We start from the raw sequence: 144,179 nt of genomic DNA on the forward strand, positions 1-144,179 counted from the left end.
TGAATTGCAGCAGATAGCTGCGAACTTTAAAATTTCTGTGGATAAATATATGTGCTAAGTATCACCTCCTATCTTTAATTATGGTAATATTGAGTATTCTCACTTTGCAAACTACAAATGTGGAATTATTAGTGAAAAGATTCATTACGCTAAGTCTACAGTTGCTCAGTTTTGGATGCGATCAAATATAATGCCTGCTAACATCCATGGGAACATACAGAATTTCTGAATACAATGTTCGCTATGTAATTTCAATTTAACATCATGACTTTTACCAACTTTTCTCTATAATACTATAGATTTGGATTATTGAAATACAGCAAAAATCTGCGAATTCTAAAATTGATATACTGTGTCACGCATTTTACTTTTTAAAACTAACTGTAACATATATATGAAGTAAACACTTATCACAGAAGTCTTCAGTTGCTCATTTATGGATAGATTTTAAATTGCTGTCTTCAAAATTTATTGCGCAGATACATTGAATCGCAGCAGATACCTGCGAACTCTGAAATTTCTGTGCATAAATATGTGTGTTAAGTATCACCCCCTATCTTTGATTATGAGAATGAGTAATAGAACTTGGTTTAGTAAGTTTTAAAGTGTTTCTTTTTAAATACTATTGAAGTTTGTATTACTGCGGTATGAAGCGAATACCTCCAAACTTTCATATTTTTGTGTCGCAGCATGTATGCCAATCATTTAAATTCTTTACTCCAACCGTAACATGTAATCTCAAAAATTCATCACAAACGTCTTCAGCTTCTCTATATTCCTAAATTTTCCGTTTTCTATTTTATTCTGAGTTTTTAAACTTTTAAATTCATTACTGAATTCTCCTGAAATTGTTTTTCGCCAAAACCAATGCAGATACTTTAAACGTCTTTGAATTCGGTTGCTCTGTTGAATTAAGTACGCTCAGTTTTTTTTGCTTCTTTGAGTTCTGACATAATAAATGTTTCCGGGTGCCTTTTATCAGCAACTATCAAACTGGATAATTGGATCTCAGCGGCCACTTGCAAACTTTGGAAATATATTTCATCGGGGACACGTTTTGAATGACACGAAAATGTCTAGATTCAGAATGCAAAAGCAACATTTAAAAAGGGCCAATTCTGTTGGATTTGTTGTGTCTTGAATTTGATCTATCTTTCCTCTTTTCCTTTCTTTTTCCTAACGTTATCAGCCGAAAATCATATCTCGGCCCGGAACACGCATTGCTCCATGCTCTTGAGTTCCCAATGGACGAAACATATTAGAAGACAAGGAGAAAAATCACAAAAGTCCAAGACTGAACCTCTATCGAAATATTTTCAGTACAATTTCGACGAAAAATAGGTCTTTTTTCGTGATAACCAACGTTATACGCCGACAATTATAAACAATTCATAGAAATTTAAACTAAAATCTTACAGTCATCTGAACATAAATAAGGATCTTTTGAGAAAAAAGACGTGATATCAAACCATAAATTTCCCCTAGGGAAAAAAAAGGTTAGGACAAGTACATTGATGGTCCCTCGTTTGCTGATAATTCCACCCATAAAAAAAACTTTAAAAAAAATTTTTTTTTAATTGTAAAAAAAATTATTTCATCAAAAAAATACAGAACAATTCGAAAAAAATTTTACAAATCTTGAAAAAACGTTATATTAAAAAAAAAACTAATCTGTATCTATTTTTTAAAGTGTCAAAAGAATCAAATAACAAGTAAAAAATAATAAACCGAAAAATCGCCCTTGAAATCATTTTGGAAACCGATGCCTCATTCTTCTTATTTGATTCGAACAGCTAAATCAACTGAAAAAAACTCCATCTAATTTATGTGCGGCATTAAAATTTATTATATTAATTCGAGGCCAAGTATTTTCTAATGAATTGAAAAAAGTTACCATTTGAATTACGTGCAGCATTAAAATTTATGATATCAATCGGTGGACAAGTATTTTATTAGTAACTCCAAATTTTGACATTATTAAATTCTTCTAAGAAGCTTTTAAATCCAAAAAAATCACATGAAAGCTAGTCATTTCTTACTCTATGGTGGCAGAGACTTATAAAAAAATCGACTCTTCTCAGACTTTCAGGATCCTCTGGTATTATTCACAAAATTCGACGTCGATTGGATCGATACAAATTATGTTTAAATATGTGTTAAAAGTACTTGTCCGGCCCATCACTATTAATTCAATAAAGAATCAATCATAAAAAAACGAAATGGCACGGCAGAATCTCGTTAAAAGTTTGTTGAAATGCGATTCATTATTAATTTAATGTTCTTAATAATATTATAGGTTAGTTCTTATTCCGAATGGAACTCGTTCGCTGGAAGAATAAGTGGGAAGTAAAAATTGCCGTCATCGAATGTAAACTGCAGAGTTATTTTGGAAGTTTGAACATATACATTATGTACAATTTTTTTCATTTATCGATGCACAATAATATCCCTTCTATATTGCGGAATAATTTGTTTCCGTTTTTTATTAAATTAGTGCAATTAAGTAAAAATTACTTGAAGATAATTCTCTCAATTCCCTCTGCATGAGTACTTGTGATCCATCAGTTCTAGACAAGCCCTGACTTTTATTTGGATAAACAATTTAAACGGAAAGTGATGGGCCGGACAAGTACTTTTAACACATATTTAAACATAATTTGTATCGATCCAATCGACGTCGAATTTTGTGAATAATACCAGAGGATCCTGAAAGTCTGAGAAGAGTCGATTTTTTTATAAGTCTCTGCCACCATAGAGTAAGAAATGACTAGCTTTCATGTGATTTTTTTGGATTTAAAAGCTTCTTAGAAGAATTTAATAATGTCAAAATTTGGAGTTACTAATAAAATACTTGTCCACCGATTGATATCATAAATTTTAATGCTGCACGTAATTCAAATGGTAACTTTTTTCAATTCATTAGAAAATACTTGGCCTCGAATTAATATAATAAATTTTAATGCCGCACATAAATTAGATGGAGTTTTTTTCAGTTGATTTAGCTGTTCGAATCAAATAAGAAGAATGAGGCATCGGTTTCCAAAATGATTTCAAGGGCGATTTTTCGGTTTATTATTTTTTACTTGTTATTTGATTCTTTTGACACTTTAAAAAATAGATACAGATTAGTTTTTTTTTTAATATAACGTTTTTTCAAGATTTGTAAAATTTTTTTCGAATTGTTCTGTATTTTTTTGATGAAATAATTTTTTTTACAATTAAAAAAAAAATTTTTTTAAAGTTTTTTTTATGGGTGGAATTATCAGCAAACGAGGGACCATGAATGTACTTGTCCTAACCTTTTTTTTCCCTAGGGGAAGTTTATGGTTTCTATACTTTCTCTGAATAAAACGATTCGCGGTGGTGGGGGTAAAATTGGCATGTGATTTTATTGAATTACGAAGCTCAGGAGCCATTTAGCAACTTGAAAATTGAAGTTTAAGCCAATTGAGTAATTCTCTTTCGATTCCGCCCTAAATCAGCATGATCGGTGTTGTAATTGCTGAGAAAAAACTTTGCACGGGCTCAAGATTATGCAAAAGTTACCAACACATTCAAGAATTTATGCGTCTGTATTTATAAACACCATCAAAGGCACTTTGATGCTCTCGAGTTTCTGATTCGTTGGATCTGACGACATCCATTTTTAGACGTTGTGATTGGTTGTTGAAATTAGTTGTTGATGATTGGAAGTCTGACGTCAACTTCAGAACGTAGCACACGGCGCAGCACAGCTGGTAACAGCAGTCATTAATTCGACCGATATACATGTATATATGTACAAACCATGTGTCAGTTTTTGATCGTATGAACAGAGTTTCGACATTACGAAGTGCGTGCGAGATCAGTAAAAAAATAATTTTCATCATCTAAAGAAGTGCAGATTACTATTTATTTTGTTATTTGTGATATATTAAACCGGTATCAAAGCGGCCGCGTAAATGTAGTCTGTGATGTGTGTGTGAAAAAGAATATAAAAAATGCGCGATGCACGTATGTCATCGAAACTTTTCAAGATTTCATTATTTCGTTCGATTGGAAATAAGTGTTAACTGAAATAATCTTTCAATTAAACCAGAGTACGAGAAATATTGTCCAGTGCGAATATATTGTCAGTGGCGTGGTTATATATCATGTGTACATAGGTTATATATACGAATAAATAGAACAAAAATACACGCAACTGTTAGAATGATATTAGAAACTTTAATTGAATAAATGTTTTCTAATTTATTTCTTGTGTCGTCATTATTTTTAATCATCCCTATATTTTGCTTGATATTCAGTTTGGCTCTGCCCTCTCCGATCCTTGTTTTCACCCGCTCAGTTTGCAGCGGATCGATTCTTATTATTAATTCGTTCCCTAATATGTGTTCTATGATTTTCTACTCCTTCATGATGATTGTGGTAACATGATTCGAGAGGTTTCTAACCATGATCTTGAATTGCACATTTTGTAAATCAGATTTTAAAAAAAAAATCTGGTCTTGGTATAGTGTGTAGTTATTCTTTTCCCATTAGGTCTGTCGAGTGATAAATTTGGAAACTTTTCCAGAAAGCCTTTGGTTACTTTTTTTGCTAATGATATGAAAAGTCGTATCTTAGGAATGCGGTATCCAAACACAAATTTTGATAACAAAACTTATAGAATGACATGTATGTTGAGTATTTCCACTTTGCAAACTACAAATATGGAATTGTTATAAAAAAAATTCATTCCGATAAGTCTACTGTTGCTCAGTTTTGGATGCGATCAAATATGATGCCTACCAACATCCCCAGAAACTTACAGAATTGCTGAATGCAATGTGCGCTATGTCATTTTAATGTAACATCATGACTTTTGATAACTTTTCATTATAATGCTGTAGATTCGGATCATTAAAATACTGCAAAAATCTGTAAACTATACAATTTAAATACTGTGCCATTGATTTTACATTTTGACTCTAACTGTAACATCTATATGAAGTAAAAAATTGATTATAAAAGTCTTCAGTTGCTCATTTATGGATAGATTTGAAATTGCTGTCTTCGAAGCTCATTGCGCAGATACATTGAACCGCAGCAGATACCTGCGAACTCTCAAATTTCTGTGGATAAATATATAAGTAACGGATCACCCCTTATCTTTGACTATGGTAATATGTAATGAAACTTGGTTCGGCAAGTTTTTAAGTGTTCCTTTTCAAATAGTATTGAAGTTTGTATGACTGATATACAGCGAATACTTCCAAACTTTGATATTTCTGTGTTGCAGCGTGTGTGCCAATCATTCAAATCATTTACTCCAACCGTATCATGTAATCTAGAAAATTCATCACAAAAGTCTTCCGCTTTTCTAGATACTTCAATTTTCCTTTTTCTACTCCATTGTGAGTTTTCGAATTTCTAAATTAATTTCTGAATTGTCCTGAATAGGTTTTCCTCCAAAACCAATGCAGGTACCTTAAACGTCTTTGAATTCTGTTGCTTTGTTGAATTAAGTTCGCTTAGTTTTTTTTGCTGCTTTGAGTTCTGGCATAATAAATGTTAGAAGTTTTCGGGTACTTTTTTTCAGCAACTATCAAACTGTGGATAATTGGACCTCAGCGGCCACTTGCAAACTTTGGAAATATATTTCATTGAGGGCACGTTTTGGATGAAATGAAATCTCTAGATTCAGAATGCAAAAGCGACATTTAAAGTGGGCAAATCTGTTGGATTTTTCGTGTCTTGAATTTGATCTATTTTTTATTTGAATTTTGAAGAAAAGGGATAAATAAAATCTGTTCTATTGAGGAAATCTTTACATCAGTTCTTTCTTGGTATGAAGACTTGGAAAAAATCGCCAAAGGCCAAGGACAGACAGGTGACAAAATATTTTCAGTACAATTTTGACGAAAAATAGATCTTTTGTCGCGGAAACCAACGTTATAAGCCGAAAATCATATTACAGCCCACGAGACGCATTTCTTCACTCTCTTGGGTTCCTTTTACACAAAACATATTAGAAGATAAGGGGGAAATCACCAACGTGGAAGAACAAACCAATGCCGAAATATTTCCAGTACAATGTTGACGAGAAATTTGTTGTTTTTCGTGGAAACCAACGTTATAAGCCGAAAATCATATCTCGGCCCCCAACCCGCTTTCTACCATTCTCTTGGGTTCCCAATAAGCATAGCAAATTAGAGTAGAAAAAAAAAAATAGCCCAACTCCATGGACAGACCTGTGACGGAATATTTTCTGTACAATGTTGACGAGAAATTTGTTGTTATTCGTGGAAACCAACGTTATAGGCCGAAAATCATATCTCGGCCCGCAACACACTTTTCTCCATGCTCTTGGGTTCTTAATAGATGAAACATATTAGACTACAAGGAAAAAAATCGCCAAAGTCTAAAGACAGACCTGTGACGAAATATTTCCAGTACAATTTTAACGAAAAATAGATCTTATTTCGTGGAAACCAACATTATAAGCCGAAAATCATATTATGGCCCACAACACGCATTTCTTCATGCTCTTGGATTCCCAATAGACAAAACATATTAGAAGACAAGGAGAAGAATCACCAAAGTCCAAGACCAAACCAGTGCCGAAATATTTTCAGTACAATTTTGAAGACAAATTGGTCGTGGAAACCAACATTATAAACCGAAATTCATTTCACGGGCCTCATCCCGGATTCCTTCATGCTGTTGACTTCCTAATAGGCATAACATATTAGAGTATAAGGAAAAAAATCGCTAAAGTTCAAGGGCAGACTTGTGACGAAATATTTTCACTACAATGTTTACGAAAAATTGGTCTTTTATGGTGGAAACCAACTTTATAAGCCGAACATCATACCTAGGGAAAATAAGATTGGGAAAAGTACATTGATGGTCCCTTATTTGCTGATAATTTCATGAAAAAGATTATCCCATAAAAAATGTTCGTATGAGAATGGAATCTATAAAAATGTACTAAGCAAATAATTCATAGAAATTTATACTAAAATCCTATAACCGTCATAACATAAATGAGGAACTTTTGAGAAAAAGGCAAGATATCAAACCATAAACTTCCCCTAGGGGAAAAAAGGTTGGGACAAGTACATTGATGGTCTCTTGTTTCTGGATGACATAGAAAAAAGATTTAGAACCAGGAAAAAAATTCTATAAAAATAATAATCGAAAAATTGAAAAGTTCAAAAAAATTCATAAATATTGAAGACATTGAAAAACGTACTATCCAAGTTACATGTAGTATAAAAATGTATGATATCACTTGGAGGCCACGTTTTTATTGATAATTTGGAATATTTATCGAACAAATTGGAAACTTTAATGAAATTCATGATAATTATTTTCAAGAAAAAAGTTAATGAAACAAAAGTCATAACGGAAGTTACGTGCAGTACTAAAATGTATTATATAAATTCGAGGTCAAGTATTTATCAGTTATTCGAAATATAATCTCCGGCGACAAATGAGCCTTGAGAATCCGTGTCGGGCTCACAACGTTTCATCAAAATTACTAAAAAATTAATGGAAATAAAATCATTAAAAATTCACATGAAAGTCATTCGTTACTTCAACAAGGTGCACACTTTAAAGAATCGATTCCCCTCCGACTTTCAGGATCCCCTGGTATTATTCACAACATTCAACTTCGATTGGATCGGTACAAATTTTGTTCAAATACGTCTTAAACGTACTTGTCCGGCCCATCACTTTTTATTCAAATTGCTCATTCGAAAACAATTCAGGGCTGCTCTATAATGACAAATATAATAAAATGGATAGAAATAAAAATAAGATCTCCAATTAATTTGAACTTGATTGTTCGCAAGTTCGTATAGCAATATCCACTTATTCTCATTTTCTTCAGTGAACCAATGAAAATGAGAAATAATCAGGCGCATTACTAGAAATTTTTGAACCTACTCAGCCATGCAATGTTTTTTGTCTATAGTCACGTACACATTTTGATAAATATCACTAGTCGAGTACGACACGTGGATTCCTGGAATTTGAAGAAAAATGATTTTGTTGTGAATTATGACTCCATATAATATAAATAGATTAATCAACTTCATCTTTCATTTTCGTTTCATTTTGACAAGAGCGATTCGAAGCAAAATTATTTTCTCCGGAATTACCATTCCTTAATATTAACACATGCATTAACTTCGTTTTTGATTTGTTTTCGAATGAGCAATTTGAATAAAAAGTGATGGGCCGGACAAGTACGTTTAAGACGTATTTGAACATAATTTGTACCGATCCAATCGAAGTTGAATGTTGTGAATAATACCAGGGGATCCTGAAAGTCGGAGGGGAATCGATTCTTTAAAGTGTGCACCTTGTTGAAGTAACGAATGACTTTCATGTGAATTTTTAATGATTTTATTTCCATTAATTTTTTAGTAATTTTGATGAAATGTTGTGAGCGCGACACGGATTCTCAAGGCTCATTTGTCGCCGGAGATTATATTTCGAATAACTGATAAATACTTGACCTCGAATTTATATAATACATTTTAGTACTGCACGTAACTTCCGTTATGACTTTTGTTTCATTAACTTTTTTCTTGAAAATAATTATCATGAATTTCATTAAAGTTTCCAATTTGTTCGATAAATATTCCAAATTATCAATAAAAACTTGGCCTCCAATTGATATCATACATTTTTATACTACATGAAACTTGGATAGTACGTTTTTCAATGTCTTCAATATTTATGAATTTTTTTGAACTTTTCAATTTTTCGATTATTATTTTTATAGAATTTTTTTCCTGGTTCTAAATCTTTTTTCTATGTCATCCAGAAACAAGAGACCATCAATGTACTTGTCCCACCCTTTTTTCCCCTAGGGGAAGTTTATGGTTTTGTATCGATTCACACAAAAGTGTATCGGTGATCATCAATTTTCACGTTTATGAACGTTCGGAAATGACATCACTCGATTGTAAGGCATGATCTCGATTCGCACATCGGAAAGCGATTCAGAACGAAATGTCAGTGAATCTTCTTAATTTCTATCGAATCATACAAAAGAGTATCGGTGATCACCAATTTTCACGTTTATGATGGTTGGAAACAACATCACTCGATTGTAAGATGTGATCTCGATTCGCACATCGGCAAGCGATTCAGAACGAAATGTCAGTGAATCTTGTTAGTTTGTGTCGATTCACACAAAAGTGTATCGGTGATCACCAATCTTCATGTTTATTAACGTTCGGAAACGTTTTCATCGCTCGATTGTCAGTTCAGATCTCAAATGGCCCTTCGGATTGCGATACTAAATGTCTGTAAAATTGTTGATATGTGACGTTTATCGGTGAACGTTTCCAATCTTTCATAAACATGAAAATAGGTAATCAGCGATAATCTTTTGTGTTAATCGTTACAAATCAACAATTTTTTCCGACATTTCTATCAGAATCGCAATCCGAAATGCGATTCGAGACCGGAACTGACAATCGAACGATGTCGTTTCTGAACGTTCACAAATATGAAAATTGGTGATCACAAATAAACTTTTGTGAGAATCGTTACAAATTATCAAGATTCACTTACAATTCGAACAGAATCGGTTTCCGACGTGCGATTCGAGATCATAACTTACAATCGAGTTATGTCGTTTCCGAACGTGCATAAACATGAAAATTGGTGATCACAGATTCACTTTTGTGTGAATTGATAGAAATTAACAAGATTCACTGACATTTCGTTCTGAATCGCTTTCTGATGTGCGAATGGAGATCATAACTTACAATCGAGTGATGTAGTTTCCGAACCATCATAAACGTGCAAATTGGAGATCACCGATACACTTTTGTGTGAATCGATACAATTTAACAATATTCACTGACATTTCGAAAAGAGCAGCTTTCCGACGTGCGATTCGAGATCATAACTTACAATCGAGTTATGTCGTATCCGAACGTGCATAAACATGAAAATTGGTGATCACCGATACACTTTTGTATGAATCGATAGAAATTAACAAGATTCACTGACATTTTGTTCTGAATCGCTTTCCAATGTGCGAATCGAGATCATACATTACAATCGAGTGATGTCGTTTCCGAAAGTTCGTATGCATGAAAAAGGGTGATCACGATAATCTTTTTGTTCAAGTCATCACAAATTAACAAGATTCTATGACATTTCGAACAGAATCGCTTTCTGACGTGCGATTCGAGATCATAACTTACAATCGAGTTATGTCGTTTCCGAACGTGCATAAACATGAAAATTGGTGATCACCGATTCACTTTTGTGTGAATCGATAGAATATAACAAGATTCACTGACATTTCGTTCTGAATCGCTTTCCGATGTGCGAATCGGGATCATAACTCTTACAATCGAGTGATGTCGTTTCCGAACGTTCACAAACGTGAAAATTGGTGATCACCGATACACTTTTGTGTAAATCGATAAAAATTAACAAGATTCACTGACCTTTCGAACTGAACAGCTTTCCGACGTGCGATTCGAGATCATACCTTAAAATCGAGTGATGTCGTTTCCGAACGTTCATAAACATGAAAATTGGTGATCACCGATACACTTTTGTATGAATCGATAGAAATTAACAAGATTCACTGACATTTCGTTCTGAATCGCTTTCCGATGTGCGAATCGAGATCATACATTACAATCCAGTGATGTCGTTTCCGATCGTTCATAAACGTCAAAATAGGACATCACCGATACACTTTTGTGTGAATCGACACAAATTAACCAGATTCACTGACATTTCGTTCTGAATCGCTTTCCGATGTGCGAATCGCGATCACACCTTACAATCGAGTGATGTCGTTTCCGAACGTTCATAAACGTGAAAATTGGTGATCACCGATACACTTTTGTGTAAATCAATAAAAATTAACAAGATTCACTGACATTTCGAACTGAACAGCTTTCCGACGTGCGATTCGAGATCATACCTTAAAATCGAGTGATGTCGTTTCCGAACGTTCATACACATGAAAATTGGTGTTCACCGATACACTTTTGTGTGAATCGATACAATTTAACAACATTCACTGACATTTCGAAAAGAGCATTTCGAAAAGAGAACGAAATGTCAGTGAATCTTGTTAATTTCTATCGATTCATACAAAAGTGTATCGGTGAACACCAATTTTCATGTATATGAACGTTCGGAAACGACATCACTCGATTTTAAGGTATGATCTCGAATCGGACGTCGGAAAGCTGTTCAGTTCGAAATGTCAGTGAATCTTGTTAATTTTTATCGATTTACACAAAAGTCAATCGGTGATCACCAATTTTCACGTTTATGATGGTTCGGAAACGACATCACTCGATTGTAAGGTGTGATCGCGATTCGCACATCGGAATGCGATTCAGAACGAAATGTCAGTGAATCTGGTTAATTTGTGTCGATTCACACAAAAGTGTATCGGTGATCTTCAATTTTCACGTTTATGAAAGTTCGGAAACTACATCACTCGATTGTAAGTTATGATCTCGAATCGCACGTCGGAATCTGATTTTGTTCGAAATGTCAGTGAATCTTCTTGATTTGTTGCGATTCTCTCAAAAATTTATCGGTGATCACCGTTCTTCATGTTTATGAACGTTCGGAAGCGACATCACTCGATTGTAAGTTATGATCTCGGATCGCACGTCGGAAAGCTGTTCTGTTCGAAATGTCTGTTAATCTTCTTGATTTGTTGCGATTCTCACAAAAGTGTATCGGTGATCACCAAGTTTCACGTTTATGAACGTTCGGAAATGACATCACTCGATTGTAAAGTATGATCTCGATTCGCACATCGGAAAGCGATTCAGAACGAAATGTCAGTGAATCTTGTTAATTTCTATCGATTCATACAAAAGTGTATCGGTGAACACCAATTTTCATGTATATGAACGTTCGGAAACGACATCACTCGATTTTAAGGTATGATCTCGAATCGGACGTCGGAAAGCTGTTCAGTTCGAAATGTCAGTGAATCTTGTTAATTTTTATCGATTTACACAAAAGTCAATCGGTGATCACCAATTTTCACGTTTATGATGGTTCGGAAACGACATCACTCGATTGTAAGGTGTGATCGCGATTCGCACATCGGAAAGCGATTCAGAACGAAATGTCAGTGAATCTGGTTAATTTGTGTCGATTCACACAAAAGTATATTGGTGATCTCCAATTTTCACGTTTATGAACGTTCGGAAACGACATCACTCGATTGTAAGTTACGATCTCGGATCGCACGTCGGAAAGCTGTTCTTTTCGAAATGTCAGTGAATGTTGTTAAATTGTATCGATTCACACAAAAGTGTATCGGTGATCTCCAATTTTCACGTTTATGATGGTTCGGAAACGACATCACTCGATTATAGTGTATCGTCTCGATTCGCATATCGGAAAGCGATTCAGAACGAAATGTCAGTAAATCTTGTTAATTTTTATCGATTTACACAAAAGTGTATTGGTGATCACCAATTTTCACGTTTATGAACGCTCGGAAACGACATCACTCGATTGTAAGGTGTGATCGCGATTCGCACATCGGAAAGCGATTCAGAACGAAATGCCAGTGAATCTGGTTAATTTGTGTCGATTTACACAAAAGTGTATCGGTGATCTCCAGTTTTCACGTTTATGAACGTTCGGAAACGACATCACTCGATTGTAAGTTACGATCTCGGATCGCACGTCGGAAAGCTGTTCTGTTCGAAATGACAGTGAATGTTGTTAAATTGTATCGATTCACACAAAAGTGTATCGGTGATCATCAACTTTCACGTTTATGAACGTTCGGAAATGACATCACTCGATTGTAAGGCATGATCTCGATTCGCACATCGGAAAGCGATTCAGAACGAAATGTCAGTGAATCTTGTTAATTTCTATCGAATCATACAAAAGAGTATCGGTGATCACCAATTTTCACGTTTATGATGGTTGGAAACAACATCACTCGATTGTAAGGTGTGATCTCGATTCGCACATCGGAAAGCGATTCAGAACGAAATGTCAGTGAATCTTGTTAATTTGTGTCGATTCACACAAAAGTGTATGGGTGATCACCAATCTTCATGTTTATGAACGTTCGGAAACGTTTTCATCGCTCGATTGTCAGTTCAGATCTCAAATGGCCCTTCGGATTGCGATACTAAATGTCTGTAAAATTGTTGATATGTGACGTTTATCGGTGAACGTTTCCAATCTTTCATAAACATGAAAATAGGTAATCAGCGATAATCTTTTGTGTTAATCGTTACAAATCAACAATTTTTTCCGACATTTCTATCAGAATCGCAATCCGGAATGCGATTCGAGACCGGAACTGACAATCGAACGATGTCGTTTGTGAACGTTCAAAAATACGAAAATTGGTGATCACAAATAAACTTTTGTGAGAATCGTTACAAATTATCAAGATTCACTGACAATTCGAACAGAATCGGTTTCCGACGTGCGATTCGAGATCATAACTTACAATCGAGTGATGTCGTTTCCGAAAGTTCGTATACATGAAAATTGGTGATCACCGATTCACTTTTGTGTGAATCGATAGAAATTAACCAGATTCACTGACATTTCGCTCTGAATCGCTTTCCGATGTGCGAATCGAGATCATAACTTACAATCGAGTGATGTCGTTTCCGAACCATCATATACGTGAAAATTGGAGATCACAGATACACTTTTGTGTGAATCGATACAATTTAATAATATTCACTGACATTTCGAAAAGAGCAGCTTTCCGACGTGCGATTCGAGATCATAACTTACAATCGAGTTATGTCGTATCCGAACGTGCATAAACATGAAAATTGGTGATCACCGATACACTTTTGTATGAATCGATAGAAATTAACAAGATTCACTGAAATTTTGTTCTGAATCGCTTTCCAATGTGCGAATCGAGATCATACATTACAATCGAGTGATGTCGTTTCCGAAAGTTCGTATGCATGAAAAAGGGTGATCACGATAATCTTTTTGTTCAAGTCATCACAAATTAACAAGATTCTATGACATTTCGAACAGAATCGCTTTCTGACGTGCGATTCGAGATCATAACTTACAATCGAGTTATGTCGTTTCCGAACGTGCATAAACATGAAAATTGGTGATCACCGATTCACTTTTGTGTGAATCGATAGAATATAACAAGATTCACTGACATTTCGTTCTGAATCGCTTTCCGATGTGCGAATCGGGATCATAACTCTTACAATCGAGTGATGTCGTTTCCGAACGTTCATAAACATGAAAATTGGCCATCACCGATACACTTTTGTGTGAGTCGATAGAATTTAACAACATTCACTGACATTTCGAACAGAACAGCTTTCCGACGCGTGCGATCCGAGATCATAACTTACAATCGAGTGATGTCGTTTCCGAACGTTCATAAACGTGAAAATAGGACATCACCGATACACTTTTGTGTGAATCGACACAAATTAACCAGTTTCACTGACATTTCGTTCTGAATCGCTTTCCGATGTGCGAATCGCGATCACACCTTACAATCGAGTGATGTCGTTTCCGAACGTTCATAAACGTGAAAATTGGTGATCACCGATACACTTTTGTGTAAATCGATAAAAATTAACAAGATTCACTGACCTTTCGAACTGAACAGCTTTCCGACGTGCGATTCGAGATCATGCCTTAAAATCGAGTGATGTCGTTTCCGAACGTTCATAAACATGAAAATTGGTGATCACCGATACACTTTTGTATGAATCGATAGAAATTAACAAGATTCACTGACATTTCGTTCTGAATCGCTTTCCGATGTGCAAATCGAGATCATACATTACAATCCAGTGATGTCGTTTCCGAACGTTCATAAACGTCAAAATAGGACATCACCGATACACTTTTGTGTGAATCGACACAAATTAACCAGATTCACTGACATTTCGTTCTGAATCGCTTTCCGATGTGCGAATCGCGATCACACCTTACAATCGAGTGATGTCGTTTCCGAACGTTCATAAACGTGAAAATTGGTGATCACCGATACACTTTTGTGTAAATCGATAAAAATTAACAAGATTCACTGACATTTCGAACTGAACAGCTTTCCGACGTGCGATTCGAGATCATATCTTAAAATCGAGTGATGTCGTTTCCGAACGTTCATACACATGAAAATTGGTGTTCACCGATACACTTTTGTGTGAATCGATACAATTTAACAACATTCACTGACATTTCGTTCTGAATCGCTTTCCGATGTGCGAATCGAGATCATAAATTACAATCGAGTTATGGCGTTTCCGAACGTGCATAAACATGAAAATTGGTGATCACCGATTCACTTTTGTGTGAATCGATAGAAATTAACAAGATTCACTGACATTTCGTTCTGAATCGCTTTCCAATGTGCGAATCGAGACCATAACTTACAATCGAGTGATGTCGTTTCCGAACCATCATAAACGTGAAAATTGGAGATCACCGATACACTTTTGTGTGAATCGATACAATTTAACAACATTCACTGACATTTCGAAAAGAGCAGCTTTCCGACGTGCGATTCGAGATCATAACTTACAATCGAGTTATGTCGTATCCGAACGTGCATAAACATGAAAATTGGTGATCACCGATTCACTTTTGTGTGAATCGATAGAATTTAACAAGATTGACTGACATTTCGTTCTGAATCGCTTTCCGATGTGCGAATCGAGATCATAAATTACAATCGAGTTATGGCGTTTCCGAACGTGCATAAACATGAAAATTGGTGATCACCGATTCACTTTTGTGTGAATCGATAGAAATTAACAAGATTCACTGACATTTCGTTCTGAATCGCTTTCCAATGTGCGAATCGAGACCATAACTTACAATCGAGTGATGTCGTTTCCGAACCATCATAAACGTGAAAATTGGAGATCACCGATACACTTTTTTGTGAATCGATACAATTTAACAACATTCACTGACATTTCGAAAAGAGCAGCTTTCCGACGTGCGATTCGAGATCATAACTTACAATCGACTGATGTCGTTTCCGAACGTGCATAAACATGAAAATTGGTGATCACCGATTCACTTTTGTGTGAATTGATAGAAATTAACAAGATTCACTGACATTTCGTTCTGAATCGCTTTCCGATGTGCGAATCGAGATCATAACTTACAATCGAGTGATGTAGTTTCCGAACCATCATAAACGTGAAAATTGGAGATCACCGATACACTTTTGTGTGAATCGATACAATTTAACAACATTCACTGACATTTCGAAAAGAGCAGCTTTCCGACGTGCGATTCGAGATCATAACTTACAATCGACTGATGTCGTTTCCGAACGTGCATAAACATGAAAATTGGTGATCACCGATTCACTTTTGTGTGAATTGATAGAAATTAACAAGATTCACTGACATTTCGTTCTGAATCGCTTTCCGATGTGCGATTCGAGATCATAAATTACAATCGAGTTATGGCGTTTCCGAACGTGCATAAACATGAAAATTGGTGATCACCGATTCACTTTTGTGTGAATCGATAGAAATTAACAAGATTCACTGACATTTCGTTCTGAATCGCTTTCCAATGTGCGAATCGAGACCATAACTTACAATCGAGTGATGTCGTTTCCGAACCATCATAAACGTGAAAATTGGAGATCACCGATACACTTTTTTGTGAATCGATACAATTTAACAACATTCACTGACATTTCGAAAAGAGCAGCTTTCCGACGTGCGATTCGAGATCATAACTTACAATCGACTGATGTCGTTTCCGAACGTGCATAAACATGAAAATTGGTGATCACCGATTCACTTTTGTGTGAATTGATAGAAATTAACAAGATTCACTGACATTTCGTTCTGAATCGCTTTCCGATGTGCGAATCGAGATCATAACTTACAATCGAGTGATGTAGTTTCCGAACCATCATAAACGTGAAAATTGGAGATCACCGATACACTTTTGTGTGAATCGATACAATTTAACAACATTCACTGACATTTCGAAAAGAGCAGCTTTCCGACGTGCGATTCGAGATCATAACTTACAATCGACTGATGTCGTTTCCGAACGTGCATAAACATGAAAATTGGTGATCACCGATTCACTTTTGTGTGAATTGATAGAAATTAACAAGATTCACTGACATTTCGTTCTGAATCGCTTTCCGATGTGCGATTCGAGATCATAACTTACAATCGAGTTATGGCGTTTCCGAACGTGCATAAACATGAAAATTGGTGATCACCGATTCACTTTTGTGTGAATCGATAGAAATTAACAAGATTCACTGACATTTCGTTCTGAATCGCTTTCCAATGTGCGAATCGAGACCATAACTTACAATCGAGTGATGTCGTTTCCGAACCATCATAAACGTGAAAATTGGAGATCACCGATACACTTTTGTGTGAATCGATACAATTTAACAACATTCACTGACATTTCGAAAAGAGCAGCTTTCCGACGTGCGATTCGAGATCATAACTTACAATCGAGTTATGGCGTTTCCGAACGTGCATAAACATGAAAATTGGTGATCACCGATTCACTTTTGTGTGAATCGATAGAAATTAACAAGATTCACTGACATTTCGTTCTGAATCGCTTTCCAATGTGCGAATCGAGATCATAAATTACAATCGACTGATGTCGTTTCCGAACGTGCATAAACATGAAATTTTGTAATCACCGATACACTTTTGTGCGAATCGATACAAATTAACAAGGTTCACTGACATTTCGTTCTGAATCGCTTTCCGACGTGTAATGATCTCGAATCGCTCGTCGGAAATCGATGCTGGTCGAAATGTCAGTGCATGTTGTTAAATTGTATCGATTCACACAAAAGTGTATCGGTGATCTCCAATTATCACGTTTATGAACGTTCGGAAACTACATCACTCGATTGTAAGTTATGATCTCGCATCGCACGTCGGAATCTGATTTTGTTCGAAATGTCAGTGAATCTTCTTGATTTGTTGCGATTCTCACAAAAATCTATCGGTGATCACCGTTCTTCATGTTTATGAACGTTCGGAAACGACATCACTCGATTGTAAGTTATGATCTCGGATCGCATATCGGAAAGCTGTTCAGTTCGAAATGTCAGTGAATCTTGTTAATTTTTATCGATTTACACAAAAGTTTAACGGTGATCACCAATTTTCACGTTTATGATGGTTCGGAAACGACATCACTCGATTGTAAGGTATGATCTCGATTCGCACATCGGAAAGCGATTCAGAACGAAATGTCAGTGAATCTTGTTAATTTGTGTCGATTCACACAAAAGTGTATCGGTGATCACCAATTTTCATGTTCATGAACGTTCGGAAACGACATCATTCGATTGTAAGGTATGATCTCGAATAGCACGTCGGAATCTGATTTTGTTCGAAATGTCAGTGAATCTTCTTGATTTGTTGCGATTCTCACAAAAATCTATCGGTGATCACCGTTCTTCATGTATATGAACGTTCGGAAACGACATCACTCGATTGTAAGTTATGATCTCGGATCGCATATCGGAAAGCTGTTCAGTTCGAAATGTCAGTGAATCTTGTTAATTTTTATCGATTTACACAAAAGTTTAACGGTGATCACCAATTTTCACGTTTCTGATGGTTCGTAAACGACATCTCTCGATTGTAAGGTATGATCTCGATTCGCACATCGGAAAGCGATTCAGAACGAAATGTCAGTGAATCTTGTTAATTTGTGTCGATTCACACAAAAGTGTATCGGTGATCACGAATTTTCATGTTTATGAACGTTCGGAAACGACATCACTCGATTGTAATTTATGATCTCGATTCGCACATCGGAAAGCGATTCAGAACGAAATGTCAGTGAATCTTGTTAATTTCTATCGATTCACACAAAAGTGAATCGGTGATCACCAATTTTCATGTTTATGCACGTTCGGATACGACATAACTCGATTGTAAGTTATGATCTCGAATCGCACGTCGGAAAGCTGCTCTTTTCGAAATGTCAGTGAATGTTGTTAATTTTTATCGATTTACACAAAAGTTTATCGGTGATCACCAATTTTCACGTTTATGATGGTTCGGAAACGACATCACTCGATTGTAAGGTATGATCTCGATTCGCACATCGGAAAGCGATTCAGAACGAAATGTCAGTGAATCTTGTTAATTTGTGTCGATTCACACAAAAGTTTATCGGTGATCACCAATTTTCATGTTTATGAACGTTCGGAAACGACATCACTCGATTGTAAGGTATGATCTCGAATCGCACGTCGGAATCTGATTTTGTTCTAAATGTCAGTGAATCTTCTTGATTTGTTGCGATTCTCACAAAAATCTATCGGTGATCACCGTTCTTCATGTTTACGAACGTTCGGAAACGACATCACTCGATTGTAAGTTATGATCTCGGATCGCATGTCGGAAAGCTGTTCAGTTCGAAATGTCAGTGAATCTTGTTAATTTTTATCGATTTACACAAAAGTTTAACGGTGATCACCAATTTTCACGTCTATGATGGTTCGGAAACGACATCACTCGATTGTAAGTATGATCTCGATTCGCACATCGGAAAGCGATTCAGAACGAAATGTCAGTGAATCTTGTTAATTTCCATCGATTCATACAAAAGTGTATCGGTGAACACCAATTTTCATGTATATGAACGTTCGGAAACGACATCACTCGATTGTAAGGTATGATCTCGATTCGCACATCGGAAAGCGATTCAGAACGAAATGTCAGTGAATCTTGTTAATTTATGTCGATTCACACAAAAGTGTATCGGTGATCACCAATTTTCATGTTCATGAACGTTCGGAAACGACATCATACGATTGTAAGGTATGATCTCGATTCGCACATCGGAAAGCGATTCAGAACGAAATGTCAGTGAATCTTGTTAATTTCCATCGATTCATACAAAAGTGTATCGGTGAACACCAATTTTCATGTATATGAACGTTCGGAAACGACATCACTCGATTGTAAGGTATGATCTCGAATCGCACGTCGGAAAGCTGTTCAGTTCGAAATGTCAGTGAATCTTGTTCATTTTTATCGATTTACACAAAAGTTTATCGGTGATCACCAATTTTCACGTTTATGATGGTTCGTAAACGACATCACTCGATTGTAAGGTATGATCTCGATTCGCACATCGGAAAGCGATTCAGAACGAAATGTCAGTGAATCTTGTTAATTTGTGTCGATTCACACAAAAGTTTATCGGTGATCACCAATTTTCATGTTTATGAACGTTCGGAAACGACATCACTCGATTGTAAGGTATGATCTCGAATCGCACGTCGGAAAGCTGTTCAGTTCGAAATGTCAGTGAATCTTGTTAATTTTTATCGATTCACACCAAAGTGTATCGGTGATCACCAATGTTCATGTTTATGAACGTTCGGAAATGACATCACTCGATTGTAATTTATGATCTCGAATCGAAATGTCATTGAATATTGTTAATTTGTCATGAATTGAACAAAAATTTTATTGGTGATCACCAATCTTCATGTTTATGAACGTTCGGAAACGTTTTCATCGCTCGATTGTCAGTTCAGATCTCAAATGGCCCTTCGGATTGCGATACTAAATGTCTGTAAAATTGTTGATATGTGACGTTTATCGGTGAACGTTTCCAATCTTTCATAAACATGAAAATAGGTAATCAGCGATAATCTTTTGTGTTAATCGTTACAAATCAACAATTTTTTCCGACATTTCTATCAGAATCGCAATCCGAAATGCGATTCGAGACCGGAACTGACAATCGAACGATGTCGTTTCTGAACGTTCACAAATATGAAAATTGGTGATCACAAATAAACTTTTGTGAGAATCGTTACAAATTATCAAGATTCACTTACAATTCGAACAGAATCGGTTTCCGACGTGCGAATCGAGATCATAAATTACAATCGAGTTATGGCGTTTCCGAACGTGCATAAACATGAAAATTGGTGATCACCGATTCACTTTTGTGTGAATCGATAGAAATTAACAAGATTCACTGACATTTCGTTCTGAATCGCTTTCCAATGTGCGAATCGAGACCATAACTTACAATCGAGTGATGTCGTTTCCGAACCATCATAAACGTGAAAATTGGAGATCACCGATACACTTTTTTGTGAATCGATACAATTTAACAACATTCACTGACATTTCGAAAAGAGCAGCTTTCCGACGTGCGATTCGAGATCATAACTTACAATCGACTGATGTCGTTTCCGAACGTGCATAAACATGAAAATTGGTGATCACCGATTCACTTTTGTGTGAATTGATAGAAATTAACAAGATTCACTGACATTTCGTTCTGAATCGCTTTCCGATGTGCGAATCGAGATCATAACTTACAATCGAGTGATGTAGTTTCCGAACCATCATAAACGTGAAAATTGGAGATCACCGATACACTTTTGTGTGAATCGATACAATTTAACAACATTCACTGACATTTCGAAAAGAGCAGCTTTCCGACGTGCGATTCGAGATCATAACTTACAATCGAGTTATGGCGTTTCCGAACGTGCATAAACATGAAAATTGGTGATCACCGATTCACTTTTGTGTGAATCGATAGAAATTAACAAGATTCACTGACATTTCGTTCTGAATCGCTTTCCAATGTGCGAATCGAGATCATAAATTACAATCGACTGATGTCGTTTCCGAACGTGCATAAACATGAAATTTTGTGATCACCGATACACTTTTGTGCGAATCGATACAAATTAACAAGGTTCACTGACATTTCGTTCTGAATCGCTTTCCGACGTGTAATGATCTCGAATCGCTCGTCGGAAATCGATGCTGGTCGAAATGTCAGTGCATGTTGTTAAATTGTATCGATTCACACAAAAGTGTATCGGTGATCTCCAATTATCACGTTTATGAACGTTCGGAAACTACATCACTCGATTGTAAGTTATGATCTCGCATCGCACGTCGGAATCTGATTTTGTTCGAAATGTCAGTGAATCTTCTTGATTTGTTGCGATTCTCACAAAAATCTATCGGTGATCACCGTTCTTCATGTTTATGAACGTTCGGAAACGACATCACTCGATTGTAAGTTATGATCTCGGATCGCATATCGGAAAGCTGTTCAGTTCGAAATGTCAGTGAATCTTGTTAATTTTTATCGATTTACACAAAAGTTTAACGGTGATCACCAATTTTCACGTTTATGATGGTTCGGAAACGACATCACTCGATTGTAAGGTATGATCTCGATTCGCACATCGGAAAGCGATTCAGAACGAAATGTCAGTGAATCTTGTTAATTTGTGTCGATTCACACAAAAGTGTATCGGTGATCACCAATTTTCATGTTCATGAACGTTCGGAAACGACATCATTCGATTGTAAGGTATGATCTCGAATAGCACGTCGGAATCTGATTTTGTTCGAAATGTCAGTGAATCTTCTTGATTTGTTGCGATTCTCACAAAAATCTATCGGTGATCACCGTTCTTCATGTATATGAACGTTCGGAAACGACATCACTCGATTGTAAGTTATGATCTCGGATCGCATATCGGAAAGCTGTTCAGTTCGAAATGTCAGTGAATCTTGTTAATTTTTATCGATTTACACAAAAGTTTAACGGTGATCACCAATTTTCACGTTTCTGATGGTTCGTAAACGACATCTCTCGATTGTAAGGTATGATCTCGATTCGCACATCGGAAAGCGATTCAGAACGAAATGTCAGTGAATCTTGTTAATTTGTGTCGATTCACACAAAAGTGTATCGGTGATCACCAATTTTCATGTTCATGAACGTTCGGAAACGACATCATTCGATTGTAAGGTATGATCTCGATTCGCACATCGGAAAGCGATTCAGAACGAAATGTCAGTGAATCTTGTTAATTTCCATCGATTCATACAAAAGTGTATCGGTGATCACGAATTTTCATGTTTATGAACGTTCGGAAACGACATCACTCGATTGTAATTTATGATCTCGATTCGCACATCGGAAAGCGATTCAGAACGAAATGTCAGTGAATCTTGTTAATTTGTGTCGATTCACACAAAAGTTTATCGGTGATCACCAATTTTCATGTTTATGAACGTTCGGAAACGACATCACTCGATTGTACGGTATGATCTCGATTCGCACGTCGGAATCTGATTTTGTTCTAAATGTCAGTGAATCTTCTTGATTTGTTGCGATTCTCACAAAAATCTATCGGTGATCACCGTTCTTCATGTTTATGAACGTTCGGAAACGACATCACTCGATTGTAAGTTATGATCTCGGATCGCATGTCGGAAAGCTGTTCAGTTCGAAATGTCAGTGAATCTTGTTAATTTTTATCGATTTACACAAAAGTTTATCGGTGATCACCAATTTTCACGTTTATGATGGTTCGTAAACGACATCACTCGATTGTAAGGTATGATCTCGATTCGCACATCGGAAAGCGATTCAGAACGAAATGTCAGTGAATCTTGTTAATTTGTGTCGATTCACACAAAAGTGTATCGGTGATCACGAATTTTCATGTTTATGAACGTTCGGAAACGACATCACTCGATTGTAATTTATGATCTCGATTCGCACATCGGAAAGCGATTCAGACCGAAATGTCAGTGAATCTTGTTAATTTCTATCGATTCACACAAAAGTGAATCGGTGATCACCAATTTTCATGTTTATGCACGTTCGGATACGACATAACTCGATTGTAAGTTATGATCTCGAATCGCACGTCGGAAAGCTGCTCTTTTCGAAATGTCAGTGAATGTTGTTAATTTTTATCGATTTACACAAAAGTTTATCGGTGATCACCAATTTTCACGTTTATGATGGTTCGGAAACGACATCACTCGATTGTAAGGTATGATCTCGATTCGCACATCGGAAAGCGATTCAGAACGAAATGTCAGTGAATCTTGTTAATTTGTGTCGATTCACACAAAAGTTTATCGGTGATCACCAATTTTCATGTTTATGAACGTTCGGAAACGACATCACTCGATTGTAAGGTATGATCTCGAATCGCACGTCGGAATCTGATTTTGTTCTAAATGTCAGTGAATCTTCTTGATTTGTTGCGATTCTCACAAAAATCTATCGGTGATCACCGTTCTTCATGTTTACGAACGTTCGGAAACGACATCACTCGATTGTAAGTTATGATCTCGGATCGCATGTCGGAAAGCTGTTCAGTTCGAAATGTCAGTGAATCTTGTTAATTTTTATCGATTTACACAAAAGTTTAACGGTGATCACCAATTTTCACGTCTATGATGGTTCGGAAACGACATCACTCGATTGTAAGTATGATCTCGATTCGCACATCGGAAAGCGATTCAGAACGAAATGTCAGTGAATCTTGTTAATTTCCATCGATTCATACAAAAGTGTATCGGTGAACACCAATTTTCATGTATATGAACGTTCGGAAACGACATCACTCGATTGTAAGGTATGATCTCGATTCGCACATCGGAAAGCGATTCAGAACGAAATGTCAGTGAATCTTGTTAATTTATGTCGATTCACACAAAAGTGTATCGGTGATCACCAATTTTCATGTTCATGAACGTTCGGAAACGACATCATACGATTGTAAGGTATGATCTCGATTCGCACATCGGAAAGCGATTCAGAACGAAATGTCAGTGAATCTTGTTAATTTCCATCGATTCATACAAAAGTGTATCGGTGAACACCAATTTTCATGTATATGAACGTTCGGAAACGACATCACTCGATTGTAAGGTATGATCTCGAATCGCACGTCGGAAAGCTGTTCAGTTCGAAATGTCAGTGAATCTTGTTCATTTTTATCGATTTACACAAAAGTTTATCGGTGATCACCAATTTTCACGTTTATGATGGTTCGTAAACGACATCACTCGATTGTAAGGTATGATCTCGATTCGCACATCGGAAAGCGATTCAGAACGAAATGTCAGTGAATCTTGTTAATTTGTGTCGATTCACACAAAAGTTTATCGGTGATCACCAATTTTCATGTTTATGAACGTTCGGAAACGACATCACTCGATTGTAAGGTATGATCTCGAATCGCACGTCGGAAAGCTGTTCAGTTCGAAATGTCAGTGAATCTTGTTAATTTTTATCGATTCACACCAAAGTGTATCGGTGATCACCAATGTTCATGTTTATGAACGTTCGGAAATGACATCACTCGATTGTAATTTATGATCTCGAATCGAAATGTCATTGAATATTGTTAATTTGTCATGAATTGAACAAAAATTTTATTGGTGATCACCAATCTTCATGTTTATGAACGTTCGGAAACGTTTTCATCGCTCGATTGTCAGTTCAGATCTCAAATGGCCCTTCGGATTGCGATACTAAATGTCTGTAAAATTGTTGATATGTGACGTTTATCGGTGAACGTTTCCAATCTTTCATAAACATGAAAATAGGTAATCAGCGATAATCTTTTGTGTTAATCGTTACAAATCAACAATTTTTTCCGACATTTCTATCAGAATCGCAATCCGAAATGCGATTCGAGACCGGAACTGACAATCGAACGATGTCGTTTCTGAACGTTCACAAATATGAAAATTGGTGATCACAAATAAACTTTTGTGAGAATCGTTACAAATTATCAAGATTCACTTACAATTCGAACAGAATCGGTTTCCGACGTGCGAATCGAGATCATAAATTACAATCGAGTTATGGCGTTTCCGAACGTGCATAAACATGAAAATTGGTGATCACCGATTCACTTTTGTGTGAATCGATAGAAATTAACAAGATTCACTGACATTTCGTTCTGAATCGCTTTCCAATGTGCGAATCGAGACCATAACTTACAATCGAGTGATGTCGTTTCCGAACCATCATAAACGTGAAAATTGGAGATCACCGATACACTTTTGTGTGAATCGATACAATTTAACAACATTCACTGACATTTCGAAAAGAGCAGCTTTCCGACGTGCGATTCGAGATCATAACTTACAATCGAGTTATGGCGTTTCCGAACGTGCATAAACATGAAAATTGGTGATCACCGATTCACTTTTGTGTGAATCGATAGAAATTAACAAGATTCACTGACATTTCGTTCTGAATCGCTTTCCAATGTGCGAATCGAGATCATAAATTACAATCGACTGATGTCGTTTCCGAACGTGCATAAACATGAAATTTTGTGATCACCGATACACTTTTGTGCGAATCGATACAAATTAACAAGGTTCACTGACATTTCGTTCTGAATCGCTTTCCGACGTGTAATGATCTCGAATCGCTCGTCGGAAATCGATGCTGGTCGAAATGTCAGTGCATGTTGTTAAATTGTATCGATTCACACAAAAGTGTATCGGTGATCTCCAATTATCACGTTTATGAACGTTCGGAAACTACATCACTCGATTGTAAGTTATGATCTCGCATCGCACGTCGGAATCTGATTTTGTTCGAAATGTCAGTGAATCTTCTTGATTTGTTGCGATTCTCACAAAAATCTATCGGTGATCACCGTTCTTCATGTTTATGAACGTTCGGAAACGACATCACTCGATTGTAAGTTATGATCTCGGATCGCATATCGGAAAGCTGTTCAGTTCGAAATGTCAGTGAATCTTGTTAATTTTTATCGATTTACACAAAAGTTTAACGGTGATCACCAATTTTCACGTTTATGATGGTTCGGAAACGACATCACTCGATTGTAAGGTATGATCTCGATTCGCACATCGGAAAGCGATTCAGAACGAAATGTCAGTGAATCTTGTTAATTTGTGTCGATTCACACAAAAGTGTATCGGTGATCACCAATTTTCATGTTCATGAACGTTCGGAAACGACATCATTCGATTGTAAGGTATGATCTCGAATAGCACGTCGGAATCTGATTTTGTTCGAAATGTCAGTGAATCTTCTTGATTTGTTGCGATTCTCACAAAAATCTATCGGTGATCACCGTTCTTCATGTATATGAACGTTCGGAAACGACATCACTCGATTGTAAGTTATGATCTCGGATCGCATATCGGAAAGCTGTTCAGTTCGAAATGTCAGTGAATCTTGTTAATTTTTATCGATTTACACAAAAGTTTAACGGTGATCACCAATTTTCACGTTTCTGATGGTTCGTAAACGACATCTCTCGATTGTAAGGTATGATCTCGATTCGCACATCGGAAAGCGATTCAGAACGAAATGTCAGTGAATCTTGTTAATTTGTGTCGATTCACACAAAAGTGTATCGGTGATCACGAATTTTCATGTTTATGAACGTTCGGAAACGACATCATTCGATTGTAAGGTATGATCTCGATTCGCACATCGGAAAGCGATTCAGAACGAAATGTCAGTGAATCTTGTTAATTTCCATCGATTCATACAAAAGTGTATCGGTGATCACGAATTTTCATGTTTATGAACGTTCGGAAACGACATCACTCGATTGTAATTTATGATCTCGATTCGCACATCGGAAAGCGATTCAGAACGAAATGTCAGTGAATCTTGTTAATTTGTGTCGATTCACACAAAAGTTTATCGGTGATCACCAATTTTCATGTTTATGAACGTTCGGAAACGACATCACTCGATTGTACGGTATGATCTCGATTCGCACGTCGGAATCTGATTTTGTTCTAAATGTCAGTGAATCTTCTTGATTTGTTGCGATTCTCACAAAAATCTATCGGTGATCACCGTTCTTCATGTTTATGAACGTTCGGAAACGACATCACTCGATTGTAAGTTATGATCTCGGATCGCATGTCGGAAAGCTGTTCAGTTCGAAATGTCAGTGAATCTTGTTAATTTTTATCGATTTACACAAAAGTTTATCGGTGATCACCAATTTTCACGTTTATGATGGTTCGTAAACGACATCACTCGATTGTAAGGTATGATCTCGATTCGCACATCGGAAAGCGATTCAGAACGAAATGTCAGTGAATCTTGTTAATTTGTGTCGATTCACACAAAAGTGTATCGGTGATCACGAATTTTCATGTTTATGAACGTTCGGAAACGACATCACTCGATTGTAATTTATGATCTCGATTCGCACATCGGAAAGCGATTCAGACCGAAATGTCAGTGAATCTTGTTAATTTCTATCGATTCACACAAAAGTGAATCGGTGATCACCAATTTTCATGTTTATGCACGTTCGGATACGACATAACTCGATTGTAAGTTATGATCTCGAATCGCACGTCGGAAAGCTGCTCTTTTCGAAATGTCAGTGAATGTTGTTAATTTTTATCGATTTACACAAAAGTTTATCGGTGATCACCAATTTTCACGTTTATGATGGTTCGGAAACGACATCACTCGATTGTAAGGTATGATCTCGATTCGCACATCGGAAAGCGATTCAGAACGAAATGTCAGTGAATCTTGTTAATTTGTGTCGATTCACACAAAAGTTTATCGGTGATCACCAATTTTCATGTTTATGAACGTTCGGAAACGACATCACTCGATTGTAAGGTATGATCTCGAATCGCACGTCGGAATCTGATTTTGTTCTAAATGTCAGTGAATCTTCTTGATTTGTTGCGATTCTCACAAAAATCTATCGGTGATCACCGTTCTTCATGTTTACGAACGTTCGGAAACGACATCACTCGATTGTAAGTTATGATCTCGGATCGCATGTCGGAAAGCTGTTCAGTTCGAAATGTCAGTGAATCTTGTTAATTTTTATCGATTTACACAAAAGTTTAACGGTGATCACCAATTTTCACGTCTATGATGGTTCGGAAACGACATCACTCGATTGTAAGTATGATCTCGATTCGCACATCGGAAAGCGATTCAGAACGAAATGTCAGTGAATCTTGTTAATTTCCATCGATTCATACAAAAGTGTATCGGTGAACACCAATTTTCATGTATATGAACGTTCGGAAACGACATCACTCGATTGTAAGGTATGATCTCGATTCGCACATCGGAAAGCGATTCAGAACGAAATGTCAGTGAATCTTGTTAATTTATGTCGATTCACACAAAAGTGTATCGGTGATCACCAATTTTCATGTTCATGAACGTTCGGAAACGACATCATACGATTGTAAGGTATGATCTCGATTCGCACATCGGAAAGCGATTCAGAACGAAATGTCAGTGAATCTTGTTAATTTCCATCGATTCATACAAAAGTGTATCGGTGAACACCAATTTTCATGTATATGAACGTTCGGAAACGACATCACTCGATTGTAAGGTATGATCTCGAATCGCACGTCGGAAAGCTGTTCAGTTCGAAATGTCAGTGAATCTTGTTCATTTTTATCGATTTACACAAAAGTTTATCGGTGATCACCAATTTTCACGTTTATGATGGTTCGTAAACGACATCACTCGATTGTAAGGTATGATCTCGATTCGCACATCGGAAAGCGATTCAGAACGAAATGTCAGTGAATCTTGTTAATTTGTGTCGATTCACACAAAAGTTTATCGGTGATCACCAATTTTCATGTTTATGAACGTTCGGAAACGACATCACTCGATTGTAAGGTATGATCTCGAATCGCACGTCGGAAAGCTGTTCAGTTCGAAATGTCAGTGAATCTTGTTAATTTTTATCGATTCACACCAAAGTGTATCGGTGATCACCAATGTTCATGTTTATGAACGTTCGGAAATGACATCACTCGATTGTAATTTATGATCTCGAATCGAAATGTCATTGAATATTGTTAATTTGTCATGAATTGAACAAAAATTTTATTGGTGATCACCAATCTTCATGTTTATGAACGTTCGGAAACGTTTTCATCGCTCGATTGTCAGTTCAGATCTCAAATGGCCCTTCGGATTGCGATACTAAATGTCTGTAAAATTGTTGATATGTGACGTTTATCGGTGAACGTTTCCAATCTTTCATAAACATGAAAATAGGTAATCAGCGATAATCTTTTGTGTTAATCGTTACAAATCAACAATTTTTTCCGACATTTCTATCAGAATCGCAATCCGAAATGCGATTCGAGACCGGAACTGACAATCGAACGATGTCGTTTCTGAACGTTCACAAATATGAAAATTGGTGATCACAAATAAACTTTTGTGAGAATCGTTACAAATTATCAAGATTCACTTACAATTCGAACAGAATCGGTTTCCGACGTGCGATTCGAGATCATAACTTACAATCGAGTTATGTCGTTTCCGAACGTGCATAAACATGAAAATTGGTGATCACAGATTCACTTTTGTGTGAATTGATAGAAATTAACAAGATTCACTGACATTTCGTTCTGAATCGCTTTCTGATGTGCGAATCGAGATCATAACTTACAATCGAGTGATGTAGTTTCCGAACCATCATAAACGTGCAAATTGGAGATCACCGATACACTTTTGTGTGAATCGATACAATTTAACAACATTCACTGACATTTCGAAAAGAGCAGCTTTCCGACGTGCGATTCGAGATCATAACTTACAATCGAGTTATGGCGTTTCCGAACGTGCATAAACATGAAAATTGGTGATCACCGATTCACTTTTGTGTGAATCGATAGAAATTAACAAGATTCACTGACATTTCGAACAGAACCGCTTTCCCTCGTGCGATTCGAGATCATAACTTACAATCGAGTGATGTCGTTTCCGAACCATCATAAACGTGAAAATTGGAGATCACCGATACACTTTTGTGTGAATCGATACAATTTAACAACATTCACTGACATTTCGAAAAGAGCAGCTTTCGGACGTGCGATTCGAGATCATAACTTAGAATCGACTGATGTCGTTTCCGAACGTGCATAAACATGAAAATTGGTGATCACCGATTCACTTTTGTGTGAATTGATAGAAATTAACAAGATTCACTGACATTTCGTTCTGAATCGCTTTCCGATGTGCGAATCGAGATCATAACTTACAATCGAGTGATGTAGTTTCCGAACCATCATAAACGTGAAAATTGTAGATCACCGATACACTTTTGTGTGAATCGATACAATTTAACAACATTCACTGACATTTCGAAAAGAGCAGCTTTCCGACGTGCGATTCGAGATCATAACTTACAATCGACTGATGTCGTTTCCGAACGTGCATAAACATGAAAATTGGTGATCACCGATTCACTTTTGTGTGAATTGATAGAAATTAACAAGATTCACTGACATTTCGTTCTGAATCGCTTTCCGATGTGCGATTCGAGATCATAACTTACAAACGAGTTATGGCGTTTCCGAACGTGCATAAACATGAAAATTGGTGATCACCGATTCACTTTTGTGTGAATCGATAGAAATTAACAAGATTCACTGACATTTCGTTCTGAATCGCTTTCCAATGTGCGAATCGAGACCATAACTTACAATCGAGTGATGTCGTTTCCGAACCATCATAAACGTGAAAATTGGAGATCACCGATACACTTTTGTGTGAATCGATACAATTTAACAACATTCACTGACATTTCGAAAAGAGCAGCTTTCCGACGTGCGATTCGAGATCATAACTTACAATCGAGTTATGGCGTTTCCGAACGTGCATAAACATGAAAATTGGTGATCACCGATTCACTTTTGTGTGAATCGATAGAAATTAACAAGATTCACTGACATTTCGAACAGAACCGCTTTCCCTCGTGCGATTCGAGATCATAACTTACAATCGAGTGATGTCGTTTCCGAACCATCATAAACGTGAAAATTGGAGATCACCGATACACTTTTTTGTGAATCGATACAATTTAACAACATTCACTGACATTTCGAAAAGAGCAGCTTTCCGACGTGCGATTCGAGATCATAACTTACAATCGACTGATGTCGTTTCCGAACGTGCATAAACATGAAAATTGGTGATCACCGATTCACTTTTGTGTGAATTGATAGAAATTAACAAGATTCACTGACATTTCGTTCTGAATCGCTTTCCGATGTGCGAATCGAGATCATAACTTACAATCGAGTGATGTAGTTTCCGAACCATCATAAACGTGAAAATTGGAGATCACCGATACACTTTTGTGTGAATCGATACAATTTAACAACATTCACTGACATTTCGAAAAGAGCAGCTTTCCGACGTGCGATTCGAGATCATAACTTACAATCGACTGATGTCGTTTCCGAACGTGCATAAACATGAAAATTGGTGATCACCGATTCACTTTTGTGTGAATCGATACAATTTAACAACATTCACTGACATTTCGAAAAGAGCAGCTTTCCGACGTGCGATTCGAGATCATAACTTACAATCGAGTTATGTCGTATCCGAAAATGCATAAACTTGAAAATTGGTGATCACCGATTCACTTTTGTGTGAATGGATAGAAATTAACAACATTCACTGACATTTCGAACAGAACCGCTTTCCCTCGTGCGATTCGAGATCATAACTTACAATCGAGTGATGTCGTTTCCGAACCATCATAAACGTGAAAATTGGAGATCACCGATACACTTTTGTGTGAATCGATATAATTTAACAACATTCACTGACATTTCGAATAGAGCAGCTTTCCGACGTGCGATTCGAGATCATAACTTACAATCGAGTTATGTCGTATCCGAACGTGCATAAACATGAAAATTGGTGATCACCGATTCACTTTTGTGTGAATCGATAGAAATTAACAAGATTCACTGACATTTCGTTCTGAATCGCTTTCCGATGTGCGAATCGAGATCATAAATTACAATCGAGTGATGTCGTTTCCGAACGTTCATAAACATGAAAATTGGCGATCACCGATACCCTTTTGTGTGAGTCGATAGAATGTAACAACATTCACTGACATTTCGACCAGCATCGCTTTCCGACGTGCGATTCGAGATCATACCTTACATTCGACTGATGTCGTTTCCGAACGTTCATAAACGTGAAAATTGGAGATCACCGATACACTTTTGTGTGAATCGACCCAAATTAACCAGATTCACTGACATTTCGTTCTGAATCGCTTTCCGATGTGCGAATCGCGATCACACCTTACAACCGAGTGATGTCGTTTCCGAACGTTTATAAACGTGAAAATTCGTGATCACCCATACACTTTTGTGTGAATCGATACAATTTAACAACATTCACTGACATTTCGAACAGAACAGCTTTTCGACTTGCGATTCGAGATCATAACTTACAATCGAGTGATGTCGTTTCCGAACGTTCATATACATGAAAATTGGTGTTCACCGATAAACTTTTGTGTGAATCGATACAAAGTAGCAAGATTAACTGACATTTCGTTCTGAATCGCTTGCCACAGTGCCAATCGAGATCATAACTTACAATCGATTGATGTCCTTCCCGAACGTTCATAAACATGAAAATTTGTGATCACCGATACACTTTTGTGCGAATCGATACAAATTAACAAGGTTCACTGACATTTCGTTCTGAATCGCTTTCCGACGTGTAATGATCTCGAATCGCTCGTCGGAAATCGATGATGGTCGAAATGTCAGTGAATGTTGTTAAATTGTATCGATTCACACAAAAGTGTATCGGTGATCTCCAATTTTCACGTTTATGAACGTTCGGAATCTACATCACTCGATTGTAAGTTATGATCTCGCATCGCACGTCGGAATCTGATTTTGTTCGAAATGTCAGTGAATCTTCTTGATTTGTTGCGATTCTCACAAAAATCTATCGGTGATCACCGTTCTTCATGTTTATGAACGTTCGGAAACGACATCACTCGATTGTAAGTTATGATCTCGGATCGCATATCGGAAAGCTGTTCAGTTCGAAATGTCAGTGAATCTTGTTAATTTTTATCGATTTACACAAAAGTTTATCGGTGATCACCAATTTTCACGTTTATGATGGTTCGTAAACGACATCACTCGATTGTAAGGTATGTGTTACGTCGTGTGGTTTAATGCCCGGATTTTTAGAGAGAGACAAATTATCTAACGAAATACTGACAATACGATTCACGGCTACGGACGGTAAAAGAGAAACTTTTTAGAGCAGCCCGCTTGGTACGACAGGGATTTACCCTGGTCGCGGTTGGTTAGTTTACCGACTGCTGGAAATGTGGAACTCTACTTGACCGATTGGATTGATACAGACTGGATTACCGTCAGCAGTATGCTCGATGGTCGGCAACCGGAAGAATTTATTTGTCCAGGAAAATGATACACGGGGTACGACGCGTAGACTTATTTTAGATCTCGTATTTGAGAAGGTGAGATTTTCCCCCTCAGGACCGAAACCTATGCTCGTGAAATATTTACCGGATGACCTTTACAGAATAAAAATAAAATAAAACTCACTTACCGTTTAGTTATTCTTCGACGGATGAGTTAATCGATTGTTATTACTTCGATGTCGATTGGTGTTGATGGTCGGGAAACGGTCGATGCCTCAGAGACGTTTCCACAATCGGGATGGTATTCTTCTCGTTGAGTGAAGATCGATGAACCGACCAAACGTCCCAATGAGTATGGCGAATTAGCGTCGATAATGAAGATGCTCTTCCGAATGATAACGTCGGAAACGACGCGAATTTTACTCGGACCCGATTTTAACACCAAATTATAAATAATATCGTTCGGATATTCGACACCAGAGTTTTCAGACAGCTGTGAGTGTTGAGTGGCTTTGCACAATGTTTTCACCCACGATTTATTATTACCGCGATTTAGAGCGGGTCTGTTACAGGCACGTGCGATAGCCCGGCGGATTTGAAATTTAACGCCTCCTCGACGTCTAGGCATAATAAGAGAATTTCATAATTAAATTTATATTTCGATAATTAATTCAAGTTGTTTAAAGGATAGAAAAGAGAAAGAAATCTCGTTGACGTGCCAAATTCTCCAGCACAGAACAATGAGAAAGAGAGAGAGAGATAGAAATCTCGTTGGCGTGCCAAATTCGCCAGCACAGAACAATGAGAAAGAGAGAGAGAGATAGAAATATGTATCGGCGTGCCAAATTCTCCAGCACCGAACGATTCAAATAAAAGAATTAAAATACGATCTAACGTGCCTGAGTCTAGCACAAAAAGAATCGTATGCAAAAACTTGAATTAATTATTCAACTGAGAGATTGAATAAAAGAAATATGCCAGATTATAAAGGAAATAAATCCGCAGGTTTATCGCTGGATTAAGGCACGAAAATGAAATTAAATAATGCCACGTTTCTAAGAATTTACGGTGTTAGATAAAAGAGAGAATGAAATTAATAAATTCGTTCAGTAATGAACACGAGTTTTTGTAAAACATGAAATTGAGACTCTAGTTAATCTTGATGAAAATAACTCGTGAAAATTTATAATTCGAGAAAAATAATTAGACTCGATTTTATCGAATTAAGAAATATTAATTCTCGAGGAAAAGAATGGAAAAATCACTCGAAGAAAATTGATGATAATAATTCGCGAGTTTCGGTGAAAAATACTCGAACGAAAGAAATGATTTCGAATTATCGCGAGTTTCGGTGGAAATCACTCAACGGAAATAAATTGTTAATTAATCGCGAGATTCGGTGGAAATTACTCAACGGAAATAAATTGTTAATTAATCGCGAGATTCGGTGGAAATTACTCAACGAGGGTTTAAGGATGATTTGAATAATTATTTTAAACACTTTTCACCCTTTTTACACTTATGTATTGTTACAAACTTTTAAGTTGCGATGTTACAAAATTAAAATAAACTTGTACGATTAACTTGTACAAAAAAAGAACTTTAAAAACTTATTAAAAGCTTTTCGATTTTCAGCTGCTCTGCGGGAGTATCCGTGCTCGCTCTCGGCCGGAGTTCGACTGGCTAGCTGTGGAGAGATTCGAGAACTTTAAAAACTTATTAAAAACTGTTCGATTTTCAGCTGCTCCGCGGGAGTATCCGTGCTCGCTCTCGGCCGGAGTTCGACTGGCTAGCTGTGGAGAGATTCGAGAACTGATGAGTGCGGCGCGCCTGCGCTCTTAAATAGCAGCGTCCCGTTGGAGTATCGGTGAGGCCGGGCGTCTCGGTGTTGGTTGGCGCACACAAATAAAGTGAGTATCCGTGACTCTTATATACTGTTTCTATATACTTTATAAATTCGTTTAACTCGTAATTATTGATTATTTAAAACCAGTTTAATTAATCATTAATTTTACATTTATTTTCAGCTTAATTTTAAGGTAAGTACATTTTCGTTATATTTTATTTATCAATAATTAATTAACTTCAGTTAAATAATTATTGATTTTACATTCTTATTTACTATTCATTGTAAGATTATTATCTCATTGTTGTTTCTAGGTTTTCTCTGGATACAACGGGTGTGTAAGTATATTTAATTTCTTCTTATAACAATTAATTGGTTGTTTATTAATTGATTACGAATCGATGTTTATTTTATTGATTGATTGCCATTTTCCATTTTCAGGTTCTTCTGGATTCGACGGTGATAACATTTCGAGTTTGGTAAGTACAATTATTGCTTATTTAATTAATTATTTCGTTATTTTATAAATATTATTTTGCTCGCAGGATCTCTACGGGTGTTTACAACGATTTGGACGGAGCGCAGCGAAGTTTCATCGGTAAGTGTACGTTTTCTACATACTTTCTTTTATTGTTTAACATTTAACAATTTATTTTTCTGTGCGTTTTCCAGGAAGTTTTGTACAGCGTTTTGACGAGGACTGTCACATCTGGCACGTGCGTGACTTCGCCTAAGAGACTCTTGAGAAGTTTTTCTAGAGTCCTTTCTTTTCGCTGGGAAAAACCCTCGAAAAAATTGGAAAGAAAGGGTCATAAAAAAGGACTCGAGTGAAGGGTCAGGGTTGACGAGTGTCGACGTATGAATTTTGGTAAGTTTGGAAAGAAGAATTATTTAGTTTTGTTTGTGCGTGAATTCGCGTAATTAATTCTTTTGATAGGCTGTACTGTCGCGCTACGCCGGATGAAGATATCGGGTTTCACCTCGCGGATTTTCTGATGACAATAATCAATACGAGATTTATCCTCTGCGAGTGGGTGAATTATTATTATTTTATTTGTATAAAAATATGCTTTCGGACCGGAAATGCATTTGCAGTTTTTGTAAATAAGTGTTCCAGAGATTCACCTATGTGAATTTATTTCGTAGCCTAAGCATTATATAAGAAGCGTTTTAGTGAGTCTATGTACATACATGTCCATACGTATCTATATATACTTTAACTTATGTATAAACCTTATATACTCATATACCTCGATAGAAATAGCGAAATAAGCGTTTCTGTTCCCCATATACATATATTTGTGTTTCTTGATTGAAAATAAAGATAATTTGTTTGTAACGAAATTTGTTTATTTATTAACAATTATTGTTTATATGCTTAAAAATGTGTCAATCGCTTTTGAACTGTGTCCTATGTCGCCTTGCTATGAAATCCCATTGATTTCCTGAGTTTTTGATGTGTTTTGGGTGATCCGCGGTTTTCCGCGGTTTTTCGCGGTTAACCCGCGAATTGATATATCAGCGAAATATTTGTGTAAAGTGGTCGAGTTTGTAATCTTCTTAAAGGGCATTGAATTCCCTATCGTTTGAGAGTAACAGAGATAATTTATCCATATAATTGTTAATTAATGAAATTAAATATTGTTAAATTTTTATGTTTCGGAAAAGTTGTAAAAAGCACCCAAGTTACTTATTACGGTCTTTGCTATTGAATCTAATCGTTTGGAACTTGATTTTCGACGTTTTTGGACGATTCGCGGTAATTCGCGGTTTTTCGCGGTTTTTCCGCGAATTGATAACTCACAGAAGAATTATTGCAAAATGGTCGTGCGAGTATTCATTTGAAAGGGATTTTGATCTAGAACATGCTCGTAGCGTTAAAATTTAGATAACTGTAAAATTGTTAGTTAATGGAATTTGAAATTGTTAACTTTTGATATTTGGTAAAAATGATTAAAAGGTACCCGTGTGAGGTATCAAAATAAAGCTCTTTTCATAAGAAACACGTTCCAATTGTTAAAAATGCTCTAAGTCGATTATTGTTAGTTAATGAAAATTGAAATTTCGAGAGCGCTGAGTGATGACTCATCGGGCGCTCGGGCTCCGTGAGGTAGGTCAGTTGCGCGCGGGGCTTGCTAGTCTACATACTATAGCGTTTACTGAACTATAGCGCTCCTTAAAAGTTATTTTTGCCTTTCTATGTTGGTCACTATTATTTCGAATAATAAATTTTATTTTTTAAGCGGGAATTTTAAATATATTTTCTTTATGTTACAGATACATACCAGCCAACACGATGGTGGAGACCCTAGGACGTAACATATGATCTCGATTCGCACATCGGAAAGCGATTCAGAACGAAATGTCAGTGAATCTTGTTAATTTGTGTCGATTCACACAAAAGTGTATCGGTGATCACCGTTCTTCATGTTTATGAACGTTCGGAAACGACATCACTCGATTGTAAGGTATGATCTCGATTCGCACATCGGAAAGCGATTCAGAACGGAATGTCAGTGAATCTTGTTAATTTGTGTCGATTCACACAAAAGTGTATCGGTGATCACCAATTTTCATGTTTATGAACGTACGGAAACGACATCACTCGAATGTAAGTTATGATCTCGGATCGCACGTCGGAAAGCTGTTCTGTTCGAAATGTCAGTGAATGTTGTTAAATTGTATCGATTCACACAAGTGTATCGGTGATCACCAATTTTCACGTTTATGAACGTTCGGAAACGACATCACTCGATTGTAATGTATGATCTCGATTCGCACATCGGAAAGCGATTCAGAACGAAATGTCAGTGAATCTTGTTAATTTGTGTCGATTCACACAAAAGTGTATCGGTGATCACCAATTTTCACGTTTATGAACGTTCGGAAACGACATCATTCGATTGTAAGGTATGATCTCGAATAGCACGTCGGAAAGCTGTTCTGTTCGTAATGTCAGTGAATGTTGTTAAATTTTATCGATTCACACAAAAGTGTATCGGTGATCACCAATTTTCACGTTTATGAACGTTCGGAAACGACATCACTCGATTGTAAGTTATGATCTCGAATCGTACGTCGGAATCTGATTTTATTCGAAATGTCAGTGAATCTTCTTGATTTGATGCGATTCTCACAAAAATCTATCGGTGATCACCGTTCTTCATGTTTATGAACGTTCGGAAACGACATCACTCGATTGTAAGTTATGATCTCGGATCGCATATCGGAAAGCTGTTCAGTTCGAAATGTCAGTGAATCTTGTTAATTTTTATCGATTTACACAAAAGTTTATCGGTGATCACCAATTTTCACGTTTATGATGGTTCGTAAACGACATCACTCGATTGTAAGGTATGATCTCGATTCGCACATCGGAAAGCGATTCAGAACGAAATGTCAGTGAATCTTGTTAATTTGTGTCGATTCACACAAAAGTGTATCGGTGATCACCAATTTTCATGTTTATGAACGTTCGGAAACGACATCACTCGATTGTAAGGTATGATCTCGAATCGAAATGTCATTGAATATTGTTAATTTGTCATGAATTGAACAAAAATTTTATTGGTGATCACCAATCTTCATGTTTATGAACGTTCGGAAACGTTTTCATCGCTCGATTGTCAGTTCAGATCTCAAATGGCCCTTCGGATTGCGATACTAAATGTCTGTGAAATTGTTGATATGTGACGTTTATCGGTGAACGTTTCCAATCTTTCATAAACATGAAAATAGGTAATCAGCGATAATCTTTTGTGTTAATCGTTACAAATCAACAATTTTTTCCGACATTTCTATCAGAATCGCAATCCGAAAAGCGATTCGAGACCGGAACTGACAATCGAACGATGTCGTTTCTGAACGTTCACAAATATGAAAATTGGTGATCACAAATAAACTTTTGTGAGAATCGTTACAAATTATCAAGATTCACTTACAATTCGAACAGAATCGGTTTCCGACGTGCGATTCGAGATCATAACTTACAATCGAGTTATGTCGTTTCCGAACGTGCATAAACATGAAAATTGGTGATCACCGATTCACTTTTGTGTGAATCGATAGAAATTAACAAGATTCACTGACATTTCGTTCTGAATCGCTTTCCAATGTGCGAATCGAGACCATAACTTACAATCGAGTGATGTCGTTTCCGAACCATCATAAACGTGAAAATTGGAGATCACCGATACACTTTTGTGTGAATCGATACAATTTAACAACATTCACTGACATTTCGAAAAGAGCAGCTTTCCGACGTGCGATTCGAGATCATAACTTACAATCGAGTTATGGCGTTTCCGAACGTGCATAAACATGAAAATTGGTGATCACCGATTCACTTTTGTGTGAATCGATAGAAATTATCAAGATTCACTGACATTTCGTTCTGAATCGCTTTCCAATGTGCGAATCGAGATCATAACTTACAATCGAGTGATGTCGTTTCCGAACCATCATAAACGTGAAAATTGGAGATCACCGATACACTTTTGTGTGAAGCGATACAATTTAACAACATTCACTGACATTTCGAAAAGAGCAGCTTTCCGACGTGCGATTCGAGATCATAACTTACAATCGACTGATGTCGTTTCCGAACGTGCATAAACATGAAAATTGGTGATCACCGATTCACTTTTGTGTGAATTGATAGAAATTAACAAGATTCACTGACATTTCGTTCTGAATCCCTTTCCGATGTGCGATTCGAGATCATAACTTACAATCGAGTTATGGCGTTTCCGAACGTGCATAAACATGAAAATTGGTGATCACCGATTCACTTTTGTGTGAATCGATAGAAATTCACAAGATTCACTGACATTTCGTTCTGAATCGCTTTCCAAAGTGCGAATCGAGACCATAACTTACAATCGAGTGATGTCGTTTCCGAACCATCATATACGTGAAAATTGGAGATCACCGATACACTTTTGTGTGAATCGATACAATTTAACAACATTCACTGACATTTCGAAAAGAGCAGCTTTCCGATGTGCGATTCGAGATCATAACTTACAATCGAGTTATGTCGTATCCGAACGTGCATAAACATGAAAATTGGTGATCACCGATTCACTTTTGTGTGAATCGATAGAAATTAACAAGATTCACTGACATTTCGTTCTGAATCGCTTTCCGATGTGCGAATCGAGATCATAAATTACAATCGACGGATGTCGTTTCCGAACGTTCATAAACATGAAAAACGGTGAACACCTACAGACTTTTGCGAGATTCGTAACAAATCGACAAGATTCACTGACATTTCGACCAGCATCGCTTTCCGACGTGCGATTCGAGATAATCGAGTGATGTCGTTTCCGAGCCATCATGAACGTGAAAATTGGAGATCACCGATACACTTTTGTGTGAATCGATACAATTGAACAACATTCACTGACATTTCGAAAAGAGCAGCTTTCCGACGTGCGATTCGAGATCATAACTTACAATCGACTGATGTCGTTTCCGAACGTTCATAAACGTGAAAATTGGAGATCACCGATTCACTGTTGTGTGAATCGATAGAAATTAACAAGATTCACTGACATTTCGAAAAGAGCAGCTTTCCGACGTGCGATTCGAGATCATAACTTACAATCGAGTAATGTCGTTTCCGAACGTGCATAAACATGAAAATTGGTGATCACCGATTCACTTTTGTGTGAATCGATAGAAATTATCAAGATTCACTGACATTTCGTTCTGAATCGCTTTCCAATGTGCGAATCGAGATCATAACTTACAATCGAGTGATGTCGTTTCCGAACCATCATAAACGTGAAAATTGGAGATCACCGATACACTTTTGTGTGAATCGATACAATTTAACAACATTCACTGACATTTCGAAAAGAGCAGCTTTCCGACGTGCGATTCGAGATCATAACTTACAATCGAGTTATGTCGTATCCGAACGTGCATAAACATGAAAATTGGTGATCACCGATTCACTTTTGTGTGAATCGATAGAAATTAACAAGATTCACTGACATTTCGTTCTGAATCGCTTTCCGATGTGCGAATCGAGATCATAAATTACAATCGAGTGATGTCGTTTCCGAACGTTCATAAACATGAAAATTGGCGATCACCGATACCCTTTTGTGTGAGTCGATAGAATGTAACAACATTCACTGACATTTCGACCAGCATCGCTTTCCGACGTGCGATTCGAGATCATACCTTACAATCGACTGATGTCGTTTCCGAACGTTCATAAACGTGAAAATTGGAGATCACCGATACACTTTTGTGTGAATCGACCCAAATTAACCAGATTCACTGACATTTCGTTCTGAATCGCTTTCCGATGTGCGAATCGCGATCACACCTTACAACCGAGTGATGTCGTTTCCGAACGTTTATAAACGTGAAAATTCGTGATCACCAATACACTTTTGTGTGAATCGATACAATTTAACAACATTCACTGACATTTCGAACAGAACAGCTTTTCGACTTGCGATTCGAGATCATAACTTACAATCGAGTGATGTCGTTTCCGAACGTTCATATACATGAAAATTGGTGTTCACCGATAAACTTTTGTGTGAATCGATACAAAGTAGCAAGATTAACTGACATTTCATTCTGAATCGCTTGCCACAGTGCCAATCGAGATCATAACTTACAATCGATTGATGTCCTTCCCGAACGTTCATAAACATGAAAATTTGTGATCACCGATACACTTTTGTGCGAATCGATACAAATTAACAAGGTTCACTGACATTTCGTTCTGAATCGCTTTCCGACGTGTAATGATCTCGAATCGCTCGTCGGAAATCGATGCTGGTCGAAATGTCAGTGAATGTTGTTAAATTGTATCGATTCACACAAAAGTGTATCGGTGATCTCCAATTTTCACGTTTATGAACGTTCGGAAACTACATCACTCGATTGTAAGTTATGATCTCGCATCGCACGTCGGAATCTGATTTTGTTCGTGAAATGTCAGTGAATCTTCTTGATTTGTTGCGATTCTCACAAAAATCTATCGGTGATCACCGTTCTTCATGTTTATAAACGTTCGGAAACGACATCACTCGATTGTAAGTTATGATCTCGGATCGCATATCGGAAAGCTGTTCAGTTCGAAATGTCAGTGAATCTTGTTAATTTTTATCGATTTACACAAAAGTTTAACGGTGATCACCAATTTTCACGTTTATGATGGTTCGGAAACGACATCACTCGATTGTAAGGTATGATCTCGATTCGCACATCGGAAAGCGATTCAGAACGAAATGTCAGTGAATCTTGTTAATTTGTGTCGTTTCACACAAAAGTGTATCGGTGATCACCAATTTTCATGTTCATGAACGTTCGGAAACGACATCATTCGATTGTAAGGTATGATCTCGAATAGCACGTCGGAATCTGATTTTGTTCGTAATGTCAGTGAATCTTCTTGATTTGTTGCGATTCTCACAAAAATCTATCGGTGATCACCGTTCTTCATGTATATGAACGTTCGGAAACGACATCACTCGATTGTAAGGTATGATCTCGAATCGCACGTCGGAAAGCTGTTCAGTTCGAAATGTCAGTGAATCTTGTTAATTTTTATCGATTTACACAAAAGTTTATCGGTGAACACCAATTTTCACGTTTATGATGGTTCGGAAACGACATCACTCGATTGTAAGGTATAATCTCGATTCGCACATCGGAAAGCGATTCAGAACGAAATGTCAGTGAATCTTGTTAATTTCCATCGATTCATACAAAAGTGTATCGGTGAACACCAATTTTCATGTATATGAACGTTCGGAAACGACATCACTCGATTGTAAGGTATGATCTCGAATCGCACGTCGGAAAGCTGTTCAGTTCGAAATGTCAGTGAATCTTGTTAATTTTTATCGATTTACACAAAAGTTTATCGGTGATCACTAATTTTCACGTTTATGATGGTTCGTAAACGACATCACTCGATTGTAAGGTATGATCTCGATTCGCACGTCGGAAAGCGATTCAGAACGAAATGTCAGTGAATCTTGTTAATTTCCATCGATTCATACAAAAGTGTATCGGTGAACACCAATTTTCATGTATATGAACGTTCGGAAACGACATCACTCGATTGTAATTTATGATCTCGAATCGAAATGTCATTGAATATTGTTAATTTGTCATGAATTGAACAAAAATTTTATTGGTGATCACCATTCTTCATGTTTATGAACGTTCGGAAACGTTTTCATCGCTCGATAAAAATTAACAAGATTCACTGACATTTCGAACTGAACAGCTTTTCGACGTGCGATTCGAGATCATACCTTACAATCGAGTGATGTCGTTTCCGAACGTTCATATACATGAAGAACGGTGATCACCGATAGATTTTTGTGAGAATCGCAACAAATCAAGAAGATTTACTGACATTACGAACAAAATCAGATTCCGACGTGCTATTCGAGATCATACCTTACAATCGAATGATGTCGTTTCCGAACGTTCATGAACATGAAAATTGGTGATCACCGATACACTTTTGTGTGAAACGACACAAATTAACAAGATTCACTGACATTTCGTTCTGAATCGCTTTCCAATGTGCGAATCGAGACCATAACTTACAATCGAGTGATGTCGTTTCCGAACCATCATAAACGTGAAAATTGGAGATCACCGATACACTTTTTTGTGAATCGATACAATTTAACAACATTCACTGACATTTCGAAAAGAGCAGCTTTCCGACGTGCGATTCGAGATCATAACTTACAATCGACTGATGTCGTTTCCGAACGTGCATAAACATGAAAATTGGTGATCACCGATTCACTTTTGTGTGAATTGATAGAAATTAACAAGATTCACTGACATTTCGTTCTGAATCGCTTTCCGATGTGCGAATCGAGATCATAACTTACAATCGAGTGATGTAGTTTCCGAACCATCATAAACGTGAAAATTGGAGATCACCGATACACTTTTGTGTGAATCGATACAATTAACAACATTCACTGACATTTCGAAAAGAGCAGCTTTCCGACGTACGATTCGAGATCATAACTTACAATCGACTGATGTCGTTTCCGAACGTGCATAAACATGAAAATTGGTGATCACCGATTCACTTTTGTGTGAATTGATAGAAATTAACAAGATTCACGGACATTTCGTTCTGAATCGCTTTCCGATGTGCGATTCGAGATCATAACTTACAATCGAGTTATGGCGTTTCCGAACGTGCATAAACATGAAAATTGGTGATCACCGATTCACTTTTGTGTGAATCGATAGAAATTAACAAGATTCACTGACATTTCGTTCTGAATCGCTTTCCAATGTGCGAATCGAGACCATAACTTACAATCGAGTGATGTCGTTTCCGAACCATCATAAACGTGAAAATTGGAGATCACCGATACACTTTTGTGTGAATCGATACAATTTAACAACATTCACTGACATTTCGAAAAGAGCAGCTTTCCGACGTGCGATTCGAGATCATAACTTACAATCGAGTTATGTCGTATCCGAAAATGCATAAACTTGAAAATTGGTGATCACCGATTCACTTTTGTGTGAATGGATAGAAATTAACAACATTCACTGACATTTCGAACAGAACCGCTTTCCCTCGTGCGATTCGAGATCATAACTTACAATCGAGTGATGTCGTTTCCGAACCATCATAAACGTGAAAATTGGAGATCACCGATACACTTTTGTGTGAATCGATACAATTTAACAACATTCACTGACATTTCGAAAAGAGCAGCTTTCCGACGTGCGATTCGAGATCATAACTTACAATCGAGTTATGTCGTATCCGAACGTGCATAAACATGAAAATTGGTGATCACCGATTCACTTTTGTGTGAACCGATAGAAATTAACAAGATTCACTGACATTTCGTTCTGAATCGCTTTCCGATGTGCGAATCGAGATCATAAATTACAATCGAGTGATGTCGTTTCCGAACGTTCATAAACATGAAAATTGGCGATCACCGATACCCTTTTGTGTGAGTCGATAGAATGTAACAACATTCACTGACATTTCGACCAGCATCGCTTTCCGACGTGCGATTCGAGATCATACCTTACATTCGACTGATGTCGTTTCCGAACGTTCATAAACGTGAAAATTGGAGATCACCGATACACTTTTGTGTGAATCGACCCAAATTAACCAGATTCACTGACATTTCGTTCTGAATCGCTTTCCGATGTGCGAATCGCGATCACACCTTACAACCGAGTGATGTCGTTTCCGAACGTTTATAAACGTGAAAATTCGTGATCACCCATACACTTTTGTGTGAATCGATACAATTTAACAACATTCACTGACATTTCGAACAGAACAGCTTTTCGACTTGCGATTCGAGATCATAACTTACAATCGAGTGATGTCGTTTCCGAACGTTCATATACATGAAAATTGGTGTTCACCGATAAACTTTTGTGTGAATCGATACAAAGTAGCAAGATTAACTGACATTTCGTTCTGAATCGCTTGCCACAGTGCCAATCGAGATCATAACTTACAATCGATTGATGTCCTTCCCGAACGTTCATAAACATGAAAATTTGTGATCACCGATACACTTTTGTGCGAATCGATACAAATTAACAAGGTTCACTGACATTTCGTTCTGAATCGCTTTCCGACGTGTAATGATCTCGAATCGCTCGTCGGAAATCGATGCTGGTTGAAATGTCAGTGAATGTTGTTAAATTGTATCGATTCACACAAAAGTGTATCGGTGATCTCCAATTTTCACGTTTATAAACGTTCGGAAACTACATCACTCGATTGTAAGTTATGATCTCGCATCGCACGTCGGAATCTGATTTTGTTCGAAATGTCAGTGAATCTTCTTGATTTGTTGCGATTCTCACAAAAATCTATCGGTGATCACCGTTCTTCATGTTTATGAACGTTCGGAAAAGACATCACTCGATTGTAAGTTATGATCTCGGATCGCATATCGGAAAGCTGTTCAGTTCGAAATGTCAGTGAATCTTGTTAATTTTTATCGATTTACACAAAAGTTTATCGGTGATCACCAATTTTCACGTTTATGATGGTTCGTAAACGACATCACTCGATTGTAAGGTATGATCTCGATTCGCACATCGGAAAACGATTCAGAACGAAATGTCAGTGAATCTTGTTAATTTGTGTCGATTCACACAAAAGTGTATCGGTGATCACTGTTCTTCATGTTTATGAACGTTCGGAAACGACATCACTCGATCGTAAGGTATGATCTCGATTCGCACATCGGAAAGCGATTCAGAACGGAATGTCAGTGAATCTTGTTAATTTGTGTCGATTCACACAAAAGTGTATCGGTGATCACCAATTTTCATGTTTATGAACGTTCGGAAACGACATCACTCGATTGTAAGGTATGATCTCGATTCGCACATCGGAAAGCGATTCAGAACGAAATGTCAGTGAATCTTGTTAATTTGTGTCGATTCACACAAAAGTGTATCGGTGATCACCAATTTTCATGTTTATGAACGTTCGGAAACGACATCACTGGATTGTAAGGTATGATCTCGATTCGCACATCGGAAAGCGATTCAGAACGAAATGTCAGTGAATCTTGTTAATTTCCATCGATTCATACAAAAGTGTATCGGTGAACACCAATTTTCATGTATATGAACGTTCGGAAACGACATCACTCGATTGTAAGGTCTGATCTCGAATCGCACGTCGGAAAGAAGTTCAGTTCGAAATGTCAGTGAATCTTGTTAATTTTTATCGATTTACACAAAAGTTTATCGGTGATCACCAATTTTCACGTTTATGATGGTTCGGAAACGACATCACTCGATTGTAAGGTACAATCTCGATTCGCACATCGGAAAGCGATTCAGAACGAAATGTCAGTGAATCTTGTTAATTTCCATCGATTCATACAAAAGTGTATCGGTGAACACCAATTTTCATGTATATGAACGTTCGGAAACGACATCACTCGATTGTAAGGTATGATCTCGAATCGCACGTCGGAAAGCTGTTCAGTTCGAAATGTCAGTGAATCTTGTTAATTTTTATCGATTTACACAAAACTTTATCGGTGATCACGAATTTTCACGTTTATGATGGTTCGTAAACGACATCACTCGATTGTAAGGTATGATCTCGATTCGCACGTCGGAAAGCGATTCAGAACGAAATGTCAGTGAATCTTGTTAATTTCCATCGATTCATACAAAAGTGTATCGGTGATCACCAATGTTCATGTTTATGAACGTTCGGAAATGACATCACTCGATTGTAATTTATGATCTCGAATCGAAATGTCATTGAATATTGTTAATTTGTCATGAATTGAACAAAAATTTTATTGGTGATCACCAATCTTCATGTTTATGAACGTTCGGAAACGTTTTCATCGCTCGATTGTCAGTTCAGATCTCAAATGGCCCTTCGGATTGCGATACTAAATGTCTGTAAAATTGTTGATATGTGACGTTTATCGGTGAACGTTTCCAATCTTTCATAAACATGAAAATAGGTAATCAGCGATAATCTTTTGTGTTAATCGTTACAAATCAACAATTTTTTCCGACATTTCTATCAGAATCGCAATCCGAAAAGCGATTCGAGACCGGAACTGACCATCGAACGATGTCGTTTCTGAACGTTCACAAATATGAAAATTGGTGATCACAAATAAACTTTTGTGAGAATCGTTACAAATTATCAAGATTCACTTACAATTCGAACAGAATCGGTTTCCGACGTGCGATTCGAGATCATAACTTACAATCGAGTTATGTCGTTTCCGAACGTGCATAAACATGAAAATTGGTGATCACCGATTCACTTTTGTGTGAATCGATAGAAATTAACAAGATTCACTGACATTTCGTTCTGAATCGCTTTCCAATGTGCGAATCGAGACCATAACTTACAACCGAGTGATGTCGTTTCCGAACGTTCATATACATGAAAATTGGTGTTCACCGATAAACTTTTGTGTGAATCGATACAAAGTAGCAAGATTAAATGACATTTCGTTCTGAATCGCTTGCCACAGTGCCAATCGAGATCATAACTTACAATCGATTGATGTCCTTCCCGAACGTTCATAAACATGAAAATTTGTGATCACCGATACACTTTTGTGCGAATCGATACAAATTAACAAGGTTCACTGACATTTCGTTCTGAATCGCTTTCCGACGTGTAATGATCTCGAATCGCTCGTCGGAAATCGATGCTGGTCGAAATGTCAGTGAATGTTGTTAAATTGTATCGATTCACACAAAAGTGTATCGGTGATCTCCAATTTTCACGTTTATGAACGTTCGGAAACTACATTACTCGATTGTAAGTTATGATCTCGCATCGCACGTCGGAATCTGATTTTGTTCGTGAAATGTCAGTGAATCTTCTTGATTTGTTGCGATTCTCACAAAAATCTATCGGTGATCACCGTTCTTCATGTTTATGAACGTTCGGAAACGACATCACTCGATTGTAAGTTATGATCTCGGATCGCATATCGGAAAGCTGTTCAGTTCCAAATGTCAGTGAATCTTGTTAATTTTTATCGATTTACACAAAAGTTTAACGGTGATCACCAATTTTCACGTTTATGATGGTTCGGAAACGACATCACTCGATTGTAAGGTATGATCTCGATTCGCACATCGGAAAGCGATTCAGAACGAAATGTCAGTGAATCTTGTTAATTTGTGTCGTTTCACACAAAAGTGTATCGGTGATCACCAATTTTCATGTTCATGAACGTTCGGAAACGACATCATTCGATTGTAAGGTATGATCTCGAATAGCACGTCGGAATCTGATTTTGTTCGTAATGTCAGTAAATCTTCTTGATTTGTTGCGATTCTCACAAAAATCTATCGGTGATCACCGTTCTTCATGTATATGAACGTTCGGAAACGACATCACTCGATTGTAAGGTATGATCTCGAATCGCACGTCGGAAAGCTGTTCAGTTCGAAATGTCAGTGAATCTTGTTAATTTTTATCGATTTACACAAAAGTTTATCGGTGAACACCAATTTTCACGTTTATGATGGTTCGGAAACGACATCACTCGATTGTAAGGTACGATCTCGATTCGCACATCGGAAAGCGATTCAGAACGAAATGTCAGTGAATCTAGTTAATTTCCATCGATTCATACAAAAGTGTATCGGTGAACACCAATTTTCATGTATATGAACGTTCGGAAACGACATCACTCGATTGTAAGGTATGATCTGGAATCGCACGTCGGAAAGCTGTTCAGTTCGAAATGTCAGTGAATCTTGTTAATTTTTATCGATTTACACAAAAGTTTATCGGTGATCACCAATTTTCACGTTTATGATGGTTCGGAAACGACATCACTCGATTGTAAGGTACGATCTCGATTCGCACATCGGAAAGCGATTCAGAACGAAATGTCAGTGAAACTTGTTAATTTCCATCGATTCATACAAAAGTGTATCGGTGAACACCAATTTTCATGTATATGAACGTTCGGAAACGACATCACTCGATTGTAATTTATGATCTCGAATCGAAATGTCATTGAATATTGTTAATTTGTCATGAATTGAACAAAAATTTTATTGGTGATCACCATTCTTCATGTTTATGAACGTTCGGAAACGTTTTCATCGCTCGATTGTCAGTTCAGATCTCAAATGGCCCTTCGGATTGCGATACTAAATGTCTGTAAAATTGTTGATATGTGACGTTTATCGGTGAACGTTTCCAATCTTTCATAAACATGAAAATAGGTAATCAGCGATAATCTTTTGTGTTAATCGTTACAAATCAACAATTTTTTCCGACATTTCTATCAGAATCGCAATCCGAAATGCGATTCGAGACCGGAACTGACAATCGAACGATGTCGTTTCTGAACGTTCACAAATATGAAAATTGGTGATCACAAATAAACTTTTGTGAGAATCGTTACAAATTATCAAGATTCACTTACAATTCGAACAGAATCGGTTTCCGACGTGCGATTCGAGATCATAACTTACAATCGAGTTATGTCGTTTCCGAACGTGCATAAACATGAAAATTGGTGATCACAGATTCACTTTTGTGTGAATTGATAGAAATTAACAAGATTCACTGACATTTCGTTCTGAATCGCTTTCTGATGTGCGAATCGAGATCATAACTTACAATCGAGTGATGTAGTTTCCGAACCATCATAAACGTGCAAATTGGAGATCACCGATACACTTTTGTGTGAATCGATACAATTTAACAACATTCACTGACATTTCGAAAAGAGCAGCTTTCCGACGTGCGATTCGAGATCATAACTTACAATCGAGTTATGTCGTATCCGAACGTGCATAAACATGAAAATTGGTGATCACCGATTCACTTTTGTGTGAATCGATAGAAATTAACAAGATTCACTGACACTTCGTTCTGAATCGCTTTCCGATGTGCGAATCGAGATCATAAAATACAATCGACTGATGTTGTTTCCGAACGTTCATAAACATGAAAAACGGTGAACACCTACAGACTTTTGCGAGATTCGTAACAAATCGACAAGATTCACTGACATTTCGACCAGCATCGCTTTCCGACGTGCGATTCGAGATAATCGAGTGATGTCGTTTCCGAGCCATCATGAACGTGAAAATTGGAGATCGCCGATACACTTTTGTGTGAATCGATACAATTTAACAACATTCACTGACATTTCGAAAAGAGCAGCTTTCCGACGTGCGATTCGAGATCATAACTTACAATCGAGTTATGGCGTTTCAGAACGTGCATAAACATGAAAATTGGTGATCACCGATTCACTTTTGTGTGAATCGATAGAAATTATCAAGATTCACTGACATTTCGTTCTGAATCGCTTTCCAATGTGCGAATCGAGATCATAACTTACAATCGAGTGATGTCGTTTCCGAACCATCATAAATGTGAAAATTGGAGATCACCGATACACTTTTGTGTGAAGCGATACAATTTAACAACATTCACTGACACTTCGAAAAGAGCAGCTTTCCGACGTGCGATTCGAGATCATAACTTACAATCGACTGATGTCGTTTCCGAACGTGCATAAACATGAAAATTGGTGATCACCGATTCACTTTTGTGTGAATTGATAGAAATTAACAAGATTCACTGACATTTCGTTCTGAATCCTTTTCCGATGTGCGATTCGAGATCATAACTTACAATCGAGTTATGGCGTTTCCGAACGTGCATAAACATGAAAATTGGTGATCACCGATTCACTTTTGTGTGAATCGATAGAAATTAACAAGATTCACTGACATTTCGAAAAGAGCAGCTTTCCGACGTGCGATTCGAGATCATAACTTACAATCGAGTAATGTCGTTTCCGAACGTGCATAAACATGAAAATTGGTGATCACCGATTCACTTTTGTGTGAATCGATAGAAATTATCAAGATTCACTGACATTTCGTTCTGAATCGCTTTCCAATGTGCGAATCGAGATCATAACTTACAATCGAGTGATGTCGTTTCCGAACCATCATAAACGTGAAAATTGGAGATCACCGATACACTTTTGTGTGAATCGATACAATTTAACAACATTCACTGACATTTCGAAAAGAGCAGCTTTCCGACGTGCGATTCGAGATCATAACTTACAATCGAGTTATGTCGTATCCGAACGTGCATAAACATGAAAATTGGTGATCACCGATTCACTTTTGTGTGAATCGATAGAAATTAACAAGATTCACTGACATTTCGTTCTGAATCGCTTTCCGATGTGCGAATCGAGATCATAAATTACAATCGAGTGATGTCGTTTCCGAACGTTCATAAACATGAAAATTGGCGATCACCGATACCCTTTTGTGTGAGTCGATAGAATGTAACAACATTCACTGACATTTCGACCAGCATCGCTTTCCGACGTGCGATTCGAGATCATACCTTACATTCGACTGATGTCGTTTCCGAACGTTCATAAACGTGAAAATTGGAGATCACCGATACACTTTTGTGTAAATCGACCCAAATTAACCAGATTCACTGACATTTCGTTCTGAATCGCTTTCCGATGTGCGAATCGCGATCACACCTTACAACCGAGTGATGTCGTTTCCGAACGTTTATAAACGTGAAAATTCGTGATCGCCCATACACTTTTGTGTGAATCGATACAATTTAACAACATTCACTGACATTTCGAACAGAACAGCTTTTCGACTTGCGATTCGAGATCATAACTTACAATCGAGTGATGTCGTTTCCGAACGTTCATATACATGAAAATTGGTGTTCACCGATAAACTTTTGTGTGAATCGATACAAAGTAGCAAGATTAACTGACATTTCGTTCTGAATCGCTTGCCACAGTGCCAATCGAGATCATAACTTACAATCGATTGATGTCCTTCCCGAACGTTCATACACATGAAAATTTGTGATCACCCATACACTTTTGTGCGAATCGATACAAATTAACAAGGTTTACTGACATTTCGTTCTGAATCGCTTTCCGACGTGTAATGATCTCGAATCGCTCGTCGGAAATCGATGCTGGTTGAAATGTCAGTGAATGTTGTTAAATTGTATCGATTCACACAAAAGTGTATCGGTGATCTCCAATTTTCACGTTTATAAACGTTCGGAAACTACATCACTCGATTGTAAGTTATGATCTCGCATCGCACGTCGGAATCTGATTTTGTTCGAAATGTCAGTGAATCTTCTTGATTTGTTGCGATTCTCACAAAAATCTATCGGTGATCACCGTTCTTCATGTTTATGAACGTTCGGAAAAGACATCACTCGATTGTAAGTTATGATCTCGGATCGCATATCGGAAAGCTGTTCAGTTCGAAATGTCAGTGAATCTTGTTAATTTTTATCGATTTACACAAAAGTTTATCGGTGATCACCAATTTTCACGTTTATGATGGTTCGTAAACGACATCACTCGATTGTAAGGTATGATCTCGATTCGCACATCGGAAAGCGATTCAGAACGAAATGTCAGTGAATCTTGTTAATTTGTGTCGATTCACACAAAAGTGTATCGGTGATCACCGTTCTTCATGTTTATGAACGTTCGGAAACGACATCATTCGATTGTAAGGTATGATCTCGATTCGCACATCGGAAAGCGATTCAGAACGAAATGTCAGTGAATCTTGTTAATTTGTGTCGATTCACACAAAAGTGTATCGGTGATCACCAATTTTCATGTTTATGAACGTTCGGAAACGACATCACTCGATTGTAAGGTATGATCTCGATTCGCACATCGGAAAGCGATTTAGAACGAAATGTCAGTGAATCTTGTTAATTTGTGTCGATTCACACAAAAGTGTATCGGTGATCACCAATTTTCATGTTCATGAACGTTCGGAAACGACATCATTCGATTGTAAGGTATGATCTCGAATGGCACGTCGGAATCTGATTTTGTTCGAAATGTCAGTGAATCTTCTTGATTTGATGCGATTCTCACAAAAATCTATCGGTGATCACCGTTCTTCATGTTTATGAACGTTCGGAAACGACATCACTCGATTGTAAGTTATGATCTCGGATCGCATGTCGGAAAGCTGTTCAGTTCGAAATGTCAGTGAATCTTGTTAATTTCCATCGATTCATACAAAAGTGTATCGGTGAACACCAATTTTCATGTATATGAACGTTCGGAAACGACATCACTCGATTGTAAGGTCTGATCTCGAATCGCACGTCGGAAAGCTGTTCAGTTCGAAATGTCAGTGAATCTTGTTAATTTTTATCGATTTACACAAAAGTTTATCGGTGATCACCAATTTTCACGTTTATGATGGTTCGGAAACGACATCACTCGATTGTAAGGTACAATCTCGATTCGCACATCGGAAAGCGATTCAGAACGAAATGTCAGTGAATCTTGTTAATTTTTATCGATTTACACAAAAGTTTATCGGTGATCACGAATTTTCACGTTTATGATGGTTCGTAAACGACATCACTCGATTGTAAGGTATGATCTCGATTCGCACATCGGAAAGCGATTCAGAACGAAATGTCAGTGAATCTTGTTAATTTCCATCGATTCATACAAAAGTGTATCGGTGATCACCAATGTTCATGTTTATGAACGTTCGGAAATGACATCACTCGATTGTAATTTATGATCTCGAATCGAAATGTCATTGAATAATGTTAATTTGTCATGAATTGAACAAAAATTTTATTGGTGATCACCAATCTTCATGTTTATGAACGTTCGGAAACGTTTTCATCGCTCGATTGTCAGTTCAGATCTCAAATGGCCCTTCGGATTGCGATACTAAATGTCTGTAAAATTGTTGATATGTGACGTTTATCGGTGAACGTTTCCAATCTTTCATAAACATGAAAATAGGTAATCAGCGATAATCTTTTGTGTTAATCGTTACAAATCAACAATTTTTTCCGACATTTCTATCAGAATCGCAATCCGAAAAGCGATTCGAGACCGGAACTGACAATCGAACGATGTCGTTTCTGAACGTTCACAAATATGAAAATTGGTGATCACAAATAAACTTTTGTGAGAATCGTTACAAATTATCAAGATTCACTTACAATTCGAACAGAATCGGTTTCCGACGTGCGATTCGAGATCATAACTTACAATCGAGTTATGGCGTTTCCGAACGTGCATAAACATGAAAATTGGTGATCACCGATTCACTTTTGTGTGAATCGATAGAAATTAACAAGATTCACTGACATTTCGTTCTGAATCGCTTTCCAATGTGCGAATCGAGACCATAACTTACAATCGAGTGATGTCGTTTCCGAACCATCATAAACGTGAAAATTGGAGATCACCGATACACTTTTGTGTGAATCGATACAATTTAACAACATTCACTGACATTTCGAAAAGAGCAGCTTTCCGACGTGCGATTCGAGATCATAACTTACAATCGAGTTATGTCGTATCCGAAAATGCATAATCTTGAAAATTGGTGATCACCGATTCACTTTTGTGTGAATCGATAGAAATTAACAACATTCACTGACATTTCGAACAGAACCGCTTTCCCACGTGCGATTCGAGATCATAACTTACAATCGAGTGATGTCGTTTCCGAACCATCATAAACGTGAAAATTGGAGATCACCGATACACTTTTGTGTGAATCGATACAATTTAACAACATTCACTGACCATTCGAAAAGAGCAGCTTTCCGACGTGCGATTCGAGATCATAACTTACAATCGAGTTATGTCGTATCCGAACGTGCATAAACATGAAAATTGGTGATCACCGATTCACTTTTGTGTGAATCGATAGAAATTAACAAGATTCACTGACACTTCGTTCTGAATCGCTTTCCGATGTGCGAATCGAGATCATAAATTACAATCGACTGATGTCGTTTCCGAACGTTCATAAACATGAAAAACGGTGAACACCTACAGACTTTTGCGAGATTCGTAACAAATCGACAAGATTCACTGACATTTCGACCAGCATCGCTTTCCGACGTGCGATTCGAGATAATCGAGTGATGTCGTTTCCGAGCCATCATGAACGTGAAAATTGGAGATCGCCGATACACTTTTGTGTGAATCGATACAATTTAACAACATTCACTGACATTTCGAAAAGAGCAGCTTTCCGACGTGCGATTCGAGATCATAACTTACAATCGAGTTATGGCGTTTCCGAACGTGCATAAACATGAAAATTAGTGATCACCGATTCACTATTGTGTGAATCGATAGAAATTATCAAGATTCACTGACATTTCGTTCTGAATCGCTTTCCAATGTGCGAATCGAGATCATAACTTACAATCGAGTGATGTCGTTTCCGAACCATCATAAACGTGAAAATTGGAGATCACCGATACACTTTTGTGTGAATCGATACAATTTAACAACATTCACTGACATTTCGAAAAGAGCAGCTTTCCGACGTGCGATTCGAGATCATAACTTACAATCGAGTTATGTCGTATCCGAACGTGCATAAACATGAAAATTGGTGATCACCGATTCACTTTTGTGTGAATCGATAGAAATTAACAAGATTCACTGACATTTCGTTCTGAATCGCTTTCCGATGTGCGAATCGAGATCATAAATTACAATCGAGTGATGTCGTTTCCGAACGTTCATAAACATGAAAATTGGCGATCACCGATACCCTTTTGTGTGAGTCGATACAATTTAACAACATTCACTGACATTTCGAACAGAACAGCTTTTCGACTTGCGATTCGAGATCATAACTTACAATCGAGTGATGTCGTTTCCGAACGTTCATATACATGAAAATTGGTGTTCACCGATAAACTTTTGTGTGAATCGATACAAAGTAGCAAGATTAACTGACATTTCGTTCTGAATCGCTTGCCACAGTGCCAATCGAGATCATAACTTACAATCGATTGATGTCCTTCCCGAACGTTCATAAACATGAAAATTTGTGATCACCGATACACTTTTGTGCGAATCGATACAAATTAACAAGGTTCACTGACTTTTCGTTCTGAATCGCTTTCCGACGTGTAATGATCTCGAATCGCTCGTCGGAAATCGATGCTGGTCGAAATGTCAGTGAATGTTGTTAAATTGTATCGATTCACACAAAAGTGTATCGGTGATCTCCAATTTTCACGTTTATGAACGTTCGGAAACTACATCACTCGATTGTAAGTTATGATCTCGCATCGCACGTCGGAATCTGATTTTGTTCGTGAAATGTCAGTGAATCTTCTTGATTTGTTGCGATTCTCACAAAAATCTATCGGTGATCACCGTTCTTCATGTTTATGAACGTTCGGAAACGACATCACTCGATTGTAAGTTATGATCTCGGATCGCATATCGGAAAGCTGTTCAGTTCGAAATGTCAGTGAATCTTGTTAATTTTTATCGATTTACACAAAAGTTTAACGGTGATCACCAATTTTCACGTTTATGATGGTTCGTAAACGACATCACTCGATTGTAAGGTATGATCTCGATTCGCACATCGGAAAGCGATTCAGAACGAAATGTCAGTGAATCTTGTTAATTTGTGTCGATTCACACAAAAGTGTATCGGTGATCACCAATTTTCATGTTTATGAACGTTCGGAAACGACATCACTCGATTGTAAGATTGTAATCGCACGTCGGAAAGCTGTTCAGTTCGAAATGTCAGTGAATCTTGTTAATTTTTATCGATTCACACCAAAGTGTATCGGTGATCACCAATGTTCATGTTTATGAACGTTCGGAAATGACATCACTCGATTGTAATTTATGATCTCGAATCGAAATGTCATTGAATATTGTTAATTTGTCATGAATTGAACAAAAATTTTATTGGTGATCACCAATCTTCATGTTTATGAACGTTCGGAAACGTTTTCATCGCTCGATTGTCAGTTCAGATCTCAAATGGCCCTTCGGATTGCGATACTAAATGTCTGTAAAATTGTTGATATGTGACGTTTATCGGTGAACGTTTCCAATCTTTCATAAACATGAAAATAGGTAATCAGCGATAATCTTTTGTGTTAATCGTTACAAATCAACAATTTTTTCCGACATTTCTATCAGAATCGCAATCCGAAATGCGATTCGAGACCGGAACTGACAATCGAACGATGTCGTTTCTGAACGTTCACAAATATGAAAATTGGTGATCACAAATAAACTTTTGTGAGAATCGTTACAAATTATCAAGATTCACTTACAATTCGAACAGAATCGGTTTCCGACGTGCGATTCGAGATCATAACTTACAATCGAGTTATGTCGTTTCCGAACGTGCATAAACATGAAAATTGGTGATCACAGATTCACTTTTGTGTGAATTGATAGAAATTAACAAGATTCACTGACATTTCGTTCTGAATCGCTTTCTGATGTGCGAATCGAGATCATAACTTACAATCGAGTGATGTAGTTTCCGAACCATCATAAACGTGCAAATTGGAGATCACCGATACACTATTGTGTGAATCGATACAATTTAACAACATTCACTGACATTTCGAAAAGAGCAGCTTTCCGACGTGCGATTCGAGATCATAACTTACAATCGAGTTATGTCGTATCCGAAAATGCATAATCTTGAAAATTGGTGATCACCGATTCACTTTTGTGTGAATCGATAGAAATTAACAACATTCACTGACATTTCGAACAGAACCGCTTTCCCACGTGCGATTCGAGATCATAACTTACAATCGAGTGATGTCGTTTCCGAACCATCATAAACGTGAAAATTGGAGATCACCGATACACTTTTGTGTGAATCGATACAATTTAACAACATTCACTGACCATTCGAAAAGAGCAGCTTTCCGACGTGCGATTCGAGATCATAACTTACAATCGAGTTATGTCGTATCCGAACGTGCATAAACATGAAAATTGGTGATCACCGATTCACTTTTGTGTGAATCGATAGAAATTAACAAGATTCACTGACACTTCGTTCTGAATCGCTTTCCGATGTGCGAATCGAGATCATAAATTACAATCGACTGATGTCGTTTCCGAACGTTCATAAACATGAAAAACGGTGAACACCTACAGACTTTTGCGAGATTCGTAACAAATCGACAAGATTCACTGACATTTCGACCAGCATCGCTTTCCGACGTGCGATTCGAGATAATCGAGTGATGTCGTTTCCGAGCCATCATGAACGTGAAAATTGGAGATCGCCGATACACTATTGTGTGAATCGATACAATTTAACAACATTCACTGACATTTCGAAAAGAGCAGCTTTCCGACGTGCGATTCGAGATCATAACTTACAATCGAGTTATGGCGTTTCCGAACGTGCATAAACATGAAAATTGGTGATCACCGATTCACTTTTGTGTGAATCGATAGAAATTATCAAGATTCACTGACATTTCGTTCTGAATCGCTTTCCAATGTGCGAATCGAGATCATAACTTACAATCGAGTGATGTCGTTTCCGAACCATCATAAACGTGAAAATTGGAGATCACCGATACACTTTTGTGTGAAGCGATACAATTTAACAACATTCACTGACACTTCGAAAAGAGCAGCTTTCCGACGTGCGATTCGAGATCATAACTTACAATCGACTGATGTCGTTTCCGAACGTGCATAAACATGAAAATTGGTGATCACCGATTCACTTTTGTGTGAATTGATAGAAATTAACAAGATTCACTGACATTTCGTTCTGAATCCCTTTCCGATGTGCGATTCGAGATCATAACTTACAATCGAGTTATGGCGTTTCCGAACGTGCATAAACATGAAAATTGGTGATCACCGATTCACTTTTGTGTGAATCGATAGAAATTAACAAGATTCACTGACATTTCGAAAAGAGCAGCTTTCCGACGTGCGATTCGAGATCATAACTTACAATCGAGTAATGTCGTTTCCGAACGTGCATAAACATGAAAATTGGTGATCACCGATTCACTATTGTGTGAATCGATAGAAATTATCAAGATTCACTGACATTTCGTTCTGAATCGCTTTCCAATGTGCGAATCGAGATCATAACTTACAATCGAGTGATGTCGTTTCCGAACCATCATAAACGTGAAAATTGGAGATCACCGATACACTTTTGTGTGAATCGATACAATTTAACAACATTCACTGACATTTCGAAAAGAGCAGCTTTCCGACGTGCGATTCGAGATCATAACTTACAATCGAGTTATGTCGTATCCGAACGTGCATAAACATGAAAATTGGTGATCACCGATTCACTTTTGTGTGAATCGATAGAAATTAACAAGATTCACTGACATTTCGTTCTGAATCGCTTTCCGATGTGCGAATCGAGATCATAAATTACAATCGAGTGATGTCGTTTCCGAACGTTCATAAACATGAAAATTGGCGATCACCGATACCCTTTTGTGTGAGTCGATACAATTTAACAACATTCACTGACATTTCGAACAGAACAGCTTTTCGACTTGCGATTCGAGATCATAACTTACAATCGAGTGATGTCGTTTCCGAACGTTCATATACATGAAAATTGGTGTTCACCGATAAACTTTTGTGTGAATCGATACAAAGTAGCAAGATTAACTGACATTTCGTTCTGAATCGCTTGCCACAGTGCCAATCGAGATCATAACTTACAATCGATTGATGTCCTTCCCGAACGTTCATAAACATGAAAATTTGTGATCACCGATACACTTTTGTGCGAATCGATACAAATTAACAAGGTTCACTGACTTTTCGTTCTGAATCGCTTTCCGACGTGTAATGATCTCGAATCGCTCGTCGGAAATCGATGCTGGTCGAAATGTCAGTGAATGTTGTTAAATTGTATCGATTCACACAAAAGTGTATCGGTGATCTCCAATTTTCACGTTTATGAACGTTCGGAAACTACATCACTCGATTGTAAGTTATGATCTCGCATCGCACGTCGGAATCTGATTTTGTTCGTGAAATGTCAGTGAATCTTCTTGATTTGTTGCGATTCTCACAAAAATCTATCGGTGATCACCGTTCTTCATGTTTATGAACGTTCGGAAACGACATCACTCGATTGTAAGTTATGATCTCGGATCGCATATCGGAAAGCTGTTCAGTTCGAAATGTCAGTGAATCTTGTTAATTTTTATCGATTTACACAAAAGTTTAACGGTGATCACCAATTTTCACGTTTATGATGGTTCGTAAACGACATCACTCGATTGTAAGGTATGATCTCGATTCGCACATCGGAAAGCGATTCAGAACGAAATGTCAGTGAATCTTGTTAATTTGTGTCGATTCACACAAAAGTGTATCGGTGATCACCAATTTTCATGTTTATGAACGTTCGGAAACGACATCACTCGATTGTAAGATTGTAATCGCACGTCGGAAAGCTGTTCAGTTCGAAATGTCAGTGAATCTTGTTAATTTTTATCGATTCACACCAAAGTGTATCGGTGATCACCAATCTTCATGTTTATGAACGTTCGGAAATGACATCACTCGATTGTAATTTATGATCTCGAATCGAAATGTCATTGAATATTGTTAATTTGTCATGAATTGAACAAAAATTTTATTGGTGATCACCAATCTTCATGTTTATGAACGTTCGGAAACGTTTTCATCGCTCGATTGTCAGTTCAGATCTCAAATGGCCCTTCGGATTGCGATACTAAATGTCTGTAAAATTGTTGATATGTGACGTTTATCGGTGAACGTTTCCAATCTTTCATAAACATGAAAATAGGTAATCAGCGATAATCTTTTGTGTTAATCGTTACAAATCAACAATTTTTTCCGACATTTCTATCAGAATCGCAATCCGAAATGCGATTCGAGACCGGAACTGACAATCGAACGATGTCGTTTCTGAACGTTCACAAATATGAAAATTGGTGATCACAAATAAACTTTTGTGAGAATCGTTACAAATTATCAAGATTCACTTACAATTCGAACAGAATCGGTTTCCGACGTGCGATTCGAGATCATAACTTACAATCGAGTTATGTCGTTTCCGAACGTGCATAAACATGAAAATTGGTGATCACAGATTCACTTTTGTGTGAATTGATAGAAATTAACAAGATTCACTGACATTTCGTTCTGAATCGCTTTCTGATGTGCGAATCGAGATCATAACTTACAATCGAGTGATGTAGTTTCCGAACCATCATAAACGTGCAAATTGGAGATCACCGATACACTATTGTGTGAATCGATACAATTTAACAACATTCACTGACATTTCGAAAAGAGCAGCTTTCCGACGTGCGATTCGAGATCATAACTTACAATCGAGTTATGGCGTTTCCGAACGTGCATAAACATGAAAATTGGTGATCACCGATTCACTTTTGTGTGAATCGATAGAAATTAACAAGATTCACTGACATTTCGAACAGAACCGCTTTCCCTCGTGCGATTCGAGATCATAACTTACAATCGAGTGAAGTCGTTTCCGAACCATCATAAACGTGAAAATTGGAGATCACCGATACACTTTTGTGTGAATCGATACAATTTATCAACATTCACTGACATTTCGAAAAGAGCAGCTTTCCGACGTGCGATTCGAGATCATAACTTACAATCGAGTTATGTCGTATCCGAACGTGCATAAACATGAAAATTGGTGATCACCGATTCACTTTTGTGTGAATCGATAGAAATTAACAAGATTCACTGATATTTCGTTCTGAATCGCTTTCCGATGTGCGAATCGAGATCATAAATTACAATCGAGTTATGGCGTTTCCGAACGTGCATAAACATGAAAATTGGTGATCACCGATTCACTTTTGTGTGAATCGATAGAAATTAACAAGATTCACTGACATTTCGTTCTGAATCGCTTTCCAATGTGCGAATCGAGACCATAACTTACAATCGAGTGATGTCGTTTCCGAACCATCATAAACGTGAAAATTAGAGATCACCGATACACTTTTGTGTGAATCGATACAATTTAACAATATTCACTGACATTTCGAAAAGAGCAGCTTTCCGACGTGCGATTCGAGATCATAACTTACAATCGAGTTATGTCGTATCCGAACGTGCATAAACATGAAAATTGGTGATCACCGATTCACTTTTGTGTGAATCGATAGAATTTAACAAGATTCACTGACATTTCGTTCTGAATCGCTTTCCGATGTGCGAATCGAGATCATAAATTACAATCGAGTTATGGCGTTTCCGAACGTGCATAAACATGAAAATTGGTGATCACCGATTCACTTTTGTGTGAATCGATAGAAATTAACAAGATTCACTGACATTTCGTTCTGAATCGCTTTCCAATGTGCGAATAGAGACCATAACTTACAATCGAGTGATGTCGTTTCCGAACCATCATTAACGTGAAAATTGGAGATCACCGATACACTTTTTTGTGAATCGATACAATTTAACAACATTCACTGACATTTCGAAAAGAGCAGCTTTCCGACGTGCGATTCGAGATCATAACTTACAATCGACTGATGTCGTTTCCGAACGTGCATAAACATGAAAATTGGTGATCACCGATTCACCTTTGTGTGAATTGATAGAAATTAACAAGATTCACTGACATTTCGTTCTGAATCGCTTTCCGATGTGCGAATCGAGATCATAACTTACAATCGAGTGATGTAGTTTCCGAACCATCATAAACGTGAAAATTGGAGATCACCGATACACTTTTGTGTGAATCGATACAATTTAACAACATTCACTGACATTTCGAAAAGAGCAGCTTTCCGACGTGCGATTCGAGATCATAACTTACAATCGACTGATGTCGTTTCCGAACGTGCATAAACATGAAAATTGGTGATCACCGATTCACTTTTGTGTGAATTGATAGAAATTAACAAGATTCCCTGACATTTCGTTCTGAATCGCTTTCCGATGTGCGATTCGAGATCATAACTTACAATCGAGTTATGGCGTTTCCGAACGTGCATAAACATGAAAATTGGTGATCACCGATTCACTTTTGTGTGAATCGATAGAAATTAACAAGATTCACTGACATTTCGTTCTGAATCGCTTTCCAATGTGCGAATCGAGACCATAACTTACAATCGAGTGATGTCGTTTCCGAACCATCATAAACGTGAAAATTGGAGATCACCGATACACTTTTGTGTGAATCGATACAATTTAACAACATTCACTGACATCTCGAAAAGAGCAGCTTTCCGACGTGCGATTCGAGATCATAACTTACAATCGAGTTATGTCGTATCCGAAAATGCATAAACTTGAAAATTGGTGATCACCGATTCACTTTTGTGTGAATGGATAGAAATTAACAACATTCACTGACATTTCGAACAGAACCGCTTTCCCTCGTGCGATTCGAGATCATAACTTACAATCGAGTGATGTCGTTTCCGAGCCATCATGAACGTGAAAATTGGAGATCACCGATACACTTTTGTGTGAATCGATACAATTTAACAACATTCACTGACATTTCGAAAAGAGCAGCTTTCCGACGTGCGATTCGAGATCATAACTTACAATCGAGTTATGGCGTTTCCGAACGTGCATAAACATGAAAATTGGTGATCACCGATTCACTTTTGTGTGAATCGATAGAAATTAACAAGATTCACTGACATTTCGAACAGAACCGCTTTCCCTCGTGCGATTCGAGATCATAACTTACAATCGAGTGAAGTCGTTTCCGAACCATCATAAACGTGAAAATTGGAGATCACCGATACACTTTTGTGTGAATCGATACAATTTAACAACATTCACTGACATTTCGAAAAGAGCAGCTTTCCGACGTGCGATTCGAGATCATAACTTACAATCGACTGATGTCGTTTCCGAACGTGCATAAACATGAAAATTGGTGATCACCGATTCACTTTTGTGTGAATTGATAGAAATTAACAAGATTCCCTGACATTTCGTTCTGAATCGCTTTCCGATGTGCGATTCGAGATCATAACTTACAATCGAGTTATGGCGTTTCCGAACGTGCATAAACATGAAAATTGGTGATCACCGATTCACTTTTGTGTGAATCGATAGAAATTAACAAGATTCACTGACATTTCGTTCTGAATCGCTTTCCAATGTGCGAATCGAGACCATAACTTACAATCGAGTGATGTCGTTTCCGAACCATCATAAACGTGAAAATTGGAGATCACCGATACACTTTTGTGTGAATCGATACAATTTAACAACATTCACTGACATCTCGAAAAGAGCAGCTTTCCGACGTGCGATTCGAGATCATAACTTACAATCGAGTGATGTAGTTTCCGAACCATCATAAACGTGAAAATTGGAGATCACCGATACACTTTTGTGTGAATCGATACAATTTAACAACATTCACTGACATTTCGAAAAGAGCAGCTTTCCGACGTGCGATTCGAGATCATAACTTACAATCGACTGATGTCGTTTCCGAACGTGCATAAACATGAAAATTGGTGATCACCGATTCACTTTTGTGTGAATTGATAGAAATTAACAAGATTCCCTGACATTTCGTTCTGAATCGCTTTCCGATGTGCGATTCGAGATCATAACTTACAATCGAGTTATGGCGTTTCCGAACGTGCATAAACATGAAAATTGGTGATCACCGATTCACTTTTGTGTGAATCGATAGAAATTAACAAGATTCACTGACATTTCGTTCTGAATCGCTTTCCAATGTGCGAATCGAGACCATAACTTACAATCGAGTGATGTCGTTTCCGAACCATCATAAACGTGAAAATTGGAGATCACCGATACACTTTTGTGTGAATCGATACAATTTAACAACATTCACTGACATCTCGAAAAGAGCAGCTTTCCGACGTGCGATTCGAGATCATAACTTACAATCGAGTTATGTCGTATCCGAAAATGCATAAACTTGAAAATTGGTGATCACCGATTCACTTTTGTGTGAATGGATAGAAATTAACAACATTCACTGACATTTCGAACAGAACCGCTTTCCCTCGTGCGATTCGAGATCATAACTTACAATCGAGTGATGTCGTTTCCGAGCCATCATGAACGTGAAAATTGGAGATCACCGATACACTTTTGTGTGAATCGATACAATTTAACAACATTCACTGACATTTCGAAAAGAGCAGCTTTCCGACGTGCGATTCGAGATCATAACTTACAATCGAGTTATGTCGTATCCGAACGTGCATAAACATGAAAATTGGTGATCTCCGATTCACTTTTGTGTGAATCGATAGAAATTAACAAGATTCACTGACATTTCGTTCTGAATCGCTTTCCGATGTGCGAATCGAGATCATAAATTACAATCGAGTGATGTCGTTTCCGAACGTTCATAAACATGAAAATTGGCGATCAACGATACCCCTTTGTGTGAGTCGATAGAATGTAACAACATTCACTGACATTTCGACCAGCATCGCTTTCCGACGTGCGATTCGAGATCATACCTTACAATCGACTGATGTCGTTTCCGAACGTTCATAAACGTGAAAATTGGAGATCACCCATACACTTTTGTGTGAATCGACCCAAATTAACCAGATTCACTGACATTTCGTTCTGAATCGCTTTCCGATGTGCGAATCGCGATCACACCTTACAATCGAGTGATGTCGTTTCCGAACGTTTATAAACGTGAAAATTCGTGATCACCCATACACTTTTGTGTGAATCGATACAATTTAACAACATTCACTGACATTTCGAACAGAACAGCTTTTCGACTTGCGATTCGAGATCATAACTTACAATCGAGTGATGTCGTTTCCGAACGTTCATATACATGAAAATTGGTGTTCACCGATAAACTTTTGTGTGAATCGATACAAAGTAGCAAGATTAACTGACATTTCGTTCTGAATCGCTTGCCAGAGTGCCAATCGAGATCATAACTTACAATCGATTGATGTCCTTCCCGAACGTTAATAAACATGAAAATTTGTGATCACCGATACACTTTTGTGCGAATCGATACAAATTAACAAGGTTCACTGACATTTCGTTCTGAATCGCTTTCCGACGTGTAATGATCTCGAATCGCTCGTCGGAAATCGATGCTGGTCGAAATGTCAGTGAATGTTGTTAAATTGTATCGATTCACACAAAAGTGTATCGGTGATCTCCAATTTTCACGTTTATGAACGTTCGGAAACTACATCACTCGATTGTAAGTTATGATCTCGCATCGCACGTCGGAATCTGATTTTGTTCGAAATGTCAGTGAATCTTCTTGATTTGTTGCGATTCTCACAAAAATCTATCGGTGATCACCGTTCTTCATGTTTATGAACGTTCGGAAACGACATCACTCGATTGTAAGTTATGATCTCGGATCGCATATCGGAAAGCTGTTCAGTTCGAAATGTCAGTGAATCTTGTTAATTTTTATCGATTTACACAAAAGTTTAACGGTGATCACCAATTTTCACGTTTATGATGGTTCGTAAACGACATCACTCGATTGTAATGTATGATCTCGATTCGCACATCGGAAAGCGATTCAGAACGAAATGTCAGTGAATCTTGTTAATTTGTGTCGATTCACACAAAAGTGTATCGGTGATCACCAATTTTCATGTTCATGAACGTTCGGAAACGACATCATTCGATTGTAAGGTATGATCTCGAATGGCACGTCGGAATCTGATTTTGTTCGAAATGTCAGTGAATCTTCTTGATTTGATGCGATTCTCACAAAAATCTATCGGTGATCACCGTTCTTCATGTTTGTTACGTCGTGTGGTTTAATGCCCGGATTTTTAGAGAGAGACAAATTATCTAACGAAATACTGACAATACGATTCACGGCTACGGACGGTAAGAGAGAAACTTTTTAGAGCAGCCCGCTTGGTACGACAGGGATTTACCCTGGTCGCGGTTGGTTAGTTTACCGACTGCTGGAAATGTGGAACTCTACTTGACCGATTGGATTGATACAGACTGGATTACCGTCAGCAGTATGCTCGATGGTCGGCAACCGGAAGAATTTATTTGTCCAGGAAAATGATACACGGGGTACGACGCGTAGACTTATTTTAGATCTCGTATTTGAAAAGGTGAGTTTTTCCCCCTCAGGACCGAAACCTATGCTCGTGAAATATTTACCGGATGACCTTTACAGAATAAAAATAAAATAAAACTCACTTACCGTTTAGTTATTCTTCGACGGATGAGTTAATCGATTGTTATTACTTCGATGTCGATTGGTGTTGATGGTCGGGAAACGGTCGATGGCTCAGAGATGTTTCCACAATCGGGATGGTATTCTTCTCGTTGAGTGAAGATCGATGAACCGACCAAACGTCCCAATGAGTATGGCGAATTAGCGTCGATAATGAAGATGCTCTTCCGAACGATAACGTCGGAAACGACGCGAATTTTACTCGGGCCCGATTTTGACACTAAATTATAGATAATATCGTTCGGATATTCGACACCGGAGTTTTCAGATACCTGTGAGTGTTGAGTGGCTTTGCACAACGTTTTCACCCACGATTTATTATTACCACGGTTTAGAGCGGGTCTATTACAGGCACGTGCGATGGCCCGGCGGATTTGAAATTTAACGCCTCCTCGACGTCTAGGCATAATAAGAGAATTTCATAGTTAAATTTATATTTCGATAATTAATTCAAGTTTGTTTAAAGGATAGAAAAGAGAAAGAAATCTCGTTGACGTGCCAAATTCTCCAGCATAGAACAATGAGAAAGAGAGAGAGAGATAGAAATCTCGTTGGCGTGCCAAATTCTCCAGCACAGAACAATGAGAGAGAGAGAGAGAGATAGAAATAGGTATCGGCGTGCCAAATTCTCCAGCACAGAACGATACAAATAAAAGAATTAAAATACGATCTAACGTGCCGGAGTCTAGCACAAAAAGAATCGTATGGAAAAACTTGAATTAATTATTCAACTGCGAGATTAAATGAAAGAAGTATGCCAGATTATAAAAGAAATGAATCCGCAGGTTTATCGCTGAATTAAGGCACGAAAATGAAATTAAATAATGCCACGTTTCAAAGAATTTACGGTGTTAGATAAAAGAGAGAATGAAATTAGTAAATTCGTTCAGTAATGAACACGAGTTTTTGTAAAACATGAAATTGAGACTCTAGTTAATCTTGATGAAAATAACTCGTGAAAATTTATAATTCGAGAAAAATAATTAGACTCGATTTTATCGAATTAAGAAATCAAGAGACTCGGTAGAGTCTCGGGACAAGTACATTGACAGCCCTGTCGTCTGCTGGCCCGAGGCTCGCCGAGTATACTTTCTCTGAATAAAACGATTCGCGGTGGTGGGGGTAAAACTGGCATGTAATTTTCTAAAATTGCAGAGCTCAGAAGATTTTTTATAAATCAAAAATTGGTTTGGAGACTAATTTTCAAAATCCCTTTCGAATGAGCACGAAACCAACACGATCAGTAGCGTGAATGCTGAGAAAAAACTTTGCACAGGCTCAAGATTATGCAAAAGTTACTAACACATTTATGGATTTGCCGTGTCTGTACAGAACACCATCAAAGGCCTCTTGATGCCAGCTATAACCCATTTCTATGGAAGCTCGAGTCCCGGGATCCCGGCTACAGAAATAATGAGTTGTGATTGGTCAGGATACTCGCTGTACCGTTCCAGCGGAATAAAGTTTATGAATATATACCTATATATACAATCCCATCAGTCAGCTGTCAGCTTTTGATGTTATAATCAAGAGACTCGGTAGAGTCTCGGGACAAGTACATTGACAGCCCTGTCGTCTGCTGGCCCGAGGCTCTCGCCGAGTATACTTTCTCTGAATAAAACGATTCGCCGTGGTGGGGGTAAAATTGGCAAGTGATTTTTTTGAATTACCGAAGTTATGAGTCATCTGAGGCTTTGAAAATTGAACTTTCTGCTAATTAAGAAATTCTCTTTAGATTGCGCCCAAAATCAACACGATCGGTGGCGTAATTGCTGAGAAAAAACTTTGCACGGGCTCAAGATTATGCAAAAGTTACTGACACATCACGAGTTCGACGTATACGCATACGCGTTTTGACGTAGTTAGTGGTAGTAGAGTTGTTGCCTCTACGCATTCTGATTGGCTCAACGATGTCGGCTCCTCCAGCTGCTAGACCGACCGCGGGTGAGGCTCAAGTGTTAGAAGGCCTAAAATAGCGAACAGGCATTCTGTATATCTATATATGCGTTATACAGATTGCCTGTTCGCCATTTTAGGCCTTCTAACTTTTGAGTCTTACCCCGACCGCGCTCAGACTCCGTGAATATTATTTTATATATATATATATATAAACCATGTGTCAGTTTTCGATCATCGTATAAACAAACAGAGTTTTGACATTATGGAATGCATGTGGGATAAATAAAAAAAACTTTCGTCATCTAACGAAGTGCATAGTACTAAAACCTGTGGAATGCTAAACTAAACCGGTATAAAAGCAGTCGCGTAAATGTAGTCTGGTGTGTGAAAAAGAATAAAATAAAAATGAAATGCATGTCGACGAAACTTTTCAAGATTTCATTAATTCGTGTGACTCAAAATAAGTTTATCATTTATATCATTTGTAAATAGGTTATATGATATCAATACATCGATCCGCACATCCGAAACCACCTGAAACTTGTTTTCATACTGAACGTCATTTTGACAGGTGAGGTTATGATCCCCAAAGTGCTGTTGTGTGTAGACTCTAATTAATAAATGAAAATGGTTAGTGAAAAGTGGTTAATATTTATTTTGTTAAAACTTGTGGTATACTAAACCGGTATAAAAGCGGCCGCGTAAATGTAGACTATGATCTGTGTGTGCTAAAAAATATAAAAAAATGCGCGATGCATATGTCAACGAAACTTTTCAAGATTTCATTATTTCGTTCGATTGGAAATAAGTGTCAACTGAGATAATCTTTCAATTAAACCAAAGTTCGCGGAATATTCTCCAGTGTAAATATATCATCAGTTGCGTGATAACATATCATATGTAATAATGTAGGTCATATATACGAGTTCCCTTTGATAGCTGTGTGGTAACGAACCGGCCGGGGTTTGACGTTACGAAGTGCGGGACAAATGTAACAAACGTTCGCATAGTTAGTGAATAATATAAATAAGGCAAATCAGTTTATCAAAAATAGGTCTGGAAGTTGTAAGAAAAAATGTTCGTCAACCTATAACGTCAAATTTTCTTTTTGCGATCTGAAATATTATGGTTGATATCTAATAAAACAAGAACACACAGAACTGTTAGTATATATAATGTGAGAAACTCCAATTGAATAAATGTTTTCTAATTTATTTCTTGTGTCATCATTATTTTTGAATATTCCCATATTTTGCTTCCTATTGAGTTTGGCTCTGCTCTATCCGATCCTTGTTTTGACTCCATCGGTTCACAGCGGATGGATACATATTATTAATTGGTTTCCTAATATGTGTCCTATGATTTTCTAATATTTCTTCATGCTGATTGTGGTAACGTAATTCAAGTGGTTTCCGACTATGATCATCAATCGCACATTTTGTATATCTGATTCTCAAAACAGTTTCTGGTGTTGATATAAGTGTAGTTATACTTTTTCCACCTGGTCTGTCGAGTAATAAATTTTGAAACTTGTTCCAAAAAGTCTTTGGATGTTTTTTTTGCTGATAGTATGAAAAGTTGAATCTTCAGAATGCGGTAGGCAAACACAAATTTTGACAAAATACTTATGAAATAACGTGTATGTTGAGTATTCCTACTCCGCAAACTGCAAATGTGGAATTATTGGTGAAAACATTCATTACGATATGTCTACAGTTGCTCAGTTTTGGATGCGATTGAGTATAATGCCTGCCAACATCATGGAAACCTACAGAATTTCTAAATGTTATGCGCGCTATGTCATTTTAATGTAACATCATGACTTTGAACAACTTTTCACTATAATACTATATAGATTTGGATCATTGAAATACAGCAAAAATCTGCAAACTATAAAATTTATATACTTTGCCATTCATTTTACTTTTTGACCCTCACTGCAACATAAATATGAAGTGAAAAATTCATTAGAAAAGTCTTCAGTTGCTCATTTATGCTTTGAAATTTGATTTGAAATTGCTGTTTTCCAAACTCATTGCGCAGATACATTGAATTGCAGCAGATAGCTGCGACCTTTAAAATTTCTGTGGATAAATATATGTGCTAAGTATCACCTCCTATCTTTAATTATGGTAATATTGAGTATTCTCACTTTGCAAACTGCAAATGTGGAATTATTAGTGAAAAGATTCATTACGCTAAGTCTACAGTTGCTCAGTTTTGAATGCGATCAAATATAATGCCTGCTAACATCCATGGGAACATACAGAATTTCTGAATAGAATGTTCGCTATGTAATTTCAACGTAACATCATGACTTTTGCCAACTTTTCTCTATAATACTATAGATTTGGATTATTGAAATACAGCAAAAATCTGCGAATTATAAAATTGATATACTGTGTCACTCATTTTACTTTTTAAAACTAACTGTAACACATATATGAAGTAAACACTCATTGGAAGTCTTCAGTTGCTCATTTATGGATAGATTTTAAATTGCTGTCTTCAAAATTTATTGCGCAGATACATTGAATCGCAGCAGATACCTGCGAACTCTGAAATTTCTGTGCATAAATATGTGTGTTAAGTATCACCCCCTATCTTTGATTATGAGAATGAGTAATAGAACTTGGTTTAGTAAGTTTTAAAGTATTTCTTTTTAAATACTATTGAAGTTTGTATTACTGCGGTATGAAGCGAATACCTCCAAACTTTGATATTTCTGTGTTGCAGCGTGTGTGCCAATCATTCAAATCATTTACTCCAACCGTAACATGTAATCTCAAAAATTCATCACAAACGTCTTCAGCTTCTCTAAATTCCTAAATTTTCCGTTTTCTATTTTATTCTGGGTTTTTAAACTTTTAAATTCATTCCTGAATTCTCCTGAAATTGTTTTTCGCCAAAACCAATGCAGATACCTTAAACGTCTTTGAATTCGGTTGCTCTGTTGAATTAAGTACGCTCAGTTTTTTTTGCTTCTTTGAGTTCTGACATAATAAATGTTTCCGGGTGCCTTTTTTCAGCAACTATCAAACTGGATAATTCGATCTCAGCGGCCACTTGCAAACTTTGGAAATATATTTCATCGGGGACACGTTTTGAATGACACGAAAATGTCTAGATTCAGAATGCAAAAGCAACATTTAAAAAGGGCCAATTCTGTTGGATTTGTTGTGTCTTGAATTTGATCTATCTTTCCTCTTTTCCTTTCTTTTTCCTAACGTTATCAGCCGAAAATCATATCTCGGCCCGCAACACGCATTGCTCCATGCTCTTGAGTTCCCAATGGACGAAACATATTAGAAGACAAGGAGAAAAATCACAAAAGTCCAAGAATAAACCTCTATCGAAATATTTTCAGTACAATTTCGACGAAAAATAGGTCTTTTTTCGTGAAAACCAACGTTATACGCCGAAAATTATAAACAATTCATAGAAATTTAAACTAAAATCTTACAGTCATCTGAACATAAATAAGGATCTTTTGAGAAAAAAGACGTGATATCAAACCATAAACTTCCCCTAGGGAAAAAAAAGGTTGGGACAAGTACATTGATGGTCCCTCGTTTGCTGATAATTCCACCCATAAAAAAAACTTTGAAAAAAATTTTTTTTTAATTGTAAAAAAAATTATTTCATAAAAAAAAATACAGAACAATTCGAAAAAAATTTTACAAATCTTGAAAAAACGTTATATTAAAAAAAAAACTAATCTGCATCTATTTTTTAAAGTGTCAGAAGAATCAAATAACAAGTAAAAAATAATAAACCGAAAAATCGCCCTTGAAATCATTTTGGAAACCGATGCCTCAATCTTCTTATTTGATTCGAACAGCTAAATCAACTGAAAAAAACTCCATCTAATTTACGTGCGGCATTAAAATTTATTATATTAATTCGAGGCCAAGTATTTTCTAATGAATTGAAAAAAGTTACCATTTGAATTACGTGCAGCATTAAAATTTATGATATCAATCGGTGGACAAGTATTTTATTAGTAACTCCAAATTTTGACATTATTAAATTCTTCTAAGAAGCTTTTAAATCCAAAAAAATCACATGAAAGCTAGTCATTTCTTACTCTATGGTGGCAGAGACTTATAAGAAAATCGACTCTTCTCAGACTTTCAGGATCCTCTGGTATTATTCACAAAATTCGACGTCGATTGGATCGATACAAATTATGTTTAAATATGTGTTAAAAGTACTTGTCCGGCCCATCACTTTCCGTTTAAATTGTTTATCCAAATAAAAGTCAGGGCTTGTCTAGAACTGATGGATCACAAGTATTCATGCAGAGGGAATTGAGAGAATTATCTTCAAGTAATTTTTACTTAATTGCACGAGTTCCATTCGGAATAAGAACTAACCTATAATATTATTAAGAACATTAAATTAATAATGAATCGCATTTCAACAAACTTTTAACGAGATTCTGCCGTGCCATTTCGTTTTTTTATGATTGATTCTTTATTGAATGAATAGTGATGGGCCGGACAAGTACTTTTAACACATATTTAAACATAATTTGTATCGATCCAATCGACGTCGAATTTTGTGAATAATACCAGAGGATCCTGAAAGTCTGAGAAGAGTCGATTTTCTTATAAGTCTCTGCCACCATAGAGTAAGAAATGACTAGCTTTCATGTGATTTTTTTGGATTTAAAAGCTTCTTAGAAGAATTTAATAATGTCAAAATTTGGAGTTACTAATAAAATACTTGTCCACCGATTGATATCATAAATTTTAATGCTGCACGTAATTCAAATGGTAACTTTTTTCAATTCATTAGAAAATACTTGGCCTCGAATTAATATAATAAATTTTAATGCCGCACGTAAATTAGATGGAGTTTTTTTCAGTTGATTTAGCTGTTCGAATCAAATAAGAAGAATGAGGCATCGGTTTCCAAAATGATTTCAAGGGCGATTTTTCGGTTTATTATTTTTTACTTGTTATTTGATTCTTCTGACACTTTAAAAAATAGATGCAGATTAGTTTTTTTTTAATATAACGTTTTTTCAAGATTTGTAAAGATTTTTTCGAATTGTTCTGTATTTTTTTTATGAAATAATTTTTTTTACAATTAAAAAAAAAATTTTTTTAAAGTTTTTTTTATGGGTGTATTAATTCTCGAGGAAAAGAATGGAAAAATCACTCGAAGAAAATTGATGATAATAATTCGCGAGTTTCGGTGAAAAATACTCGAACGAAAGAAATGATTTCGAATTATCGCGAGTTTCGGTGGAAATCACTCAACGGAAATAAATTGTTAATTAATCGCGAGATTCGGTGGAAATTACTCAACGGAAATAAATTGTTAATTAATCGCGAGATTCGGTGGAAATTACTCAACGAGGGTTTAAGGATGATTTGAATAATTATTTTAAACACTTTTCACCCTTTTTACACTTATGTATTGTTACAAACTTTTAAGTTGCGATGTTACAAAATTAAAATAAACTTGTACGATTAACTTGTACGAAAAAAAGAACTTTAAAAACTTATTAAAAGCTTTTCGATTTTCAGCTGCTCTGCGGGAGTATCCGTGCTCGCTCTCGGCCGGAGTTCGACTGGCTAGCTGTGGAGAGATTCGAGAACTTTAAAAACTTATTAAGAACTATTCGATTTTCAGCTGCTCCGCGGGAGTATCCGTGCTCGCTCTCGGCCGGAGTTCGACTGGCTAGCTGTGGAGAGATTCGAGAACTGATGAGTGCGGCGCGCCTGCGCTCTTAAATAGCAGCGTCCCGTTGGAGTATCGGTGAGGCCGGGCGTCTCGGTGTTGGTTGGCGCACACAAATAAAGTGAGTATCCGTGACTCTTATATACTGTTTCTATATACTTTATAAATTCGTTTAACTCGTAATTATTGATTATTTAAAACCAGTTTAATTAATCATTAGTTTTACATTTATTTTCAGCTTAATTTTAAGGTAAGTACATTTTCGTTATATTTTATTTATCAATAATTAATTAACTTCAGTTAAATAATTATTGATTTTACATTCTTATTTACTATTCATTGTAAGATTATTATCTCATTGTTGTTTCTAGGTTTTCTCTGGATACAACGGGTGTGTAAGTATATTTAATTTCTTCTTATAACAATTAATTGGTTGTTTATTAATTGATTACGAATCGATGTTTATTTTATTGATTGATTGCCATTTTCCATTTTCAGGTTCTTCTGGATTCGACGGTGATAACATTTCGAGTTTGGTAAGTACAATTATTGCTTATTTAATTAATTATTTCGTTATTTTATAAATATTATTTTGCTCGCAGGATCTCTACGGGTGTTTACAACGATTTGGACGGAGCGCAGCGAAGTTTCATCGGTAAGTGTACGTTTTCTACATACTTTCTTTTATTGTTTAACATTTAACAATTTATTTTTCTGTGCGTTTTCCAGGAAGTTTTGTACAGCGTTTTGACGAGGACTGTCACATCTGGCACGTGCGTGACTTCGCCTAAGAGACTCTTGAGAAGTTTTTCTAGAGTCCTTTCTTTTCGCTGGGAAAAACCCTCGAAAAAATTGGAAAGAAAGGGTCATAAAAAAGGACTCGAGTGAAGGGTCAGGGTTGACGAGTGTCGACGTATGAATTTTGGTAAGTTTGGAAAGAAGAATTATTTAGTTTTGTTTGTGCGTGAATTCGCGTAATTAATTCTTTTGATAGGCTGTACTGTCGCGCTACGCCGGATGAAGATATCGGGTTTCACCTCGCGGATTTTCTGATGACAATAATCAATACGAGATTTATCCTCTGCGAGTGGGTGAATTATTATTATTTTATTTGTATAAAAATATGCTTTCGGACCGGAAATGCATTTGCAGTTTTTGTAAATAAGTGTTCCAGAGATTCACCTATGTGAATTTATTTCGTAGCCTAAGCATTATATAAGAAGCGTTTTAGTGAGTCTATGTACATACATGTCCATACGTATCTATATATACTTTAACTTATGTATAAACCTTATATACTCATATACCTCGATAGAAATAGCGAAATAAGCGTTTCTGTTCCCCATATACATATATTTGTGTTTCTTGATTGAAAATAAAGATAATTTGTTTGTAACGAAATTTGTTTATTTATTAACAATTATTGTTTATATGCTTAAAAATGTGTCAATCGCTTTTGAACTGTGTCCTATGTCGCCTTGCTATGAAATCCCATTGATTTCCTGAGTTTTTGATGTGTTTTGGGTGATCCGCGGTTTTCCGCGGTTTTTCGCGGTTAACCCGCGAATTGATATATCAGCGAAATATTTGTGTAAAGTGGTCGAGTTTGTAATCTTCTTAAAGGGCATTGAATTCCCTATCGTTTGAGAGTAACAGAGATAATTTATCCATATAATTGTTAATTAATGAAATTAAATATTGTTAAATTTTTATGTTTCGGAAAAGTTGTAAAAAGCACCCAAGTTACTTTTACGGTCTTTGCTATCAAGAGACTCGGTAGAGTCTCGGGACAAGTACATTGACAGCCCTGTCGTCTGCTGGCCCGAGACTCTCGCCGAGACTATACTTTCTCTGAATAAAACGATTCGCCGTGGTGGGGGTAAAATTGGCATGTGATTTTATTGAATTACGAAGTTCAGGAGCCATTTAACAACTTGAAAATTGAAGTTTAAGCCAATTGAGTAATTCTCTTTCGATTCCGCCCTAAATCAGCATGATCGGTGGCGTATTTGCTGAGAAAAAACTTTGCACGGGCTCAAGATTATGCAAAAGTTACCAACACATTCAAGAATTTATGCGTCTGTATTTATAAACACCATCAAAGGCACTTTGATGCTCTCGAGTTTCTGATTCGTTGGATCTGACGACATCCATTTTTAGACGTTGTGATTGGTTGTTGAAATTAGTTGTTGATGATTGGAAATCTGACGTTAACTTCAGAACGTAGCACACGGCGCAGCACAGCTGGTAACAGCAGTCATAAATTCGACCGATATACATATAATATGTACAAACCATGTGTCAGTTTTTGATCGTATGAACAGAGTTTCGACATTACGAAGTGCGTGCGGGATCAATAAAAAAATAATTTTCGTCATCTAAAGAAGTGCATATTACTATTTATTTTGTTATTTGTGAATATTAAACCGGTATCAAAGCGGCCGCGTAAATGTAGTCTGTGATGTGTGTATGAAAAAGAATATAAAAAATGCGTGATGCATATATGTCAACGAAACTTTTCAAGTTTCATTATTTCGTTCGATTGGAAATAAGTGTTGACTGAAATAATCCTTCAATTAAACCAGAGTACGAGAAATATTGTCCAGTGCGAATATATTGTCAGTGGCGTGGTTATATATCATGTGTACATCAAGAGACTCGGTAGAGTCTCGGGACAAGTACATTGACAGCCCTGTCGTCTGCTGGCCCGAGGCTCTTGCCGAGTATACTTTCTCTGAATAAAACGATTCGCCGTGGTGGGGGTAAAATTGGCAAGTGATTTTTTTGAATTACCGAAGTTATGAGTCATCTGAGGCTTTGAAAATTGAACTTTCAGCTAATTAAGAAATTCTCTTTCGATTGCGCCCAAAATCAACACGATCGGTGGCGTAATTGCTGAGAAAAAACTTTGCACGGGCTCAAGATTATGCAAAAGTTACTGACACATCACGAGTTCGACGTATACGTATACGCGTTTTGACGTAGTTAGTGGTAGTAGAGTTGTTGCCTCTACGCATTCTGATTGGCTCAACGATGTCGGCTCCTCCAGCTGCTAGGCCGACCGCGGGTGAGGCTCAAGTGTTAGAAGGCCTAAAATAGCGAACAGGCATTCTGTATATCTATATATGCGTTATACAGAATGCCTGTTCGCCATTTTAGGCCTTCTAACTTTTGAGTCTTACCCCGACCGCGCTCAGACTCCGTAAATATTATATATATATATAAACCATGTGTCAGTTTTCGATCATCGTATAAACAAACGGAGTTTTGTCATTATGGAATGCGTGTGGAATATATAAAAAAAACTTTCGTCATCTAACCAAGTGCATAGTACTACAACCTGTGGAATGCTAAACTAAACCGGTATAAAAGCAGTCGCGTAAATGTAGTCTGGTGTGTGAAAAAGAATAAAATAAAAAAATACGCGGTGCATGTCGACGAAACTTTTTAAGATTTCATTAATTCGTTTGACTGAAAATAAGTTTATCATTTATATCATTTGTGAATATAGGTTATAAGATATCAATACATCGATACGCACATCCGAAACCACCCGAGACTTGTTTTCATACTGAACGTCATTTTGACAGGTGAGGTTATGATCCCCAATGTGCTGTTGTGTGCGGACTCTAATTAATAAATGAAAATGGTTAGTGAAAATTGGTTAATGTATATTTTGTTAAAACTTGTGGTATACTAAACCGGTATAAAAGCGGCCGCGTAAATGTAGACTGTGATCTGTGTGTGCAAATAAAACATATAAAAAAATGCGCGGTTCATATATATGTCAACGAAACTTTTCAAGATTTCATTATTTCGTTCGATTGGAAATAAGTGTCAACTGAGATAATCTTTCAATTAAACCAGAGTTCGCGGAATATTGTCCAGTGTAAATATATCATCAGTTGCGTGATTACATATCATGTGTAATAATGTAGGTCATATATACGAGTTCCCTTTGATAGCTGTGTGGTAACGAACCGGCCGGGGTTTGACGTTACGAAGTGTGGGACAAATGTAGCAAACGTTCGCATAGTTAGTGAATAATATAAATAAGGCAAATCAGTTTATCAAAATAGGTCTGGAAGTTGTAAGAAAAAATGTTCGTCAACCTATAACGTCAAATTTTCTTTTTGCGATCTGAAATATTATGGTTGATAATTAATAAAACAAGAACACACGGAACTGTTAGTATATATATAATGTAAGAAACTCCAATCGAATAAATGTTTTCTAATTTATTTCTTGTGTCATCGGTATTTTTGAATATTCCCACATTTTGCTTCCTATTGAGATTGGCTCTGCTCTTTCCGATCCTTGTTTTGACTCCATCGGTTTGCAGCGGATCGATACATAGTATTAAATGGTTGCCTAATATGTGTCCTATAATTTTCTACTATTTCTTCATGCTGATTGTGGTAACATGATTCAAGTGGTTTCCGACTATGATCATCAATCGCACATTTTATATATCAGATTCTTAAAACAGTTTCTGGTGTTGATATAAGTGTTGTTATACTTTTTCCACCTGGTCTGTCGAGTAATAAATTTTGAAACTTCTTCCAAAAAGTCTTTGGATGCTTATTTTGCTGATGATATGAAAAGTCGTATCTTGGGAATGCTGTATGCAAACACAAATTTTGATAACAAAACTTATGGAATGACATGTATGTTGAGTATTTCCACTTTGCAAACTACAAATATGGAATTATTATAAAAAAAATTCATTCGAATAAGTCTACTGTTGCTCAGTTTTGGATGCGATCAAATATAATGCCAACCAACATCCCCAGAAACTTACAGAATTGCTGAATGCAATGTGCGCTATGTCATTTTAATGTAATATCATGACTTTTGACAACTTTTCATTATAATGCTGTAAATTCGGATCATTGACATACTGCAAAAATCTGCAAACTATACAATTTAAATACTGTGCCATTCATTTTACATTTTGACTCTAACTGTAACATATATATGAAGTAAAAAATTGATTATAAAAGTCTTCAGTTGCTCATTTATGGATAGATTTGAAATTGCTGTCTTCGAAGCTCATCGCGCAGATACATTGACTCTGAAATTTCTGTGGATAAATATATATGCGACGGATCACCCCTTATCTTTGATTATGGTAATATGTAATGGAACTTGGTTCGGCAAGGTTTTAAGTGTTCCTTTTCAAATAGTATTGAAGTTTGTATGACTGATACACAGCGAATACTTCCAAACTTTGATATTTCTGTGTTGCAGCATGTGTGCCAATCATTCAAATCATTTACTCCAACCGTATCATGTAATCTAGAAAATTTATCACAAAAGTCTTCCGCTTTTCTAAATACTTCAATTTTCCTTTTTCTACTCCATTGTGAGTTTTCGAATTTCTAAATTCATTTCTGAATTGTTCTGAAATGGTTTTCCTCCAAAACCAATGCAGGTACCTTAAACGTCTTTGAATTCTGTTGCTCTGTTGAATTAAGTTCGCTTAGTTTTTTTTGCTGCTTTGAGTTCTGGCATAATAAATGTTAGAAGTTTTCAGGTACTTTTTTTCAGCAACTATCAAACTGTGGATAATTGGATCTCAGCGGCCACTTGCAAACTTTGGAAATATATTTCATTGGGGGCACGTTTTGGATGAAATGAAATCTCTAGATTCAGAATGCAAAAGCGACATTCAAAGTGGGCAAATCTGTTGGATTTTTCGTGTCTTGAATTTGATCTATCTTTCATTTGAATTTTGAAGAAAAGGGATAAATAAAATCTGTTCTATTAAGGAAATCTTTACGTCAGTTGTTTCTTGGTATGAAGACTTGGAAAAAATCGGCAAAGGCCAAGGACAGACCGGTGACGAAATATTTCCAGTACAATTTTGACGAAAAATAGATCTTATTTCGTGGAAACCAACGTTATAAGCCGAAAATCATATTACGGCCCACAACACGCATTTCTTCATGCTCTTGGGTTCCCAATAGACAAAACATATTAGAAGACAAGGAGAAAAATCACCAAAGTCCAAGACCAAACCAGTGCCGAAATATTTTCAGTACAATTTTGAAGAAAAATTGGTCTTTTACGTGGAAACCAACATTATAAACCGAAATTCATTTCTCGGGCCTATCATCCCGGATTCCTCTATGCTGTTGAGTTCCTAATAGGCATAACATATTAGAGTATAAGGAAAAAAATCGCCAAAGTTCAAGGGCAGTCTTGTGACGAAATATCTTCACTACAATTTTTACGAAAAATTGGTTTTCTATGGTGGAAACCAACTTTATAAGCCAAACATCATACCGAGGGAAAATAAGATTGGGAAAAGTACATTTATGGTCCCTTATTTGCTGATAATTTCATGAAAAAGATTATCCCATAAAAATTGTTCGTATGAGAATGGAATCTATAAAAATATACTAAGCAAATAATTCATAGAAATTTATACTAAAATCCTATAACCGTCATAACATAAATGAGGAACTTTTGAGAAAAAAGGCGTGATATCAAACCGTAAACTTCCCCTAGGGAAAAAAAGGTTGGGACAAGTACATTGATGGTCTCTTGTTTCTGGATGACATAGAAAAAAGACTCAGAACCAGGAAAAAAATTCTATAGAAATAATAAACGAAAAATTGAAAAGTTCAAAAAAATTTAACAAAAATAAAAAATAATCGAAAAAAATTCTGTAAAGAAAAATAAAAAATTTTCAAAAAATTCATAAATATTGGACAAATGGAAAAATGTACTATCCAAGTTACATGCAGTATAAAAATGTATGATATCAATTGGAGGCCAAGTTTTTATTGATAATTTGGAATATTTATCCAACAAATCGGAAACTTTAATTGAAATTTATGATAATTATTTTCAAGAAAAAAGTTAATGAAAAAAAGTCATAACGGAAGTTACGTGCAGTACTAAAATGTTATTCGAAATATAATCTCCGGCGACAAATGAGCGTTGAGAATCCTTGTCGGGCTCACAACGTTTTATCAAAATTACTAAAAAATGAATGAAAATAAAATCATTAAAAATTCACATGAAAATCATTCGTTACTTCAATAAGCTACACACTTTAAAGAATCGATTCCCCTCCGACTTTCAGGATCTCCTGGTATTATTCACAACATTCAACTTCGATTGGATCGGTACAAATTATGTTCAAATACGTCTTAAACGTACTTGTCCGGCCCATCACTTTTTATTCAAATTGCTCATTCGAAAACAAATCAAAAACGAAGTTAATGCATGTGTTAATATTAAGGAACAGTAATTCCCGAGAAAATAATTTTCCTTCGAATCACTCTTGTCAAAATGAAACGAAAATGAAAGATGAAGTTGATTAATCTATTTATATTGTATGGAGTCATAATTCACAACAAAATCATTTTTCTCCAAATTCCAGGAATCCACGTGTCGTACTCGACTAGTGATATTTATCAAAATGTGTACGTGACTATAGAAAAAAAAAACATTTCATGGCTGAGTAGGTTCGAAAATTTCTAGTAATGTGCCTGATTATTTCTCATTTTCATTGGTTCTTACCGAATGGTATGTGTTCACTGAAGAAAATGAGAAGTGGATATTGCTATACGAACTTGCGAACAATCAAGTTCAAATTACTTGGAGATATTATTTTTATTTCTATCGATTTTATTATATTTGTCATTATAGAACAGTCCTGATTTGTTTTCGAATGAGCAATTTGAATAAAAAGTGATGGGCCGGACAAGTACGTTTAAGACGTATTTGAACATAATTTGTACCGATCCAATCGAAGTTGAATGTTGTGAATAATACCAGGAGATCCTGAAAGTCGGAGGGGAATCGATTCTTTAAAGTGTGTAGCTTATTGAAGTAACGAATGATTTTCATGTGAATTTTTAATGATTTTATTTTCATTCATTTTTTAGTAATTTTGATAAAACGTTGTGAGCCCGACAAGGATTCTCAACGCTCATTTGTCGCCGGAGATTATATTTCGAATAACATTTTAGTACTGCACGTAACTTCCGTTATGACTTTTTTTCATTAACTTTTTTCTTGAAAATAATTATCATAAATTTCAATTAAAGTTTCCGATTTGTTGGATAAATATTCCAAATTATCAATAAAAACTTGGCCTCCAATTGATATCATACATTTTTATACTGCATGTAACTTGGATAGTACATTTTTCCATTTGTCCAATATTTATGAATTTTTTGAAAATTTTTTATTTTTCTTTACAGAATTTTTTTCGATTATTTTTTATTTTTGTTAAATTTTTTTGAACTTTTCAATTTTTCGTTTATTATTTCTATAGAATTTTTTTCCTGGTTCTGAGTCTTTTTTCTATGTCATCCAGAAACAAGAGACCATCAATGTACTTGTCCCAACCTTTTTTTCCCTAGGGGAAGTTTACGGTTTAGGTTATATATACGAATAAATAGAACAAAAATACACGCAACTGTTAGAATGATATTAGAAACTTTAATTGAATAAATGTTTTCTAATTTATTTCTTGTGTCGTCATTATTTTTAAACATCCCCATATTTTGCTTGATATTCAGTTTGGCTCTGCCCTCTCCGATCCTTGTTTTCACCCGCTCAGTTTGCAGCGGATCGATTCATATTATTAATTCGTTCCCTAATATGTGTTCTATGATTTTCTACTCCTTCATGATCATTGTGGTAACATGATTCGAGAGGTTTCTAACCATGATCTTGAATTGCACATTTTGTAAATCAGATTTTCAAAAAAAAATCTGGTCTTGGTATAGTGTGTAGTTATTCTTTTCCCATTAGGTCTGTCGAGTGATAAATTTGGAAACTTTTCCAGAAAGCCTTTGGATGCTTTTTTTGCTAATGATATGAAAAGTCGTATCTTAGGAATGAGGTATGCAAACACAAATTTTGATAACAAAACTTATAGAATGACATGTATGTTGAGTATTTCCACTTTGCAAACTACAAATATGGAAATATTATAAAAAAAATTCATTCCGATAAGTCTACTGTTGCTCAGTTTTGGATGCGATCAAATATGATGCCTACCAACATCCCCAGAAACTTACAGAATTGCTGAATGCAATGTGCGCTATGTCATTTTAATGTAACATCATGACTTTTGACAACTTTTCATGATAATGCTGTAGATTCGGATCATTGAAATACTGCAAAAATCTGCAAACTATACAATTTAAATACTGTGCCATTCATTTTACATATTGAATCTAACTGTAACATCTATATTAAGAAGTAAAAAATTGATTATAAAATTCTTCAGTTGCTCATTTATGGATAGATTTGAAATTGCTGTCTTCGAAACTCATTGCGCAGATACATTGAACTGCAGCAGATACCTGCGAACTCTGAAATTTCTGTGGATAAATATATATGCCACGGATCACCCTTTATCTTTGATTATGGTAATATGTAAATGGAACTTGGTTCGGCAAGTTTTTAAGTGTTCCTTTTCAAATAGTATTGAAGTTTGTATGACTGATATACAGCGAATACTTCCAAACTTTGATGTTTCTGTGTTGCAGCGTGTGTGCCAATCATTCAAATCAATTACTTTGATCAAATCAATTATTATTCAATTATTATTCAATTATCATTCAAATCAATTATTTGAATAAAAAGTGATGGGCCGGACAAGTACGTTTGTGAATAATACCAGGGGATCCTGAAAGTCGGAGGGGAATCGATTCTTTAAAGTGTGTACCTTGTTGAAGTAACGAATTACTTTCATGTGAATTTTTAATGATTTTATTTCCATTAATTTTTTAGTAATTTTGATAAAACGTTGTGAGCCCGACAAGGATTCTCAACGCTCATTTGTCGCCGGAGATTATATTTCGAATAACTGATAAATACTTGACCTCGAATTGATATAATACATTTTAGTACTGCACGTAACTTCCGTTATGACTTTTTTTTCATTAACTTTTTTCGTGAAAATAATTATCATGAATTTCATTAAAGTTTTCAATTTGTTGGATAAATATTCCAAATTATCAATAAAAACTTGGCCTCCAATTGATATCATACATTTTTATACTACATGTAACTTGGATAGTACATTTTTCAATGTCTTCAATATTTATGAATTTTTTTGAAATTTTTTTATTTTTCTTTACAGAATTTTTTCGATTGTTTTTTATTTTTTTGAATTTTTTTGAACTTTTCAATTTTTCGTTTATTATTTTTATAGAATTTTTTTCCTGGTTTTGAATCTAATCGTTTGGAACTTGATTTTCGACGTTTTTGGACGATTCGCGGTAATTCGCGGTTTTTCGCGGTTTTTCCGCGAATTGATAACTCACAGAAGAATTATTGCAAAATGGTCGTGCGAGTATTCATTTGAAAGGGATTTTGATCTAGAACACGCTCGTAGCGTTAAAATTTAGATAACTGTAAAATTGTTAGTTAATGAAATTTGAAATTGTTAACTTTTGATATTTGGTAAAAATGATTAAAAGGTACCCGTGTGAGGTATCAAAATAAAGCTCTTTTCATAAGAAACACGTTCCAATTGTTAAACATGCTCTAAGTCGATTATTGTTAGTTAATGAAAATTGAAATTTCGAGAGCGCTGAGTGATGACTCATCGGGCGCTCGGGCTCCGTGAGGTAGGTCAGTTGCGCGCGGGGCTTGCTAGTCTACATACTATAGCGTTTACTGAACTATACCGCTCCTTAAAAGTTATTTTTGCCTTTCTATGTTGGTCACTATTATTTCGAATAATAAATTTTATTTTTTAAGCGGGAATTTTAAATATATTTTCTTTATGTTACAGATACATACCAGCCAACACGATGGTGGAGACCCTAGGACGTAACATGTTTATGAACGTTCGGAAACGACATCACTCGATTGTAAGTTATGATCTCGGATCGCACGTCGGAAAGCTGTTCTGTTCGAAATGTCAGTGAATGTTGTTAAATTGTATCGATTCACACAAGTGTATCGGTGATCACCAATTTTCACGTTTATGAACGTTCGGAAACGACATCACTCGATTGTAATGTATGATCGCGATTCGCACATCGGAAAGCGATTCAGAACGAAATGTCAGTGAATCTTGTTAATTTGTGTCGATTCACACAGAAGTGGATCGGTGATCATCAATTTTCACGTTTATGAACGTTTGGAAACGACATCATTCGATTGTAAGGTATGATCTCGAATAGCACGTCGGAAAGCTGTTCTGTTCGTAATGTCAGTGAATGTTGTTAAATTTTATCGATTCACACAAAAGTGTATCGGTGATCACCAATTTTCACGTTTATGAACGTTCGGAAACGACATCACTCGATTGTAAGTTATGATCTCGAATCGTACGTCGGAATCTGATTTTATTCGAAATGTCAGTGAATCTTCTTGATTTGATGCGATTCTCACAAAAATCTATCGGTGATCACCGTTCTTCATGTTTATGAACGTTCGGAAACGACATCACTCGATTGTAAGTTATGATCTCGGATCGCACGTCGGAAAGCTGTTCAGTTCGAAATGTCAGTGAATCTTGTTAATTTTTATCGATTTACACAAAAGTTTATCGGTGATCACCAATTTTCACGTTTATGATGGTTCGTAAACGACATCACTCGATTGTAAGGTATGATCTCGATTCGCACATCGGAAAGCGATTCAGAACGAAATGTCAGTGAATCTTGTTAATTTGTGTCGATTCACACAAAAGTGTATCGGTGATCACCAATTTTCACGTTTATGAACGTTCGGAAACGACATCATTCGATTGTAAGGTATGATCTCGAATAGCACGTCGGAAAGCTGTTCTGTTCGTAATGTCAGTGAATGTTGTTAAATTTTATCGATTCACAAAAAAGTGTATCGGTGATCACCAATTTTCATGTTTATGAACGTTCGGAAACGACATCACTCGATCGTAAGGTATGATCTCGATTCGCACATCGGAAAGCGATTCAGAACGAAATGTCAGTCAATCTTGTTAATTTCCATCGATTCAAACAAAAGTGTATCGGTGAACACCAATTTTCATGTATATGAACGTTCGGAAACGACATCACTCGATTGTAAGGTATGATCTCGAATCGCACGTCGGAAAGCTGTTCAGTTCGAAATGTCAGTGAATCTTGTTAATTTTTATCGATTTACACAAAAGTTTATCGGTGATCACCAATTTTCACGTTTATGATGGTTCGTAAACTACATCACTCGATTGTAAGGTATGATCTCGATTCGCACGTCGGAAAGCGATTCAGAACGAAATGTCAGTGAATCTTGTTAATTTCCATCGATTCATACAAAAGTGTGTCGGTGATCACCAATGTTCATGTTTATGAACGTTCGGAAATGACATCACTCGATTGTAATTTATGATCTCGAATCGAAATGTCATTGAATATTGTTAATTTGTCATGAATTGAACAAAAATTTTATTGGTGATCACCAATCTTCATGTTTATGAACGTTCGGAAACGTTTTCATCGCTCGATTGTCAGTTCAGATTTCAAATGGCCCTTCGGATTGCGATACTAAATGTCTGTAAAATTGTTGATATGTGACGTTTATCGGTGAACGTTTCCAATCTTTCATAAACATGAAAATAGGTAATCAGCGATAATCTTTTGTGTTAATCGTTACAAATCAACAATTTTTTCCGACATTTCTATCAGAATCGCAATCCGAAAAGCGATTCGAGACCGGAACTGACAATCGAACGATGTCGTTTCTGAACGTTCACAAATATGAAAATTGGTGATCACAAATAAACTTTTGTGAGAATCGTTACAAATTATCAAGATTCACTTACAATTCGAACAGAATCGGTTTCCGACGTGCGATTCGAGATCATAACTTACAATCGAGTTATGTCGTTTCCGAACGTGCATAAACATGAAAATTGGTGATCACCGATTCACTTTTGTGTGAATTGATAGAAATTAACAAGATTCACTGACATTTCGTTCTGAATCGCTTTCCGATGTGCGAATCGAGATCATAACTAACAATCGAGTGATGTAGTTTCCGAACCATCATAAACGTGAAAATTGGAGATCACCGATAAACTTTTGTGTGAATCGATACAATTTAACAACATTCACTGACATTTCGAAAAGAGCAGCTTTCCGACGTGCGATTCGAGATCATAACTTACAATCGAGTTATGGCGTTTCCGAACGTGCATAAACATGAAAATTGGTGATCACCGATTCACTTTTGTGTGAATCGATAGAAATTAACAAGATTCACTGACATTTCGTTCTGAATCGCTTTCCAATGTGCGAATCGAGACCATAACTTACAATCGAGTGATGTCGTTTCCGAACCATCATAAACGTGAAAATTGGAGATCACCGATACACTTTTGTGTGAATCGATACAATTTAACAACATTCACTGACATTTCGAAAAGAGCAGCTTTCCGACGTGCGATTCGAGATCATAACTTACAATCGAGTTATGTCGTATCCGAAAATGCATAATCTTGAAAATTGGTGATCACCGATTCACTTTTGTGTGAATCGATAGAAATTAACAACATTCACTGACATTTCGAACAGAACCGCTTTCCCACGTGCGATTCGAGATCATAACTTACAATCGAGTGATGTCGTTTCCGAACCATCATAAACGTGAAAATTGGAGATCACCGATACACTTTTGTGTGAAGCGATACAATTTAACAACATTCACTGACCATTCGAAAAGAGCAGCTTTCCGACGTGCGATTCGAGATCATAACTTACAATCGAGTTATGTCGTATCCGAACGTGCATAAACATGAAAATTGGTGATCACCGATTCACTTTTGTGTGAATCGATAGAAATTAACAAGATTCACTGACATTTCGTTCTGAATCGCTTTCCGATGTGCGAATCGAGATCATAAATTACAATCGACTGATGTCGTTTCCGAACGTTCATAAACATGAAAAACGGTGAACACCTACAGACTTTTGCGAGATTCGTAACAAATCGACAAGATTCACTGACATTTCGACCAGCATCGCTTTCCGACGTGCGATTCGAGATAATCGAGTGATGTCGTTTCCGAGCCATCATGAACGTGAAAATTGGAGATCGCCGATACACTTTTGTGTGAATCGATACAATTTAACAACATTCACTGACATTTCGAAAAGAGCAGCTTTCCGACGTGCGATTCGAGATCATAACTTACAATCGACTGATGTCGTTTCCGAACGTTCATAAACGTGAAAATTGGAGATCACCGATACACTTTTGTGTGAATCGATACAATTTAACAACATTCACTGACATTTCGAAAAGAGCAGCTTTCCGACGTGCGATTCGAGATCATAACTTACAATCGAGTTATGGCGTTTCCGAACGTGCATAAACATGAAAATTGGTGATCACCGATTCACTTTTGTGTGAATCGATAGAAATTATCAAGATTCACTGACATTTCGTTCTGAATCGCTTTCCAAAGTGCGAATCGAGATCATAACTTACAATCGAGTGATGTCGTTTCCGAACCATCATAAACGTGAAAATTGGAGATCACCGATACACTTTTGTGTGAATCGATACAATTTAACAACATTCACTGACATTTCGAAAAGAGCAGCTTTCCGACGTGCGATTCGGGATCATAACTTACAATCGAGTTATGTCGTATCCGAACGTGCATAAACATGAAAATTGGTGATCACCGATTCACTTTTGTGTGAATCGATAGAAATTAACAAGATTCACTGAAATTTCGTTCTGAATCGCTTTCCGATGTGCGAATCGAGATCATAAATTACAATCGAGTGATGTCGTTTCCGAACGTTCATAAACATGAAAATTGGCGATCACCGATACCCTTTTGTGTGAGTCGATAGAATGTAACAACATTCACTGACATTTCGACCAGCATCGCTTTCCGACGTGCGATTCGAGATCATACCTTACAATCGACTGATGTCGTTTCCGAACGTTCATAAACGTGAAAATTGGAGATCACCGATACACTTTTGTGTGAATCGACCCAAATTAACCAGATTCACTGACATTTCGTTCTGAATCGCTTTCCGATGTGCGAATCGCGATCACACCTTACAACCGAGTGACGTCGTTTCCGAACGTTTATAAACGTGAAAATTCGTGATCACCAATACACTTTTGTGTGAATCGATACAATTTAACAACATTCACTGACATTTCGAACAGAACAGCTTTTCGACTTGCGATTCGAGATCATAACTTACAATCGAGTGATGTCGTTTCCGAACGTTCATATACATGAAAATTGGTGTTCACCGATAAACTCTTGTGTGAATCGATACAAAGTAGCAAGATTAACTGACATTTCGTTCTGAATCGCTTGCCACAGTGCCAATCGAGATCATAACTTACAATCGATTGATGTCCTTCCCGAACGTTCATAAACATGAAAATTTGTGATCACCGATACACTTTTGTGCGAATCGATACAAATTAACAAGGTTCACTGACATTTCGTTCTGAATCGCTTTCCGACGTGTAATGATCTCGAATCGCTCGTCGGAAATCGATGCTGGTCGAAATGTCAGTGAATGTTGTTAAATTGTATCGATTCACACAAAAGTGTATCGGTGATCTCCAATTTTCACGTTTATGAACGTTCGGAAACTACATCACTCGATTGTAAGTTATGATCTCGCATCGCACGTCGGAATCTGATTTTGTTCGTGAAATGTCAGTGAATCTTCTTGATTTGTTGCGATTCTCACAAAAATCTATCGGTGATCACCGTTCTTCATGTTTATGAACGTTCGGAAACGACATCACTCGATTGTAAGTTATGATCTCGGATCGCATATCGGAAAGCTGTTCAGTTCGAAATGTCAGTGAATCTTGTTAATTTTTATCGATTTACACAAAAGTTTAACGGTGATCACCAATTTTCACGTTTATGATGGTTCGGAAACGACATCACTCGATTGTAAGGTATGATCTCGATTCGCACATCGGAAAGCGATTCAGAACGAAATGTCAGTGAATCTTGTTAATTTGTGTCGTTTCACACAAAAGTGTATCGGTGATCACCAATTTTCATGTTCATGAACGTTCGGAAACGACATCATTCGATTGTAAGGTATGATCTCGAATAGCACGTCGGAATCTGATTTTGTTCGTAATGTCAGTGAATCTTCTTGATTTGTTGCGATTCTCACAAAAATCTATCGGTGATCACCGTTCTTCATGTATATGAACGTTCGGAAACGACATCACTCGATTGTAAGGTATGATCTCGAATCGCACGTCGGAAAGCTGTTCAGTTCGAAATGTCAGTGAATCTTGTTAATTTTTATCGATTTACACAAAAGTTTATCGGTGAACACCAATTTTCACGTTTATGATGGTTCGGAAACGACATCACTCGATTGTAAGGTACGATCTCGATTCGCACATCGGAAAGCGATTCAGAACGAAATGTCAGTGAATCTAGTTAATTTCCATCGATTCATACAAAAGTGTATCGGTGAACACCAATTTTCATGTATATGAATGTTCGGAAACGACATCCCTCGATTGTAAGGTATGATCTCGAATCGCACGTCGGAAAGCTGTTCAGTTCGAAATGTCAGTGAATCTTGTTAATTTTTATTGATTTACACAAAAGTTTATCGGTGATCACCAATTTTCACGTTTATGATGGTTCGGAAACGACATCACTCGATTGTAAGGTACGATCTCGATTCGCACATCGGAAAGCGATTCAGAACGAAATGTCAGTGAAACTTGTTAATTTCCATCGATTCATACAAAAGTGTATCGGTGAACACCAATTTTCATGTATATGAACGTTCGGAAACGACATCACTCGATTGTAAGGTATGATCTCGAATCGCACGTCGGAATGCTGTTCAGTTCAAAATGTCCGTGAATCTTGTTAATTTTTATCGATTTACACAAAAGTTTATCGGTGATCACCAATTTCCACGTTTATGATGGTTCGTAAACGACATCACTCGATTGTAAGGTATGATCTCGATTCGCACATCGGAAAGCGATTCAGAACGAAATGTCAGTCAATCTTGTTAATTTCCATCGATTCAAACAAAAGTGTATCGGTGAACACCAATTTTCATGTATATGAACGTTCGGAAACGACATCACTCGATTGTAAGGTATGATCTCGAATCGCACGTCGGAAAGCTGTTCAGTTCGAAATGTCAGTGAATCTTGTTAATTTTTATCGATTTACACAAAAGTTTATCGGTGATCACCAATTTTCACGTTTATGATGGTTCGTAAACTACATCACTCGATTGTAAGGTATGATCTCGATTCGCACGTCGGAAAGCGATTCAGAACGAAATGTCAGTGAATCTTGTTAATTTCCATCGATTCATACAAAAGTGTGTCGGTGATCACCAATGTTCATGTTTATGAACGTTCGGAAATTACATCACTCGATTGTAATTTATGATCTCGAATCGAAATGTCATTGAATATTGTTAATTTGTCATGAATTGAACAAAAATTTTATTGGTGATCACCAATCTTCATGTTTATGAACGTTCGGAAACGTTTTCATCGCTCGATTGTCAGTTCAGATTTCAAATGGCCCTTCGGATTGCGATACTAAATGTCTGTAAAATTGTTGATATGTGACGTTTATCGGTGAACGTTTCCAATCTTTCATAAACATGAAAATAGGTAATCAGCGATAATCTTTTGTGTTAATCGTTACAAATCAACAATTTTTTCCGACATTTCTATCAGAATCGCAATCCGAAAAGCGATTCGAGACCGGAACTGACAATCGAACGATGTCGTTTCTGAACGTTCACAAATATGAAAATTGGTGATCACAAATAAACTTTTGTGAGAATCGTTACAAATTATCAAGATTCACTTACAATTCGAACAGAATCGGTTTCCGACGTGCGATTCGAGACCATAACTTACAATCGAGTGATGTCGTTTCCGAACCATCATAAACGTGAAAATTGGAGATCACCGATACACTTTTGTGTGAATCGATACAATTTAACAACATTCACTGACATTTCGAAAAGAGCAGCTTTCCGACGTGCGATTCGAGATCATAACTTACAATCGAGTTATGTCGTATCCGAAAATGCATAATCTTGAAAATTGGTGATCACCGATTCACTTTTGTGTGAATCGATAGAAATTAACAACATTCACTGACATTTCGAACAGAACCGCTTTCCCACGTGCGATTCGAGATCATAACTTACAATCGAGTGATGTCGTTTCCGAACCATCATAAACGTGAAAATTGGAGATCACCGATACACTTTTGTGTGAAGCGATACAATTTAACAACATTCACTGACACTTCGAAAAGAGCAGCTTTCCGACGTGCGATTCGAGATCATAACTTACAATCGACTGATGTCGTTTCCGAACGTGCATAAACATGAAAATTGGTGATCACCGATTCACTTTTGTGTGAATTGATAGAAATTAACAAGATTCACTGACATTTCGTTCTGAATCCCTTTCCGATGTGCGATTCGAGATCATAACTTACAATCGAGTTATGGCGTTTCCGAACGTGCATAAACATGAAAATTGGTGATCACCGATTCACTTTTGTGTGAATCGATAGAAATTAACAAGATTCACTGACATTTAGAAAAGAGCAGCTTTCCGACGTGCGATTCGAGATCATAACTTACAATCGAGTAATGTCGTTTCCGAACGTGCATAAACATGAAAATTGGTGATCACCGATTCACTTTTGTGTGAATCGATAGAAATTATCAAGATTCACTGACATTTCGTTCTGAATCGCTTTTCAATGTGCGAATCGAGATCATAACTTACAATCGAGTGATGTCGTTTCCGAACCATCATAAACGTGAAAATTGGAGATCACCGATACACTTTTGTGTGAATCGATACAATTTAACAACATTCACTGACATTTCGAAAAGAGCAGCTTTCCGACGTGCGATTCGAGATCATAACTTACAATCGAGTTATGTCGTATCCGAACGTGCATAAACATGAAAATTGGTGATCACCGATTCACTTTTGTGTGAATCGATAGAAATTAACAAGATTCACTGACATTTCGTTCTGAATCGCTTTCCGAAGTGCGAATCGAGATCATAAATTACAATCGAGTGATGTCGTTTCCGAACGTTCATAAACATGAAAATTGGCGATCACCGATACCCTTTTGTGTGAGTCGATAGAATGTAACAACATTCACTGACATTTCGACCAGCATCGCTTTCCGACGTGCGATTCGAGATCATACCTTACAATCGACTGATGTCGTTTCCGAACGTTCATAAACGTGAAAATTGGAGATCACCGATACACTTTTGTGTGAATCGACCCAAATTAACCAGATTCACTGACATTTCGTTCTGAATCGCTTTCCGATGTGCGAATCGCGATCACACCTTACAACCGAGTGATGTCGTTTCCGAACGTTTATAAACGTGAAAATTCGTGATCACCAATACACTTTTGTGTGAATCGATACAATTTAACAACATTCACTGACATTTCGAACAGAACAGCTTTTCGACTTGCGATTCGAGATCATAACTTACAATCGAGTGATGTCGTTTCCGAACGTTCATATACATGAAAATTGGTGTTCACCGATAAACTTTTGTGTGAATCGATACAAAGTAGCAAGATTAACTGACATTTCGTTCTGAATCGCTTGCCACAGTGCCAATCGAGATCATAACTTACAATCGATTGATGTCCTTCCCGAACGTTCATAAACATGAAAATTTGTGATCACCGATACACTTTTGTGCGAATCGATACAAATTAACAAGGTTCACTGACATTTCGTTCTGAATCGCTTTCCGACGTGTAATGATCTCGAATCGCTCGTCGGAAATCGATGCTGGTCGAAATGTCAGTGAATGTTGTTAAATTGTATCGATTCACACAAAAGTGTATCGGTGATCTCCAATTTTCACGTTTATGAACGTTCGGAAACTACATCACTCGATTGTAAGTTATGATCTCGCATCGCACGTCGGAATCTGATTTTGTTCGTGAAATGTCAGTGAATCTTCTTGATTTGTTGCGATTCTCACAAAAATCTATCGGTGATCACCGTTCTTCATGTTTATGAACGTTCGGAAACGACATCACTCGATTGTAAGTTATGATCTCGGATCGCATATCGGAAAGCTGTTCAGTTCGAAATGTCAGTGAATCTTGTTAATTTTTATCGATTTACACAAAAGTTTAACGGTGATCACCAATTTTCACGTTTATGATGGTTCGGAAACGACATCACTCGATTGTAAGGTATTATCTCGATTCGCACATCGGAAAGCGATTCAGAACGAAATGTCAGTGAATCTTGTTAATTTGTGTCGTTTCACACAAAAGTGTATCGGTGATCACCAATTTTCATGTTCATGAACGTTCGGAAACGACATCATTCGATTGTAAGGTATGATCTCGAATAGCACGTCGGAATCTGATTTTGTTCGTAATGTCAGTGAATCTTCTTGATTTGTTGCGATTCTCACAAAAATCTATCGGTGATCACCGTTCTTCATGTATATGAACGTTCGGAAACGACATCACTCGATTGTAAGGTATGATCTCGATTCGCACATCGGAAAGCGATTCAGAACGAAATGTCAGTGAATCTTGTTAATTTCCATCGATTCATACAAAAGTGTATCGGTGAACACCAATTTTCATGTATATGAACGTTCGGAAACGACATCACTCGATTGTAAGGTCTGATCTCGAATCGCACGTCGGAAAGCTGTTCAGTTCGAAATGTCAGTGAATCTTGTTAATTTTTATCGATTTACACAAAAGTTTATCGGTGATCACCAATTTTCACGTTTATGATGGTTCGGAAACGACATCACTCGATTGTAAGGTACAATCTCGATTCGCACATCGGAAAGCGATTCAGAACGAAATGTCAGTGAATCTTGTTAATTTCCATCGATTCATACAAAAGTGTATCGGTGAACACCAATTTTCATGTATATGAACATTCGGAAACGACATCACTCGATTGTAAGGTATGATCTCGAATCGCACGTCGGAAAGCTGTTCAGTTCGAAATGTCAGTGAATCTTGTTAATTTTTATCGATTTACACAAAAGTTTATCGGTGATCACGAATTTTCACGTTTATGATGGTTCGTAAACCACATCACTCGATTGTAAGGTATGATCTCGATTCGCACGTCGGAAAGCGATTCAGAACGAAATATCAGTGAATCTTGTTAATTTCCATCGATTCATACAAAAGTGTATCGGTGATCACCAATGTTCATGTTTATGAACGTTCGGAAATGACATCACTCGATTGTAATTTATGATCTCGAATCGAAATGTCATTGAATATTGTTAATTTGTCATGAATTGAACAAAAATTTTATTGGTGATCACCAATCTTCATGTTTATGAACGTTCGGAAACGTTTTCATCGCTCGATTGTCAGTTCAGATCTCAAATGGCCCTTCGGATTGCGATACTAAATGTCTGTAAAATTGTTGATATGTGACGTTTATCGGTGAACGTTTCCAATCTTTCATAAACATGAAAATAGGTAATCAGCGATAATCTTTTGTGTTAATCGTTACAAATCAACAATTTTTTCCGACATTTCTATCAGAATCGTAATCCGAAAAGCGATTCGAGACCGGAACTGACAATCGAACGATGTCGTTTCTGAACGTTCACAAATATGAAAATTGGTGATCACAAATAAACTTTTGTGAGAATCGTTACAAATTATCAAGATTCACTTACAATTCGAACAGAATCGGTTTCCGACGTGCGATTCGAGATCATAACTTACAATCGAGTTATGGCGTTTCCGAACGTGCATAAACATGAAAATTGGTGATCACCGATTCACTTTTGTGTGAATCGATAGAAATTAACAAGATTCACTGACATTTCGTTCTGAATCGCTTTCCGATGTGCGAATCGCGATCACACCTTACAACCGAGTGATGTCGTTTCCGAACGTTTATAAACGTGAAAATTCGTGATCACCCATACACTTTTGTGTGAATCGATACAATTTAACAACATTCACTGACATTTCGAAAAGAGCAGCTTTCCGACGTGCGATTCGAGATCATAACTTACAATCGAGTTATGTCGTATCCGAAAATGCATAATCTTGAAAATTGGTGATCACCGATTCACTTTTGTGTGAATCGATAGAAATTAACAACATTCACTGACATTTCGAACAGAACCGCTTTCCCACGTGCGATTCGAGATCATAACTTACAATCGAGTGATGTCGTTTCCGAACCATCATAAACGTGAAAATTGGAGATCACCGATACACTTTTGTGTGAATCGATACAATTTAACAACATTCACTGACCATTCGAAAAGAGCAGCTTTCCGACGTGCGATTCGAGATCATAACTTACAATCGAGTTATGTCGTATCCGAACGTGCATAAACATGAAAATTGGTGATCACCGATTCACTTTTGTGTGAATCGATAGAAATTAACAAGATTCACTGACATTTCGTTCTGAATCGCTTTCCGATGTGCGAATCGAGATCATAAATTACAATCGACTGATGTCGTTTCCGAACGTTCATAAACATGAAAAACGGTGAACACCTACAGACTTTTGCGAGATTCGTAACAAATCGACAAGATTCACTGACATTTCGACCAGCATCGCTTTCCGACGTGCGATTCGAGATAATCGAGTGATGTCGTTTCCGAGCCATCATGAACGTGAAAATTGGAGATCGCCGATACACTTTTGTGTGAATCGATACAATTTAACAACATTCACTGACATTTCGAAAAGAGCAGCTTTCCGACGTGCGATTCGAGATCATAACTTACAATCGACTGATGTCGTTTCCGAACGTTCATAAACGTGAAAATTGGAGATCACCGATACACTTTTGTATGAATCGATACAATTTAACAACATTCACTGACATTTCGAAAAGAGCAGCTTTCCGACGTGCGATTCGAGATCATAACTTACAATCGAGTTATGGCATTTCCGAACGTGCATAAACATGAAAATTGGTGATCACCGATTCACTTTTGTGTGAATCGATAGAAATTATCAAGATTCACTGACATTTCGTTCTGAATCGCTTTCCAATGTGCGAATCGAGATCATAACTTACAATCGAGTGATGTCGTTTCCGAACCATCATAAACGTGAAAATTGGAGATCACCGATACACTTTTGTGTGAAGCGATACAATTTAACAACATTCACTGACACTTCGAAAAGAGCAGCTTTCCGACGTGCGATTCGAGATCATAACTTACAATCGACTGATGTCGTTTCCGAACGTGCATAAACATGAAAATTGGTGATCACCGATTCACTTTTGTGTGAATTGATAGAAATTAACAAGATTCACTGACATTTCGTTCTGAATCCCTTTCCGATGTGCGATTCGAGATCATAACTTACAATCGAGTTATGGCGTTTCCGAACGTTCATATACATGAAAATTGGTGTTCACCGATAAACTTTTGTGTGAATCGATACAAAGTAGCAAGATTAACTGACATTTCGTTCTGAATCGCTTGCCACAGTGCCAATCGAGATCATAACTTACAATCGATTGATGTCCTTCCCGAACGTTCATAAACATGAAAATTTGTGATCACCGATACACTTTTGTGCGAATCGATACAAATTAACAAGGTTCACTGACATTTCGTTCTGAATCGCTTTCCGACGTGTAATGATCTCGAATCGCTCGTCGGAAATCGATGCCGGTCGAAATGTCAGTGAATGTTGTTAAATTGTATCGATTCACACAAAAGTGTATCGGTGATCTCCAATTTTCACGTTTATGAACGTTCGGAAACTACATCACTCGATTGTAATTTATGATCTCGCATCGCACGTCGGAATCTGATTTTGTTCGTGAAATGTCAGTGAATCTTCTTGATTTGTTGCGATTCTCACGAAAATCTATCGGTGATCACCGTTCTTCATGTTTATGAACGTTCGGAAACGACATCACTCGATTGTAAGTTATGATCTCGGATCGCATATCGGAAAGCTGTTCAGTTCGAAATGTCAGTGAATCTTGTTAATTTTTATCGATTTACACAAAAGTTTAACGGTGATCACCAATTTTCACGTTTATGATGGTTCGGAAACGACATCACTCGATTGTAAGGTATGATCTCGATTCGCACATCGGAAAGCGATTCAGAACGAAATGTCAGTGAATCTTGTTAATTTGTGTCGTTTCACACAAAAGTGTATCGGTGATCACCAATTTTCATGTTCATGAACGTTCGGAAACGACATCATTCGATTGTAAGGTATGATCTCGAATAGCACGTCGGAATCTGATTTTGTTCGTAATGTCAGTGAATCTTCTTGATTTGTTGCGATTCTCACAAAAATCTATCGGTGATCACCGTTCTTCATGTATATGAACGTTCGGAAACGACATCACTCGATTGTAAGGTATGATCTCGAATCGCACGTCGGAAAGCTGTTCAGTTCGAAATGTCAGTGAATCTTGTTAATTTCCATCGATTCATACAAAAGTGTATCGGTGAACACCAATTTTCATGTATATGAACGTTCGGAAACGACATCACTCGATTGTAAGGTCTGATCTCGAATCGCACGTCGGAAAGCTGTTCAGTTCGAAATGTCAGTGAATCTTGTTAATTTTTATCGATTTACACAAAAGTTTATCGGTGATCACCAATTTTCACGTTTATGATGGTTCGGAAACGACATCACTCGATTGTAAGGTACAATCTCGATTCGCACATCGGAAAGCGATTCAGAACGAAATGTCAGTGAATCTTGTTAATTTCCATCGATTCATACAAAAGTGTATCGGTGAACACCAATTTTCATGTATATGAACATTCGGAAACGACATCACTCGATTGTAAGGTATGATCTCGAATCGCACGTCGGAAAGCTGTTCAGTTCGAAATGTCAGTGAATCTTGTTAATTTTTATCGATTTACACAAAAGTTTATCGGTGATCACGAATTTTCACGTTTATGATGGTTCGTAAACCACATGACTCGATTGTAAGGTATGATCTCGATTCGCACGTCGGAAAGCGATTCAGAACGAAATGTCAGTGAATCTTGTTAATTTGTGTCGATTCACACAAAAGTGTATCGGTGATCACCAATTTTCATGTTTATGAACGTTCGGAAACGACATCACTCGATTGTAAGGTATGATCTCGATTCGCACATCGGAAAGCGATTCAGAACGAAATGTCAGTGAATCTTGTTAATTTCCATCGATTCATACAAAAGTGTATCGGTGAACACCAATTTTCATGTATATGAACGTTCGGAAACGACATCACTCGATTGTAAGGTCTGATCTCGAATCGCACGTCGGAAAGCTGTTCAGTTCGAAATGTCAGTGAATCTTGTTAATTTTTATCGATTTACACAAAAGTTTATCGGTGATCACCAATTTTCACGTTTATGATGGTTCGGAAACGACATCACTCGATTGTAAGGTACAATCTCGATTCGCACATCGGAAAGCGATTCAGAACGAAATGTCAGTGAATCTTGTTAATTTCCATCGATTCATACAAAAGTGTATCGGTGAACACCAATTTTCATGTATATGAACGTTCGGAAACGACATCACTCGATTGTAAGGTATGATCTCGAATCGCACGTCGGAAAGCTGTTCAGTTCGAAATGTCAGTGAATCTTGTTAATTTTTATCGATTTACACAAAAGTTTATCGGTGATCACGAATTTTCACGTTTATGATGGTTCGTAAACGACATCACTCGATTGTAAGGTATGATCTCGATTCGCACGTCGGAAAGCGATTCAGAACGAAATGTCAGTGAATCTTGTTAATTTCCATCGATTCATACAAAAGTGTATCGGTGATCACCAATGTTCATGTTTATGAACGTTCGGAAATGACATCACTCGATTGTAATTTATGTTCTCGAATCGAAATGTCATTGAATATTGTTAATTTGTCATGAATTGAACAAAAATTTTATTGGTGATCACCAATCTTCATGTTTATGAACGTTCGGAAACGTTTTCATCGCTCGATTGTCAGTTCAGATCTCAAATGGCCCTTCGGATTGCGATACTAAATGTCTGTAAAATTGTTGATATGTGACGTTTATCGGTGAACGTTTCCAATCTTTCATAAACATGAAAATAGGTAATCAGCGATAATCTTTTGTGTTAATCGTTACAAATCAACAATTTTTTCCGACATTTCTATCAGAATCGCAATCCGAAAAGCGATTCGAGACCGGAACTGACAATCGAACGATGTCGTTTCTGAACGTTCACAAATATGAAAATTGGTGATCACAAATAAACTTTTGTGAGAATCGTTACAAATTATCAAGATTCACTTACAATTCGAACAGAATCGGTTTCCGACGTGCGATTCGAGATCATAACTTACAATCGAGTTATGTCGTTTCCGAACGTGCATAAACATGAAAATTGGTGATCACCGATTCACTTTTGTGTGAATTGATAGAAATTAACAAGATTCACTGACATTTCGTTCTGAATCGCTTTCCGATGTGCGAATCGAGATCATAACTTACAATCGAGTGATGTCGTTTCCGAGCCATCATGAACGTGAAAATTGGAGATCACCGATACACTTTTGTGTGAATCGATACAATTTAACAACATTCACTGACATTTCGAAAAGCGCAGCTTTCCGACGTGCGATTCGAGATCATAACTTACAATCGAGTTATGTCGTATCCGAACGTGCATAAACATGAAAATTGGTGATCACCGATTCACTTTTGTGTGAATCGATAGAAATTAACAAGATTCACTGACATTTCGTTCTGAATCGCTTTCCAATGTGCGAATCGAGACCATAACTTACAATCGAGTGATGTCGTTTCCGAACCATCATAAACGTGAAAATTGGAGATCACCGATACACTTTTGTGTGAATCGATACAATTTAACAACATTCACTGACATTTCGAAAAGGGCAGCTTTCCGACGTGCGATTCGAGATCATAACTTACAATCGAGTTATGTCGTATCCGAACGTGCATAAACATGAAAATTGGTGATCACCGATTCACTTTTGTGTGAATCGATAGAAATTAACAAGATTCACTGACATTTCGTTCTGAATCGCTTTCCGATGTGCGAATCGAGATCATAAATTACAATCGCCTGATGTCGTTTCCGAACGTTCATAAACATGAAAAACGGTGAACACCTACAGACTTTTGCGAGATTCGTAACAAATCGACAAGATTCACTGACATTTCGACCAGCATCGCTTTCCGACGTGCGATTCGAGATAATCGAGTGATGTCGTTTCCGAGCCATTGTTGTGCCCGTACATCGCACTCATTAAAACAAACTAAGCACTCTCAGCGCAAACGCAACAATGATGAAATATCGATGCTCCCGAACGAGCGCATCGACCCTCGATGTCAACATCGAAACTTCCAGAAGGAAATGTAGGTTATATTCGCACGAGAAGGGGAAAACCCCCAAATCTATAAAATTATCGACTAACCCAAAATTCGACAGTCTTTGACGAGAATTGTAACGATCGGTCTCGAGGCAATAAAACCTCGAATTTGTAACTTCTTAAATAAACTTATTGTTAACTTGTTGTAAAAGTATCGAGTTGGAGTTCAGCTCTTTTGGCCTAAATCCCTTAAATACTCGTCCTTGATAACTCGTCCCTTCGCGACGGTCTTCGCGGACACAACATTGGTGGCAGCGGTGGGATAGCCACTACTCGAGAAACCCGACACGTCTACGATAGTCAAACGGAAGGAACTCAAATTGCTGAGGAGGACCGATAATTCTAGAAAAGTCGAACATAGAAAAAAGACTCAGAACCAGGAAAAAAATTCTATAGAAATAATAAACGAAAAATTGAAAAGTTCAAAAAAATTCAACAAAAATAAAAAATAATCGAAAAAAATTCTGTAAAGAAAAATAAAAAATTTTCAAAAAATTCATAAATATTGGACAAATGGAAAAATGTACTATCCAAGTTACATGCAGTATAAAAATGTATGATATCAATTGGAGGCCAAGTTTTTATTGATAATTTGGAATATTTATCCAACAAATCGGAAACTTTAATTGAAATTTATGATAATTATTTTCAAGAAAAAAGTTAATGAAAAAAAGTCATAACGGAAGTTACGTGCAGTACTAAAATGTATTATATCAATTCGAGGTCAAGTATTTATCAGTTATTCGAAATATAATCTCCGGCAACAAATGAGCGTTGAGAATCCTTGTCGGGCTCACAACGTTTTATCAAAATTACTAAAAAATGAATGAAAATAAAATCATTAAAAATTCACATGAAAATCATTCGTTACTTCAATAAGGTACACACTTTAAAGAATCGATTCCCCTCCGACTTTCAGGATCTCCTGGTATTATTCACAACATTCAACTTCGATTGGATCGGTACAAATTATGTTCAAATACGTCTTAAACGTACTTGTCCGGCCCATCACTTTTTATTCAAATTGCTCATTCGAAAACAAATCAGGACTGTTCTATAATGACAAATATAATAAAATCGATAGAAATAAAAATAATATCTCCAAGTAATTTGAACTTGATTGTTCGCAAGTTCGTATAGCAATATCCACTTCTCATTTTCTTCAGTGAACACATACCATTCGGTAAGAACCAATGAAAATGAGAAATAATCAGGCACATTACTAGAAATTTTCGAACCTACTCAGCCATGAAATGTTTTTTTTTTCTATAGTCACGTACACATTTTGATAAATATCACTAGTCGAGTACGACACGTGGATTCCTGGAATTTGGAGAAAAATGATTTTGTTGTGAATTATGACTCCATACAATATAAATAGATTAATCAACTTCATCTTTCATTTTCGTTTCATTTTGACAAGAGTGATTCGAAGGAAAATTATTTTCTCGGGAATTACTGTTCCTTAATATTAACACATGCATTAACTTCGTTTTTGATTTGTTTTCGAATGAGCAATTTGAATAAAAAGTGATGGGCCGGACAAGTACGTTTAAGACGTATTTGAACATAATTTGTACCGATCCAATCGAAGTTGAATGTTGTGAATAATACCAGGAGATCCTGAAAGTCGGAGGGGAATCGATTCTTTAAAGTGTGTACCTTATTGAAGTAACGAATGATTTTCATGTGAATTTTTAATGATTTTATTTTCATTCATTTTTTAGTAATTTTGATAAAACGTTGTGAGCCCGACAAGGATTCTCAACGCTCATTTGTTGCCGGAGATTATATTTCGAATAACTGATAAATACTTGACCTCGAATTGATATAATACATTTTAGTACTGCACGTAACTTCCGTTATGACTTTTTTTCATTAACTTTTTTCTTGAAAATAATTATCATAAATTTCAATTAAAGTTTCCGATTTGTTGGATAAATATTCCAAATTATCAATAAAAACTTGGCCTCCAATTGATATCATACATTTTTATACTGCATGTAACTTGGATAGTACATTTTTCCATTTGTCCAATATTTATGAATTTTTTGAAAATTTTTTATTTTTCTTTACAGAATTTTTTTCGATTATTTTTTATTTTTGTTGAATTTTTTTGAACTTTTCAATTTTTCGTTTATTATTTCTATAGAATTTTTTTCCTGGTTCTGAGTCTTTTTTCTATGTCATCCAGAAACAAGAGACCATCAATGTACTTGTCCCAACCTTTTTTTCCCTAGGGGAAGTTTACGGTTTGATATCACGCCTTTTTTCTCAAAAGTTCCTCATTTATGTTATGACGGTTATAGGATTTTAGTATAAATTTCTATGAATTATTTGCTTAGTATATTTTTATAGATTCCATTCTCATACGAACAATTTTTATGGGATAATCTTTTTCATGAAATTATCAGCAAATAAGGGACCATAAATGTACTTTTCCCAATCTTATTTTCCCTCGGTATGATGTTTGGCTTATAAAGTTGGTTTCCACCATAAAAGACCAATTTTTCGTAAAAATTGTAGTGAAGATATTTCGTCACAAGACTGCCCTTGAACTTTGGCGATTTTTTTCCTTATACTCTAATATGTTATGCCTATTAGGAACTCAACAGCATAGAGGAATCCGGGATGATAGGCCCGAGAAATGAATTTCGGTTTATAATGTTGGTTTCCACGTAAAAGACCAATTTTTCTTCAAAATTGTACTGAAAATATTTCGGCACTGGTTTGGTCTTGGACTTTGGTGATTTTTCTCCTTGTCTTCTAATATGTTTTGTCTATTGGGAACCCAAGAGCATGAAGAAATGCGTGTTGTGGGCCGTAATATGATTTTCGGCTTATAACGTTGGTTTCCACGAAATAAGATCTATTTTTCGTCAAAATTGTACTGGAAATATTTCGTCACCGGTCTGTCCTTGGCCTTTGCCGATTTTTTCCAAGTCTTCATACCAAGAAACAACTGACGTAAAGATTTCCTTAATAGAACAGACTTTATTTATAACTTTTCTTCAAAATTCAAATGAAAGATAGATCACATTCAAAACACGAAAAATCCAACAGATTTGCCCACTTTGAATGTCGCTTTTGCATTCTGAATCTAGAGATTTCATTTCATCCAAAACGTGCCCCCAATGAAATATATTTCCAAAGTTTGCAAGTGGCCGCTGAGATCCAATTATCCACAGTTTGATAGTTGCTGAAAAAAAGTACCTGAAAACTTCTAACATTTATTATGCCAGAACTCAAAGCAGCAAAAAAAACTAAGCGAACTTAATTCAACAGAGCAACAGAATTCAAAGACGTTTAAGGTACCTGCATTGGTTTTGGAGGAAAACCATTTCAGGACAATTCAGAAATGAATTTAGAAATTCGAAAACTCACAATGGAGTAGAAAAAGGAAAATTGAAGTATTTAGAAAAGCGGAAGACTTTTGTGATAAATTTTCTAGATTACATGATACGGTTGGAGTAAATGATTTGAATGATTGGCACACATGCTGCAACACAGAAATATCAAAGTTTGGAAGTATTCGCTGTGTATCAGTCATACAAACTTCAATACTATTTGAAAAGGAACACTTAAAACCTTGCCGAACCAAGTTCCATTACATATTACCATAATCAAAGATAAGGGGTGATCCGTCGCATATATATTTATCCACAGAAATTTCAGAGTCAATGTATCTGCGCGATGAGCTTCGAAGACAGCAATTTCAAATCTATCCATAAATGAGCAACTGAAGACTTTTATAATCAATTTTTTACTTCATATATATGTTACAGTTAGAGTCAAAATGTAAAATGAATGGCACAGTATTTAAATTGTATAGTTTGCAGATTTTTGCAGTATGTCAATGATCCGAATTTACAGCATTATAATGAAAAGTTGTCAAAAGTCATGATGTTACATTAAAATGACATAGCGCACATTGCATTCAGCAATTCTGTAAGTTTCTGGGGATGTTGGTTGGCATTATATTTGATCGCATCCAAAACTGAGCAACAGTAGACTTATTCGAATGAATTTTTTTTATAATAATTCCATATTTGTAGTTTGCAAAGTGGAAATACTCAACATACATGTCATTCCATAAGTTTTGTTATCAAAATTTGTGTTTGCATACAGCATTCCCAAGATACGACTTTTCATATCATCAGCAAAATAAGCATCCAAAGACTTTTTGGAAGAAGTTTCAAAATTTATTACTCGACAGACCAGGTGGAAAAAGTATAACAACACTTATATCAACACCAGAAACTGTTTTAAGAATCTGATATATAAAATGTGCGATTGATGATCATAGTCGGAAACCACTTGAATCATGTTACCACAATCAGCATGAAGAAATAGTAGAAAAGTATAGGACACATATTAGGCAACCATTTAATACTATGTATCGATCCGCTGCAAACCGATGGAGTCAAAACAAGGATCGGAAAGAGCAGAGCCAAACTCAATAGGAAGCAAAATGTGGGAATATTCAAAAATACCGATGACACAAGAAATAAATTAGAAAACATTTATTCGATTGGAGTTTCTTACATTATATATATACTAACAGTTCTGTGTGTTCTTGTTTTATTAATTATCAACCATAATATTTCAGATCGCAAAAAGAAAATTTGACGTTATAGGTTGACGAACATTTTTTCTTACAACTTCCAGACCTATTTTGATAAACTGATTTGCCTTATTTATATTATTCACTAACTATGCGAACGTTTGCTACATTTGTCCCACACTTCGTAACGTCAAACCCCGGCCGGTTCGTTACCACACAGCTATCAAAGGGAACTCGTATATATGACCTACATTATTACACATGATATGTAATCACGCAACTGATGATATATTTACACTGGATAATATTCCGCGAACTCTGGTTTAATTGAAAGATTATCTCAGTTGACACTTATTTCCAATCGAACGAAATAATGAAATCTTGAAAAGTTTCGTTGACATATATATGAATCGCGCATTTTTTTATATGTTTTATTTGCACACACAGATCACAGTCTACATTTACGCGGCCGCTTTTATACCGGTTTAGTATACCACAAGTTTTAACAAAATATACATTAACCAATTTTCACTAACCATTTTCATTTATTAATTAGAGTCCGCACACAACAGCACATTGGGGATCATAACCTCACCTGTCAAAATGACGTTCAGTATGAAAACAAGTCTCGGGTGGTTTCGGATGTGCGTATCGATGTATTGATATCTTATAACCTATATTCACAAATGATATAAATGATAAACTTATTTTCAGTCAAACGAATTAATGAAATCTTAAAAAGTTTCGTCGACATGCACCGCGTATTTTTTTATTTTATTCTTTTTCACACACCAGACTACATTTACGCGACTGCTTTTATACCGGTTTAGTTTAGCATTCCACAGGTTTTAGTACTATGCACTTGGTTAGATGACGAAAGTTTTTTTTATATATTCCACACGCATTCCATAATGACAAAACTCCGTTTGTTTATACGATGATCGAAAACTGACACATGGTTTATATATATATATAATATTTACGGAGTCTGAGCGCGGTCGGGGTAAGACTCAAAAGTTAGAAGGCCTAAAATGGCGAACAGGCATTCTGTATAACGCATATATAGATATACAGAATGCCTGTTCGCTATTTTAGGCCTTCTAACACTTGAGCCTCACCCGCGGTCGGCCTAGCAGCTGGAGGAGCCGACATCGTTGAGCCAATCAGAATGCGTAGAGGCAACAACTCTACTACCACTAACTACGTCAAAACGCGTATACGTATACGTCGAACTCGTGATGTGTCAGTAACTTTTGCATAATCTTGAGCCCGTGCAAAGTTTTTTCTCAGCAATTACGCCACCGATCGTGTTGATTTTGGGCGCAATCGAAAGAGAATTTCTTAATTAGCTGAAAGTTCAATTTTCAAAGCCTCAGATGACTCATAACTTCGGTAATTCAAAAAAATCACTTGCCAATTTTACCCCCACCACGGCGAATCGTTTTATTCAGAGAAAGTATACTCGGCAAGAGCCTCGGGCCAGCAGACGACAGGGCTGTCAATGTACTTGTCCCGAGACTCTACCGAGTCTCTTGATATATCGAACGGACGTTCGATCACCGATCATCGCATCCAAGGCAGACCGATCTACGTCAAGATTCAACCCAAAATACGACTGGAACCAGAGCGGAAGAAATTCAACACGACAACGAATCTGAACATCATGCTAGCGATCATCTTACTGTAAGTGACGGAACATTATTAAATAACATTGTAATCCGCCAAAGCCAGTTCGTATATAAAAATTTATATGTCAGACGACGAGTACGCTGACCGTCTCAAATTACCGGGCGTAAGCACTATTTCGCGTTCGCTCAATTCATTTTTCGACGATAAACTCGACTACAATCGCGAAAGAAAAAACGAAATCACCTCGCAAAGTAGAAGGCGACGAAGTAGCGCCCAATCTTTAAATCGATCTCCGACATCGGAAGACGATTATTTAGACGCGGAAAATACGCCGGAAAATTCGGTAGTAGAAACAACAAATCCTTTAGTATCAACAATGGTTGAAACAGTAAATTTAGACACAACGGGAGATAATCAGAATTCCGGAAATCCCGGAAATAGTCGAAATAAAAATCCTGGAAATAATGGCGAAAATAATAGAGGAAATAATTCTCAAAATTCCTCTCCAAATCACTCGCGAACTAACAGACTTCGAGGCTCAATGTCTCTTAAAGAAGCGCGTAGCTTAATTCCTCGATTCGACGGTTCAAAACCGGAAGAAGCGCGAGAACTTGTAGATTCTTTTGCTCATGTCAATAAACATATTTTAGAAGAGGACCAAGAGATTCTCCTAGAATCAGTGTTAACTACTAAATTAACTGGTAAAGCTCGAGCAGAAGTACGATATAAAAATATTCCAGATTTTGAAACGTTTAAATCCGTTATGTTAGAAATATTCTGCGGTACGAGAACCGTAGGAGCCCTTCAAACAGAGCTGTATTCTTGCCGACAAAGATTTAACGAATCAGTAAAAGAATTCGGAAGAAGAGTAGAAGACACAATGATGGAATTAATTGATGCAAGTATAAAAAAGCACTCGACAATGATCGAACAAATGGCGGTAGAAAAACACATACGCGAAGTAGCCCTTTCGAGTTTCACTCAAGGTCTCAAACGCGAATATCAAACAATTATTAAAGCTAGGGCATATCCAACGCTCAACGAAGCTATCACAGCCGCGATCGACGAAGAAAAGATACAACAGGGAACTCGAAGAGAACCTGGAAATAATACGATCATTTGCAATAGGTGTAACAAAAAAGGTCATCTCGCACGCGACTGTAGAAGCTCAGGAAATAGAAATGAGAATCATGGTAACGGAAATAACAGTTTACCGACACCGAGTCGAAGCATAAATTCTTTATTTTGTAATTATTGCAAAAAACCAGGTCACGTATATGACGATTGTTGGAATAGAAAAAATAGAAATGGTAACCAAGGAAATAATAGTAATAATGGAAATCAAGAAAATCGTGGAAATCAAGGCAACAGAAGCAGAAATAGAGGTTATCAAGATAATAGACAACAGAATAACGGTCAAAATAACAGTCAAGAAAACAATCAAGGTAATAACCAAAATTCGAATCAATCGAACAACGGGAATGCGGAAGAAAAGAAAACAATAGGGTCGCTGAACCTCAGTCTCCTCGCGCGAACGGCTGAGCGAAAAAATGCGCACGTTAGCTGTGTGGAGGCTAAGCGAGCTACCGGCTCGAATGCACATGTCGTGAAACCCAAAACAAAATTCGTAATTAATTCGATCGGTTCCTGGGGAATGGCTAGCGACTTTTATATCACATCACCGCACGCAATAGATTCAGCTCTCCTCTTGAAAGTTGACACGGGAGCTCAATGTTGCATAATAAAAAGAAATGCTCTAAGAAAAAATACAGAAATAATCAATGAAACAGTCGAATTGACAGGCGTCGGAGGAAAACCCTTCAATGCCCTATGTAAAGTAATCCTCGAAATCGAAACACCCGCCGTCAAAATTCTTCATGAATTTTTCGTCGTCGATAACGACGTTCCAATCAAAACAGACGGAATATTGGGACTCGATTTTATTAAAAAACACAAGGTCGACATTCTAGGTGGCCGCATAATCAAAATGTATGGTCACGTCGAGCCTTTGGTGAACGGTTCGGAGAAACTACAATCCCGTTCCGAGAGCATCCACTACGTAAAAGCAAAAAATTTAGCGGTAGGATGTTTATCAGCCCGCAAAATTAAAAAAGGAGTAAAAATAGAGCAAGGAATAGTTCCGGAAAAAAGAATGACTTCTCCAATCATGTTTTTAAATATGTTAGATCAGGAAATCTCAAGAGAAAGGCCGACAATCGAAATCGAAAAAATAGAGAGCGATCACAAACAAAAACAATTAGAAATAATTGAAATTAAAAACTCTCTAGGCAAGGAAGAATACACTTACAGAATTGAATATAATGAAGGAAAAAGGAATACAAATGCTGACGCGCTGAGTCGCATATACGCGATCACGCTCGATCAGAATGAAACCACTGATCAGCTGGAAAAAAGGGGGAAAGAAAGAACGCGTAAAGTCATGAACGACGCGTTTTCATCTTCTTCAACAACTACAGCCTCCTCGGAGAATCGGTCCATCCCCAATTATAATGGCCGACTTGATAATCAACCGAGTGCGGCTGAAAATAAAAATGAGATGCCCATAGAGGACAGCGACGAAGGCGATAACGAGAGTGAAACCGAACACCTCGACTCTGACGCGACGAACCTGTCAGAGAGAAACAGAAAAATAATACTACGAGAGTACCACGACACGGCCCACGGAGGACACCCTGGAGTAAAAAGAATGACTCAACGAATTCAAGAAAAGTATCGTTGGTCAGGAATGAAAAAGGAAATAAAGGAATATGTAGAAAAATGCGACAAATGCCAGAAAATCAAAGTCATGAAATCAAAGCGATCACCGATGGCAATCACCGACACTCCGGAAAGAGCATTTAACAAGTGCGCGGTTGATGTAGCAAGACCGTACCCAGAAACAGACCTAAGAAATAAATACTTTTTGGCAGCTCAATGTATAAAAAAAAAAAAAAAAACTAACAAAAAAAAACGATAGAATTACAAATATATAAAATTGAAATATGAAGAAAGAAATCGAATATACGAAAAATACGAAAATAAATACAAAAATAATAAACAGAACGCAACGAATAATACGGAACGTGTATAATAACATGAAATAAATAAATAAATTATAATCCGAACGAAAAAATTAATAATAATAATGATAATTTAAAAATATTGAAAGTCAACAAAGTCTATCCACTAACAACAAAAATTAATGAAAAACAATTCCAATTTATAGTAACCACTTCCAAAATAATAATTGTGGATAATTACAAAAGAACGTATTTAATAATGACTGAAGAAGATTTAAACAATGCGAAAAAAGTTCACAACATCTATTATTACAAACCTAAGCAATCACTGCAAACAATAAGCGATAATACATCATGCAAAATAGCGATTTATTTAGGAAATAATCCCGAAAAATTGTCACGTAATCAATGAATTGTAAAAATCGGAAAAAACATTAATAATCGCACTAGAAAAGAAGGTAGATGGCTATTCGTAGCCCCAAAACCCGAAAATATTAGAATCGATTGTAAAAATAAGTCTACGACACACGAAATAATCCACAATACAGGATTACTGGCTTTGGACGGAAAATGTTCCGCCACATCAATTAATTTTCAATTGTTTTCTTTAAATGAACTGCGACAAAATGAATTTATAACATATGTACCATTATATAACTTAACGAACGCAATCGGAATGGTAAACGCTAATCACCCTATTTTCAATTACAGCGTACCATCAAAAGTATTTATCAATCCACTAGAAACGAACGCATTAGGAGAAAGAATCGAAATCCTTAAGAAAAAACTAGATGAAGAACCAAATATTTGGGCACATCCCTATCACATAATCAGAAATTATTCTATAAGTGCCATTAGCATGACTATGATCATTATAATAATCATCATATTAACAATTTTCAAAGCTAAACATTGTCAACGAATTCGATTAATACATCAAACTAATGATATTGAACTAGCCCCGACTTTCGTGGCAAGACCAAAAATCATAGAAGAACTTGCATCTACATCTACTGATGAAAAAATTTACATAACTAAGGCACGCCCAAAAAACAAAAATAATGCCACACAAAACGCTTCATTATAACCTAAACATAATCCTATTAAAAGTGGAAAAGGAATTAAAAAAGGAAAAACATATTCAAGTTTCACACAAATTTAATTATTTTAATTCGTGCGAAAAATAGCCGAAATAAATTTCGTCTCCCAAAGGGGGGAGGGATGTTGTGCCCGTACATCGCACTCATTAAAACAAACTAAGCACTCTCAGCGCAAACGCAACAATGATGAAATATCGATGCTCCCGAACGAGCGCATCGACCCTCGATGTCAACATCGAAACTTCCAGAAGGAAATGTAGGTTATATTCGCACGAGAAGGGGAAAACCCCCAAATCTATAAAATTATCGACTAACCCAAAATTCGACAGTCTTTGACGAGAATTGTAACGATCGGTCTCGAGGCAATAAAACCTCGAATTTGTAACTTCTTAAATAAACTTATTGTTAACTTGTTGTAAAAGTATCGAGTTGGAGTTCAGCTCTTTTGGCCTAAATCCCTTAAATACTCGTCCTTGATAACTCGTCCCTTCGCGACGGTCTTCGCAGACACAACACCATCATGAACGTGAAAATTGGAGATCACCGATACACTTTTGTGTGAATCGATACAATTTAACAACATTCACTGACATTTCGAAAAGAGCAGCTTTCCGACGTGCGATTCGAGATCATAACTTACAATCGACTGATGTCGTTTCCGAACGTTCATAAACGTGAAAATTGGAGATCACCGATACACTTTTGTGTGAATCGATACAATTTAACATTATTCACTGACATTTCGAAAAGAGCAGCTTTCCGACGTGCGATTCGAGATCATAACTTACAATCGAGTTATGGCGTTTCCGAACGTGCATAAACATGAAAATTGGTGATCACCGATTCACTTTTGTGTGAATCGATAGAAATTATCAAGATTCACTGACATTTCGTTCTGAATCGCTTTCCAATGTGCGAATCGAGATCATAACTTACAATCGAGTGATGTCGTTTCCGAACCATCATAAACGTGAAAATTGGAGATCACCGATACACTTTTGTGTGAATCGATACAATTTAACAACATTCACTGACATTTCGAAAAGAGCAGCTTTCCGACGTGCGATTCGAGATCATAACTTACAATCGAGTTATGTCGTATCCGAACGTGCATAAACATGAAAATTGGAGATCACCGATACACTTTTGTGTGAATCGACCCAAATTAACCAGATTCACTGACATTTCGTTCTGAATCGCTTTCCGATGTGCGAATCGCGATCACACCTTACAACCGAGTGATGTCGTTTCCGAACGTTTATAAACGTGAAAATTCGTGATCACCCATACACTTTTGTGTGAATCGATACAATTTAACAACATTCACTGACATTTCGAACAGAACAGCTTTTCGACTTGCGATTCGAGATTATAACTTACAATCGAGTGATGTCGTTTCCGAACGTTCATATACATGAAAATTGGTGTTCACCGATAAACTTTTGTGTGAATCGATACAAAGTAGCAAGATTAACTGACATTTCGTTCTGAATCGCTTGCCACAGTGCCAATCGAGATCATAACTTACAATCGATTGATGTCCTTCCCGAACGTTCATAAACATGAAAATTTGTGATCACCGATACACTTTTGTGCGAATCGATACAAATTAACAAGGTTCACTGACATTTCGTTCTGAATCGCTTTCCGACGTGTAATGATCTCGAATCGCTCGTCGGAAATCGATGCTGGTCGAAATGTCAGTGAATGTTGTTAAATTGTATCGATTCACACAAAAGTGTATCGGTGATCTCCAATTTTCACGTTTATGAACGTTCGGAAACTACATCACTCGATTGTAAGTTATGATCTCGCATCGCACGTCGGAATCTGATTTTGTTCGAAATGTCAGTGAATCTTCTTGATTTGTTGCGATTCTCACAAAAATCTATCGGTGATCACCGTTCTTCATGTTTATGAACGTTCGGAAACGACATCACTCGATTGTAAGTTATGATCTCGGATCGCATATCGGAAAGCTGTTCAGTTCGAAATGTCAGTGAATCTTGTTAATTTTTATCGATTTACACAAAAGTTTATCGGTGATCACCAATTTTCACGTTTATGATGGTTCGTAAACGACATCACTCGATTGTAAGGTATGATCTCGATTCGCACATCGGAAAGCGATTCAGAACGAAATGTCAGTGAATCTTGTTAATTTGTGTCGATTCGCACAAAAGTGTATCGGTGATCACCAATTTTCATGTTTATGAACGTTCGGAAACGACATCACTCGATTGTAAGGTATGATCTCGATTCGCACATCGGAAAGCGATTCAGAACGAAATGTCAGTGAATCTTGTTAATTTCCATCGATTCATACAAAAGTGTATCGGTGAACACCAATTTTCATGTATATGAACGTTCGGAAACGACATCACTCGATTGTAAGGTATGATCTCGAATCGCACGTCGGAAAGCTGTTCAGTTCGAAATGTCAGTGAATCTTGTTAATTTTTATCGATTTACACAAAAGTTTATCGGTGATCACCGATTTTCACGTTTATGATGGTTCGTAAAAGACATCACTCGATTGTAAGGTATGATCTCGATTCGCACATCGGAAAGCGATTCAGAACGAAATGTCAGTGAATCTTGTTAATTTGTGTCGATTCACACAAAAGTGTATCGGTGATCACCAATTTTCATGTTTATGAACGTTCGGAAACGACATCACTCGATTGTAAGGTATGATTTTCAATCGCACGTCGGAAAGCTGTTCAGTTCGAAATGTCAGTGAATCTTGTTAATTTTTATCGATTCACACCAAAGTGTATCGGTGATCACCAATGTTCATGTTTATGAACGTTCGGAAATGACATCACTCGATTGTAATTTATGATCTCGAATCGAAATGTCATTGAATATTGTTAATTTGTCATGAATTGAACAAAAATTTTATTGGTGATCACCAATCTTCATGTTTATGAACGTTCGGAAACGTTTTCATCGCTCGATTGTCAGTTCAGATCTCAAATGGCCCTTCGGATTGCGATACTAAATGTCTGTAAAATTGTTGATATGTGACGTTTATCGGTGAACGTTTCCAATCTTTCATAAACATGAAAATAGGTAATCAGCGATAATCTTTTGTGTTAATCGTTACAAATCAACAATTTTTTCCGACATTTCTATCAGAATCGCAATCCGAAATGCGATTCGAGACCGGAACTGACAATCGAACGATGTCGTTTCTGAACGTTCACAAATATGAAAATTGGTGATCACAAATAAACTTTTGTGAGAATCGTTACAAATTATCAAGATTCACTTACAATTCGAACAGAATCGGTTTCCGACGTGCGATTCGAGATCATAACTTACAATCGAGTTATGTCGTTTCCGAACGTGCATAAACATGAAAATTGGTGATCACAGATTCACTTTTGTGTGAATTGATAGAAATTAACAAGATTCACTGACTTTTCGTTCTGAATCGCTTTCTGATGTGCGAATCGAGATCATAACTTACAATCGCGTGATGTAGTTTCCGAACCATCATAAACGTGCAAATTGGAGATCACCGATACACTTTTGTGTGAATCGATACAATTTAACATCATTCACTGACATTTCGAAAAGAGCAGCTTTCCGACGTGCGATTCGAGATCATAACTTACAATCGAGTTATGGCGTTTCCGAACGTGCATAAACATGAAAATTGGTGATCACCGATTCACTTTTGTGTGAATCGATAGAAATTAACAAGATTCACTGACATTTCGTTCTGAATCGCTTTCCAATGTGCGAATCGAGACCATAACTTACAATCGAGTGATGTCGTTTCCGAGCCATCATGAACGTGAAAATTGGAGATCACCGATACACTTTTGTGTGAATCGATACAATTTAACAACATTCACTGACATTTCGAAAAGAGCAGCTTTCCGACGTGCGATTCGAGATCATAACTTACAATCGACTGATGTCGTTTCCGAACGTTCATAAACGTGAAAATTGGAGATCACCGATACACTTTTGTGTGAATCGATACAATTTAACAACATTCACTGACATTTCGAAAAGAGCAGCTTTCCGACGTGCGATTCGAGATCATAACTTACAATCGAGTTATGGCGTTTCCGAACGTGCATAAACATGAAAATTGGTGATCACCGATTCACTTTTGTGTGAATCGATAGAAATTATCAAGATTCACTGACATTTCGTTCTGAATCGCTTTCCAATGTGCGAATCGAGATCATAACTTACAATCGAGTGATGTCGTTTCCGAACCATCATAAACGTGAAAATTGGAGATCACCGATACACTTTTGTGTGAAGCGATACAATTTAACAACATTCACTGACATTTCGAAAAGAGCAGCTTTCCGACGTGCGATTCGAGATCATAACTTACAATCGACTGATGTCGTTTCCGAACGTGCATAAACATGAAAATTGGTGATCACCGATTCACTTTTGTGTGAATTGATAGAAATTAACAAGATTTACTGACATTTCGTTCTGAATCCCTTTCCGATGTGCGATTCGAGATCATAACTTACAATCGAGTTATGGCGTTTCCGAACGTGCATAAACATGAAAATTGGTGATCACCGATTCACTTTTGTGTGAATCGATAGAAATTAACAAGATTCACTGACATTTCGTTCTGAATCGCTTTCCAATGTGCGAATCGAGACCATAACTTACAATCGAGTGATGTCGTTTCCGAACCATCATATACGTGAAAATTGGAGATCACCGATACACTTTTGTGTGAATCGATACAATTTAACAACATTCACTGACATTTCGAAAAGAGCAGCTTTCCGATGTGCGATTCGAGATCATAACTTACAATCGAGTTATGTCGTATCCGAACGTGCATAAACATGAAAATTGGTGATCACCGATTCACTTTTGTGTGAATCGATAGAAATTAACAAGATTCAGTGACATTTCGTTCTGAATCGCTTTCCGATGTGCGAATCGAGATCATAAATTACAATCGACTGATGTCGTTTCCGAACGTTCATAAACATGAAAAACGGTGAACACCTACAGACTTTTGCGAGATTCGTAACAAATCGACAAGATTCACTGACATTTCGACCAGCATCGCTTTCCGACGTGCGATTCGAGATAATCGAGTGATGTCGTTTCCGAGCCATCATGAACGTGAAAATTGGAGATCACCGATACACTTTTGTGTGAATCGATACAATTGAACAACATTCACTGACATTTCGAAAAGAGCAGCTTTCCGACGTGCGATTCGAGATCATAACTTACAATCGACTGATGTCGTTTCCGAATGTTCATAAACGTGAAAATTGGAGATCACCGATACACTTTTGTGTGAATCGATACAATTTAACAACATTCACTGACATTTCGAAAAGAGCAGCTTTCCGACGTGCGATTCGAGATCATAACTTACAATCGAGTAATGTCGTTTCCGAACGTGCATAAACATGAAAATTGGTGATCACCGATTCACTTATGTGTGAATCGATAGAAATTATCAAGATTCACTGACATTTCGTTCTGAATCGCTTTCCAATGTGCGAATCGAGATCATAACTTACAATCGAGTGATGTCGATTCCGAACCATCATAAACGTGAAAATTGGAGATCACCGATACACTTTTGTGTGAATCGATACAATTTAACAACATTCACTGACATTTCGAAAAGAGCAGCTTTCCGACGTGCGATTCGAGATCATAACTTACAATCGAGTTATGTCGTATCCGAACGTGCATAAACATGAAAATTGGTGATCACCGATTCACTTTTGTGTGAATTGATAGAAATTAACAAGATTCACTGACATTTCGTTCTGAATCGCTTTCCGATGTGCGATTCGAGATCATAACTTACAATCGAGTGATGTCGTTTCCGAACCATCATAAACGTGAAAATTGGAGATCACCGATACACTTTTGTGTGAATCGATACAATTTAACAACATTCACTGACATTTCGAAAAGAGCAGCTTTCCGACGTGCAATTCGAGATCATAACTTACAATCGAGTTATGTCGTATCCGAAAATGCATAAACTTGAAAATTGGTGATTACCGATTCACTTTTGTGTGAATCGATAGAAATTAACAACATTCACTGACATTTCGAACAGAACCGCTTTCCCTCGTGCGATTCGAGATCATAACTTACAATCGAGTGATGTCGTTTCCGAACCATCATAAACGTGAAAATTGGAGATCACCGATACACTTTTGTGTGACTCGATACAATTAAACAACATTCACTGACATTTCGAAAAGAGCAGCTTTCCGACGTGCGATTCGAGATCATAACTTACAATCGAGTTATGTCGTATCCGAACGTGCATAAACATGAAAATTGGTGATCACCGATTCACTTTTGTGTGAATCGATAGAAATTAACAAGATTCACTGACATTTCGTTCTGAATCGCTTTCCGAAGTGCGAATCGAGATCATAAATTACAATCGAGTGATGTCGTTTCCGAACGTTCATAAACATGAAAATTGGCGATCACCGATACCCTTTTGTGTGAGTCGATAGAATGTAACAACATTCACTGACATTTCGACCAGCATCGCTTTCCGACGTGCGATTCGAGATCATACCTTACAATCGACTGATGTCGTTTCCGAACGTTCATAAACGTGAAAATTGGAGATCACCGATACACTTTTGTGTGAATCGACCCAAATTAACCAGATTCACTGACATTTCGTTCTGAATCGCTTTCCGATGTGCGAATCGCGATCACACCTTACAACCGAGTGATGTCGTTTCCGAACGTTTATAAACGTGAAAATTCGTGATCACCCATACACTTTTGTGTGAATCGATACAATTTAACAACATTCACTGACATTTCGAACAGAACAGCTTTTCGACTTGCGATTCGAGATCATAACTTACAATCGAGTGATGTCGTTTCCGAACGTTCATATACATGAAAATTGGTGTTCACCGATAAACTTTTGTGTGAATCGATACAAAGTAGCAAGATTAACTGACATTTCGTTCTGAATCGCTTGCCACAGTGCCAATCGAGATCATAACTTACAATCGATTGATGTCCTTCCCGAACGTTCATAAACATGAAAATTTGTGATCACCGATACACTTTTGTGCGAATCGATACAAATTAACAAGGTTCACTGACATTTCGTTCTGAATCGCTTTCCGACGTGTAATGATCTCGAATCGCTCGTCGGAAATCGATGCTGGTCGAAATGTCAGTGAATGTTGTTAAATTGTATCGATTCACACAAAAGTGTATCGGTGATCTCCAATTTTCACGTTTATGAACGTTCGGAAACTACATCACTCGATTGTAAGTTATGATCTCGCATCGCACGTCGGTATCTGATTTTGTTCGAAATGTCAGTGAATCTTCTTGATTTGTTGCGATTCTCACAAAAATCTATCGGTGATCACCGTTCTTCATGTTTATGAACGTTCGGAAACGACATCACTCGATTGTAAGTTATGATCTCGGATCGCATATCGGAAAGCTGTTCAGTTCGAAATGTCAGTGAATCTTGTTAATTTTTATCGATTTACACAAAAGTTTAACGGTGATCACCAAGTTTCACGTTTATGATGGTTCGGAAATGACATCACTCGATTGTAAGGTATGATCTCGATTCGCACATCGGAAAGCGATTCAGAACGAAATGTCAGTGAATCTTGTTAATTTGTGTCGATTCACACAAAAGTGTATCGGTGATCACCAATTTTCATGTTCATGAACGTTCGGAAACGACATCATTCGATTGTAAGGTATGATCTCGCATGGCACGTCGGAATCTGATTTTGTTCGAAATGTCAGTGAATCTTCTTGATTTGATGCGATTCTCACAAAAATCTAAACGGTGATCACCGTTCTTCATGTTTATGAACGTTCGGAAACGACATCACTCGATTGTAAGTTATGATCTCGAATCGCACGTCGGAAAGCTGTTCAGTTCGAAATGTCAGTGAATCTTGTTAATTTTTATCGATTTACACAAAAGTTTATCGGTGATCACCAATTTTCACGTTTATGATGGTTCGTAAACGACATCACTCGATTGTAAGGTATGATCTCGATTCGCACATCGGAAAGCGATTCAGAACGAAATGTCAGTGAATCTTGTTAATTTGTGTCGATTCACACAAAAGTGTATCGGTGATCACGAATTTTCATGTTTATGAACGTTCGGAAACGACATCACTCGATTGTAAGTTATGATCTCGGATCGCATGTCGGAAAGCTGTTCAGTTCGAAATGTCAGTGAATCTTGTTAATTTTTATCGATTTACACAAAAGTTTAACGGTGATCACCAATTTTCACGTCTATGATGGTTCGGAAACGACATCACTCGATTGTAAGGTATGATTCGATTCGCACATCGGAAAGCGATTCAGAACGAAATGTCAGTAAATCTTGTTAATTTGTGTCTATTCACACAAAAGTGTATCGGTGATCACCAATTTTCATGTTCATGAACGTTCGGAAATGACATCATTCGATTGTAAGGTATGATCTCGAATAGCACGTCGGAAAGCTGTTCTGTTCGTAATGTCAGTGAATGTTGTTAAATTTTATCGATTCACACAAAAGTGTATCGGTGATCACCAATTTTCACGTTTATGATGGTTCGTAAACGACATCACTCGATTGTAAGGTATGATCTCGATTCGCACATCGGAAAGCGATTCAGAACGAAATGTCAGTGAATCTTGTTAATTTGTGTCGATTCACACAAAAGTGTATCGGTGATCACCAATTTTCATGTTTATGAACGTTCGGAAACGACATCACTCGATTGTAAGGTATGATCTCGATTCGCACATCGGAAAGCGATTCAGAACGAAATGTCAGTGAATCTTGTTAATTTCCATCGATTCATACAAAAGTGTATCGGTGAACACCAATTTTCATGTATATGAACGTTCGGAAACGACATCACTCGCTTGTAAGGTATGATCTCGAATCGCACGTCGGAAAGCTGTTCAGTTCGAAATGTCAGTGAATCTTGTTAATTTATATCGATTTACACAAAAGTTTATCGGTGATCACCAATTTTCACGTTTATGATGGTTCGTAAACGACATCACTCGATTGTAAGGTATGATCTCGATTCGCACATCGGAAAGCGATTCAGAACGAAATGTCAGTGAATCTTGTTAATTTGTGTCGATTCACACAAAAGTGTATCGGTGATCACCGTTCTTCATGTTTATGAACGTTCGGAAACGACATCATTCGATTGTAAGGTATGATCTCGATTCGCACATCGGAAAGCGATTCAGAACGAAATGTCAGTGAATCTTGTTAATTTGTGTCGATTCACACAAAAGTGTATCGGTGATCACCAATTTTCATGTTTATGAACGTTCGGAAACGACATCACTCGATTGTAAGGTATGATCTCGATTCGCACATCGGAAAGCGATTTAGAACGAAATGTCAGTGAATCTTGTTAATTTGTGTCGATTCACACAAAAGTGTATCGGTGATCACCAATTTTCATGTTCATGAACGTTCGGAAACGACATCATTCGATTGTAAGGTATGATCTCGAATGGCACGTCGGAATCTGATTTTGTTCGAAATGTCAGTGAATCTTCTTGATTTGATGCGATTCTCACAAAAATCTATCGGTGATCACCGTTCTTCATGTTTATGAACGTTCGGAAACGACATCACTCGATTGTAAGTTATGATCTCGGATCGCATGTCGGAAAGCTGTTCAGTTCGAAATGTCAGTGAATCTTGTTAATTTTTATCGATTTACACAAAAGTTTAACGGTGATCACCAATTTTCACGTCTATGATGGTTCGGAAACGACATCACTCGATTGTAAGGTATGATTCGATTCGCACATCGGAAAGCGATTCAGAACGAAATGTCAGTAAATCTTGTTAATTTGTGTCTATTCACACAAAAGTGTATCGGTGATCACCAATTTTCATGTTCATGAACGTTCGGAAACGACATCATTCGATTGTAAGGTATGATCTCGAATAGCACGTCGGAAAGCTGTTCTGTTCGTAATGTCAGTGAATGTTGTTAAATTTTATCGATTCACACAAAAGTGTATCGGTGATCACCAATTTTCACGTTTATGAACGTTCGGAAATGACATCACTCGATTGTAAGTTATGATCTCGGATCGCACGTTGGAAAGCTGTTCTGTTCGAAATGTCAGTGAATGCTGTTAAATTGTATCGATTCACACAAAAGTGTATCGGTGATCACCAATTTTCACGTTTATGAACGTTCGGAAACGACATCACTCGATTGTAAGTTATGATCTCGAATCGCACGTCGGAATCTGATTTTGTTCGAAATGTCAGTGAATCTTCTTGATTTGATGCGATTCTCACAAAAATCTATCGGTGATCACCGTTCTTCATGTTTATGAACGTTCGGAAACGACATCACTCGATTGTAAGTATGATCTCGATTCGCACATCGGAAAGCGATTCAGAACGAAATGTCAGTGAATCTTGTTAATTTCCATCGATTCATACAAAAGTGTATCGGTGAACACCAATTTTCATGTATATGAACGTTCGGAAACGACATCACTCGATTGTAAGGTATGATCTCGATTCGCACATCGGAAAGCGATTCAGAACGAAATGTCAGTGAATCTTGTTAATTTGTGTCGATTCACACAAAAGTGTATCGGTGATCACCAATTTTCATGTTCATGAACGTTCGGAAACGACATCATTCGATTGTAAAGTATGATCTCGAATAGCACGTCGGAAAGCTTTTCTGTTCGTAATGTCAGTGAATGTTGTTAAATTTTATCGATTCACACAAAAGTGTATCGGTGATCACCAATTTTCACGTTTATGAACGTTCGGAAACGACATCACTCGATTGTAATTTATGATCTCGAATCGCACGTCGGAATCTGATTTTGTTCGAAATATCAGTGAATCTTCTTGATTTGATGCGATTCTCACAAAAATCTATCGGTGATCGCCGTTCTTCATGTTTATGAACGTTCGGAAACGACATCACTCGATTGTAAGTTATGATCTCGGATCGCACGTCGGAAAGCTGTTCAGTTCGAAATGTCAGTGAATCTTGTTAATTTTTATCGATTTACACAAAAGTTTATCGGTGATCACCAATTTTCACGTTTATGATGGTTCGTAAACGACATCACTCGATTGTAAGGTATGATCTCGATTCGCACATCGGAAAGCGATTCAGAACGAAATGTCAGTGAATCTTGTTAATTTGTGTCGATTCACATAAAAGTGTATCGGTGATCGCCAATTTTCATGTTTATGAACGTTCGGAAATGACATCACTCGATTGTAATTTATGATCTCGAATCGAAATGTCATTGAATATTGTTAATTTGTCATGAATTGAACAAAAATGTTATTGGTGATCACCAATCTTCATGTTTATGAACGTTCGGAAACGTTTTCATCGTTCGATTGTCAGTTCAGATCTCAAATGGCCCTTCGGATTGCGATACTAAATGTCTGTAAAATTGTTGATATGTGACGTTTATCGGTGAACGTTTCCAATCTTTCATAAACATGAAAATAGGTAATCAGCGATAATCTTTTGTGTTAATCGTTACAAATCAACAATTTTTTCCGACATTTCTATCAGAATCGCAATCCGAAATGCGATTCGAGACCGGAACTGACAATCGAACGTTGTCGTTTCTGAACGTTCACAAATATGAAAATTGGTGATCTCAAATAAACTTTTGTGAGAATCGTTACAAATTATCAAGATTCACTTACAATTCGAACAGAATCGGTTTCCGACGTGCGATTCGAGATCATAACTTACAATCGAGTTATGTCGTTTCCGAACGTGCATAAACATGAAAATTGGTGATCACAGATTCACTTTTGTGTGAATTGATAGAAATTAACAAGATTCACTGACATTTCGTTCTGAATCGCTTTCCGATGTGCGATTCGAGATCATAACTTACAATCGAGTGATGTCGTTTCCGAACCATCATAAACGTGAAAATTGGAGATCACCGATACACTTTTGTGTGAATCGATACAATTTAACAACATTCACTGACATTTCGAAAAGAGCAGCTTTCCGACGTGCAATTCGAGATCATAACTTACAATCGAGTTATGTCGTATCCGAAAATGCATAAACTTGAAAATTGGTGATTACCGATTCACTTTTGTGTGAATCGATAGAAATTAACAACATTCACTGACATTTCGAACAGAACCGCTTTCCCTCGTGCGATTCGAGATCATAACTTACAATCGAGTGATGTCGTTTCCGAACCATCATAAACGTGAAAATTGGAGATCACCGATACACTTTTGTGTGAATCGATACAATTTAACAACATTCACTGACATTTCGAAAAGAGCAGCTTTCCGACGTGCGATTCGAGATCATAACTTACAATCGAGTTATGTCGTATCCGAACGTGCATAAACATGAAAATTGGTGATCACCGATTCACTTTTGTGTGAATCGATAGAAATTAACAAGATTCACTGACATTTCGTTCTGAATCGCTTTCCGATGTGCGAATCGAGATCATAAATTACAATCGAGTGATGTCGTTTCCGAACGTTCATAAACATGAAAATTGGCGATCACCGATACCCTTTTGTGTGAGTCGATAGAATGTAACAACATTCACTGACATTTCGACCAGCATCGCTTTCCGACGTGCGATTCGAGATCATACCTTACATTCGACTGATGTCGTTTCCGAACGTTCATAAACGTGAAAATTGGAGATCACCGATACACTTTTGTGTGAATCGACCCAAATTAACCAGATTCACTGACATTTCGTTCTGAATCGCTTTCCGATGTGCGAATCGCGATCACACCTTACAACCGAGTGATGTCGTTTCCGAACGTGTATAAACGTGAAAATTCGTGATCACCCATACACTTTTGTGTGAATCGATACAATTTAACAACATTCACTGACATTTCGAACAGAACAGCTTTTCGACTTGCGATTCGAGATCATAACTTACAATCGAGTGATGTCGTTTCCGAACGTTCATATACATGAAAATTGGTGTTCACCGATAAACTTTTGTGTGAATCGATACAAAGTAGCAAGATTAACTGACATTTCGTTCTGAATCGCTTGCCACAGTGCCAATCGAGATCATAACTTACAATCGATTGATGTCCTTCCCGAACGTTCATAAACATGAAAATTTGTGATCACCGATACACTTTTGTGCGAATCGATACAAATTAACAAGGTTCACTGACATTTCGTTCTGAATCGCTTTCCGACGTGTAATGATCTCGAATCGCTCGTCGGAAATCGATGCTGGTTGAAATGTCAGTGAATGTTGTTAAATTGTATCGATTCACACAAAAGTGTATCGGTGATCTCCAATTTTCACGTTTATAAACGTTCGGAAACTACATCACTCGATTGTAAGTTATGATCTCGCATCGCACGTCGGAATCTGATTTTGTTCGAAATGTCAGTGAATCTTCTTGATTTGTTGCGATTCTCACAAAAATCTATCGGTGATCACCGTTCTTCATGTTTATGAACGTTCGGAAAAGACATCACTCGATTGTAAGTTATGATCTCGGATCGCATATCGGAAAGCTGTTCAGTTCGAAATGTCAGTGAATCTTGTTAATTTTTATCGATTTACACAAAAGTTTATCGGTGATCACCAATTTTCACGTTTATGATGGTTCGTAAACGACATCACTCGATTGTAAGGTATGATCTCGATTCGCACATCGGAAAGCGATTCAGAACGAAATGTCAGTGAATCTTGTTAATTTGTGTCGATTCACACAAAAGTGTATCGGTGATCACTGTTCTTCATGTTTATGAACGTTCGGAAACGACATCACTCGATCGTAAGGTATGATCTCGATTCTCACATCGGAAAGCGATTCAGAACGGAATGTCAGTGAATCTTGTTAATTTGTGTCGATTCACACAAAAGTGTATCGGTGATCACCAATTTTCATGTTTATGAACGTTCGGAAACGACATCACTCGATTGTAAGGTATGATCTCGATTCGCACATCGGAAAGCGATTCAGAACGAAATGTCAGTGAATCTTGTTAATTTGTGTCGATTCACACAAAAGTGTATCGGTGATCACCAATTTTCATGTTTATGAACGTTCGGAAACGACATCACTCGATTGTAAGGTATGATCTCGATTCGCACATCGGAAAGCGATTCAGAACGAAATGTCAGTGAATCTTGTTAATTTCCATCGATTCATACAAAAGTGTATCGGTGAACACCAATTTTCATGTATATGAACGTTCGGAAACGACATCACTCGATTGTAAGGTCTGATCTCGAATCGCACGTCGGAAAGCTGTTCAGTTCGAAATGTCAGTGAATCTTGTTAATTTTTATCGATTTACACAAAAGTTTATCGGTGATCACCAATTTTCACGTTTATGATGGTTCGGAAACGACATCACTCGATTGTAAGGTACAATCTCGATTCGCACATCGGAAAGCGATTCAGAACGAAATGTCAGTGAATCTTGTTAATTTCCATCGATTCATACAAAAGTGTATCGGTGAAAACCAATTTTCATGTATATGAACGTTCGGAAACGACATCACTCGATTGTAAGGTATGATCTCGAATCGCACGTCGGAAAGCTGTTCAGTTCGAAATGTCAGTGAATCTTGTTAATTTTTATCGATTTACACAAAAGTTTATCGGTGATCACGAATTTTCACGTTTATGATGGTTCGTAAACGACATCACTCGATTGTAAGGTATGATCTCGATTCGCACGTCGGAAAGCGATTCAGAACGAAATGTCAGTGAATCTTGTTAATTTCCATCGATTCATACAAAAGTGTATCGGTGATCACCAATGTTCATGTTTATGAACGTTCGGAAATGACATCACTCGATTGTAATTTATGATCTCGAATCGAAATGTCATTGAATATTGTTAATTTGTCATGAATTGAACAAAAATTTTATTGGTGATCACCAATCTTCATGTTTATGAACGTTCGGAAACGTTTTCATCGCTCGATTGTCAGTTCAGATCTCAAATGGCCCTTCGGATTGCGATACTAAATGTCTGTAAAATTGTTGATATGTGACGTTTATCGGTGAACGTTTCCAATCTTTCATAAACATGAAAATAGGTAATCAGCGATAATCTTTTGTGTTAATCGTTACAAATCAACAATTTTTTCCGACATTTCTATCAGAATCGCAATCCGAAAAGCGATTCGAGACCGAAACTGACAATCGAACGATGTCGTTTCTGAACGTTCACAAATATGAAAATTGGTGATCACAAATGAACTTTTGTGAGAATCGTTACAAATTATCAAGATTCACTTACAATTCGAACAGAATCGGTTTCCGACGTGCGATTCGAGATCATAACTTACAATCGAGTTATGTCGTTTCCGAACGTGCATAAACATGAAAATTGGTGATCACCGATTCACTTTTGTGTGAATTGATAGAAATTAACAAGATTCACTGACATTTCGTTCTGAATCGCTTTCTGATGTGCGAATCGAGATCATAACTTACAATCGAGTGATGTAGTTTCCGAACCATCATAAACGTGCAAATTGGAGATCACCGATACACTTTTGTGTGAATCGATACGATTTAACAACATTCACTGACATTTCGAAAAGAGCAGCTTTCCGACGTGCGATTCGAGATCATAACTTACAATCGAGTTATGGCGTTTCCGAACGTGCATAAACATGAAAATTGGTGATCACCGATTCACTTTTGTGTGAATCGATAGAAATTAACAAGATTCACTGACATTTCGAACAGAACCGCTTTCCGATGTGCGAATCGAGATCATAAATTACAATCGACTGATGTCGTTTCCGAACGTTCATAAACATGAAAAACGGTGAACACCTACAGACTTTTGCGAGATTCGTAACAAATCGACAAGATTCACTGACATTTCGACCAGCATCGCTTTCCGACGTGCGATTCGAGATAATCGAGTGATGTCGTTTCCGAGCCATCATGAACGTGAAAATTGGAGATCACCGATACACTTTTGTGTGAATCGATACAATTGAACAACATTCACTGACATTTCGAAAAGAGCGGCTTTCCGACGTGCGATTCGAGATCATAACTTACAATCGACTGATGTCGTTTCCGAATGTTCATAAACGTGAAAATTGGAGATCACCGATACACTTTTGTGTGAATCGATACAATTTAACAAAATTCACTGACATTTCGAAAAGAGCAGCTTTCCGACGTGCGATTCGAGATCATAACTTACAATCGAGTAATGTCGTTTCCGAACGTGCATAAACATGAAAATTGGTGATCACCGATTCACTTTTGTGTGAATCGATAGAAATTATCAAGATTCACTGACATTTCGTTCTGAATCGCTTTCCAATGTGCGAATCGAGATCATAACTTACAATCGAGTGATGTCGTTTCCGAACCATCATAAACGTGAAAATTGGAGATCACCGATACACTTTTGTGTGAATCGATACAATTTAACAACATTCACTGACATTTCGAAAAGAGCAGCTTTCCGACGTGCGATTCGAGATCATAACTTACAATCGAGTTATGTCGTATCCGAACGTGCATAAACATGAAAATTGGTGATCACCGATTCACTTTTGTGTGAATCGATAGAAATTAACAAGATTCACTGACATTTCGTTCTGAATCGCTTTCCGATGTGCGAATCGAGATCATAAATTACAATCGAGTGATGTCGTTTCCGAACGTTCATAAACATGAAAATTGGCGATCACCGATACCCTTTTGTGTGAGTCGATAGAATGTAACAACATTCACTGACATTTCGACCAGCATCGCTTTCCGACGTGCGATTCGAGATCATACCTTACATTCGACTGATGTCGTTTCCGAACGTTCATAAACGTGAAAATTGGAGATCACCGATACACTTTTGTGTGAATCGACCCAAATTAACCAGATTCACTGACATTTCGTTCTGAATCGCTTTCCGATGTGCGAATCGCGATCACACCTTACAACCGAGTGATGTCGTTTCCGAACGTTTATAAACGTGAAAATTCGTGATCACCCATACACTTTTGTGTGAATCGATACAATTTAACAACATTCACTGACATTTCGAACAGAACAGCTTTTCGACTTGCGATTCGAGATCATAACTTACAATCGAGTGATGTCGTTTCCGAACGTTCATATACATGAAAATTGGTGTTCACCGATAAACTTTTGTGTGAATCGATACAAAGTAGCAAGATTAACTGACATTTCGTTCTGAATCGCTTGCCACAGTGCCAATCGAGATCATAACTTACAATCGATTGATGTCCTTCCCGAACGTTCATAAACATGAAAATTTGTGATCACCGATACACTTTTGTGCGAATCGATACAAATTAACAAGGTTCACTGACATTTCGTTCTGAATCGCTTTCCGACGTGTAATGATCTCGAATCGCTCGTCGGAAATCGATGCTGGTTGAAATGTCAGTGAATGTTGTTAAATTGTATCGATTCACACAAAAGTGTATCGGTGATCTCCAATTTTCACGTTTATAAACGTTCGGAAACTACATCACTCGATTGTAAGTTATGATCTCGCATCGCACGTCGGAATCTGATTTTGTTCGAAATGTCAGTGAATCTTCTTGATTTGTTGCGATTCTCACAAAAATCTATCGGTGATCACCGTTCTTCATGTTTATGAACGTTCGGAAAAGACATCACTCGATTGTAAGTTATGATCTCGGATCGCATATCGGAAAGCTGTTCAGTTCGAAATGTCAGTGAATCTTGTTAATTTTTATCGATTTACACAAAAGTTTATCGGTGATCACCAATTTTCACGTTTATGATGGTTCGTAAACGACATCACTCGATTGTAAGGTATGATCTCGATTCGCACATCGGAAAGCGATTCAGAACGAAATGTCAGTGAATCTTGTTAATTTGTGTCGATTCACACAAAAGTGTATCGGTGATCACTGTTCTTCATGTTTATGAACGTTCGGAAACGACATCACTCGATCGTAAGGTATGATCTCGATTCTCACATCGGAAAGCGATTCAGAACGGAATGTCAGTGAATCTTGTTAATTTGTGTCGATTCACACAAAAGTGTATCGGTGATCACCAATTTTCATGTTTATGAACGTTCGGAAACGACATCACTCGATTGTAAGGTATGATCTCGATTCGCACATCGGAAAGCGATTCAGAACGAAATGTCAGTGAATCTTGTTAATTTGTGTCGATTCACACAAAAGTGTATCGGTGATCACCAATTTTCATGTTTATGAACGTTCGGAAACGACATCACTCGATTGTAAGGTATGATCTCGATTCGCACATCGGAAAGCGATTCAGAACGAAATGTCAGTGAATCTTGTTAATTTCCATCGATTCATACAAAAGTGTATCGGTGAACACCAATTTTCACGTTTATGATGGTTCGTAAACGACATCACTCGATTGTAAGGTATGATCTCGATTCGCACATCGGAAAGCGATTCAGAACGAAATGTCAGTGAATCTTGTTAATTTGTGTCGATTCAAACAAAAGTTTATCGGTGATCACCAATTTTCACGTTTATGATGGTTCGGAAACGACATCACTCGATTGTAAGGTACAATCTCGATTCGCACATCGGAAAGCGATTCAGAACGAAATGTCAGTGAATCTTGTTAATTTCCATCGATTCATACAAAAGTGTATCGGTGAAAACCAATTTTCATGTATATGAACGTTCGGAAACGACATCACTCGATTGTAAGGTATGATCTCGAATCGAAATGTCATTGAATATTGTTAATTTGTCATGAATTGAACAAAAATTTTATTGGTGATCACCAATCTTCATGTTTATGAACGTTCGGAAACGTTTTCATCGCTCGATTGTCAGTTCAGATCTCAAATGGCCCTTCGGATTGCGATACTAAATGTCTGTAAAATTGTTGATATGTGACGTTTATCGGTGAACGTTTCCAATCTTTCATAAACATGAAAATAGGTAATCAGCGATAATCTTTTGTGTTAATCGTTACAAATCAACAATTTTTTCCGACATTTCTATCAGAATCGCAATCCGAAAAGCGATTCGAGACCGGAACTGACAATCGAACGATGTCGTTTCTGAACGTTCACAAATATGAAAATTGGTGATCACAAATAAACTTTTGTGAGAATCGTTACAAATTATCAAGATTCACTTACAATTCGAACAGAATCGGTTTCCGACGTGCGATTCGAGATCATAACTTACAATCGAGTTATGTCGTTTCCGAACGTGCATAAACATGAAAATTGGTGATCACCGATTCACTTTTGTGTGAATTGATAGAAATTAACAAGATTCACTGACATTTCGTTCTGAATCGCTTTCTGATGTGCGAATCGAGATCATAACTTACAATCGAGTGATGTAGTTTCCGAACCATCATAAACGTGCAAATTGGAGATCACCGATACACTTTTGTGTGAATCGATACAATTTAACAACATTCACTGACATTTCGAAAAGAGCAGCTTTCCGACGTGCGATTCGAGATCATAACTTACAATCGAGTTATGGCGTTTCCGAACGTGCATAAACATGAAAATTGGTGATCACCGATTCACTTTTGTGTGAATCGATAGAAATTAACAAGATTCACTGACATTTCGAACAGAACCGCTTTCCCTCGTGCGATTCGAGATCATAACTTACAATCGAGTGATGTCGTTTCCGAACCATCATAAACGTGAAAATTGGAGATCACCGATACACTTTTGTGTGAATCGATACAATTTAACAACATTCACTGACATTTCGAAAAGAGCAGCTTTCCGACGTGCGATTCGAGATCATAACTTACAATCGAGTTATGTCGTATCCGAACGTGCATAAACATGAAAATTGGTGATCACCGATTCACTTTTGTGTGAATCGATAGAAATTAACAAGATTCACTGACATTTCGTTCTGAATCGCTTTCCGATGTGCGAATCGAGATCATAAATTACAATCGACTGATGTCGTTTCCGAACGTTCATAAACATGAAAAACGGTGAACACCTACAGACTTTTGCGCGATTCGTAACAAATCGACAAGATTCACTGACATTTCGACCAGCATCGCTTTCCGACGTGCGATTCGAGATAATCGAGTGATGTCGTTTCCGAGCCATCATGAACGTGAAAATTGGAGATCACCGATACACTTTTGTGTGAATCGATACAATTGAACAACATTCACTGACATTTCGAAAAGAGCAGCTTTCCGACGTGCGATTCGAGACCATAACTTACAATCGACTGATGTCGTTTCCGAATGTTCATAAACGTGAAAATTGGAGATCACCGATACACTTTTGTGTGAATCGATACAATTTAACAAAATTCACTGACATTTCGAAAAGAGCAGCTTTCCGACGTGCGATTCGAGATCATAACTTACAATCGAGTAATGTCGTTTCCGAACGTGCATAAACATGAAAATTGGTGATCACCGATTCACTTTTGTGTGAATCGATAGAAATTATCAAGATTCACTGACATTTCGAACAGAACCGCTTTCCCTCGTGCGATTCGAGATCATAACTTACAATCGAGTGATGTCGTTTCCGAACCATCATAAACGTGAAAATTGGAGATCACCGATACACTTTTGTGTGAATCGATACAATTTAACAACATTCACTGACATTTCGAAAAGAGCAGCTTTCCGACGTGCGATTCGAGATCATAACTTACAATCGAGTTATGTCGTATCCGAACGTGCATAAACATGAAAATTGGTGATCACCGATTCACTTTTGTGTGAATCGATAGAAATTAACAAGATTCACTGACATTTCGTTCTGAATCGCTTTCCGATGTGCGAATCGAGATCATAAATTACAATCGACTGATGTCGTTTCCGAACGTTCATAAACATGAAAAACGGTGAACACCTACAGACTTTTGCGAGATTCGTAACAAATCGACAAGATTCACTGACATTTCGACCAGCATCGCTTTCTGACGTGCGATTCGAGATAATCGAGTGATGTCGTTTCCGAGCCATCATGAACGTGAAAATTGGAGATCACCGATACACTTTTGTGTGAATCGATACAATTGAACAACATTCACTGACATTTCGAAAAGAGCAGCTTTCCGACGTGCGATTCGAGATCATAACTTACAATCGACTGATGTCGTTTCCGAATGTTCATAAACGTGAAAATTGGAGATCACCGATACACTTTTGTGTGAATCGATACAATTTAACAAAATTCACTGACATTTCGAAAAGAGCAGCTTTCCGACGTGCGATTCGAGATCATAACTTACAATCGAGTAATGTCGTTTCCGAACGTGCATAAACATGAAAATTGGTGATCACCGATTCACTTTTGTGTGAATCGATAGAAATTATCAAGATTCACTGACATTTCGTTCTGAATCGCTTTCCAATGTGCGAATCGAGATCATAACTTACAATCGAGTGATGTCGTTTCCGAACCATCATAAACGTGAAAATTGGAGATCACCGATACACTTTTGTGTGAATCGATACAATTTAACAACATTCACTGACATTTCGAAAAGAGCAGCTTTCCGACGTGCGATTCGAGATCATAACTTACAATCGAGTTATGTCGTATCCGAACGTGCATAAACATGAAAATTGGTGATCACCGATTCACTTTTGTGTGAATTGATAGAAATTAACAAGATTCACTGACATTTCGTTCTGAATCGCTTTCCGATGTGCGATTCGAGATCATAACTTACAATCGAGTGATGTCGTTTCCGAACCATCATAAACGTGAAAATTGGAGATCACCGATACACTTTTGTGTGAATCGATACAATTTAACAACATTCACTGACATTTCGAAAAGAGCAGCTTTCCGACGTGCAATTCGAGATCATAACTTACAATCGAGTTATGTCGTATCCGAAAATGCATAAACTTGAAAATTGGTGATTACCGATTCACTTTTGTGTGAATCGATAGAAATTAACAACATTCACTGACATTTCGAACAGAACCGCTTTCCCTCGTGCGATTCGAGATCATAACTTACAATCGAGTGATGTCGTTTCCGAACCATCATAAACGTGAAAATTGGAGATCACCGATACACTTTTGTGTGAATCGATACAATTTAACAACATTCACTGACATTTCGAAAAGAGCAGCTTTCCGACGTGCGATTCGAGATCATAACTTACAATCGAGTTATGTCGTATCCGAACGTGCATAAACATGAAAATTGGTGATCACCGATTCACTTTTGTGTGAATCGATAGAAATTAACAAGATTCACTGACATTTCGTTCTGAATCGCTTTCCGATGTGCGAATCGAGATCATAAATTACAATCGAGTGATGTCGTTTCCGAACGTTCATAAACATGAAAATTGGCGATCACCGATACCCTTTTGTGTGAGTCGATAGAATGTAACAACATTCACTGACATTTCGACCAGCATCGCTTTCCGACGTGCGATTCGAGATCATACCTTACATTCGACTGATGTCGTTTCCGAACGTTCATAAACGTGAAAATTGGAGATCACCGATACACTTTTGTGTGAATCGACCCAAATTAACCAGATTCACTGACATTTCGTTCTGAATCGCTTTCCGATGTGCGAATCGCGATCACACCTTACAACCGAGTGATGTCGTTTCCGAACGTTTATAAACGTGAAAATTCGTGATCACCCATACACTTTTGTGTGAATCGATACAATTTAACAACATTCACTGACATTTCGAACAGAACAGCTTTTCGACTTGCGATTCGAGATCATAACTTACAATCGAGTGATGTCGTTTCCGAACGTTCATATACATGAAAATTGGTGTTCACCGATAAACTTTTGTGTGAATCGATACAAAGTAGCAAGATTAACTGACATTTCGTTCTGAATCGCTTGCCACAGTGCCAATCGAGATCATAACTTACAATCGATTGATGTCCTTCCCGAACGTTCATAAACATGAAAATTTGTGATCACCGATACACTTTTGTGCGAATCGATACAAATTAACAAGGTTCACTGACATTTCGTTCTGAATCGCTTTCCGACGTGTAATGATCTCGAATCGCTCGTCGGAAATCGATGCTGGTCGAAATGTCAGTGAATGTTGTTAAATTGTATCGATTCACACAAAAGTGTATCGGTGATCTCCAATTTTCACGTTTATGAACGTTCGGAAACTACATCACTCGATTGTAAGTTATGATCTCGCATCGCACGTCGGAATCTGATTTTGTTCGAAATGTCAGTGAATCTTCTTGATTTGTTGCGATTCTCACAAAAATCTATCGGTGATCACCGTTCTTCATGTTTATGAACGTTCGGAAACGACATCACTCGATTGTAAGTTATGATCTCGGATCGCATATCGGAAAGCTGTTCAGTTCGAAATGTCAGTGAATCTTGTTAATTTTTATCGATTTACACAAAAGTTTATCGGTGATCACCAATTTTCACGTTTATGATGGTTCGTAAACGACATCACTCGATTGTAAGGTATGATCTCGATTCGCACATCGGAAAGCGATTCAGAACGAAATGTCAGTGAATCTTGTTAATTTGTGTCGATTCGCACAAAAGTGTATCGGTGATCACCAATTTTCATGTTTATGAAAGTTCGGAAACGACATCACTCGATTGTAAGGTATGATCTCGATTCGCACATCGGAAAGCGATTCAGAACGAAATGTCAGTGAATCTTGTTAATTTCCATCGATTCATACAAAAGTGTATCGGTGAACACCAATTTTCATGTATATGAACGTTCGGAAACGACATCACTCGATTGTAAGGTATGATCTCGAATCGCACGTCGGAAAGCTGTTCAGTTCGAAATGTCAGTGAATCTTGTTAATTTTTATCGATTTACACAAAAGTTTATCGGTGATCACCGATTTTCACGTTTATGATGGTTCGTAAACGACATCACTCGATTGTAAGGTATGATCTCGATTCGCACATCGGAAAGCGATTCAGAACGAAATGTCAGTGAATCTTGTTAATTTGTGTCGATTCACACAAAAGTGTATCGGTGATCACCAATTTTCATGTTTATGAACGTTCGGAAACGACATCACTCGATTGTAAGGTATGATTTTCAATCGCACGTCGGAAAGCTGTTCAGTTCGAAATGTCAGTGAATCTTGTTAATTTTTATCGATTCACACCAAAGTGTATCGGTGATCACCAATGTTCATGTTTATGAACGTTCGGAAATGACATCACTCGATTGTAATTTATGATCTCGAATCGAAATGTCATTGAATATTGTTAATTTGTCATGAATTGAACAAAAATTTTATTGGTGATCACCAATCTTCATGTTTATGAACGTTCGGAAACGTTTTCATCGCTCGATTGTCAGTTCAGATCTCAAATGGCCCTTCGGATTGCGATACTAAATGTCTGTAAAATTGTTGATATGTGACGTTTATCGGTGAACGTTTCCAATCTTTCATAAACATGAAAATAGGTAATCAGCGATAATCTTTTGTGTTAATCGTTACAAATCAACAATTTTTTCCGACATTTCTATCAGAATCGCAATCCGAAATGCGATTCGAGACCGGAACTGACAATCGAACGATGTCGTTTCTGAACGTTCACAAATATGAAAATTGGTGATCACAAATAAACTTTTGTGAGAATCGTTACAAATTATCAAGATTCACTTACAATTCGAACAGAATCGGTTTCCGACGTGCGATTCGAGATCATAACTTACAATCGAGTTATGTCGTTTCCGAACGTGCATAAACATGAAAATTGGTGATCACAGATTCACTTTTGTGTGAATTGATAGAAATTAACAAGATTCACTGACTTTTCGTTCTGAATCGCTTTCTGATGTGCGAATCGAGATCATAACTTACAATCGCGTGATGTAGTTTCCGAACCATCATAAACGTGCAAATTGGAGATCACCGATACACTTTTGTGTGAATCGATACAATTTAACAACATTCACTGACATTTCGAAAAGAGCAGCTTTCCGACGTGCGATTCGAGATCATAACTTACAATCGAGTTATGGCGTTTCCGAACGTGCATAAACATGAAAATTGGTGATCACCGATTCACTTTTGTGTGAATCGATAGAAATTAACAAGATTCACTGACATTTCGTTCTGAATCGCTTTCCAATGTGCGAATCGAGACCATAACTTACAATCGAGTGATGTCGTTTCCGAACCATCATAAACGTGAAAATTGGAGATCACCGATACACTTTTGTGTGAATCGATACAATTTAACAACATTCACTGACCATTCGAAAAGAGCAGCTTTCCGACGTGCGGTTCGAGATCATAACTTACAATCGAGTTATGTCGTATCCGAACGTGCATAAACATGAAAATTGGTGATCACCGATTCACTTTTGTGTGAATCGATAGAAATTAACAAGATTCACTGACATTTCGTTCTGAATCGCTTTCCGATGTGCGAATCGAGATCATAAATTACAATCGACTGATGTCGTTTCCGAACGTTCATAAACATGAAAAACGGTGAACACCTACAGACTTTTGCGAGATTCGTAACAAATCGACAAGATTCACTGACATTTCGACCAGCATCGCTTTCCGACGTGCGATTCGAGATAATCGAGTGATGTCGTTTCCGAGCCATCATGAACGTGAAAATTGGAGATCACCGATACACTTTTGTCTGAATCGATACAATTTAACAACATTCACTGACATTTCGAAAAGAGCAGCTTTCCGACGTGCGATTCGAGATCATAACTTACAATCGACTGATGTCGTTTCCGAACGTTCATAAACGTGAAAATTGGAGATCACCGATACACTTTTGTGTGAATCGATACAATTTAACAACATTCACTGACATTTCGAAAAGAGCAGCTTTCCGACGTGCGATTCGAGATCATAACTTACAATCGAGTTATGGCGTTTCCGAACGTGCATAAACATGAAAATTGGTGATCACCGATTCACTTTTGTGTGAATCGATAGAAATTATCAAGATTCACTGACATTTCGTTCTGAATCGCTTTCCAATGTGCGAATCGAGATCATAACTTACAATCGAGTGATGTCGTTTCCGAACCATCATAAACGTGAAAATTGGAGATCACCGATACATTTTTGTGTGAAGCGATACAATTTAACAACATTCACTGACATTTCGAAAAGAGCAGCTTTCCGACGTGCGATTCGAGATCATAACTTACAATCGACTGATGTCGTTTCCGAACGTGCATAAACATGAAAATTGGTGATCACCGATTCACTTTTGTGTGAATTGATAGAAATTAACAAGATTCACTGACATTTCGTTCTGAATCCCTTTCCGATGTGCGATTCGAGATCATAACTTACAATCGAGTTATGGCGTTTCCGAACGTGCATAAACATGAAAATTGGTGATCACCGATTCACTTTTGTGTGAATCGATAGAAATTAACAAGATTCACTGACATTTCGTTCTGAATCGCTTTCCAATGTGCGAATCGAGACCATAACTTACAATCGAGTGATGTCGTTTCCGAACCATCATATACGTGAAAATTGGAGATCACCGATACACTTTTGTGTGACTCGATACAATTAAACAACATTCACTGACATTTCGAAAAGAGCAGCTTTCCGACGTGCGATTCGAGATCATAACTTACAATCGAGTTATGTCGTATCCGAACGTGCATAAACATGAAAATTGGTGATCACCGATTCACTTTTGTGTGAATCGATAGAAATTAACAAGATTCACTGACATTTCGTTCTGAATCGCTTTCCGATGTGCGAATCGAGATCATAAATTACAATCGAGTGATGTCGTTTCCGAACGTTCATAAACATGAAAATTGGCGATCACCGATACCCTTTTGTGTGAGTCGATAGAATGTAACAACATTCACTGACATTTCGACCAGCATCGCTTTCCGACGTGCGATTCGAGATCATACCTTACAATCGACTGATGTCGTTTCCGAACGTTCATAAACGTGAAAATTGGAGATCACCGATACACTTTTGTGTGAATCGACCCAAATTAACCAGATTCACTGACATTTCGTTCTGAATCGCTTTCCGATGTGCGAATCGCGATCACACCTTACAACCGAGTGATGTCGTTTCCGAACGTTTATAAACGTGAAAATTCGTGATCACCCATACACTTTTGTGTGAATCGATACAATTTAACAACATTCACTGACATTTCGAACAGAACAGCTTTTCGACTTGCGATTCGAGATCATAACTTACAATCGAGTGATGGCGTTTCCGAACGTTCATATACATGAAAATTGGTGTTCACCGATAAACTTTTGTGTGAATCGATACAAAGTAGCAAGATTAACTGACATTTCGTTCTGAATCGCTTGCCACAGTGCCAATCGAGATCATAACTTACAATCGATTGATGTCCTTCCCGAACGTTCATAAACATGAAAATTTGTGATCACCGATACACTTTTGTGCGAATCGATACAAATTAACAAGGTTCACTGACATTTCGTTGTGAATCGCTTTCCGACGTGTAATGATCTCGAATCGCTCGTCGGAAATCGATGCTGGTCGAAATGTCAGTGAATGTTGTTAAATTGTATCGATTCACACAAAAGTGTATCGGTGATCTCCAATTTTCACGTTTATGAACGTTCGGAAACTACATCACTCGATTGTAAGTTATGATCTCGCATCGCACGTCGGAATCTGATTTTGTTCGAAATGTCAGTGAATCTTCTTGATTTGTTGCGATTCTCACAAAAATCTATCGGTGATCACCGTTCTTCATGTTTATGAACGTTCGGAAAAGACATCACTCGATTGTAAGTTATGATCTCGGATCGCATATCGGAAAGCTGTTCAGTTCGAAATGTCAGTGAATCTTGTTAATTTTTATCGATTTACACAAAAGTTTATCGGTGATCACCAATTTTCACGTTTATGATGGTTCGTAAACGACATCACTCGATTGTAAGGTATGATCTCGATTCGCACATCGGAAAGCGATTCAGAACGAAATGTCAGTGAATCTTGTTAATTTGTGTCGATTCACACAAAAGTGTATCGGTGATCACTGTTCTTCATGTTTATGAACGTTCGGAAACGACATCACTCGATCGTAAGGTATGATCTCGATTCTCACATCGGAAAGCGATTCAGAACGGAATGTCAGTGAATCTTGTTAATTTGTGTCGATTCACACAAAAGTGTATCGGTGATCACCAATTTTCATGTTTATGAACGTTCGGAAACGACATCACTCGATTGTAAGGTATGATCTCGATTCGCACATCGGAAAGCGATTCAGAACGAAATGTCAGTGAATCTTGTTAATTTGTGTCGATTCACACAAAAGTGTATCGGTGATCACCAATTTTCATGTTTATGAACGTTCGGAAACGACATCACTCGATTGTAAGGTATGATCTCGATTCGCACATCGGAAAGCGATTCAGAACGAAATGTCAGTGAATCTTGTTAATTTCCATCGATTCATACAAAAGTGTATCGGTGAACACCAATTTTCATGTATATGAACGTTCGGAAACGACATCACTCGATTGTAAGGTCTGATCTCGAATCGCACGTCGGAAAGCTGTTCAGTTCGAAATGTCAGTGAATCTTGTTAATTTTTATCGATTTACACAAAAGTTTATCGGTGATCACGAATTTTCACGTTTATGATGGTTCGTAAACGACATCACTCGATTGTAAGGTATGATCTCGATTCGCACGTCGGAAAGCGATTCAGAACGAAATGTCAGTGAATCTTGTTAATTTCCATCGATTCATACAAAAGTGTATCGGTGATCACCAATGTTCATGTTTATGAACGTTCGGAAATGACATCACTCGATTGTAATTTATGATCTCGAATCGAAATGTCATTGAATATTGTTAATTTGTCATGAATTGAACAAAAATTTTATTGGTGATCACCAATCTTCATGTTTATGAACGTTCGGAAACGTTTTCATCGCTCGATTGTCAGTTCAGATCTCAAATGGCCCTTCGGATTGCGATACTAAATGTCTGTAAAATTGTTGATATGTGACGTTTATCGGTGAACGTTTCCAATCTTTCATAAACATGAAAATAGGTAATCAGCGATAATCTTTTGTGTTAATCGTTACAAATCAACAATTTTTTCCGACATTTCTATCAGAATCGCAATCCGAAAAGCGATTCGAGACCGAAACTGACAATCGAACGATGTCGTTTCTGAACGTTCACAAATATGAAAATTGGTGATCACAAATAAACTTTTGTGAGAATCGTTACAAATTATCAAGATTCACTTACAATTCGAACAGAATCGGTTTCCGACGTGCGATTCGAGATCATAACTTACAATCGAGTTATGTCGTTTCCGAACGTGCATAAACATGAAAATTGGTGATCACCGATTCACTTTTGTGTGAATTGATAGAAATTAACAAGATTCACTGACATTTCGTTCTGAATCGCTTTCTGATGTGCGAATCGAGATCATAACTTACAATCGAGTGATGTAGTTTCCGAACCATCATAAACGTGCAAATTGGAGATCACCGATACACTTTTGTGTGAATCGATACAATTTAACAACATTCACTGACATTTCGAAAAGAGCAGCTTTCCGACGTGCGATTCGAGATCATAACTTACAATCGAGTTATGGCGTTTCCGAACGTGCATAAACATGAAAATTGGTGATCACCGATTCACTTTTGTGTGAATCGATAGAAATTAACAAGATTCACTGACATTTCGAACAGAACCGCTTTCCCTCGTGCGATTCGAGATCATAACTTACAATCGAGTGATGTCGTTTCCGAACCATCATAAACGTGAAAATTGGAGATCACCGATACACTTTTGTGTGAATCGATACAATTTAACAACATTCACTGACATTTCGAAAAGAGCAGCTTTCCGACGTGCGATTCGAGATCATAACTTACAATCGAGTTATGTCGTATCCGAACGTGCATAAACATGAAAATTGGTGATCACCGATTCACTTTTGTGTGAATCGATAGAAATTAACAAGATTCACTGACATTTCGTTCTGAATCGCTTTCCGATGTGCGAATCGAGATCATAAATTACAATCGACTGATGTCGTTTCCGAACGTTCATAAACATGAAAAACGGTGAACACCTACAGACTTTTGCGAGATTCGTAACAAATCGACAAGATTCACTGACATTTCGACCAGCATCGCTTTCCGACGTGCGATTCGAGATAATCGAGTGATGTCGTTTCCGAGCCATCATGAACGTGAAAATTGGAGATCACCGATACACTTTTGTGTGAATCGATACAATTGAACAACATTCACTGACATTTCGAAAAGAGCAGCTTTCCGACGTGCGATTCGAGATCATAACTTACAATCGACTGATGTCGTTTCCGAATGTTCATAAACGTGAAAATTGGAGATCACCGATACACTTTTGTGTGAATCGATACAATTTAACAAAATT

At 37.1% G+C, this 144,179-nt stretch overlaps 1 protein-coding gene across 1 annotated transcript; it reads left to right on the forward strand.

Moving 5' to 3' along the window:
* Window positions 1-110,414: 110,414 nt before the first annotated feature.
* On the forward strand, window positions 110,415-112,513 carry LOC122408525 (GATA zinc finger domain-containing protein 14-like). The gene is made up of 5 exons (XM_043415318.1): window positions 110,415-110,553; window positions 110,671-110,898; window positions 111,016-111,096; window positions 111,940-112,282; window positions 112,396-112,513. The coding sequence occupies exons 1-5, from the start codon at window positions 110,415-110,417 to the stop codon at window positions 112,511-112,513; spliced, it is 909 nt and encodes a 302-aa protein (XP_043271253.1).
* The last annotated feature ends 31,666 nt before the right edge of the window (window positions 112,514-144,179 follow it).

The sequence above is a fragment of the Venturia canescens genome, chromosome 3, assembly GCF_019457755.1.
Source record: "Venturia canescens isolate UGA chromosome 3, ASM1945775v1, whole genome shotgun sequence".
Classification (NCBI taxonomy): Eukaryota; Metazoa; Arthropoda; class Insecta; order Hymenoptera; family Ichneumonidae; genus Venturia; species Venturia canescens.

Excerpts from the sequence above, each read along its gene's own strand:
- LOC122408525 (XM_043415318.1), top strand. The coding sequence starts at position 110,415 with ATGTTAGAAATATTCTGCGGTACGAGAACCGTAGGAGCCCTTCAAACA. Across the intron at positions 110,554-110,670 it reads GATGGAATTAATTGATGCAA|CTAGGGCATATCCAACGCTC; the intron begins GTATAAAAAAGC and ends CAATTATTAAAG. Across the intron at positions 110,899-111,015 it reads AAGCATAAATTCTTTATTTT|GCAACAGAAGCAGAAATAGA; the intron begins GTAATTATTGCA and ends GTGGAAATCAAG.